At 39.5% G+C, this 112,800-nt stretch overlaps 2 protein-coding genes, 1 non-coding gene and 1 pseudogene across 7 annotated transcripts; 1 reads left to right on the top strand and 3 right to left on the bottom strand.

The window, feature by feature from the left end:
* Positions 1 to 6,561: 6,561 nt before the first annotated feature.
* Positions 6,562 to 33,721, bottom strand: CYP2C1 (cytochrome P450 2C1). The gene is given in 9 exon segments (XM_002718526.6): positions 6,562 to 8,676; positions 11,464 to 11,605; positions 15,209 to 15,396; positions 16,509 to 16,650; positions 24,174 to 24,350; positions 27,640 to 27,800; positions 31,871 to 32,020; positions 32,228 to 32,390; positions 33,529 to 33,721. Coding segments are annotated over 9 exon segments (1,473 nt in total). The 5' UTR covers positions 33,697 to 33,721; the 3' UTR covers positions 6,562 to 8,494.
* LOC127484292 (small nucleolar RNA SNORA81) lies at positions 6,844 to 7,021 on the top strand. The gene has a single exon (XR_007911173.2). It is a non-coding gene; the product is annotated as a small nucleolar RNA SNORA81 (small nucleolar RNA).
* Positions 33,722 to 34,572: 851 nt separating the features above from the next.
* LOC100346305 (cytochrome P450 2C1) lies at positions 34,573 to 112,363 on the bottom strand. Of its 4 annotated transcripts, XR_016222101.1 has the most exons (10): positions 111,991 to 112,251; positions 110,660 to 110,822; positions 110,301 to 110,450; positions 105,557 to 105,717; positions 97,305 to 97,481; positions 80,615 to 80,756; positions 70,483 to 70,670; positions 65,876 to 66,017; positions 56,899 to 57,013; positions 34,573 to 34,727 (listed from the first exon to the last, which is right to left on the bottom strand). XR_016222101.1 is itself a non-coding variant. In XM_089314711.1 (9 exons), the coding sequence occupies exons 1-9, from the start codon at positions 112,156 to 112,158 to the stop codon at positions 34,657 to 34,659; spliced, it is 1,362 nt and encodes a 453-aa protein (XP_089170837.1). In that variant the 5' UTR covers positions 112,159 to 112,252; the 3' UTR covers positions 34,642 to 34,656. The 4 variants fall into 4 exon arrangements, 3 of the variants coding, with proteins under 3 accessions (XP_089170837.1, XP_002718570.3, XP_089170838.1); XM_089314711.1 differs by lacking the exon at positions 56,899 to 57,013 and having other exon boundaries at positions 34,642 to 34,727; positions 111,991 to 112,252; XM_002718524.6 differs by lacking the exons at positions 34,573 to 34,727; positions 56,899 to 57,013 and adding an exon at positions 63,010 to 63,554 and having other exon boundaries at positions 111,991 to 112,363.
* LOC149121961 (KATNB1-like protein 1 pseudogene) lies at positions 74,724 to 80,608 on the bottom strand (annotated as a pseudogene). The gene has a single exon (XR_016222102.1). The product of XR_016222102.1 is annotated as a KATNB1-like protein 1 pseudogene (transcript).
* Positions 112,364 to 112,800: the final 437 nt, after the last annotated feature.

Here is a 112,800-nt window from a genome sequence, read left to right on the forward strand (position 1 = left end):
TCTGAAGCCAGGAGCCAGGAGCTTCCTCCGGGTTTTCCAATGCTGGTGCAAGGGCTCAACGACTTGGAGTCATCCTTCACTGCTTTCCCAGGCCATAGCAGAGAGTTGGATTGAAAGTGGAGCAGCCAGGACTTGAACAGTGCCAATATGGGATGCTGGCACTGCAGGTGGCGGCTTTACTTGCTATGCCAAAGCACTGGCCCCCAGTACTCTTTTGTCTCCTCTCCTCAATACCAACAGATAACTCCATAAATGTGGATATCATGCTACAGGATAGCTTTGTTAGGAAATTTATATAACTACAATCTTCTATAAAGTATTTATTTACTATCTATTTATTAAAGTTTATATTATATTTGTGATGTTCATTTATGTTGTTGCCAGTAGTAGTGGTTAAATTTGACTTTTCTTACTGATTTTTTTCTATAATATTTTATGGGCATTGAATTGCTTACAATATAAGACTATTTTGTATAGTAATATTATGTATATCTATATATGATACTTTGTATTTCTGTTTAGTATGTATCTCCATTTCAAATGACTTAATATACTTGTGTTCATTTTAAGTAAATTTTATCAGAAACTGTGAAATGATTAAATGCATTTTAATTATACCATGAGATTGACAGTTAATTCACATTCCTGTTAATACATAGTGTAATCCCTTTTTTTTTATTTTAATCATGCCAGTGATTTTAAATAATATCCTTTGGATCAATAAATATTGTATACATGTACTAAAACATCACATTGTAGCAAAAATGCATAGAAATGTTGTTCATAAATTTTTAAAATAAATAAATAGGGGCTTGTGCTGTGGCATAGCGAGTGGGGCTGCCGCCTGCAGTGCCAGCATCCCCTATGGGCACTGGTTTGAATCCTGGCTGCTCCACTTCTGATCCAGCTCTTTGCTATGGCAAAGAAAGCAGTAGTAGATGGCACAAGTCCTTGGGCCCCTGCACCAGCTTGGGAGACCCAGAAGAAGCTCCTGGCTCCTGGCTCCTGGCTCCTGGCTCCTGACTTCAGATCAGTACAGCTCCAGCTGCAGTGGCCAACTGGGGAGTGAACCAGCGGATGGAAGATCTCTCTCTCTCTCTCTCTCTCTGTCTCTACTTCTCTCTAGGTGTGACTCTATCAAATAAATAAATAAATCTTTAATACATATATATATTTATATATAAAAGACCTTCCCAACCGTTAAAAAATAAAGGAATTATAATGCCAAAAACTCATTGAAGTTTTAATTTGTATTTGCAGTATGTTTAGTGATGCTGAGAATTTCTTCAGCTATCTACTGGAACTGCTGGAACTTCCTGTGTGAAAGGCTAGTTTGTTTTGCACATGGAGTCCACAGAGGGTATCGTTTATTTTTAACCATCAAAGATGTATATAGAAAAGTTACTAGTATTTGCAGAGAATCACTTTAGCATAAGCTGTATGAAGTAATTTGCTAACTTGATTTCAAAACCCTGAAATATTTTAGCTTATATTTCCTGAAACAGGTGATTTTCCTATAGAACTGTAATAAAACAATCAAAATCAGAAAACTTATGTAGATTCACTGGTACTTCCTAAGCCCAATTCTTATTGACTTTCACCAACAAGTCCACAGAAAAATCCTTTACATTCCACGTATTGTGGATGTCCAATTGGAATCACATTTTACAACAAGTTGTCACATATCCTTTGTCAGCTTCAGTCTAAAGCAATTTTCACTCTTTCCTTGACGACTATAATCTTGCCACTCTTTAAGTCTATAGGCAAAATGTTTATAGAATGTGCCTCATTTTGTGCTTGTTTGATGTTGCTTAATGATCAAACTCAGCTTCTGTGCCTCTGGCCAGAATAGTAGAGAATGACATTTTTCCTTCTCATTTTTGGGAGACTGAAGTTTTGTGATAAATTTGTTGCCTGTTACTTATTAAAAGATGACAATAGGTCTGCTCTGATTTCATCATCATTTAAAAAAATCATCTATTATTTTTCACTTTATGTTTCTGTGTGGGAGAAAACTGTTGAAATCCATACTTAATGTATACTAAGCTGATCTTCTGTATATTAAGATAATCGAAAATGAATCATGATGTGAATGGAAGGGGAGAGGGAGTGGTAAAGGGGAGGGTTGTGGGTGGGAGGGACGGTATGGGGGGGAAGCCATTGTAATCCATAAGTCGTACTTTGGAAAATTATATGCATTAAATAAAAGTTTAAAAAAAAAAAAAGGTAAAAAAAAAAAGAGAAGGAAATAAATAAAGTGAATGTGAATCCAGGAAAAAAAAAAAAAAAGAATTCTGAAAAATAAAAAAATAAAAACTTCCCCTGAAAAAAAAAAAAAAAAAAAGATGTTTATTTGATTACTAGGTTCAGGTAGCTTCTGGCAGTCTTCTCCACTGAAAAGTTATATCTCTCAATTGTGTAAGTCAGTGTTTAAATTGGTGCACTAGTTGTGGTCATTGCTATGAGAGTGTTCCTGGTATTAGGAATACTCAGAGCTCAGAGCTATGCAATGCTCTACTACAGATGCAATATACATCTTGAGAAGACAAAAAATGAAATGACTGAATTTTTAATAGAAAACTTTTATTTAATAAATATAAATTTTGAAAGTTAAAATTTGGATTATAGCAGTTTTCCCCCCATAACCACCCTCCCATCTGCAAACCATCCAATCTCCTATTCCCTCTCCCATCCCATTCTTCATTAAGATTCATTTTTAGTTATCTTTTTACACAGAAGATCAACTCTATACTGAGTAAAGATTTCAACAGTTTGCACCCACAAAGACACACAACGTAAAATGTACTGTTTGAAGATTAGTTTTATCATTAATTCTTATAGTACTACACATTAAGAACAGAAGTCCTACATGGGGAGCAAGTGCACAGTGACTCGTGCTGTTGATTTAACAATTGCCACTCTTATTTATGTCAGAAATGACTGAATTTTATCACCAAAAAGAAAAAGATTTGATTTATCACCTGACAAGGAAAATCATTATTTGCTGCAGGAGATGAACAATTTTTGCAAATTATTATATAAAATATAAGGAAAAGAATTGAAGATACAGAAAAAATGTTGAAAATGCCTTTTCTACTATGTTGCAGATCTGACCCTGTAATTAAGCAGGTCATGACCACTGGTTCAGAGATGAGGAGGTTGAAAGAAATGTCATCATCTGCAGAGAGAAGGTTATAGATAGGAGTCAAAAAATTGCCCGCCGGCGCCGTGGCTCAATAGGCTAATCCTCCACCTTGCGGCGCCGGCACACCGGGTTCTAGTCCCGGTTGGGGTGCCGGATTCTGTCCCGGTTGCCCCTCTTCCAGGCCAGCTCTCTGCTGTGGCCAGGGAGTGCAGTGGAGGATGGCCCAGGTGCTTGGGCCCTGCACCCCATGGGAGACCAGGAAAAGCACCTGGATCCTGGCTCCTGCCATCGGATCAGCGCGGTGCGCCGGCTGCAGCGGCGGCCATTGGAGGGTGATCCAACGGCAAAGGAAGACCTTTCTCTCTCTCTGTCTCTCTCTCTCACTGTCCACTCTGCCTGTCAAAAAAAAAAAAAATTGCCCAACTATGATTAACCTCCAGCTTCTAGATATGAATCTTGAAGCAGTTAATGATCCTCTTGTGCACAGGATGCTGCATCTCCTGGGACAGAAGAGTGCCCCATCCCTCATTTCAGACTCTAACTTTATCTGCCTGCATGCCCTCCAACTTCATGACTTTTATGAGAGTCACTGGGGAGTTAACCAATCAGGCAGATTGGTTTTCTATTTTCTAATAGAAAAGTTTTCTATTTTCTAATTGGTTAACCTATGGAAAGGAACTACAGGGAGCAAGGTCTCTGGGTGCATAGCTTTGCAGCCAACACCTGCCTTATCACTGTTCACTTAGGCTGCTGTGCATCCTAGCTGTATTATAGTTTGGGGATAGCTTATTGAATGTACACAATTTAAGTTATTGCGATTATATTCTATTTTACTGCATAGATAGTATAAGAAGTAATTGAGCATAATGTAAATAACATGTTTTCAAGTGGGATAAGAAGTATGCAACAATAAGTTACGCTATTTTAAAAATATTTCATGTACAGTTTAATGAAATTAAGTATGTGCACATTTTTATGTAAACACAACCTTTCATATTCAGAGGCTGTTGGCTAATGAAGTGTCCTAGAGTATTGGCTGAATATGCTGAATTGTCTTTGTTTCTAGATGAGCATTTGAGTGAAGTATCCCTATAGCATTGTAGCTATAGTCAGTGTTTCCTTTTTGAAGAGAGGAGAGCTGCCTCACCTCAGCCAAGATGATGCAGGAAGATGCCCATGGGAAAGAGGTGCTTGAAATGGTTGACAGTGATCAAGTTCCCTTTTCAATCTAAGAAGTTCAAAGAGATGCATTTTATCAAGATTTATTTATTTATTTATTTATTTATTTAACATAAAGAGTGACACAGTGACAGATTTTCTACATTGTGGTTCACTCGCCAAATCCCCGCAAAATCATGGAAGGCTAAGGCTAATTCAGGAGCCCAGAATTCCATCTGGGTCTCCATATGGGTGACAACAACCACTACTTTGGCCACCATTTGTTGCTCTCCCAGGCATAAGCATAAACCTGGATGAGAAGCGGTGCAACTGAGAACTGAACTGGTGCTTCAATATGGGACATGGGCACCACAAGTGATGGCTTAACCAGCTGCACCACAACACCTGCCCCAAACTATAATCATTATTGGCAATGTCTGGGGATACCTTAGTGGTCTAGACTGCAGAGGTTGTGGGACTTAACTATCAGTGGAAATTCAGCTCTCTTAGGTAGAAAGGGCTTGCTGTCAGCTCTGAGCCTGGTTGATCCAGGATGCACGTGTGGGATTGCCATCAGTTTTTTCAAGTTGTAAATAATGGACAGACTACCCTATAGTGTGTCGAGTAGCAAGGTGAGGTACCTGTCCATGCATAAGGGTGCATGTATCCTGGCCCCACCAGTATCCATGGGCTGCACAGGTAGTTTCACAGGGTCTCCAAGGCCCAACTTGTCTACAAGCTACTTCTTGGGGCCCAGATTGGTGGGAAGAGGCAAGCATCTGATCCCAGTGCATCAATGGGCCAAGATTCTGAGAATGGCTGCTCAACTGATTCTTCCAGCCACAGAAGGTTGGGCAGGGCCACCAACACACTCCCAGGGGTCTTGGTGGGCCATGACACACAGAAAGATTGTGTAGCTCTTTCTCAGGGTCATGGGCGAGTGGTTAGGGCTGGTCAGCTGTTTCCTTGGGCTTCTATGGGACATGAGGCTCAGGGCAGGTTTCCTGGAATTTTCCTAGAACTGTGAATGTATGTGAAGGGTCTCTTGGCTGCTTCTGAGGCTGCAGAGGGTGGTCACGGTCACCCAGTTTCTCCCTGTAACCAAGGGTGGGTGGGACCTCTCACTGGTTTTCTGGCAGCCTCTTTAGGTATGTCAGTGTGGGCCCCTCTGGCTCTTCCTTTGGCCATAGTAGGGTGAGCAAGGCTTCCTGCCTGATCCATAGGATTGAGCTGGTAGAATTTATGGAGGTAACTTCCTAGATGTCTCACAGGATCCATGGTGAGTGGGATCTCAAGATGCTTCTGTGCAGAAAGAGTCTGGGTGATGTAGGAGAGTACAATATGGGTGGAGCTCTTTCTCTGGTGCAATGTAGTTATTTGGTAACCCAGCAGATCCCCAATCTGAATGTAAGGTATTCCGGTAGTAAATGCTTCTGGTGTTTGTGCAAAGAGAAGGCACAGCCAGGAACCACCTGCTTATTCTTTCCCCACCAAGAAAAGTTCCCTTTAGATCAACGGTTGATCTCAGGAGACAGAATGGTACATACTCTGTGCCTAGTTCCCTTCTTTATATGGCCACCATCCATCTCCTTGATTTGCAGTGCCCTGTGCTCATTTTCTTGCCCTCAGTCCCTAGCAGGTGAATTCCTCCTCTATGCCCTGCCCAAGGCTGGAGAGGAATGGTGAGGCAATCATTTAGCCACCTGGTTAACACAGTTCCAGAGCTTCAATCCAAGGTACTAGCTTGTATCATGTGCTAGGTTTCACCACAGCAAGCCTGGTACTGGGTTTCAAGTCTAAGGATTGCCTAACATCTCTTTCCCTCCCACACACACCTCTCTCCATACTACAATGTCTGGAGTTCAGGGAGGGGTGATGCAGGCAACTGTTTCCTTCCTACACTAAAATCAAGCACTATAGTCTCCTACTTGGTTTCCCATGCTCTTGTAAATATAGGTTAGTGTGTGAGTGGTGTCTCTGTGGGGATATTAGTAGTGGAAAATCTTATCAGTCACCACCTCGAGCTCTTTAGTAATTCAATTTTCAATTTTTTGAGGAATCACTACATATCTCATAGTGGCTGCACCATTTTACATTCCCACCAGCAGTCCACAATATTTCCAATTTCTTCACATTCTCACCAAGACTTATTCATTTCTGATTTTTCCCAATAGCCATCCTCCTGGATAAAAAAAAATGACATCTTACTGTGATTTGGAATTTCATTGCCCTAACAATTGGGACGCAGTGCCATATGCTTTTCATATGCTTTTCATATGTTCAATATCTGCTTTACAGAAAAGTTTATTCAAGTTCTTTGTCCACTTTTTAATTGGTTGGTTACTGGTTACATTGTTGAGTTTTGGTTCATCTCTACACTGTCTACATACTCACTCTTAGTTATTTCCAAAACAACAAGAAGAAATACTTTTTTAAAAAGTACAGAAATCAGTGAAATTGATAACAGAACATGAAAAAATGCACAGGATTGCTTGTTTTTCCACGCCAGAGCTAACACATTAAAAAATTGCATGTAACAAACCTTCTTGTATAAGCACTGTGCTAAAATTGCAGAAACTAGGACCATGTCTTGGTTTTTGTAATAATGCTAGCAGAGTACACACAAGAAGAAGAGTAACTGCACTAGATTATAAAGACTGGGGTGGACCTCTTTCTTAATGTCCAATGTCCTTTGTCTTAAAATTTGGTGCAATATGTTTTTGAGAGTAAATTTCATGACTGATCATACTGAAAATAAACTGACTGTCTTTGAAATCTTTTGTCTTTGAAATCCCGTAGGAAAAAAAAAAATTGCATGTAACAATCAAGATGGGTTAAGTGAAGGTAGTATATTACTAACTTGCACTTTTTATTTCTAGGCTCTATTCATATGTTTAATAGTATTTCCATTTCCTCTTCTGTAATTTGTTCAATCATTTCCCCATGTTTCCATTTCTATTGCCTGATTTTATTGGAATACTATTAAGAACCAACAAGCTATATAATAATAAGTGTAATAGGAGCCCAATATTTTATGAACCACTTTTAATCTCATGTGTTTATATAAATATATGTCATTCTATGAGTAAGTACTTACCTATTAAAACATATAGAAATATCAGACATATAATTGTACACCTATACACATGTGTTTTCTTACAAATGTATGCCTTGTTTAAATGGTTTTCCCTTGTGGATAAGCTGAGAAAAGCTTAATGGGTGATTTTACTTCCCACTTAGTGCAGTTCAAGAAAAAAGGAAGAAATGACATTTTGAAAAGTAAATTTTCAGTTTGTATATCTTGGAGAGAAAATGAAACTAGTGATTATAGGGTCATGATATAAAATTACCATTATATTTCTGCAAAGTATAATATAATGTGGTGAAAAGGAACAAAATAATGAGCCTAGTGAGCCTTTACAGAAATTCTGTTTAGGGGGAAGGAGAGAAGAGCACTCGTAATATATGATTAGCAATGTGAGAGAATATATGCCTATTTGAAACTTAGTTGAAAACGCAAATACTAATAATATTCCAAAAAAATTATTTAGCAATTACAGTAACACCAAAGAAGGGCATGAATTGTAGTATTTAAACTTCCTTATGGCTGATCCTCTCAATATTTCCCCTGACAACTTGTAACTGTTCTGAACACAGCTTCTGTCTTTCACATCCAAACTCCAGCACCTCTAGGTGGCAGCCAAGAGAGCTCTCTTCCCTCCTAGACTTTTGGCATCTTTGTGCCTATCGTTATAAGGACCAGCAAGACCTCTTGGAATTTTTTTTCATTTGTTATTCACATTAAGTACAAAAAAAGGAAAATCTGAGAACTGAGTCAACAATTAATGATGCTTCTATTTAGAACAGGAAGAGAAGAAATGGCTCTAAATTGCCAAATACCAATCATCTTGCTCAATTTTACAGTGATAACATAAAAAAAAATTAGCATTAGATAGGAATTAGCCTATGTGGTGGTCATTCCAAGAGTCACAGAATATAAGGAACAGTAGACACATATTTGTGAAGAGACCCCAAAAAATTCTCCCAAATGGAGGTTGGATATTGAGAAATGAGGAAATGTCAGAGGATATGTCAGGGAAGGGACCCATGATAGGGGAAGGAGTTGTATGGTGCCTGGAAGAGAGGAGCTGCAGATGACAGCTCAGCAGCAGCCACGTGGCCTGCCCGTCTTCAGGCAGGAATGAAGCTGAGCTGGTACAAGGGTGGCACACGACCTAGCCCACTGACAAGTGGGGTGGTGTCAATGTCCTTTGGGTCAACCAGAGGCTTCGGGGTAAAGTTCTGCAAAATGGCAGTCAGGAATAAAAACAGCTCCATGCGGGCCAGGGCCTCTCCCACACACACTCGCTTTCCTGAAAATAACAAGCACAGAGGGTTTGTTATCTAAAGATAACGTTGTGAAACTGTCACAGGAAGTGTGCAGTAACTGCTTGGTCAGTGATGGAATACACAGTTGAACGGAAGATAGAAGGGCAGGTTGGGTATACAGATGGACAGAGGATGAATGCTTGCTATCCACATACCTTCTTGTATCAGGAATTCCTCATTATCATTTACTAAATATCAGTTCTATGTCACACATTTCTTCAACTACTACCTCATTATAACTGCTCTTTTGACATTCTGAGTTTCCAGCAATCATTTTCAAGAAACACAAATTTCTTGTGGAGGTGAGTGACAGGAGAAGAGTTAAGATGAGGAAACTCATATATAAATATTCCTCAAAAATTTCATGCTAAAATGGAATCAAAAAGATAACTTTATTGTGGCTCAAAATGATTAAATCCATTATAGATTTTCCATTTTACACATTTTCAATGAACTGTTGAAGACCTCTCTTATGTATGGATTACCTCACAACAATCATTTTAATATTCTATTTTTCCACAAACTTTTAGAAGTGTCCTCATATTTTATACCTCTTTGAACTTCTGGCAGAATATTGTTTTTTTACTTTTTACATGATGAACTCTTTATATAGTGGAACATTAAGCCTTTGACTATAATGTAAATTTAAAAGGCTACCTCAAAAATTGTGACACAAAGAAGAAAGGAAGGAAGGAAGGAAGGAAGGAAGGAAGGAAGGAAGGAAGGAAGGAAGGAAGGAAGGAAGGGAAGGAAGAAGAAAAGAAAGAAAGAAAGAAAGAAAGAAAGAAAGAAAGAAAGAAAGAAAGAAAGAAAGAAAGAAAGAAAGAGAGAGAGAAAGAAAGAGAGAGAAAGAGAGAGAAAGGGAGAAAGGGAGAAAGGGAGAGAGAAAAGAAGGAGGGAAGGAAAGATGGAAGGAAGGAAGGAAGGAAGGAAGGAAGGAAGGAAGGAAGGAAGAAAGGAGAGAGAGACAAAGGAAAGTATCAATATATTCTTAGAATTGTATCTATGAGCTGTGCTGAATCTCTTCTCTTTGTATTAGTATAAAATTAACATGAAAATTGTGATGTAGTAATTATCATGTATTTTCTGTCACGCTTAGAATCTAATGTATTAATAAATTCCTTTTAAAAATTAAATGATGAACATTCAAACATATATTTTCTTTCCCCAGGACAATTTCTTTTTTAATTTTTTCATAATATGATTTTTTAAAATCTTTATTAATATAAAGAGAATAATTTCATGTATCTCTTAGATACAATTCTAAGAAGTTAGCCATATTTCTCTCCTTTCCTCCTTCAATCACCCCTCCTTCAATTCTTTATTTTTTGCAATAACATACTTTCAATTTATTTTATAATCACAAGATTACATTAATCATAATATTCAACAAGTAAAAAGTAGGAAGACCACTGTTCCACAGGAATATAGACAAGGGCTATAAACAGTAATCAAATCATAAGATATCAGTTTAATTCTTACATGTTGTGGCTTTTGTATTCTATTTTAACTATCATGTATCAGAGAAGACATATGATTTAGTCTTTTTGGGACTGGTATAATGCCAGTCACTAAGCATAATGCTCTCTAAGTGTATCCATTTTGTTGCAAGAGACAGTGTTTCCTTTTTATGGCTGAGTAGTATTCCACTGTGCATGTATCCCACATTTTCTTTATCCAGTCATCAGTTGATGGACATCTAGGTTGATTCTGTATCTTAGCTATCCTCAATTGAGCTGCTATAAACATGGGGTGTACAAACAACCCATTCAAACACTGAATTTCAAAACCATATGTCTAAACATGTCATTCTCACAGTTTAAAAATTTGAATGGATCACTTTAATGTCCCATGGAATAAGGTCACGTTGTGGTTCAAAATGGTTAAATCCATCAATCGTAGATTTAATGTACTGTTTTTTCAGATGCACAATTAGGAGCACTATTCTGATCATTTGTGCAATGTCAGTGGACCATGAATATGATGAGAAAACCTAGTGAAGGTGAAAAGACAGATAGCATATGTTTTCCTGATCCAGAGTAACCAATAGAATACCAAAAATGTAATGTATTGGAGTGAAATAGACATTTTGAGAATTGATGATTGTTTATTGTCCTTGTCTCTTCCATTGAGGAACAGTATTTTGTTTTATTTTCTTTCTCTTCATTCTATGTGTGAACTCTTTTACTTAGAGTATGGTTAACTATACGATCATTAAGTTACTGAAAACAGATCATTGTGAAAATTAAGAATGGGAATCTGAGGGAGAGGGAGGAAGGGTTAGAGAGTGGGTATGAAGGAGGGTAGAAGGATAAATCTCATTATTTTCCTAAATCATATATATATAAAATATATGAGGCCGGCGCCGCGGCTCACTAAGCTAATCCTCCACCTTGCGGCGCCGGTACACCGGGTTCTAGTCCCGGTCAGGGTGCCAGATTCTGTCCCAGTTGCCCCTCTTCCAGGCCAGCTCTCTGCTGTGGCCAGGGAGTGCAGTGGAGGATGGCCCAAGTTCTTGGGCCCTGCACCCCATGGGAGACCAGGATAAGTACCTGGTTCCTGCCATCGGATCAGCGCAGGGTGCCGGCCGTGACGGCCCTTGGAGGGTGAACCAATGGCAAAGGAAGACCTTTCTCTCTGTCTCTCTCTCTCTCTCACTGTCCACTCTGCCTGTCAAATAAAATAAAAATATATGAAACCTTTAGAACTTAAATAAAAATTTAAAAATGTATTTTGCCCCCTAAATTCCGATGGAAATGAATTTCTGTCACCTGTTGAGAAAGGCATGAAGTAGTCACTTTTCTTAAAGTTGCCGCTGGCATCCAGGAAGTGGCCAGGGTCAAACCTGTCTGGGTTCGGGAATTCTTTGTCGTTGTACAGCATAGAAGTCAGTGATGTTATTACAGCCGTGCCCTGAAAGAAGCAGACAAACTGAATCCTAAAGAAGCCAAGGAATGGAAGAAAGGATGAAAATCACCTCATTCAAGCTCTTTGTCTGTAGATGAGGAAATCCATGTGCAAAAATCTACAGTGACATTCCAGCAAGACTAAGTCATGGACAGGATGAGTTCTAGCCCAGCAGCAGGGATTTTCCTCAGAGGCCTGGAATAGCATCTGATGTGCTGAGTACTTGGGAGCTCCAGTGCCAAACCCTCTGCAGCTCACAGATGCTTGCACACCCTACCTACTGCTCGGATCCTTCACTTCAGTTTTCACATCTGTGATATGTGGGAACTTATCTAAACAGGAAGCCTGTGCTGGCTCTTGAGAAATCAAGGGGTTTTGAAAACTGTGCATTGAGCTTTTCCAGTGAAGGCCTAATCTAAACTATTAGGACTTCTGGGATGATGCCAACAAAATACACTGAAATCTATTTAGTCCTCATTGTTTTGATTCCACATGTATCTTTTCACTTAAAAAAATGTAGGGAAACTCTTCATTACAGCTAAATGCTACCTGAAAAACAGACAGCAGGGCAGGTGTTTGGCACAGTGATTTTATGCCACTTGGGACTGCATGCATTTCTGTGGCACTATCTGCCTGTGAATTTCAGCCCTGCTGGTGATTCCAGCTTCCTGTTAATGTGCACCCTGAGAGGCAGCAGGTAACAGCTCAAGTACTTGAGTCTCTGCCAGCACACTGCAGACTCAGATTGTACCAGCGCATAGATGGCTGACCGCTCTCCTCCCTCTCTCCCTCTCACTGCCTTTCAGAAAAAAAATGGGGGGAAGGGTAATTTAAAAAACTGTAATAGAATAATAGAAGGAATGAATAGTTAGAGAAATCATCATTTTACAACAATTTGGATAGAAACATTGATACATGTAAGGATTCTCAATTAATAATTGTTAGGTGACTTTCCATTTAGGAAACAGGATGTTTATGAGGTTATTTACTAGTTGCATTTACTAATTGCATATGAAAATCAGAATTTCAGCATGGGAAAATCTGTCCGGTATCCCAAATAAGGGAGGACCTTAGCATTATCAGCGCTGAATCAAACTGAACAACTGACCCGCGGCATACAGTGAAACGTACACAACATCCTCTGTGTAATATTGTTGCTCAAGGAGCATCTCTAGTCTCCAATAAACATTCACAGAAAGTGAGACTGAGAAACATTTTCTTCTGACACGTGGCCTGAGCTATCAGTTACTAAAAATAAAAAAAAAAAAGTGAATGAACTGTTGTGGATTAAAGGGGGCTAAAGGAACAAGACAACAAATTAAATGCTTATTTATTGATTGTACTTGGAGATGTCCCCCTGAAAAAGCTATAAAAGACATTTGAGGATAGCAGAGAGTATATGACTGTAGAATTAATAATTGTAATTAGGCATCATTGTTGTGCCAATGAAAATTCCTTGAGTATGAGAGCTATAATTGTTAGGCAGCATGAATTGCTTTATCTTGGGAGACACAGATTAAAATATTTAGCTTTTTAGTGTGATAGAATAAATACATATATAAATGAATAAATTTAGACGTGTACTTTTCATGTATTATATATGCAATTAGCACACATATATATGTAATTATCACACATATGTAATTAACACACATATATTCATATTTAAGTGTCATCTCTCCTGGGGATCAGAAATGAAACAGGGGTACACATATTTATGACTTTTATTCAACAATGTCCTAGAAATCATTCCAGTGAAGTAATACAATAACAAGAACTTGAGAAAAGAAAAAAAATAAAATAAATTGCAAAATTGTATACATAGAAATTACATCTGACTCTATAATTATCAGTAATGATGTATGAATTTAAGAATATTGGTAGAAATCACATTATCAAAACAATAAGATCAGGCCGGCTCTGTGGTGCAACGGGTTAATGCCCTGGCCTGAAGTGCTGGCATCCCATATGGCCGCCGGTTCAAAACCCACTGTTCCACTTCTGATCCAGCTCTCTGTTATGGCCTGGAAAAGAAGTAGAAGATGGCCTAAGTGCTTGGGCCCCTGCACCTACATGGGAGACAGGGAAGAAGCTCCTGTCTCCTGGCTTTGAATTGGCGCAGCTCCGGCCATTGCAACCAACTGGGAAGTGAACCATCAGAAAGAAGACCTTTCTCTCTCTCTATCTCTCTCTCTCTGCCTCTCCTCTCTTTCTGTGCAACTCTGATTTTCAGATAAATACATAAATCTTTAAAAAAAATAAAGTCAATTATATTCCCATATACCAGAAACAAATTAAAAAGTAAACTATTACAATAAACTTAAAACTGTGTGTTATTTAGGGGAAAAATATATCTGTGCAAGGCACAGCACTAAAGATATAGAGAAAATTTAAGATCTCTCAAATGCATAAATAAATAAATCTATGAATTGGAAAATCAAAACTATCAAGTCACCAACTTAACCCAAAATTATCTATAGTTTTTTTTTATAAATCGAATTATTTATTTACGTATATAAAGGTAACAGATTTCATGTATTTCACATATACAGTTTTGTTTTTTTGTTTTTTTTTGTTTTTTTTTTTGACAGGAAGAATTAGACAGTGAGAGAGAGATACAGAGAGAAAGGTCTTCATTCCGTTGGTTCGCCCCCCGAAATGGCCGCCACAGCCAGCGCACTGCGCCGATTCGAAGCCAGGAGCCAGGTGCTTTCTCTCGGTCTCCCATGCAGGTGCAAGGCCCAAGCACTTGGGCCACCCTCCACTGCCTTCCTGGGCCACAGCAGAGAGCTGGACTGGAAGAGGAGCAACCGGGACAGAACCGGCGCCCCAACCGGGACTAGAACCCGGAATGCCAGCACCACGGGTGGAGGATTAGCCTAGTGAGCCGTGGTGCTGGCCTCACATATACAGTTCTAAGAATATAAAATGCCACCCTCATAGAAATCCCAAAAGAGTGCTGGAATAATTGACAATTTGATACTTTTATTTATTTATTTATTTATTTGACAGGCAGAGTGGACAGTGAGAGAGAGAGAGACAGAGAGAAAGGTCTTCTTTTGCCATTGGTTCACCCTCCAATGGCCGCCGCAGCCGGCGCGCTGTGGCCAGCGCACGGTGCTGATCCGATGGCAGGAGCCAGGTGCTTCTTCTGATCTCCCATCGGGTACAGGGCCCAAGTACTTGGGCCATCCTCCACTGCACTCCTGGGCCACAGCAGAGAGCTGGCCTGGAAGAGGGGCAACCGGGACAGAATCTGGTGCCCCGACCGGGACTAGAACCCGGTGTGCCGGCGCCGCTAGGCGGAGCATTAGCCTAGTGAGCCGCAGTGCCGGCAATTTGATACTTTTAATGTTTATTTGGTAATGTAAATACCTAAAATAGTAAAACCTATTTAAAAAACAAGGCAGATTTTTAAGGCTGCAGCAATCAAGACATGTTCTATCATTTTTTTGTAGCCTGAAATAGCAAGCAGCAGAAAAACCTATCAAGCTGTCCCACATAAGAGTTTTGCACTACTCTCATGTTGTGCTGTTAGAGGATTGGAGTTATAACTCTGAGTTTGGGAACAACAAGAGCATAGACATGTAGTGAAAGAAAACAGCATACCTTGGGAATGAGGTAGCTCCTGAATTTAACGTTACAGGTTGTTGCACGGGGCACGTTGTTGGGGATGAGGTTAATGTATCTCTGGATCTCGTGCACCGTGGCATCCGTGTAGGGCATGCGGCTCCTGTCCTGCATGCAGGGGCTCCGGTGTCGGCCAATCACACGCTCGATCTCCTCCTGCACTTTAGCTGAGAAGACACAAGTAAGAAATCTTGGAATAGGAGACATGAGGTACATTTCTCAAAGCAACTGAGGGCTAAGTGAGGCATGAGGAAGATGTCCACACAGTCCTAAAAAAAATCATAGTACACAGAGACCTACAGAAAGAATGGTTGCGTCATAGGCACAGATGAGGAGCTTCAAAATATTCATGAAATATCCTTTCTAAGAAAAACTATGCATGGATTTCAATTTTTTCTAGGAAAATTAGCTTATTTTTAACATCATTTTCAATTAACATTTTGAAGTACTCTGATATGACTCTCTTACAAGCTAGGCATTGAGATAAATCTGTATATACCTGAATATTAGCAAATGGTGTAACTAATACAAATAGATCTGAAAAATGCTTCAAGTTTAATTACTTAATTTTAACTGAAAATTACTGTCTGAAGAATCAACGACTAATTTTATATCAAAACAATACATTTTTAAATAGAATTCTATAAACAGATCTGCATTTGGATATGAATTTGTGTATTGAGTGTAGGTTCATTTGTAACTTGGAATCTCTCATCCATATACACCCCCAAAAATGCTTGTTTTGAAACATTCTAAAAGTTTCTTCAGAAATTTCGGTTCACCAGGTCCAGCATTGCAGCATAGCATGTTAAGTCTCTACCTGCAATGCCGGCATCCCATATGGGGCTGGTTCAAAACCTAGATGATCCAGCTACAATCCAGCTCCCTGCTAATGTACTTGGGAAACCAGTGGAAGAAGGCCAAAGTGCTTTGTCCCCTGCACCCATAGGGAAACCTGGAAGACACTCTGAAGACAGTTAATGATGCCTGTGCCTTTGCAAACCCCATCCTGTATAGCCCAGACATTTTTTCTAGGCTTGTGACAATCCAGAGCTCTATGACTTTTGCTCCTACTCAAGTTGTCTTCACTGTCCTCAACTGCTCTCCCTCTCATTCACATTTCTCTCACTTTATCCCTTCATCATATTTGCTAAATCACAGCTAGCAGCACAGAAATTTCAGTACTGAATCTTCTCTAAGAGAAACAAGAGGGAGGACATCAGCAGTGGCTTCCCAGCATGTCTCCCTGTGTTTGCCCACCCTTTAATCATGAACTTACCTATGACCTCTGGGTGCTTCATCAGGAGCAGGAGTCCATACCTCAGGGTGGTGCTTGTGGTCTCTGTTCCAGCTCCAAACACATCAGTCACTGTGGTCATCAGGTTTTCAATGGTAAATTCAGACTGTTGGTTGTCCTTTTCCTAGGAATTTTTTGATTATTTGATATTTTTGTCAGCATATTTCATCACCATCAAACCAAAATAACTCAGGTTTACTTAAATATAAGCATGCTTATAAAGTGAAAAGGGTGATATTAAAACTAAATCAGCTGGACAGATCTAGAGGCCATGAGGTTAAGTGAAAGCAGTTACACACAGAAAGACAAACACTGTGTGTTCTCCCTCATATAAGGGAACTAAAAAGACACCTCAAACTGAACACAAAAGGTGGATTACTAGGGGCTGAAGGTAGAAGGTAGGACAGATAGGGGTATTTTTAATTTAAAAAGGGGGCCAGCTTTCTGGCATAGCAAGTTAAGCAGCCGTTGGCACCCCATATGGGTGCCTGTTGGAATCCCAGCTGCTCCACTTTCAGTTCAGCTCCTAATGCATCTGGGAAAGCAGAGGAGGATGGTCCAAGTGCTGTGACCCCTGCACCCACATAGGAGACCTGCATGAAGCTCCTGACTATTGGCTTTGAGTATGGCCAAGCCTGAGCCTTGAAGCCATTTTGGTCCATTAATGATGACAAGCATTTTATACTAGTATGTAAGGTATTAATAGGAAAGCTGGGTATAGCTTATAGATTGTGAGAAACTTATCATACTAGTACAAGAGGTTGACAACAGGTAAAGTTGGGTGTGGGATATATGAGAATTCTGTACTGCTTCTCAGCTTTTGCTTTGTAAATTTAAATCTAAAATTAAAAAGCTTAAGAAAACCAGTAACAACTGCTTGGCACCTGATTCCATGGAGTTTAAGGTCTACAGTTCTAGTTCTGTACTAACCAATATGAGACTTCCTGAACATAGATAAACACACTATCTTTGAAGATATTGTTAATATTGTTAATTGAGCTTTCATTTATTAGTTTGAAGACAAAATTTTAATTCATATAAATGGGTGAATTAGGACCATAGGTTTAAAAATGTTGTAAGCCAGAATCAAAAGGTTGTAATTTTCAGAATCTGACTTCAAACATGCTAGAGTTTCCTCATTCTCCCTCTATTCATGGATACTCTAAATAAACATAAATTCACAAATCTATTCCCTATGAGAGAAAGTTAGGTAAGTGGAGACACTCCAACATACCTGCCAACTGAGAAAATATCCACATGAAACTGAAAATAACAACTGTGGCAAACTCAGATATTGATCCCATTCTACTCTCTGTGACATACAATACACCCCCAAAAAGGAAATCACCCAAAGTGATTTTCTTTCTTAGAACAGAGGTTTTAGACCACTCATATAATACCAAACCCTATGGTTTGGCTCTTAATTCATGAACTCTGTGAAAACACATACATGGGTCTCCAGGAAGTTTTATATAGGATGCAAACACTTCCAATGGTTTCATCTTCTGGGATTAGGGCAGAAAAGGAGATAAAACACAAAGATCCAAATTTCTCCCTGGCTAGCATAATCTGCCAATGATGACACTGCTGACGTGTGAGCTTCTGTCATGAGTCTGCATCTGGACAACAAACAGCAAACCCCTGGAATCCTGAGCAGGAGTTTGACTTTTTTTTTTTAATCTTTCCCTTAAGTACCATAGTGATCTGTATATGTATACCCATTATCCTATAAGGGACATATCTGTGCACTGTGACATAATTTTTATAGTTCTCATTGCATCCACAGCCACTTTTTTGTAGAAGATTATTGGCCTTTCCATTCATGATTCCTCTTAGATCGTAAGAAAAAAGACATGCAAATAAAATGAGTCAGCATCAAGCAGTTATCTCCCCATGTTCATGGGAAGCAGTCAGAATATGACTACAGGTGTTTTTCACAAATCCTCACCATAAAAAAGTGGAGAGTGTAAGATGAACATTCACTCTCATCTCCACTGGGAGGATAGAAGGACTGCAACACATATCTACACCCAGACATTTTTAGTTACATGTACAGAGTTTGAATGCTGCCTTCCCTATCTTATAGTATCCACAGGGAAAAGCACATCCTCACCTTTAGTGACCACCATAAACAGAGATAGCTGTTATAAAAAGAGAAAGATTTATGAGGCATCTTGTAATGTCTGGTCTGACAGATTGGTAAAACCCTTCTACACAAGGTCAATCTAATAAGACTGGGAGCGTCAGTATCTGATGCACAAAAGACTATCACAGGGAATCTAGAAAGATTAAGAATGGAGATACATTTTGGCGCTGCGGCTCACTAGGCTAATCCTCCACCTTGCGGCGCCGGCACACCGGGTTCTAGTCCCGGTTGGGGCGCCGGATTCTGTCCCAGCTGCCCCTCTTCCAGGCCAGCTTTCTGCTGTGGCCAGGGAGTGCAGTGGAGGATGGCCCAGGTGCTTGGGCCCTGCGCCCCATGGGAGACCAGGAAAAGCACCTGGCTCCTGGCTCCTGCCATCGGAACAGTGTGGTGCGCTGGCCACGGCGGCCATTGGAGGGTGAACCAACGGCAAAGGAAGACCTTTCTCTCTGTCTCTCTGACTCACTGTCCACTCTGCCTGTCAAAAAAAACAAAACAAAACAAAAAAAAACCTGAATATAACCCTACCATTCAAACATCCCACTCCTTATAATTTACACAAAGGAAATGAAATTGGCAAACAAACAAGCTGTCTGCACATTAATGTTTATTGCAGCTCAATTCACAATAGCTAAGACCTGGAACCAACCCAAATGCCCATCAACAGTAGACTGGATAAAGAAATTATGGGACATGTACTCTATAGAATACTATACAGCAGTCAAAAACAACAAAATGCAGTCATTTGCAACAAGATGCAGGAATCCGGAACACATTATGCTGAGTGAACTAAGCCAGTCCCAAAGGGACAAATATCATATGTTCTACCTGATTGGCGACAACTAACTGAGCACCAAAGGGGAAACTTTTGAATTGAAATGGACACTGTGAGAAACAGTGACTTGATCAGCTCTTGTCCTGACGGTTGATGTACAATGTAATACTTTATCCATTTTAGTATTTTTTTTTCTAGTACCATTGGTTGAACTCTGTAATTAACACACAATTATTCTTAGGTGTTTAAATTTTAACTGAAAAGTGATCCCTGTTAGGAATTTGGAAAACATTATGTTGAGTGAAATAAGCCAATCCCAAAGGGACAAATACCACTTGTTCTCCTTGATAGGTGACAACTAACTGAGCACCAAAAAGGAAACCTGTTAAAGTGAAATGAACACTAGGAGAAACAGTGACTTGATCAGCCCTCACCCTGACTGTTGATGAGCAACTTAATATGTTATCCCTCTTAGTATTTTTTTTTGTTTGTTCTACTTAATACTTTTGGTTGAATACTGTACTCAATACACAATTCTTCTTAAATGCTGAAACAACTGAAAAGTGATTGCTGTTAAATATAAGAGTGGGAACAAGAGAGGGAAGAGATGTGCAATTCGGGACATGCTCAAGCTGACTTACCTCAAACAGTAGAGTTAGAAACATACCAGGGGATTCCAATTCAATCCCATCGAGGTGGCATGTACCAATGCCATCTCACTAGTCAGTGATCAATTTCTGTTCACAATTGATTGTAATGATAGGACTAAGAGCCAAAGGGAGCACATAAACAAGAATAGTGTCTGCAAATACTAGCTGATAGAATAAAAAAGGGAGAGAATGATCCAACATGGGAAGTGAGATACACAGCAAACCCATAGAATGGCAAATGTCCTAACAGCACTCTGGCCTCATAATCAGCCCTTAAGGCATGCGGATCCGGCTGAAATGCCCATGAGAGTATTTCAGGCATGGAAAGCCAAGACACTCTAGGGCAAAAAAAAAAACCTAAATGAAAGATCTCTGTGAGATCCCAGTGGAAAGAACAGGTCATCAAAGAAGGAGGTACCTTTCTCTGAAGGGAGGAGAGAACTTCCACTTTGACCATGGCCTTGTCTAAAAATGATCAGAGTCAGTGAACCCAGGGGGCTTGCATAGCCTTGGCAGCTCATGACAAGAGCCTAGGGTGATTACTGATGCCATAAACAAGAGTGTCAATTTGTTAATTGAACAACAGGAGTCACTGTGCACTTACTCCTCATGTAGGATCTTTGTCCTCAGTGTGCTGTACATTGAGATTTAATGCTATAATTAGTACTCAAACGGTATTTTTCACTTTATGTTTCTGTGTGGGAGCAAACTGTTGAAATCTTTACTTAATGTATGCTAAACTGATCTTCTGTATATAAAGAGAATCGAAAATGAATCTTGACATGAATGGAAGGGGAGAGGGAGTGGATAAGGGGAGGGTTGCGGGTTGGAGGGACGTTATGGGGGGGAAGTCATTGTAATCAATATTCTGTACTTTGGAAATTTATATTCATTAAATAAAAGTTAAAAAAAATCCCATCGAGGTGGCATGCACCAATGCCATCTCACTAGTCCAAGTGATCAATTTCTGTTCATAATTGATCACACTGATAGGTCTAAGAGTCAAAGGGATCACACAAACAAGTCTAGTGTCTGCTAATACTAGCTGATAGAATCAAAAAGGGAGAAAACAATCCATCATGGGAAGCGGGATACACAGTAGACTCATAGAATGGCAGATGTCCTAAATAGCACTCTGGCCTCAGAATCAGCCCTTAAGACATTGGGATCTGGCTGAAGAGCCCATGAGAGTATTTTAGGCATGGAAAGCCAAGACACTCTGGCGGAAAAAAAAAAAAAAAAAAAAAAGAAGAAGAAGACCTAAATGGAAGATCTCCGTAAGTGAGATCCCAGTGGAAAGAACGGGGCCATCAAAAAAGGAGGTAGCTTTCTCTGAAGGGAAGAGAGAACTTCCACTTTGACTATGACCCTGTCTGAATAAGATTGAAGTCGGCGAACTCAAAAGGCTTCCATAGCCTTGGCAACTCATGACTAGAGTCTAGGGAGATTAATGACGCCATAAACAAGAGTGTCAAATTGTTAAGTCAACAACAGGAGTCACTGTGTACTTACTTCTCATGTGGGATGTGCCCTTAGTGTGTTGTCCAATGTGAATTAATGCTATAACTAGTACTGAAACAATATTTTACACTTTGTGTTTCTGTGTAGGTGCAAACTGATGAAATCTTTACTTGATATATACTGAATTGATCTTCTGTATATAAAGAAAATTGAAAATGAATCTTGATGTGAATGGAATGGGAGAGGGAGTGGGAGATGGGAGGGGTGTGAGTGGGAGGGAAATTATGGGGGAGGAAACCATTGTAATCCATAAACTGTACTTTGAAAATTTATGTTTACTAAATAAAAAATTAAAAAAAAATCAGAAAAAAAAGAAAACAATAGTGTATTCCTTTTCTATTTTGTAATGTTAACATTGTGTGTATATACTCTGGCCTCAGAATCAGCCCTTAAGGCTTTCGGATCCAGCTAAAACGCCCATGAGAGTATCTCAGGCATGGAAAGCCAAGACACTATGGCAAAAAATGACCTAAACGAAAGATCTCTGTGAGTGAGATCCCAGTGGAAAGAACTGGGAAGAAGTAGGTACCTTTCTCTGAAGGGAGGAGAGAACTTCCACTTTGATTATGGCCTTGTCCAAATAAGATCGGAGTTGGTGAATTCAAGAGGCTTCCATAGCCTTGGCATCTCATGACAAGAGCCTCAGGTGATTACTGACGTCATAAATAAGAGTGTCAATTGTTTAATCAACAACAGGAATCACTGTGCACTTACTCCCCATGTAGGATCTCTGTCCTTAATGTGTTGCACTATGAGAATTAACAGTAAAATTAGTCTTCAAACAGTACTTTATACTTTGTGTATCTGTGTGGGTGCAAACTGTTGAAATCTTTACTTAGTATATACTAAGTTGATCTTCTGTATATAAAGATAATTAAAAATGAAACTTAATGAAGAATGGGATGGGAGAGGAAGTAGGAGATGGGATGGTTTGCAGGTGTGAGGGTGGTTATGGGGGGAAATACCACTATAATCCAAAAAGTTGTACTTTTGAAATTTATGTTTATTAAATAAAAGTTTTGTAAAAAAAATTATGTGTAAATAAAATTAAAAATAAATAAAAAAAAAGAATGGAGACACATAAATGTCAAGAAACCAATTATACTGAAATGGAGATATTTTCTTTATCTGATGAAGAATTAAAAAAGACACTATAAAAATGCTGGCCAAAGTAAGGAGAGCAATGTATGAACAAATGGAGAATTTCCACAAAAATAGAAAGTATTAAAAAGAGCTAAAAAGAAATCATAGAGCTTAAGATTATTATAACTTGCCTGAAAAGTTGAATTGAAAGAGATGAAGGTAGATTAGATTAAATAGAAAAAAGGGGGCCAGCACTGTGGCATAGCGGGTTAAAACCCTGGCCTGAAGCACTGCCATCCCATATGGGCACCAGTTCTAGTCCTGGCTGCTCCTCTTCTGATCCAGCTCTCCGCTATGACCTGGGAAAGCAGTGGAAGATAGCCCAAGTGCTTGGGCCCCTGCACCTATGTGGGAGACTCAGAGGAAGCTCTTGGTTCCTGGCTTCATTGTGGCCATCTGGGGAGTGAACCAGTGGATGGAAGACCTCTCTCTCTCTCTCTCTCTCTCTCTGCCTTTATGTCTCTCTGTAACTCTGTCTTTCAAATAAATAAAATAAAATCTTTTTAAAAAAATAAAATAAATGAATAGAAGAAAGGACCAACAGTACAAAGACAGATCACTGACGCACATACAAGAAATACTGAAGGGAGTTTCTCAAGCATAAGAAGATGTTAATCAATAACACAAAAATATATGAAAGTACAAAACTCACTGTCCAGAGTAAGTACACTGTATTCAAAACATTCTAGTTCTATATAGATGGGGTATAAATTAATTGTATATCCAGGAAAGAAATTTAAAGATCAAACTATAAAAAATAGCAATAGTTACAATAATTTCTTAAGTAATACAAATTTTTAAAAATTGTACATTTTACATCTTTTTGTGCAATATTGGATGAAGAGGAGTATAGTTAAAGTGTAGGGTTTTCATATGCCACCTATATTAATTGTGGGCATAAAATAGCCCTCTTAAGTATAAGGTGTTTCATAGAATTGCGAGGTGACCACAAAGTAAATGTTTATAAGAGACATACAAAAGAAAAAAAATTCAAAACACACCAAATTTTTACCAACATATGCTTTGGAACCTATCATTAAACCCTTCCTCCCAAGTAAAACCCCTTCTGTACCTAAACGTACATATTTGAAGATGAAAATCAAACCTCAGGACGTGCAGGAAGTCCACCAGGTTAAACCCTTGCTTCTTTGAATTTTTTAAATTGTTTATTTTCCATATTAACTGAGATGCACATTCCGCCTTTCCACAGGCTATCAGTATCTAAAGCACAACCATATATTTGAATTGTTTAACAGCTCACTTTTAACTCTTCCATGATCCTTAACCAAGATGCATACACACAAAGATGCTTCCAGTGCTGGCCAAGTGTTTCTGCTCTGATCATTTGAGCATTCTCAATAAATAAGCAATTTATCAATAAGCTACCAAATGCAGGCAAATAAACAACACTTTACCTGTTCCATTTTGATCAGGAAACAATCAATGAAGTCTCGAGGATTGTTAATATCCAGGGATTCTTGGTGTTCCTTTATTTTCTCCAAAACATAGTTTCTTATATAAATATTATTTCTAAGTATTTTGTTATGACTTCCGGGGAGATAATCAATAAGAATAAGGAAATTATTGCACATCTTAAAATAAAAAAAAATGATAAGTTAAACATTTTTATTAAAGATATATACAGAACACAAAACATTCTTCAATCTAGGCTTTAAAACTATGGTGGGCTGGCGCCGCAGCTCACTAGGCTAATCCTGGTTGGGGGCGCCGGTTCTGTCCCGGTTGCTCCTCTTCCAGTTCAGCTCTCTGCTGTGGCCCAGGAAGGCAGTGGAGGATGACTCAAGCGCTTGGGCCCCCGCACCCGCATGGGAGACCAGAAGGAAGCACCTGGCTCCTGGCCTCGGATCTGTGCAGCGCCGGCCGCGGCAGTCATTTGGGGGGTGAACCAACTGAAGGAAGACCTTTCTCTCTGTCTCTCTCTCTCTCACTGTCTAACTCTGCCTGTCAAAAGAAAAATTAAAAAAAAAAAAAAAAAAGAAAAAAAACTATGGTGGAAAAAGGTCTACCTTGACCAGCAGCATTTCATTGTTCATGTAAAGTAAACCTTGGTGCTGACATGTAAGGGAGAAAACCTTGGCCCCAAGTTCAAAGATGACACATATATATATTCATATATTATTTTTATCATCTTCATGCCAGTTCTGTCATTTTATACAATAACTCTTCCCTACAACTTCGAAATACAGACTGGCAAGAGTTGCTATTATTCACATTCTGTAGATGAGGAAAGAAAGTAAGCACAGAGCCACTCCTTACTATTTCTACCAGGAGCAAGAATTGAATTACTATTTTATGAATGAGAGGGTTGCAAAAACACCATGGAATCCAGATCAGCATTCTATGAATCAAACCTTCTGCACTAGAGTAGCTAAGTTTGTTCTATACTATCACACAGTGTACCACTAGCAAAAAACCATGATGATACAATATGTATAGAACCCTGGTTTTCAGGCATTCACTTCATCATTTGATATCAGCAAAAATGTCACAATAGATGGCTCAAAAGTCCCATCCCACCACAAAATTTTGAGAAATCAATCAAAACCAATCTGAATCAATTTTACCAGAACTCTAAACAACAGTCAAAGATATACAGCAACAAGGGAAAGCTGAATGAGAGAAAAGATAAGTTAAAAATAGTAGAAAAGCTGTATGACATTTTGCTTCTCATTGTCCTACCTCCCTTCTTGACTTGACAGTAATATTAGCAAGAGCAGCCCTGTTCCCAGGTGGGATTTTGCCCCGGCTCAGGAAGAAGAACTAAGTGTTTCTCTATTCCTACTTGTCTGAGGATATCCTGAGGGGCTGATACAAGGCAATTGTCTTTGTTTCATTTAATTCAGAATTCACTCAGGGTAGTAAAAAAAAAAGTAGGCATTTCTCCAAAACAACCTGCAGCCAATCTGGGGAAAAGGTTTACAAAAAATTTCCATATTGCACTAAGTACCCGGCAAGAAACACTGGGGAGAGTGTGTCTTGGACAATTAGGGCATCCAAAAGTACCCATGTATACTGAGAAATTTAGAAAACAGGAAACATAGCCAGGCAAGGATATAGGCTAAGAAAAGAACTGAGGGGTATACTGAACTTGAGTTAGATGAGGAAAGTCTGGCCATAAAATGGAAGCTCATGCTCCTAAGGAACTAGAGAAATTGAGGAAACCTGACCTTTAAAACTCAGAGGAGAATTTGAGAGAACATTTTGAGAAAGAGGGTACATCCTTAGATTGTGTGTTAATGAAAGATCTCCAGAGAAAGGTTCCGGAGACTCTGGTTTATATGACTTAGTCTTGTGTTGAAGAGGGGGATGCAGCAACATATGTTCAAACACACAAGGTTGATGAGCATGGAGTGGATACATAGAGAGCTCTTTTTAGAGAGTATTTTGTAAAGTCTGGTGCCCATCTAACAACGGAGAAGATTTTTGTTGGTGGTATTAATGAAAATACAGAAAAATATAGTTTGAGAGACTAATTTGAGAAGTATGGAAAGTTGAAACCAAGAAAGTTATGGAAAATAAGCTAAGTGGGGAAAAGAGGATTTGCTTTTGTGAAGTTTGATGATCACACTACTGTTGATAAAAGTGTTGCTCAGAAATACCAGACTATTAGTGGGCATAGTTGTCAGGCAAAAAGGGCCTTTCTGAACAGAAGATGCAGCCTGCTGCCAGGTCACCAAGAGATTGTGGAGGTGGATCTGACAACTTTACGGGTCGTGAAGGTAACTTTGGAGGTTGTAGAGCTCATCGTGGCCATGGTGGCAACCTGGGGGAAGAACAGGCTGTGGCGCTTGGTGGCAGCACAGGAAATCATGGAGGAGGTGACAGTGTATAGCATGGATTTGCAGGTGAAGGTGGCGACTAAGGTGGTGGTCCTGGTTATAGCAGCGGAGGGGGTTATAGTGGTGGTGGAAAAGGACATGGAAACCAAGGTGATTGATATGACTGAGGAGGAGAATGGGATGGTGACAACGGAGGAGGAGGAAATTTTGGAGATAACTGCGGTGGTGGTGGAACTACAATGGTTATGAAAGTTATAATGGACAGCAACAATCAAATTATGGACCCATGAAAGGTTGCATTATTGATGGCAGAAACTGAGGCAGTCTCTATGATAGAGTATATGGATCTGCTGGAGGAAGTGGTAGACATGGTTGCAGAACGTTCCAAGAAACAGAAACAAAGAGCTATGTTTCATAGCAGGAGAGAGAGCAAAGGGCTCTCAGTAAAGCAGCAGGCGACTTTGAGATTGTCACCCCAAATGCATTAGGAACTGTAAAAATTCTGCTCCCAGGGGGCTGGCACTGTGGTGTAGCAGATAAAGCTGCCACCTGCAATGCAGGCATCCCATATGGGTGCCGGTCCAAGTCCCAGCTGCTCCATTTACCATCTTGCTCTCTGCTATGGCCTGGGAAAACACTAGAAGATGGCCCAAACGCTTGGGCCCCTGCATCTACATGGGACACCTAGGAGAAGCTCCTAGCTTGTGCCTTCGGACTGGCCCAGCCCATTGCAGCCATTTAGGGAGTGGACCAGTGGATGGAAGATACCTCCCTCTCTCTCTCCCTCTCCTTCTGTAACTCTGCCTTTCAAATAAATAAATAAATCTTAAAAAAAAAAATCTGCCCCAGAAGGAACAATGACCATAGTCAGAAAAGTTTCTGCAGCTTAAACAGGAAACTTTTCTTGTTCAGAAAAAGGTCAAAGAAGTCACTGGCAAAAGCAAAAAGAAAAGTAAAACAAGAAGGAGAATGAATATAACTTCCAGACAAAATTCCATGGACTGAGCTGTGATATTAACGTGGAGAGACTGTACACCTATGTCTGAACTCATCTTTCAGAAAGAGAGGAACTTGGTCTCACCTGTACCCAGGGAGAATTCAGAATCTTGAAGTTTTCATTCAACTTTCCCATCAAGCTAAGAAAATCCTGGTCTGTGTAATCAAAACGGTTCTGGAAAATCACGGAGCAGATCACGTTGCAGGGAGCAGCACCCAGGATAAATGTGGGATTGCAGGGAGAGCCTGAAGAACGGGAAACATTTTTAAATACTATCAAAACACCCAAGCAAATCTTTTAGCCTTTGAACTAACATGCAGATTAAATATTAGAATCTAAAACAATATTTTCATATAAATTACCTTATCAAAAAATCTTCAAAGTGCTTAGAATAACACTGTTCTTTCCCCCATAAACTTGAATTCACTATTCCATCAAGTTTATTTAAAAAGGTTTTCCAATTCCCCAAAAACACCCACTGCCAGAAAGAAACCTTAGTGCTTCTGTGTACAAGATTCTGACCATAGGTCAATGTTATTTTGGAGGGCAAAAGGAAAAAATTGGGGGACCATTTTTCAAACACCTAATAAGTTATCACTGTAGAACTACATTCTGAAAACTTACAATTAAGGAAGGAATAGGCTAAGGACCTTTTAGAGACATTGAATAATTGACGAAACTATGCGTAGAAACTGCAAAGACTAAAGAGAAGGAATATGAGACAAGGCAGTTGTTTAATGGTGTTTGGTTAGATTCCAGGGAATCCTGTATGTTGCACCCTCCCCCCACACTCCAAGGAGAAGCCAGGTCAGAAAAGAAAGTAGAAAGGGAGATAATAACCCTATCGGGCTGTCAGGGTCTGGTTTTCACCTGGGGATGTTCGAGCCTCACCAGAGACTTGCTCTGGTCAGAGGCTCTCAGTCATCCACCAGGTTATTCCCAGGCATCCATGGTCGCCCTCTTAAAGGAAAATGAAGATTTAGCATGCCACAGAGAGAAGGCAAGAGATTTCGGAAGAAGGGGGAAAGGAGACACAGCTCTTACCCAGAAGCCAGATCCTAAGCTCCCCTCCTCACAAGGGGATCCATAATGTTAGGAAAAGAGGCGCAGAACAGAGAGGAGATGGAATACAAACCCGCAGCCAGACCAAATTTATTAGAGAAAATAAAGTTGCAGAGGTCAACCAACTGCCATTGTGCTCACAGACAGAATACATGGCAGAGGCCCAGACCCCAGCAGGCTGGGCCCTTTTATATCTCAGGTGAGCTGAGGTGGGGATGGGGGGACAGTAGGCAGAGATGAGCTTCTCCATACTGATTCTTCTCACTGGCTTCCAAACCTGGAGAAGAATGCAAGTGATGGGTTGGGGAACAGTACAGCATATGAGACTGAACTGGTCTCTAGAAAGAAGGCAGGGGTAACAAGGACCTAAAATGGCTGAGGTTTATGTTCTTGTTCCATCAAATAATTTTTTTAAGATTTATTTATTTATTTATTTGAAAGTCAGAGTTACACAGAGGAGAGGTGGGGGGGGGGGGGTCTTCCATCCAATGGTTCACTCCCCAGATGGCTGTAATGGCCAGATCTGTGAATCTGAAGCCAGGAGCCAGGAGCTTCTTCCAGGTCTCCCACACAGCTGCAGGAGCCCATGGACTTGGGCCATCTTCTACTGCTTTCTCAGGCCATAACAGAAAGCTGGATGGGAACTGCAGCAGCCGGGTCTCGAACCGGCACCCATATGGGATGCGGTGCTTCAGGCCAGGGCATTAACCCAAAGTACCACAACGCTGGCCCCTCCATCAAATAATTTTTTTTAAAATATTTACTACGGGGCTGGCGCTCTGGTGCCGTGGGTTAAAGCCCCAGCCTGCAGTGCCTGCATCTCATATGGGCACCAGTTTGAGTCCCGGCTGCTCCTCTTCTGATCCAGCTTTCTGCTATGGCCTGGAAAAGCAGTAGAAGATGATCCAAGTCCTGGGACCCCTGCACCCGCGTAGGAAACCTGGAAGAAGCTTCTGGCTCCTGGCTTCAGATCAGCTCAGCTCTGGCCATTGCAATCATTTAGGGAGTGAACCAGTGGAATGGAAGACCTCTTTCTCTCTGGCTCTACATCTCTCTGTAACTCTGTCTTTCAAATAAATAAAATAATTCTTAAAAAAAAATATTTACTTCAGGTACCAGCGCTGCAATGTAGTGGGCTAACCCACCGCCAGCAGTATCAGCATCCCATGGGCACCGGTTCAAGTCCCGGTTCAATCCAACTCCCCGCTAATGTGACTAGGAAAGCAAAGGAATATGGCCCAAGGGCCTAAGCCCTTGTATCCACTGGGAGACTTGGAAGAAGCTCCTGGCTCTTGTATTCAATCTGGCCCAGGCCTCGCCATTGTGGCCATTTGGGGGTGAACCAGTAGATGGAAAATTGATCTCTATCTATCTATCTATCTGTCTGTCTCTGTATCTCTGTCCTTCAGATAAGTAAATAAATCTTTTTTTAAAAAGATAAAAATGTTTACTTCATTAAGTAGACATAATTGAAAATTAGAGTTCTTTGGAATCCAAGCTGGATTATCAAACTGATTGTAACAAGACCTTCATAGAGGAGTGGAGCTGGCAGTGGGGAGTAAATTATTATTATAAAAGCTCTAACCACAAATCAATTGCTTTTCTTTGCACCTGGGATTTTGTTTTTAGTCAGCTGTGCTGAGGCCAGCAGGACAGGAGAGGAAGGGCATTGAAAAGACAGGACATTCTCTACAGGAGGTGGAGAAGCATGAAGAAGCATGTGGCAGGCAGAGAAGCACCAGGTGCAGTTAGGCAGGAGCCAGGGGAAAACAGGGGGCTGAACTTATACCCAGATTTATGGGGAGGAATGAGTGAGGCAAAGTGCTATGTTGAGTACATTTAGGATTAGATCATCTGAATAACTTCAAAGATCCCTGAGCTATGAAAAGGGCATGGGTCCAGTACCCAGAACTATGAAGACTCAGGGTGAGAAGAATATTGATTTGGCGTGTGAGAGTTTGGTAACAGAGACACTTGCAAGTGTGGGCTCTGGAGAGGTTGTTCTGTGTATCAAGAGCTTGCTAGGGACACAATATTTGCTATCTGTGGGAATGAATCACCCACTGGAGTGGACATCTTACCCACAACACTGCCAGATGTCATGTTTTCATAAAATATAGAAAATAAAAAACATTATTAATCTGCAAATGAGATGATTAAAATTTTTAATTATTCTAATTATTTAATTAAATGCAACTATTATTAATTTTCAAATAAGCAAAGATGGAAACAAAGCCAACAATTTGGGATGGAATAAAAAGAGTTGAATAAATCATTCTGTGTATTGCTTTTTGTGTATTTTGCAGGATTTGCCTATAGTATACATTCATTCAAAATATATGAAACCACACAGCAAGCATTTAAGTAAAACTAAATAATTTTCACTAACAGTTTTAAAATAGTTATTTCTCCACAGAGAAAGCATGAAGACAATACTAAGAGACACATAAGCAAATAAAATCATATAGACACAGATCAGCACTGGCAGCCATTGTAGACAGGGGCCTTGCCAGTGAAATTCATCCTATAAATTGAGACCAATTAAATGAAAGCATCTGTCATCTTTTCATGCTCCTTAAGGAAGTGATGAAGCCATTCCTGCCATGCACCCTGGAGAGTATCCCTGGGGAAATGTCCTAGAGTATTACCCAAAATTACACTATGTAAAAAAATTACACTTTATCTCCAAAAAATGAGGATTTGAAACAAAGCAAGGATGAAAGAAGAGGCTTTTATTTCCAACACTGTATACATGGTCACTTTGTGAAACTCAACCAAATGTGCTCTCTGCTTCAATCAGTACCTGATCCTGCAGGGATCTGACAACCAAGACCCAGAATGAAAGATCTTGCTGTCTTTGCACTATGTCTAGGGTCATCACTAAAAAAGGCCACACTCGGAGCCGGCGCCGCGGCTCACTTGGCTAGTCCTCCGCCTGCGGCGCCGGCACCCTGGGTTCTAGTCCCAGATGCTCCTCTTCCAGTCCAGCTCTCTGCTGTGGCCCAGGAAGACAGTGGAGGATGGCCCAAGTGCTTGGGCCCTGCACCCGCATGGGAGACCAGGAGGAAGCACCTGGCTCCTGGCTTCGGATTGGTGCCAGCACACCGGCAGTGGTGGCCATTTTGAGGGGGTGAACCAACTGAAGGAAGACCTTTCTCTCTGTCTCTCTCTCTCTCACTGTCTAACTCTGCCTGTCAAAAAAAAAAAAAAAAAAAAAAAGGCCACACTCTTAAGCACATAGAGCATCACCCACCGTTGGTTTTTCTCAGTTCCTCCACCAGGCAGCGGGCCTCCTCTTAAACTCGGTCCTCAATGCTCCTCTTCCCCATCCCGAAATTCCGCAGGGTCATGAGCGAGAAGCGCCGGGTCTCCTTCCATCTCTTTCCATTGCTGAAAATGATTCCTAACAGGAAGAGAAATGTAAAGTAAGAGGAAAACCTCAGGTGAGGAATAGAAAGCTGATAGCTGAAAGCCTCGTGGATTGGCCCAGCACTGCAGGAGGAGCCACCTAGGTTTCTGTTCTCCACCCTCTCCATACCCCTTAGCACCACCCTACAGACACACACACACACACACACACACACAAACACATGCACACAAGAACACTAACCATATCCTTTATTAATTTTTGCAGTCAGTGGGAAAACGATTCTTCCGGAAAACTCTTCTCCCAGATCAACCAAGGCTTCCTTCACTGCTTCATATCCATGTATCACCACGGTGGGCTTCATGCCCAAATACACAGTGAACACGGGGCCATAGACTTCTGACAGCTGGAAACAGGAAAGAAAATGCAAACATGAGAAAAAGGAGTCTCATTTTGTCTACAGAGGTGCATGATTCATCATATTGATATTTTTATTCTGTCAAATACAATCTCAAACACTTCTGGATGTTAGAGATGAACATGGTGGTGACCGCTATAGTTCTGCAAACAGTGACTCCCAACAGCCAGGCTATTGCAGGGGGAAAGATTATCACAACTAGTCAACACATTGAGCAAGGTTTATTTGCTCTGTTTTACAGATAGACTAAAATGTATTGAATTTCAAAATCTATGTCCCAAGATTAATAAATACGAGACCCAAACCTTAATGTTGATTTTTCAACATCTGATGTTGAAGCACTTTATTAAGACTCAATGTTCAAATTTACACCAACATCAAATTACCATAATACTCTGCTTCATATCATCTGTAAAGCTCTTCCGATGAGGATCTTACTAATCACTGAGAAATACTAGACATATGCATTTGTTAAAGTCGTCCAGATAATCCTAATGCCCAATGTGGTTTAAAATCTGCTGCTATTATTAACACAGAAAGACAGTGGGCACCACAGAGACAGGGCAAGGAGGTGCAGATCTCACAAAAGGACAATTAATCCATGATCCCAATCACAGACAACAATTTTGTGCAGGTCCAAACCTGCTCCAGTAGGACACAGCTGACCCAAACTCATTCTGTCACTCATTCACTTGTACTTGTTGTGGAACTATAAATATTTTCTTGACACCAGCAATAATTTACTTCCTTGCAGCTTAATTATCAAAACAAAATACAATTCATAAACACTGGATTATAATTTTAATAAAATCGATGATCACCAAACAATCTGTTAGCATTAATTTTAGGACACAAAATCATTGCTAAAAGTACTTTGAAACAAAGAAAGGTAGTAACATTTAATTATTTTGACTCCACCTTACAACTTAAATATTTCTCTACTAGCAAAATACATTATTTGATTCAACTATTTCTGACAGTGACACATTAAAATAGTAATCCCAAGGGAGCATTTCCTTTAAACATAATATTTTAGTAATTTGCCTCCTGAAATATATGTTATTTAAAATCTGAGATTAATTACTTACCCTTTACCAACCATTGGGGCATCATAATGTGTACTTACTTTGGTGAAGGATTTGCTGATGTCTTGAATACCTATCTGCAGAATATTTCCAAGAATTGGAAAAGGAGTGGGTCCAGGAGGAAGCTTCCCTCCCCCATAGCTCTGTTTCCAGAGTGAAAGGAGAAGCAAACAGGAGAGACAGAGCCCCAGCACCACCACAGGATCCATGGGAGCCTTCTCTTCTTCCTGAGACAACTGAGAGCTGGCAATCACAGGTTTTTATAATACTCGCTACTATTGATGTGTGTCTTTGACCCACAAAGTACCCAGTGGATTGATGTACTTTGGTGTTTCTTCTGGATGGACTTTGGTCCACTGAAACGATGAAAGTAAACTGTCTTTCCCCTTGCTCTACTTTCCAATACTTTCCTCATCCCCAATCCAACCCAGAAATTCTTATCTAAATCAGTGTATGGTAGATCACAAGCCCTCTTTTGAAAAGGCTTCTGTAAACAAATCCAGGTGGATCCAATGAGCAACCAAAATTAAGATCTGATGTAATAAATTATTTGATTGGAAAATTGTTCAACATTCCTATTTATTACATTGGGAATTCATGACATTGAGGGCAATCATGTTTACCATACTTTGCATATAAAATGTTTATCCCATAACACATTTGGAAATACTTGACTATTTTCATTGAAAATATTTCAGAGAACTATATTAACATTACAATACTAAACATCATAACTAAAATAATTAATACTTTTATATTGAATACTTATCATGTAAATATTCACAACTTTCACAATTAAACCCCTAAAACAATCATTTGAGTGCAGATATTCTTTTTCTCTTTCAAATGAGGAAAGGGAGACTCTCAGAAAAGAGGACACCTGTAGTGTCTCAGAGCTCACACGTGGCAGAGCTGCAACAGGAACTGATACTTTTTCACGTCCATTGTGAAGCATTATGGCTCACATCTCAGGTTCCTCAAGAGCAATTTTTGAAATAAAATGTTACTCTGAAGAGACATCACATAGTTCTGTTAGTAGCTGGTTCTTACTTTCTGTAGAGAAGAAATAAAGGTAGAGTTTCTCCATTTTCCATCACTGCAGAGGTGAAACTTCGTGTATTCGCAGCAAGAGCCAATCTCAGAAAACTGGATAGAGAGGAGTGCACAAACTATGACTTCTCCCACCTCCCAGGCAGTACAAGACACTGCAGTCTGTGTTGCTTTCTTGGCCTGTCATTGTCTGAAAAAAACTCGATAAGATAGTGAGAAGCTAGAAAGGGAGACTGTGGACAGAACAACAAGCCAGTGGTGAATGGGATCAAGGATTTCTTTAAACAGACCCAGGGCACAGAAGGACCGCCATGTGCAGGCCTGACTGGGAGGTGACACCGTGTGAGCAGGAGGACATACACGGCACCAGAATGGCAAACCTTACCAGGTCACCTAGACATTGCTTGTACAAAGGAGTGTTCTGTAAAGATACCATTGTTTTGGTCCTAAATTGATAACTATTTCAATTTATTCTTGTTGTATGTATGCAAGATGCACAACAAGATGCTTTGAGATATATATACATATATTAAATCAAATTACTATCAAGCATTTTCATATCTACCATCTACACAGTTACCTTTTTTGATAAAACTCCTAAAAGCTACTCTGTTAGCAAATTTCCAAGTATTATTAAATAACTTCCATGATGCCCATTGTCTCTTTTGTTTTAAGTTTTAAGGATTTTATTCAGTGAGGGGAATAAATAGGCGAGTGAGGGCTTTAACTAAGGGAGAAAGAACAGTCTAGAGGCTAAGTGGAGGTCCATACCAAGCAGAGAGCAGGCCAGGAGCCACGTGCAGCAAGCATGCAGGCAGGAAAGCAGGGAGCGGGCAGCCCGAAGGCTCTGAGCCCTGAAGGCACAGGCAGCAAGGGCAACACAAAGGCAAGAAGGGTGACAAAAAAGGGAGGGCCCACCATGCTCCAGGCCTTTCCCCACTTCCAATGGAGAGTGGCTATGTAGCTGATTGGCAGGTGGGCATTCAGGTGGGGTTGGATAGGGGCATGTGATCACACAGGGGGCATGGTGGAGGGCGTGGACTCCAGCTTACAAATCTTCAGACTTACTCATCCTCCATAACTGCAAATGTATAACCTTTCACCTAATTTTTCTCTGTCTTCCTCAACCAAATCCCTGGCAATGATAAATATACTCATGTTTCTATATTTGACACTATTTTTTTTAGATTTTGCATACACCCTTTTTCTATCTATTCCTGGTGCTATTTCTCTTACCGTGCAGTTCCCCAATTCATCCATATTCCCACAAATGCCAGTATCTCCTCTGCTTCTAAGGTGAATCATGTTCTACTGGGTGCTTGTACATATCTCAGAATTCCTTTATAAACTCACCAGGTGATGAACATTAGGCTATTTCTGTACCCAGATGACGGTGCACTATGCTGGATAGTTGCAGCTATTTCTAAATACAGTAAGGAAAAGTCGGTTTTTCTCAAGAACTCAGATATGCAAAATTTAATTGTTCATCTCTAAAAATATGCTGATAATTTAAAGAGAATTTTCACACCTATAATGTTTCTTTAGAATCTCTCATCTGCCTTTGCTTAAGATGAGATGATTCCCATTTTAGAAATTCTGCCCCTTGCTCAAATAATTGGTTGTGGTTCCTGCAAGAGGCAGAGCTCAGGTTGAATTTCTTATCGCCTGAGTCCTGCTACCTTCCTAACAAGTAGACAATCAGTTCAACAGGGTTCACCAATATTTACTTACTGTCTTACACAGCAATGACTTGCAAATAAACATGAAGTTAGTCAATTATTGGAGCACAAGTTAATGAAAATGAGAATTGGAAAAAATTGGCTCTGTAGAATGCTTGCAAGTCCAATTTTGCTTCTTGACTGGGCTCTACAGCAGTTGTATTACCTGATTTGGATAAACTGAAATTGATGACCATTTTAGAGCTACAAATTTATCACCGAACAGTGGGTGTCTGTTACTCCTCCCTTTTACTGAGACCCCTTCCTGGCCTTTTCTCTTTATAGAATGAGAAAGATTCATACATAATTAGAGACAAAAGGGGCCACAAATATCCACCATCATAATCCCTACTTAATCTTAGGAATGTGAAGGTTTGGGATGAAGTTTTCCTAACACATCAGTAATTTTTATTTTTATTTTTTTTTTTATTTTTTTTAATTTTTTTTTTTTATTTTTTTTTATTTTTGACAGGCAGAGTGGACAGTGAGAGAGAGAGACAGAGAGAGAAAGGTCTTCCTTTGCCGTTGGTTCACCCTCCAATGGCCGCCGCTGCAGCCGGCGCACCGCGCTGATCCTGGCAGGAGCCAGGAGCCAGGTGCTTTTCCTGGTCTCCCATGGGGTGCAGGGCCCAAGCACCTGGGCCATCCTCCACTGCACTCCCTGGCCATAGCAGAGAGCTGGCCTGGAAGAGGGGCAACCGGGACAGAATCTGGCGCCCCAACCGGGACTAGAACCCGGTGTGCCGGCGCCGCAAGGTGGAGGATTAGCCTATTGAGCCACGGCGCCGGCTAAGTTTTCCTAACACATCAGTAAAAGACCCTCTTTTAGAACCTAGGTTTCAATTCCATGATTATCACATCAAAGGATTTCCTATCACTGACCTCTGGAGGACACCTTTTGAGGCTCTCCAGGGTCAGAGGGGAATGCAAACCTCAACTTGAGCACTGTTGTGAGTTAGACCTCTTTCTTATTCAACAAACATTCACCTTGAAGTGTAATATATATTGAGAATTTTGTATGGATCCTAAATGTATAATGTAACTCAGTAAGTTATTATGAAGGAACTGTGTGATTATTCCAGGATCTCAGAATCTCATTATATCTCCTCATGTTCACTACCTTCCCCCTCCCTAAATCTATCCTGGATAATGACATGGCCTGGCCTGGTTGTGGACTTAGTATAAATGGAATGGCACATTATTTTTTTAGTATCTGGTTTTTCCACTTCTTACAGTGTATCTGACATTCATTCACTATACAAAAAAGTAGTGAGTAAGTTGTTTTCTTTCTCCTGTTTTACTTTATTATTCCACACATTTTTTTCATTGTGCCTCTATGTGTATCCGAATTGATTAGGTCACAATTGATGTGAACAGTGCTGTTATTATCCTAATCATTATTATTCCATTCAGTATATCTCTAAAAACAATTGGAAAAGATACATATATTAATTCAGTTTTCATAACTACTTGCAATGAATAGTCCAAACAATTTAAGCAATATGTAATTATACTTAATACGAGTAACAATTCCTTCAATTTCTTCCCCAAGCAGCATGTTCATTCTTCATTTTAACCACTCTGACCAATGTGGATACATATCTCGTTGTAATTTCAATTTTCATTCCCAGAAAGCTTCAGGATACTGGGCACTTTTTTGAGATGTCCTTTGGCAACATCAAGTTTTCTTTTGTGGTGGATTTTTATCATTTATATGTGAGCCCATTGCTAATTTCATGTAAACAATTATATATGTATATTTATGAACAAATATATATTCACGTTATTACATATTTTATGTAAGATTTAAATTCCCAAATGTATAGAGAAGTTGGAAAGTATCAGCTCTTGGCAGTTCTGTTGGTGTTGTTCTGTTCTGCAGTTGCATCTGTGCTGATGGACTCTTCCCTCTGGGAACTCTCCAGGTCAGGGTGCATCATTCTGCTGAGTGACACATATTGTTGGTCCTATAAGATGACTAAGTGGTCTTAAGGTTATTATTAATCCTATAACCATAATGTCTCCTGAAAGATACTTCACAGGACCATACAAAAAAATTTATATACTTTGAATGTTTGCAAGTAAATTACTGACCAGAGTTCTAAAACTGAAAGGATTCCCTATACAGTTCTGTTTTTTTTTTTTCTTTAAGAAACAATACTTTTAAAAAGGAGAGAAGGATCCAACATGGGAAGCAGGATACACAGCAGACTCATAGAATGGCAAATGCCCTAAACAGCACTCTGACCTCAGAATCAACCCTTATGGCATTCGGATCTACCTAAAAAGCCCATGAGGGTTTTTCAGGCATGGAAAGCAAAGAAACTGTGGCAAAAAAAATTACCTAAATGAAAGATCTCTGTGAGCGAGATCCCAGTGGAAAGAACAGGCCATCAAAGAAGGAGGTACCTTTCTTTGAAGGGAGGAGAGAACTTCCACTTTGACTATGGCCTTGTCTAAATAAGATCGAAGTTGGTGAACTCAAGAGGCTTCCATAGCCTTGGCAGCTCATGACAAGAGCCTCGGGTGATTACTGATGTCGTAAATAAGAGTCTCAATTGTGAAATTAACAACAGCTCTCACTGTGCACCTGCTCCCCATGTAGGATCTCTGACCTTTATGTGTTGTACTATGTGAATTATCGGTATAACTAGTACTCAGTCAGTACTTTCTACGTTGTGTGCCTGTGTGGGTGCAGTCTGTTGACATCTTAGTATATACTAAGTTGATCTTCTGTATATAAAGATAATTGAAAATGAATCTTGATGAAGAATGAGATGGGAGAGGGAGTGGGAGATAGGATGGTTGTGGCCGGGAGGGAGGTTATGTGTGGAAAAGCCGCTATAATCCAGAAGTTGTACTTTGGATATTTATATTTATTAAATGAAAGTTGAATAAAGGAAACAATTCTCTGATAAAACCAAAATATAGCCTTCAAATACGAAATCCATATTGATGCACTAAAACCATCAAGTACTCATTTCCATGAGTATGTCATGAATCAGTTCTTTGTATTCCTCCTGGATCCAGCTCAGAATCCTAAATCCCTTTTTGTGACTAATTGCCAGGCCTCCTTAGCCAAGTACAGCCTGCAACAATCCCTTCATCTTCCCTTGACCTCTTTGACCCTTTTGGATTTGAAGGGCATACTCTGGGAGTTTGTAAAACACCTGGGATTGTCTGAGGATTCTTCATGATTAGACTGTGGCTATTCAACTTTGACAAGGCTGTTAAAGGAGGTGCTTCCACTTCTCTTTGGATCTAGTTGGTTGGCAAATATTTCAAATTCACTTGTGACCATTGATGCATAATGTAACCTATCACCCTGATGAACTTTATACTCTCATCTGAGGCACATTTCCCCAATTACAGATACACAAGGAAATGTTCTCTTTCTTTCCTGTGCTCACCTTGCGGATTGTGCTTCCATTGTACTGGATTGCAGACCAGGTATTGGTAATTTAAGATAAAATCCAAGTGGTTCCCATGTACGTTGATATTGAGAACCACTGAGACAAATGATTTAATGCAAATAAATTACTGAATACTCAAGATTCTTAGATTAATGACCATTTGGTAATTTATGACTTTGAGGGAAAGCAAGATACTCTATGACATGTACGTTAAGGGTCTCTTGTGTGCTATTCCAATATCTAGGACACTGTCTCCTTGGCAGTGGAAGCCTATCAAACACTCAGCACACTCTAACAGTATTACAGGTGCCTAAACATAAAACAGCTAACATGATTCATTCATCTTCAGTAACCAAATATACACCAAGTTACTAGCTGAACAAGTGCATATGCTTCTCACTATTATAAACACACTGAAAAGCAGAACTTATTTTTACTTTTCAAATAGAAGTGGAGAATCTGAAAGACCTGGGAAGATCACAGTGATCCCCAATGGCAAAAAAGGGATTTGAACTGAGATCTTCTGGTGCCCATTATGGTGCACAATGGCTCACACCACAGCTACCTGGACAACCATGTTAGCAAAACAAGCCAAACCCCAAACATTAGTTACTCATAATGAACACCACTGACTGTTCATGGAGCATAGGTGTAGGACCAGCATTGTGTTGCTGAGGGTTAAGCCAACGATTGGGGCACCCATGTCCAAATCGATATTGGAGAGAACATTCAAATACTGGTTCCTCTGCTTCTGATCCAGCTTCCTCCTAATGCATCCAGGGAAGGAGCAGATGTGAGAAAAGGTCTTAGGCCCTGTTACCCTTTTGGAAGATGAGACCCCATGGAATTCCAGTCTCCTTGATTCAGACAAATCCATTCCCGGCTACGGTGGGTTTTTGGGGAGTGAGCCAGCAGATGGAAGATCAGTGTGTATGCATGTGTGTGTGTGTGTGTGTGTATGGTTGGCTGGCTCTTGCTCTCTCTCTCTTTGCCTTTCAAGTACGGTAAGTAAATATATGATAGATAGATAGATAGATAGATAGGACACAGCCTTCGTATTAAATGGAGGCCCAATTTGGCTCCAATAAAAACAAGAAAAAAGGTGCATGAGAGTAAAGAAAACAAGACACGGAGAAAATAGGTGGTAAAGCTTAGCTTAGATCTCAAGTGTGCCATGTCCTGCTCTTTTGCACCAAGTAAGACAGTTCAACTGAGTTCACCAACACTCACTGATGGTGTACTATAAATGAATAGTTTGTGATTTTGCCTAACAAGAGACTTTCAAAATAAACAGTATTTAGTTAATAATTAAAGCAGTAGTTGAACAAAATCAGGATCAAAATGTTTGGGGTATAACCTTTAGAAGTTGAGTAAGCTCTCATCTCCATAAACTCTTCATCCAGGACAAAGGGCAGATATTTTTGCCTAGATGACATAATTCCAAATTCTTTGAATAACCCATCAACTGGATTTGGAAGAAAACTTAACCTACCAAGATTAACTCAAGAATATATGGATAACCTAAACAGACCATAATCAGCAATGAGATCAAAGCAGTAATCAAAAGTCTGCCATCTAGGAAAAGTCTGGGACCTGATGGCTTTGCTATTGAATTCTATAAATCATTCAAAAAGGAAGTAACTCCAATACTCTTCAAACTACCTCTAACTACTAAACAGGATGGAACGTGCTGAGTTTGTTTTATGAGACCAACATTACTTTGATACCAAAACCAAAGACAGGACATGAAAAGAAAACTATAGACCTATAACCTTAATGAACATAGTTGCAAAGATTCTCGAGAAAATACTAGCAAATTTTATCTAAAACTACCCCAAAAAATCATTCATCACAATCAATTGGGATTTATCCCAGAAATGCAAGGGTGGTTCAACATTTGCAAACCAATAGATGTCATAAATCATATCAATAGAGTGAAAAATAAACACCATAGGGTTATCTCAATAGATGTAGAGAAAGCATTTAATAAGATTCAACATCTCTTCATGACAAAAACCATGCACAAATTCAGTATAGAAGCAACATTCCTCAAAATTATAAAGGCTATATATGTCATACAAACAGCCAAAATCAAACTGTTTGAAAGCATTTCCCCTCAGATCTGGAACAAGGCAAGGATGTCCTCTTTCACCACTCTTACTCTACATAGCACAGGAAATGTTAGCAAAAATAATTAGGGAGGAGAAAGAAATAAAGGGCATCAAAGCTGGAAAAGAGGAAGTGAAATTATCTATGTTTGCAAAAGACATGGTGTTGTGCACCGGGAAATCTAAACACTCCACCAAAAAGCTGCTAGAGTTGATAAACCTATTTCAGTATAGAATCAGGTTAAAAATAAACTCACAGGGGCCAGCGCCATGGCTCATTTGGTTAATCCTTTGCCTGCAGCGCATCCCATATAGGCGCCGGTTCTAGTCCCAGTTGCTCCTCTTCCAGTCCAGCTCTCTGCTGTGGCCCGAGAGGGCAGCGAAGGATGGCCCAAGTGCTTGGGCCCTGTACCCGTATGGGAGACCAGGAGGAAGCACCTGGCTCCTGGCTTCAGATCAGTGCAGTGCCAGCCATAGAGGCCACTTGGGGAGTGAATCGAAGGAAGGAAGACCTTTCTCTCTGCCTCTCTCACTATCTATAACTCTACCTGTCAAGTAAAAGAAAAAAAGGAGAACTTGCAAAAAACAGTAGCTTTTTGTATGCTAACAATGAACCTACAGAAAGAGAAATCAAAAAAGAAATACCATAGAGAATAGCCACACTAAAACAAATATTTAGGAATAAATTTAACTAAATTAGTGAAAAACTCCACAGACAAGAGTTTTTCCAATTAATATTATCTTTTTGATGTTCATTCATGTTGTTGCCATTAGTAGTAAAGGAACACCTTTCTTACATTTTCCAAAGACCTGAGTCTTTCAGTATATATTTCCTTTAAACACAGTGATTTTCCTATCAAACTATACTAAAACCATTTAAAGAGCCACATGTTACGCCTAGTTGTTATGTCTCTAGCCAGTGTCTGACTCAAATAATTCTTCATGCTTTTCTTGACATCTATGACATTGACACAGTTTGAGGCTATTGGCAAAATGCTTATTAATATCCCTCAATCTGAGTTTGTTTGATGTTACTCAATGATCAAATTCAGCTTATGCACCTCTGGGAAGATTATCACTTCTGGGGACCCATATTTTATGTCGAACATGCTTACCTGTTACATATTGAATAGTATTTATTTCATTACTAGTGTCAGGTAATTTCTAGCAGTCTCTTCCACTTAAAAGTTATACTTCTCAAGATTTTGTTAAAGATTTGTTTCTTTATTTGAAAGTCAGAGTCACAAAGAGAGAGGGAGAGACACAAAGAGGGAGGTCTTCGTATACTGGCTCGTTCCCCAGTGGCCACAGTGGCCAGGGCTGAGCCAGACCAAAGCCAGGAGCCAAGAGGTTCATCTGGGTCTCTCACATGGGTGGCAGGGGCCCAAGTACTTGTTCCATCTTCTACTGCTTTCCCAGGCCTTTAGCAGTGAGATGGATCAGAAGAGGAGCAGCCAGTTCTCCCCATGCTTCATCGTCTGAAGTGTCTATAGACTCACAGAGGCCAAGGAATTGAAATCAAGACAAATTATCTGTCAGTTGCTGCTGGCAAGAACTCATTTTTGTGTAGCATATGTGGGGCACTGGAGGGAATGTTTGGCCCTTTCATTTAAGTTCAGAGATACAGTGGGGAAACTAATCTTTCTGCCCATGGCAGAGTAGCTTCTACAGTCTCACCCTCCCACAAACTGCACAGCTTCAGCCTAGAAAAATTACAAGAATACAGCCCATGAAAGTAGAGGAGAGTTATCCTATTGGACACACACCAGAGGTCTCTGGGTACACAGCTTTTGTGCCAACACAGGCCTTATGGTTCTGTTCACAAGGAATGTTTTGCATCCTCAGATGATAATTTTCAGGCTTTCTTATTTAATGAACATCATTTAAGTTATTCTCATCCTATTGTACTCTATTCATGATATAGCTAGTAACTAGATGGAGAATGCAAATAGTGTTTTTTCCTAATTTTATTAATATAAAAAGAATAAATTTCTTTTATTTCTTTTATTTATCTAAGAAGATAACCATACTTCCCTACCTCTCACTCTCCCTCCCTCCTTCAATCCCCCTCCATCCTTCCATTTTTTATTTAATTTTTGCAAAAACATAATTTTAGTCCACTATATAATTACAGACTTAATGCAACACTAACCATAATATTAAACAAGTAACAAGTGGAAAGACCACAGTTCCACAATTTCAAGAGCTAAAAACAACAAATAACAATATGTCCATTTCATTCCTATTCATTTTTTTGTATTCTATATTAACTACCACATATCATGGAAAACACGATATTTGTCCTTTGGAGACTAACTTATTTCATACTATTTTCCATAATGGTTATTCTAGGGAGCTAGATCAGAAGTGGAGCAGCCAAGACTCAAACTCATATGGGATGCTAGCACCTCAGGCTGGAGCTTTAGCCCACTGTGCCACAGTGCCAGCCCCACATTTGTTATTTTTTGATTTTTGGATAATAATATTTCTAACTGGTGTTAGGTGAAATCTTATTGTCTTTTTTATTTGCATTTCCCTAAAGGCTATTGATCTTGAGTATTTTTTCTTGTGTCTGTTGGCCACTTGTGTTTCATCCTTTGAAAAATGACTCTTCATGCCATTTTCCCATTTCTTCACTAGATTCTTTGTTTTTGTTGTTGTTTAGTTTCTTGAGTTTTTTATGGTCTTGGATATTAACTCTTTATCAGTTGCATAGTTTAAAAATACTTTCTCTCAGGGAGCGGAGCCAAGATAGCAGAATAGTGAGGGCGTACTCCGATAGTCCGGGAAAATTTAGTTTAATAAAAGTGGAGTTACAGTAGCCTCAGAAAAAGCATCAGGAAAAAATTGCAGAGGAAACTCTTCCAGATCTAGTGGCTGTGACTCGGAGGACCTACGGGGAGAGCAAGGTCGCCCACTGCACGGAAGCTTAACCGCGGGAGCTGCAGGGTCTGCGCGCCACTGCTGGAAGGGGAGTGGATGTGACACAGACGACCAGTGGGGAGAGCAGGGATGCCCAGGGCTCCAAGTCTACACATCGGCGCTGGAAGGGGAGGTGAGCTCAGTAACCCAAGACATTGGTGGGGAAATGGCGGACAGAATCTAGAGGGAAGTGGGCTTGAGGCAGGAAAGTTCACCATATTGACTACAGGAGAGAAGGAAAAAAAAAAGGTGGGGGGGGTACAGGTACAGACGAGTTTCTCTCTCTGCCAACCTTGCAAAGGCGAGCAAGAGACAAAGAGCAGGCCCCACTCTGGATATACATAACAAAAGGGTAGAGCTAAGGAACTGAGGCACTACAATTCAGTAGCCTAGGCAATCCAGTGGGAGTCTGCAGGAGAAACTGAGCCCGCACAGACTCTTTGGGTAGAAGCCAGAGATCGGAAGCTAAATACCATCAATTCTGTTCAGCCGTGCGGTATTACTTACCTCCTGAATAAAAAAATAAAATAAAATAAAATAAATAAATAAATAAATAAATAGAGATTTACCATGCATAACCTGAGGGTGTCACCTTTGCACACCCTTAACCAGGAAGAACCAAGCAGAGCTCTCAGGCCACACCCATCTCAAGCCTCCAAGGCTCCTCCAACAGCAGACAGTCCTCTTAACACAGACATAGTATAAAAAAAAAAAAAAAACTCACAGTGAGGGAAGAAGAATTAACAATGCCAAGCAACAAACACAAAAATCTAGGGAACAAGATCAGCAATGACACTATGACGCCTCCAAGTAAACAAAATATCCCAAGCCAAGATTATGAAGATGATGAGATAGAAGAAATGCAAGATACGGATTTCAAAAAATTTATGATAAGTACATTTAGAAGTTTTCAAAAGCAAATCCTTGAACTCAGAAATCCTTATTGGACAGGGTTGAAAATCTCTCTCGTGAAAATGAAAATTTTAAGGAAGAATCTAAATGAAACGCAGAAACTAGTAGAACAGGAAAGTGTGATAGTGAAGAGAAATCAAAATGAAATGAAGAGCTCAATAGATCAAACCACAAACACATTAGAAAGTCTAAAAAACAGAGTCAGTGAAACAGAAGAGAGAATATCGGACTTAGAAGACAGAGAACAGGAAAACATTCAGTCAAACCAAAGAAAAGAAGAGGAAATTAGAAATCTAAAAAATATTGTTGGGAATCTACAGGATACTATTTAAAAAACCAACATTCGAGTTCTAGGAGTTCCTGAAGGCATGGAGAGAGAGAAAGGATTAGAAGGCCTTTTTAGTGAGATACTAGCAGAGAACTTTCCGGGTTTGGAGAAGGACAGAGACATCCTAGTACAGGAAGCTCATAGAACCCCTAGTAAACATGACCAAAAGAGATCCTCACCAGGACACATTGTAATGAAACTCACCACAGTGAAACATAAAGAAAAGATCCTACAATGTGCAAAAGAGAAACGTCAAATTACTCTCAGAGGATCTCCAATTAGACTCACAGCAGACTTCTCATCAGAAACACTAAGGCTAGGAGGGAATGGTGAGACATAGCACAGGTGCTAAGAGAGAAAAATTGCCAGGCCAGAATATTATATCCTGCTAAGCTCTCATTTGTGAATGAAGGTGAAATAAAGACCTTTCATAGCAAACAGAAATTGAAAGAGTTTGCCGCCACTCATCCGGCCCTGAAAAAGATACTTAAAGATGTGCTACACTCAGAAACACAGAAACATGGCCATCAATATGAAAGAAGGTAAAAGAAGAAAACCTACCAGTAAAAGATCATCGGAAGCTCAAAGCACATACTAGAAAATATCTTCGGGAAAATGGCAGGGCAAAGTCACTATGTATCAATAGTCACATTAAACGTGAATGGACTTAACTCTTCAGTTAAAAGGTACAGACTGGCTGAATGGATTAAGGAACAAAATCCAACTATTTGCTGCCTACAAGAAATACATCTCTCTAACAAAGATGCATGCAGACTGAAAGTGAAAGGTTGGAAAAAGATATTCCATGCCAACAGAAACCAAAAAAAGCAGGTGCAGCCATATTAATATCAGACAAAATAAACTTTAATATAAAAACTGTTAAGAGAGACAGAGGGGCACTATATAATGATTAAGGGTTCAATTCAACAGGAAGATGAAACTATTATAAATGTATATGCACCTAATTACAGGGCACCGGTCTATTTAAAAGATATGTTAAGGGACTTAAAGGGAGACTTAGATTCCAATACAATAGTAGTGGGGGACTTCAATACTTCACTCTCAGAAATAGACAGATCATCCAGACAGAAGATCAACAAGGAAACAGCAGATTTAATCAATCCTATTGCCCAAATGGGTCTAACAGATATCTATAGAACTTTTCATCCTACATTTAAGGAATTCACATTCTTCTCAGCAGTGCATGGAACCATCTCTAGGATTGATCACATACTAGGCCATAATGCAAGTCTCAGCAAATTTAAAAGAATTAGAATCATACCATGCAGCTTCTCAGACCACAGCGGAATGAAGCTGGAAATTAGCAACTCAGGAAACCATAGAAAGTATGAAAACACGTGGAGACTGAACAACGTGCTCCTGAATGAACACTGGGTCATTCAAGAAATCAAAAGAGAAAACAAAAACTTTCTGGAAGTAAATGAGGATAACAACACAACATATCAAAACTTATGGGATACGGCAAAAGCAGTATTGAGAGGCAAGTTTATAGCAATAGATGCCTATATCAAGAAGTTAGAAAGGTACCAAATAAATGAGCTTTCAGCGCATCTCAAGGACCTAAAAAAACTGCAGCAAATCAGACCCAAATCTAGTAGGAGAAGAGAAATAATTAAAATCAGAGAAGAAATCAATATGATTGAATCCAAAAAAAATTACAAAAACTCAGCCAAGCGAAGAGCTGGTTTTTTGAAAAAATAAACAAAATTGACACCCCATTGGCCCAACTAACTAAAAAAAGAAGCAAAAAGACCCAAATCAAAAAAATCAGAGATGAAAAAGGAAACGTAACAACAGACACCACAGAAATAAAAAGAATCATCAGAAATTACTACAAGGACTTGTATGCCAGCAAACAGGGAAACCTATCAGAAATGGATAGATTCCTGGACACATGCAACCTACCTAAATTGAACCTTGAAGACATAGAAAACCTAAACAGACCCATAACTGAGAAAGAAATTGAAACAGTAATAAAGGCCCTCAAAAAAAAAAAGCCCAGGACCACATGGATTCACTGCTGAATTCTACCAGACATTTAAAGAACTAATTCCAGAACTATTCAGAACAATCGAAGAAGAGGGAATCCTCCCAAATTCTTTCTATGAAGCCAGCATCACCTTAATTCCTAAGCCAGAGAAAGATGAAGCACTGAAAGAAAATTACAGACCAATATCCCTGATGAACATAGACGCAAAAATCCTCAATAAAATTCTCGTCAATAAAATACAACAACACATCAGAAAGATCATCCACCCAGACCAAGTGGGATTTATCCCTGGTATGCAGGGATGTTTCAACATTCGCAAATCAATGTGATTCACCACATTAACAGACTGCAGAAGAAAAACCATATGATTATCTCAATAGATGCAGAGAAAGCATTCGATAAAATTCAACACCCTTTCATGATGAAAACTCTAAGCAAATTGGATATAGAAGAAACATTCCTCAATGTAATCAAAGCAATTTATGAAAAACCCACAGCCAGCATCCTATTGAATGGGGAAAAGTTGGAAGCATTTCCACTGAGATCTGGCACCAGACAGGGATGCCCACTCTCATCACTGCTATTTTCCATAGTTCTGGAAGTTTTAGCCAAAATCATCAGACAAGAAAAAGAAATTAAAGGGATACATTTTGGGAAGGAAGAAGTCAAACTATCCCTCTTTGCAGATGATATGATTCTTTACTTAGAGGATCCAAAGAACTCTACTAAGAGACTATTGGAACTCATAGAAGACTTTGGCAAAGTAGCAGGGTATAAAATCAATGCACAAAAATCAACAACCTATGTATACACAGGCAATGCCATGACTGAGAAAGAACTGCTAAGATCAATCCCATTCACAATAGCTACAAAAACAATCAAATACCTTGGAATAAACTTAACCAAGGACGTTCAAGATCTCTACAATGAGAATTACAAAATCTTAAAGAAAGAAATAGAAGAGGATACCAAAAAATGGAAAAATCTTCCATGCTCATGGACTGGAAGAATCAACATCATCAAAATGTCCATTCTCCCAAAAGCAATTTATAGATTCAATGCAATACCAATCAAGATACCAAAGACATTCTTCTCAGATCTAGAAACAATGATGCTGAAATTTATATGGAGGCACAAGAGAGTTCGAATAGCTAAAGCAATCTTGTACAACAAAAACAAGGCCTGAGGCATCACAATACCAGATTTCAGGACATACTACAGGGCAGTTGTAACCAAAACAGCATGGTACTGGTACAGAAACAGATGGATAGACCAATGGAACAGAATTGAAACACCAGAAATCAACCCAAACATCTGCAGCCAACTTATATTTGATCAAGGATCTAAAACTAATTCCTGCAGCAAGGACAGTCTATTCAATAAATGGTGCTGGGAAAACTGGATTTCCACGTGCAGAAGCATGAAGCAAGACCCCTACCTTACACCTTACACAAAAATCCACTCAACATGGATTAAAGACCTAAATCTACGACCTGACACCATCAAGTTACTAGAGAACATTGGAGAAACCCTTCAAGATATTGGCACAGGCAAAGAATGTCTGGAAAAGACCTGGGAGGCACAGGCAGTCAAAGCCAAAATCAACTATTGGGATTGCATCAAATTGAGAAGTTTCTGTACTGCAAAAGAAACAGTCAGGAGAGTGAAGAGACAACCGACAGAATGGGAAAAAATATTTGCAAACTATGCAACAGATAAAGGGTTAATACCTAGAATCTACAAAGAGATCAAGACACTCCACAACATCAAAACAAACAACCCACTTAAGAGATGGGCCAAGGACCTCAATAGACATTTTTCAAAAGAGGAAATCCAAATGGCCAACAGACACATGAAAAAATGTTCAAGGTCAAAAGCAATTAGGGAAACAAAATCAAAACCACAATGAGGTTTCAACTCACCCTGTTTAAAATGGCTCACATACAGAAATCTACCAACAACAGATGCTGGAGAGGATGTGGGGAAAAAGGAACACTAACCCACTGTTGGTGGGAATGCAAACTGGTCAAGCCACTATGGAAGTCAGTTTGGAGATTCCTCAGAAACCTGAAGATAACCCTACCATTCAACCCTGCCATCCCACTCCTTGGAATTTATTCAAAGGAATTTAAATTGGCAAACAAAGGAGCTGTCTCCACCTCAATGTTTATTGCAGCTCAATTCACAATAGCTAAGACTTGGAACCAACCTAAATGCCCATCAGTGGTAGACAGGATAAAGAAATTATGGGATATGTACTCTATCGAATACTATACAGCAGTCAAAAACAACGAAATCCGGTCATTTGCAACAAAATGGAGGAATCTGGAACACATCATGCTGAGTGAAATAAGCCAGTCCCAAAGGAACAAATATCATATGTTCTCCCTGATTGGTGACAACTGACTGAACACCAAAAAGGAAACCTGTTGAATGAAATGGACACTATGAGAAACAGTGGCTTGATCAGCATAGCCCTGACTCTTAATGAACAACTTAATATGTTATCCCTCTTAGTATTTTTTGTCTGTTCTACTTAATACTACTGGTTTAATTCTGTAATTAATATGCAGTTATTCTTCAGTGTTGAAATTTAACTGAAATGTGATCTCTGTTAAATATAAGAGTGGGAATAAGAGAGGGAAGAGATGTGCAATTCGGGACATGCTCAAGCTGACTTGCCTCAAACGGTAGAGTTAGAAACATACCAGGGGATTCCAATTCAATCCCATCAAGGTGGCATGTACCAATGCCATCTCACTAGTCCCAGTGATCAATTTCTGTTCACAATTGATCATAATGATAGGACTAAGAACCAAAGGGAAAACATAAAAAAGTCTAGTGGCAGCTAATACTAACGATAGAATAAATAAAGGGGAGAGTGATCCAACATGGGAAGCAAGATACACAGCAGACTCATAGAATGGTGGATGTCCTAAACAGCACTCTGGCCTCAGAATCTGCCCTAAAGTCATGTGGATCTGGCTGAAAAGCCCATGAGAGTATTTCAGGCATGGAAAGCCAAGACACTCTGGCAAAAAAAAGAGACCTAAATGAAAGATCTCTGTGAGTGAGATCCCAGTGGAAAGAACGGGTCTTCAAAGAAGGAGGTAGCTTTCTCTGAAGGGAGGAGAGAACCTCCACTTTGACTATGACCTTGTCTAAATAAGATAATAGTCAGTGAACTCAAAAGGCTTCCATAGCCTTGGAAACTCATAACTGGAGCATAGGGAGATTACTGATGCCATAAACAGGAGTGTCAAATTGTTAAGTCAACAACAGGAGTCATTGTGTACTTACGTCTCATGTGGGATCTGTCCTTAGTGTGTTGTCCAATGTGAAGTAATGCTATAACTATACTGAAACAGTATTTTACACTTTGTGTTTCTGTGTGGGTGCAGACTGATGAAATTTTTACTTAATATATACTGAATTGGTCTTCTGTATATAAACAAAATGAAAATGAATCTTGATAAGAATGGAAGGGGAGAGAGAGCAGGAAAGGGGAATGTTGTGGGTAGGAGGGAAGTCATCAGGGTGGGGGGAGCCAATGTAATCCATAAGCTGTACTTTGACAATCTATATCCATTAAATAAAAGTTAAAAAAAAAAGAAAGCCAGAATCATAGGAAGCCAAAAAAAAAAAAAAAAATACTTTCTCCCATTCTGTTGGTGGTCTCATCAGTTTGTTGACTGTTTCCTTTGCAATGCAGAAGCTTCTTAACCTGATGTATTCCCATTGTATATATTTGTTTTTACTGCCTGTGCTTCTGGGATATAATCCAAGAGGTCTTTGCCTAAGCCAATGTCTTGCAGTGTTACCCTTATGTTTTTCTCCAGTGATTTAATGGTTTCACATCTTCAGTTTAGAATCTTGATATATTGTGATTTGACTTATTATGGGGTGTAATGTAGGGGCCTTGTTTCATACATCCACATGCAGAGATCCAATTTTCCCCACACCATTCGTTGAAGATAGTGTCCTTTCTCCAGGGAGTAATTTTTTAAGATTTATTTATTTATTTGAGAGGCAAAGTCATAGACATAGAGGGAGAGACAGAGAGAGAGAGGTCGTCCATCCGCTGGTTTGCTCCCCAAATGGCTGCAAAGGGCCAGAGCTGGGCTGCTCTGAAGCCAGGAGCCAGGAGCTTCCCAAGGTCCTTCATGTGGGTGCAGGGACCCAAGCACTTGAGACATCTTCCACTGCTTTCCCAGGCCATAAACAGAGAGCTGGATTAGAAGAGGTGCAGCTGATACACAAAACGGCACTCATAAGGGATACCCACTGCCACAGGCAGGGGCTTAACCTATTATGCCACAGAACCAGCCCACAAGGAGTGATTTCATCTTCTTTGTCAAAGCTTAGTTGGTTGTTGATGTGTGGATTAATTTTGGGGGTTTCTATTCTGTTCCATCAGCCCACAATCTATTTTTGTGTCAGTGCCCAAGTGTTTTGATTATAACAGCTCTGTAGTATGCCTAGGAATGTGGTATTGTGATACCTCTGGCTTTGTTTTTATTGTTTAAGATTGCTTTAGTTATTCAGGATTGCTTGTCTTTCAACATGAATTTTAGGATAGATTTTTCTAGGTCAGAGAAGAATGTCCTTGGTATTTTCCTTAAGATTTCATTCAATATTTAAATTGCTTTGGATAGTATGAATATTGTGATATTGATTCTTCTAATTCATGAATATTGAAGATTGTTACATTTTTTTGTGTGTCTTCATTATTCCTTTCCATAATGTTTGCAATTTTCATTGTGAAAATCTTTCACAATGCAATTCATGTTGTAGAAATTTTTCACATTCACTCTATGGCAAGGTATTTGAATTTTTTGTAGCTGTTGTGAGTGACATTTATCTTACAAGTTCTTTCTCAGCCATAGCATTGTTAGTGTATACAAAGATTAATGAATTTTGTGTGTTGATTTTACTCTGCAAATTCACCAAACCCTCTTATGAGTTCTAATAATTTTTAATGGAGTCTTTTGATTCCTCTTTACAGAGGATCATGTCATCTGCACACAGGAATACTTTCATTTCCTCCTTTTCAACTTGTATCACTTTGATTCCCTTTTCTTGCCTAATGGCTCTGGCTAAAACTTCCAGAGCTATCTTGAATAGTGATGATGCAAGTGGGCATCCGTATCTGGTTCTGGATCTTGGTGGAAATGCTTCCAAGTTTTCCCCATTCAGTATGATGCTGGCTGTGGATTTTTCATATATTGCCTTGATTGTGTTAAGGAATGTTCCTTCTATACCCAATTTGCTTAGGATTTTTTTTTCTCATGATAGGATGTTATATTTTACCAAATATTACCAAATGCTCTTTCTGCATCCATTGAGATAATCATATGCTTTATAGTCTTCAATTTATCAATATGATATCTCATATTTATTCATTTGCATATGTTAAACCATCCCTGCATCTGACTTGGTCGAGGAATAAATCCCACTTGGTCCAGGTGAATGATCTTTCTTGTGTGTTGTAGGATTCTATTAGGTAGAGTTTAGCTGAGGATTTTTGCATCTGTGTGCATCAGAGATATTGCTCTTACTTTATTGCATCTTTTTCTGGTTTTGGAATTAAAGTGATGCTGGTCTCATAGAAGGAGTTTGGAAGATTCCCTCACTTTAAATTGTTTTGAATAGTTAGAGAAGAATTGCAATTAGATCTTTAAAAGTTTGATAGACTTTAGCAACGAAGCCATTCTGCCCTGGACTTTTCTTTGTTGGAATGGTCTTTATTACTGATTCAGTCTCTTTCTTTGTTATTGGTCTAGTTAAGATTTCTATGTCTTTATGACTCAATTTTGGTAGATTGTGTGTGTCCAGAAATCTTTCCATTTTTTCTAGATTTTCCAATTTGTTGTCATATACCTGTTTGTAGTAATTCCTAATGATTCTTTTTTTCCTGTGATATCCATTCTAACACCTATTTTGTACTCTGATTTAATTAATTTGAGTCTCCTCCTTTTTTTTCCTTATTTGGGCCAACAGTATATTAATTTTGTTTATTTTTTCAGAAAACCAGCTCTCCAGTTCACTGATCTTTTGCATCTTTTTTTCATTTCAATTTTATGTATTTCTTCTCTAATTCTGCTTATTTCTTTCATCCTACTAACATTCAGTTTGTTTTGTTCTTGCTTTTCTAGGTCGTGGACCTGTATAGTTAGATTACTTATTTGATGCCTTTCCAATGTCTTGATGTGTCACTAATTTCTATAAAATTCCCTCTTAACATCGCTTTTGCTGTTTCTATAAGTTTTGATATGTTGTGTTGTCATCTTCATTCATTTCTAGGAATTTTTTGAATTTCTCTTTGTTTTTTTTTTCTAAGACCCACAGTTCATTCAGGAACATGTGTTCAATCTCCATGTGTTTTCATATTTTCTAGTCTTCATTAAGTTGTTAATATCCAGCTTCAGTCCATTGTAGTCAGAAAAGATACATGGCATGGTTTCAATTTTTTTTTAATTTGTTGAAACTTGCTTTATGGGCTAGCATATGGCCTATTTTAGAGAAAGTTCCATGCATTGATGAAAAGAATGTGTATTCTACAGCTGTGGGGTAAATTGTTCTGTAGCTATCAATTAAGTCCATTTTGTCTAGAGTGTAGATTAGCTCTGTTGTTTCTTTGTTGATTTTTTGTCTACTTCATCTGTCCATTGGTGAAAGTGGTGTGTTGAAGTCACTCATTATTATTGTATTGGAGCTTTTGTCCCATTTTAGAGCCATTAACATTCATTTTAAGTTGACAGTTGCCCTAGCATTGGGTGCATATACATTTACTTTAGTCTCATCTGCCTGTTGGATTGATCCCTTAAACCTTACATAATGCCTTCCTATGTCCCTTTTAATGCTCTTGTGTTAAACTCTATTTTGTCTAATATTAAGATGACTACTTCTGTTCATTTTTTCTTTTTCATTAGCATGGAATATCAATTTCCATCCTTACAATTTCAGTCTGTGTGTATCTTTGTTGGTGAGGTATGTTTCTTGGAGACAGCAAATAGAAGGATCTTTTGTTTAATCCATTCAGCCAGTCTGTATTTTTTAATTGGAGACTTTAGGCCATTTAGAATTTAGGCCAATAATATTCAAGGTAATTATTGATAAGTAACAGCATGGTCCTGCCATTTTTCCATAAATATTTCTATTGTTAGCTTCGAATTTCCTTTCTACTTTTACTAGATTTTCTGCCTACGTAGTGTCTCAAGATGATGACAATCTTTCTCTGTTTCTGTGTGTAGCACATCATTAAGCATCATTTGTAAGGTTGGATGAGTGGTGAAAAATTCCTTCAATTTCTGTTTGTTTTTGAAGGTCTTTATTTCACCTATAAATGAGAGTTTTATATGGTATAGTATTCTGGGTTGACAGTTTTTCTCTTTTAGGATTTGGACTATGACTCTCCATTCTCTCCTAGCCAGTAGAGTATCTAATGAGAAATCAACTGTCAGTCTAAATGGAGATCTTCTGAAGGTAATCTGGTGTTTCTCTCATGCACATTTTAGAATCTTTTCTTTATGTTTTATTTCTGAAAGTTTGACTGTAATATGTCATGGTGATGATTTTTTCTGATCATGTCTATTAGGAGTCCTAAGTGCTTCCTGTACTTGAATGTCCATATTGTTCTCCAAATTGGGGAAACTTTTCTATTAATTCACTGAATAGTTCTTCAAATCCACTCTTTCTTTTCTCTCTTTCCATACCTTCAGGAACTCCCAACATAGGTATTTTTGGCCAATTGATAGTACTCCATAAATCTAAAACATTACTTTCAATTTTTTTCTTCTTTTCCTTTCTTTTTTTAAATTTTGTTTGTGTGGTTTTTTTTCTGAGATCTTCCCAATGAAGATCTTCTGGCTCAGATATTCTTTCTTCTTCACCAAGTCTGTTGTTAAAGGTTTTCCTCTGTTTCTTCTATTTGACATATTGAATTCTTCATATTTAATATTTCAGTTTGATTTCTCTTCATTATCTCTGTCTTTCAACAGAATGTTTCATCCATGTAGTGGATAGATTTCTTTAACTCATGTGTTTGTTTCTCTGTGTTTTTGAGTAATCTTATGATCATTCTTTTGAATTACTTTTTGGGTATTTCATTCATTCTCACAGTCTGCTACTGAAGTATTGCTGTGTCCTTTTTGGTGAGTCATATTTTCTTCCTTATTCATGTTTTCCATATTTCTACATTTATTTTTAGGCATTGTAGGAACAGTTGTTGGATTTCTCCTAGTATGGCTTTTATCTTTGAAATATGCTTCAGTGGATTAATAAAGTTTCTGTTCCTTCAGAAGACATCCAGAGGCATATTCTGATGGGGCCAGGAAGCTCCACCCAGTGGTCAAGTGTGGGGCAAGAGTCCAGGGTGGACACCCAAGTTTGGCATGGTAGATCTCCTCTATCGTCAGCAGGGGGGAGGGTATGATCATGTCATCTGTTCTGATCATAGCATCAGCCACTCTCTACGGTGGTGAGCCAACCACCCAGGATGAGCCCACAGTGCCTAGGCAGCTCACCCATGCACGTGCATGAATCACAAAAAGGTTATGCGCTCTTCTCAATATGAGCACAGAATCTTGAACCTCTGATACCAAACAGTGATTGCTCAAAGACCCAGCCATACCATATCACATGTCCTATGGCAAAATCACAGAAATTCCCACAGTAACAGAGCACTGGTCTCCCATAATCACAGAGAACAAGGGATCCATTCTCAGTCTCACAAGCTTTCCCTGCCCACAGGAAGAGCCAGTAGAGGTAGGTCTTCAGGCAAGTAGAGCTTGGAGGTCTTGATAAAGTAGGGAAGAGGAATGCTTCATAGGGCTAAGTGGGTGCTCTGTACCCCGCAACCCTCCAGGCCATACTCAAAGCGGGGACCATGGAGTTATTCCTCAGATAAAATCCCCCAGTGGCACACAGGCCACAGCAGCCTCTACTCACCTTATTAAGATGGTGTTTCTTGCCTGCATGTTCTGAGTGCCTTGCTCCAAGAATATGGCATCTCCTCCAGCCACTGACTGTGGCAATCACCAGCCAACAGCATTTTTCAACTGGACTAGGAAATATGTAATGTAAGGTATGCTGTTTTAACTAATTTTGTGTACAATTTGGTGAAATTAACTACATTCACATTACTATTCAACAAGAACTGTTTTCTTCAGAACTCTTCATCTTGTAAGATTGAGCTTGGTATCATCAAAAAGTAATTCCCCATTCTCAACTTTCCACTGTCAGTGCACATGTAATAGCTCACAGATACCTTTTATCTCTATGAATTTATTTGTCTTTTTCTGAAGGGTTTATTTCATCTTGCATAATGCCCTTAGGTTTATTCATGATGTAGCCTGTGTCAGAATTTTCTTGCTGGAGCTGGCGTTGTAGTTTAGTGGATAAAGCCACTGCCTGAAACACCGACAACCCATGTGGGCACTTGTTCATGTCCAGGCTGATCCACTTCCTATACATCATCCTGCTAATGGCCTGGGAAAAGCAGTGGAAGATGACCCAAGTGCCTGTGCCCCTGCACCCACATGGGAAAACCAGATAAAGCTCTTGGCTCCGGGGTTCAGCCTGGCCCAGCCCAAGCTGTTGTGGCCATCTAGGAAGTAAATCAATGGAAGGAAGATCTCTGTCTGTCCTTTTCTCTCTCTCTGTAACTCTGACTTTAAAATAAATAAATAAAATCTTTATTTTAAAAAAATGAATTTTTTTGGCTTTGAGGCTGAATAGTATTCCATTTTATGCATGCACTAAATTTTGTTTATCCTCAATGGACACTTGGAGTGTCTTCACCTTCTCTCATTTGTGAATGATACTATGAACGTATGTGTATAACTGTCCCTTTGATATGCTCATTTCATTAATTATTGGCATATACCAAAAATTTAATTATTGGACCATATTTTATTCAATTCTTGAATTTTATAGTTTTATTTAACATAAGGTAACTGCATATATTTTGGGGGTATCATGTAGAATTACAATAAATGTATACAATTTCTAATGATTAGATCACAGTAATAGGCATATCTGTCACTTCAGACGTATCATTTATCTGTGTTGGAAACATTCAAAATGCATTCTATTGGCTATTTTGGAATATTGAATCCATTGTTGTTAATCACCGTTATCCAACTGTGCCATAAAACATTAGAAGGCTTTTGACACAGAGGTTGACACAGCTTGGGACATCCACATCCCATATCAGAACTCCTGGAACTGAGTCCTTGCTCTGCTCCTGATTCCAGCTTCCTACTAATGCATACCTGGGAGGTAACAGTGATGGCTCAACTGCATGGGTGCCTGACACTTATGTGGAAGACCTGGATGAAGTTTTTGATTCCTGGATTCATCCTGGCTCAGCTCTGGCTGTCTTGGGAATTTGAGAAGTGAACCAGTGCATGGATAATCTCTCTCTCTCTCTCTCTCTCTCTCTCTCTTTCTGTCTTTTGAATAATTAAAAATTAAGTGAATAAAAAATTTTTAAAAGAAATTATTATTCTTATAACCTGCACTCCTTTATATATGAACAACTTATCTCCATCACCAGCCTCTTCCATTCTACTCCCAGTTTTTAATTATTTGTAGGTTTTGTAAATGGGATTGCTTCTGGAGTTCTTCCTTTGCAGTCTTTTTACTGATATATTTTTAAAGCTATTGTTTTTGTATTTTTTTAGTCTGCAATTTTAATTAATTTTTCATCGGTTCTAACAGCTTCTTGGTGGTCTTAAAAAGATTTTCTCTATATAAAATCATGTCCTCTGTAAACAGGGATAATTTCAACTCCTTCCTTCCTTTGCAGATGCTCTTTATTTCTTCTCCTCATCTAATTGCCGTGGCTAACACTTCCAATACTAAATTGAAGAGTAGTTAGACTATACCTGCTTTCTTGTTCCTCATCTTAGAGTCAGAAATTTCAGCGTTTCCCCACTCAATATGAAGTTGACTGTGGATTTGTCATAGATGCCCCTTATTATGCTGAGGTACACTCCACCTCAATTCTGCCCATGAGGCATTCTAACATATTTTAACTTCATTAATTGATTCATTTGCTTGAAGATTAATGATTTTTATTATGACCTCTACATTTTGAATAAACTTCTCATGTTATCATGAATGGGCTTTCTAAGCTTATTGAATTATCTGATTCTTTTGCACATCATTAAGTTTCCTTAAAACTATTCTCTTAAGTTATTATATAGGAAATTCATCACTTTGCTTTTCTGTGTGGAGTGTTACTAGAGGATCGTTGTGTTCTCTTGAAGGCATTATATCACCTCATTTTTTCATGCTTCTTGAGCTCCTATACTAATCTTTGTGCATCTGGTAGCTCAGTTGCTTCCACCAATTTTATATAATGCCTTCCTTAGTAAGACTTTCTGCTGGCAATGTGTCCTAGAGTACTGGTTGAATATGAAGTGCTTTTGGTGCCTTTGTTCCTAGATGGGCACTTTAGTGAAGGCTTCTACAGCATCTAAGCTGTAATCATTATTTTCTCTTTTTTTTAAGGTTCATTTATTTATTTGAAAGTCAGAGTCAGACAGAGATGAAGGGTGGGTGAGAGAGATTGATCTTCCAACTGCTCGTTCTCTCCCCAAATGGCCACAACGGTTGAGGTTGCGCCAGGACAAAGCCAGGGGCCAGAAACTTCTCTTAACCTCTCTCCCCAATGCATTTTATGGAGGGGTAACACAGGAAACTGCCTCTTTCCTGCCTTCTTCAGTGTATCTTTTATTAGTATACTAAAATCAAGCACTGTAGTCTCTTACTTGTCTACCAAACTCTTTTTTTTTTTTTTATTTGACAGGTAGAGTCATAGACAGTGAGAGAGAAAGACAGAGAGAAAGGTCTTCCTTCCGTTGGTTCACTCCCCAAATGGCTGCCATGGCCAGGCGCTGCTCCGACCTGAAGCCAGGAGCCAGGTGTTTCTTCCTGGTCTCCCATGTGGGTGCAAGAGCCCAAACACTTGGGCCATCCTCCACTGCCCTCCCAGGCCACAGCAGAGAGCTGGACTGGAAGAAGAGCAACCAGGACTAGAACCCAGAGCCCATATGGGATGCCGGTGCTGCAGGTGGAGGACTAACCAAGTGAGCCACAGCGCCGGCCCCATCTACCAAACTCTTGTAACAACAGACTTGTGTGTGAATGGTGTCTCTGTCAGGATATTATTAGTAGTAGATCTTACTCTGCCACCACTTTGCTGCCTCCAGTAATTCAATTTCTAAATTTTTAAGGAACCACTACACTATATCACAGTGGCTGCATCATTTTACATTCTTGGCAGCAGTGAAAAACACTTTCAATTTTCTCAGTTTCTCACAATGACTTACTATGTTTTGGTTTTTCATAACGACAATCCCAGTAGGTAAAAGGTTATATCTCACTGTGCTTTAGATTTTCATTGTTCTAATAATTAATGATAGTGAAGTAGGCAGGCATACAGGTTAAAATGGATTAGGTTTGTAAGTTGGAAGACCACGACTTCGCCATACCCCTGTGTGACCTCATCACCCTACCTGGCCACACCTGGGTGCCCACCAGCCAATCGGGTTAATTAACCACTCCCCTTTGGAATTGGGTTAAAAGCCTAGGATATGGTATGTCCTGGCCCTTCTCTTCTTCCCTGGCCTCTTGCCAGGAGGGGGCTTGCTCTAGCCCTGCGCCTCCAGGGTGCATGGCCTTGGGGCCATGCGCCCTAGGCATTCTGGCCTAGATGCTCCTCCATGTGACTGGTTCCTGGTGCTCAGTATGAACCCATATTTACCTCTCTGTCTTAAATAAAGCTCTCACTCTCCTATGCATCTTTCGCACTAAATAAAAGCTTAAAATGTACCATGCTGCCTCGTTTATCTGTGCTGGTATTTAGAATTCTTCTCTAAATATTAGGCAAGAACCCTCTTGGGCTTATTAATATTGGGGATTTATTAATAAACATATGGTGAAAACATATGGTACCCCAAATTCCGGTAGTATACGTGGCATCCCAGATGGCATTTCTGGGGAACTTTAAAGGGCCAGTTTTTGTATAAGTTTTAGGGGGTCATGTCCAATTTCAATACAGTACATTTTTCATGTGCTTATTGGCAGAGCCATAGCTTCTTTATGGAAAAGTGTATTCAACTTCTTTTCCAAGTTTGTCAGTTGGTTGTTTGCTGCATATTTTTTTTTTTTCATTTGACAGATAGACAGTCAGAAAGAGAGACAGAGAGAAAGGTCTTCCTTTTTCCATTGGTTCACCCCCCAAATGGCCGCCATGGCCAGAACTATGCCGATCCAAAGCCAGGAGCCAGGTGCTTCCTCCTGGTCTCCCACGTGGGTGCAGGCGCCCAAGTACTTGGGCCATCCTCCACTGCCTTCCTGGCCACAGCAGAGAGCTGGATGGAGGAGGAGCAGCCAGAACTAGAACCCAGTACCCATATGGAATGCTGGCACCGCAGGTTGAGGATTAGCCAAGTTAGCCACTGCTTCGGACTGTTTGCTGCTTTTATTATTGTTATTGCAATTCAGGGCTTCTTCTGTCTACATATGCACTCCCATTGTGTTTCACTCTGTTGTTAGCTTGCCTTTACACACAAAGTTAATTTTGATGCAGTCCAATTCATCTAGTTTTTCTTTTCTTGCCTACTCTTTTGCTGTCTTAATAAAGAACTTACTGCCAAAGCCTATGTCATAAATTGTCCTGTAAAGTATAATTTTGAATTCAATCAATCCACTGTTCCCTAGATACAACATTTTCTATGAGGCAAGCAGCCTCCAGAATCATTTGAAATATCAAAATATCATTCCAGGTTTTATGTTTTCTGAACCATTATGATAAAGAGGGTAAAAGATATTTCTGGGACTTTATATCAGATAAGTTAAAGAAGAGATTCCTGCTTGCTGGTGATTGGTAAACAACTTGTGGAGTAAAGATAGTGCTTAGGGGGAAATTTAGAGCATTAAAGGCAAGCATTAAAAATAAGAATTTTTAAAACCCAGTAATTTAAGTATCTACTTTAGGAAAATGAAGATTTAGTTATTTCCAAAAAAGAGAAGAAAAAATAAAATAATTTAAAAATTAGTACAAAAATCAATAAAACAGGACATGAAAAAAGTTCACAATATTGCTTGTTTTTTCACACCAGAGCTAACATATTAAAACTTGTCATTTAAAGATCAACAAAGGTTAAATGAAGATAATGTGTTAACTTTCACTTTTTTGTTTCTAGGTTCTATGAATATAGAAGGAAAAATGATAATCATGTATTTTTAAATGTCTTAAAGGTTCAGTGTTGTATATCTTGGAGATGAAATGAAGCTAATGATTAGAGTACCACGATACCATATTACATAATATATCTGCTAAGTGTAAAAAATGTGGTCGAAAGGAGCAAATTAATAAGATCTCATGAGACTTTCTAGGAATTCTGTTTTCTGGGAGGAAAGAATAACACATATACAATTTGCAATATGAGAGCAGGTATACATACTTGAATGTCAGTTGTAAGCACAAATATTAAAAATATTTAAAAATTTTTATAGTGTCAACTATATCATCAAATCAGGGGCATGTATTTGGATACTTTAAGCTCCTTCAGCTAATCCTCTTAAAATTCTCCAACACTGTAAAAATTAAAAGAAAGAATAAAACGGAAGGAAGAGAGAGGATAGGAGCATGGGCAGTAGGGTGGGTAGTGTGGGAAGTATCACTATGCCCCTAAATTTATATATATGAAATATAAGAAATTTGTTCACGTTGTATAAATAATTTTTAAAAAGAAAAAAGGACAAGATGGAATAAAAAAAGGAAAGCAATGTTTGGTGTAATTACTAATATAAATTAGTTTAAACCTTGGAAAAAAATTCCCAGCAGGTGGTAACTACTCCTGAACATAGTTTCTTTCTTTCACATCCAAGTCTCCAGCACCTCTAGGTGACATTCAAGAGACTGCTCTTCTTCTATTTTTGCAGATTTGTGCCAATCAATATAAGAACCAGCATGGCCTCTAGGGACTTTGTTTTCTTTCATTTCTTCTCACATTATGTACAAAAGAAAGAAAATTTGAGACTGAGTCAACATTTAATAATGCTTCTATTGAAAAAACATAAAGGAGAAATGATTCTGAATTGTCAAATACCAACCATCTTGCTCAATTTTATAGTGATAATATATTAATAACTCAGCATTAGACAGGTATTAGTCCCTATGGTGATCAATCCAAGAGTTACAGATGATAAGGAATAGCAGATACACATTTATAAAGAGACACCAAAAAGAAAAAAAACACCTCTCTAATGGAGGCTATGTCTTGAGTAATGAATAAATGTCAGAGGACATGACAGAGAAGGGACCCATGCTAGGCGAAGGAGTAGGAAGCTGCTCTGGAGGGGTGGGGATAGCAGATGACAGCCCAGCAGCAGCCACATCACCTGTCTTCAGACAGGAATGAGACAGAGCTTGTACAAGGGTGGCACACGGCTAAACCCAGTGGAGAGTGGAGTGATGTCAATGTCTTTTGGGTCAACCAGAGGCTTCAGGGTAAAGTTCTGCAAAATGGTAGTCAGGAATAAAAACAGCTCCATGCGGGCCAGGGCCTCTCCCACACACACTCGCTTTCCTGAGAAGAAAAAAAAAAAGCACAGAGGATTTGTTACCCAAGCACTGGGTTGTGAAATTATCACAAGAAGTATGCAGTGACTGCTTGCTCAAGGACTGAGCAGAAGGGTGGGTGGATGGAAGACAGGATGACTGGGAGAATTGTTGGATACACACACGGAACAAAGGATAAGCACTTACTATCCATATAACATCTGATTATATCAGGTGTCCCTCACTTTACAAATGTTTATTGAATATAAGTTCTGTGCCACACATCTCATTAACATCGCCACATTATAAACACTTTGAGTTTAGACCAGATTTTTTAAGAAACACACATTTCTTGTGCAGAGGGTTGAAGAGAGAAAGGTTGAGTGGAGGTTGCTCATATACAAATATACTTCAGAAAACTCATGATAAAATGGAATGGAAATGTAAGTCTATTATGGCTCAGAAACAGTTGAAATCCATCAAAAATTTTGCATATTATGCATTTGCAAAGAATTATTGAGGACTTCTCTAATGCTTGGATAACAATGTTTTTCATCAAGATGGACATAATTTCACATTATTTTCCATAAACCTAAAAGTGCCCTCATATTTTATGTCCCTTTGAAACTGTGGCAGAATATTCAAAGCCTTTCTTTCCCCCCAGGGCAATTTCAAATCCATATGTCTAAATGGATCACTCTTTGAGTTTAAAACCATAAGTGGCTCTCATGTCCCTACCTTAGAATGAGGTCCAAATGGCTTGATTTGGACCTTCACAATCTGTTCATGGACTGATGATCAATATCACTCCTTCCACTCTACTCAATTGTAGTCTCCCCTCTTCATCAATTTCCAGTCCACCATGAAGTTTCAAGCTTCATTCAGCACTATCCCATTGATCTAAGATCGCCTCTCCTCTGCTTCCTTTGGAACCTATGTCTTATGACTCTTCTTCTTTACAATATTTGTAATCCCAAGTTCTTCCTCTAAGTTACCTCATCATATTCACAATCCACTGTAACATGGATCACCTTAAACATTATTCTCTATTTTTCTATGCAGATAAAAATGTGTTTTCAGGGACCAGCACTGTGTTGTAGTGGGTTGGGCCTCCACCTGCAGTGCCATCATCCCAATAGCATCTCCCTGTTAATGGCCCAGGAAAGCAGCAGAAGATGTTCCAAATACTTGGGCCCCTGCACCCACATGGGAGACCTGGAAGAAGCTCCTGGCTTCTGGCTTCTGGCTTCTGGCTTCAGAATCGTTATGGCCATTTGGAGAGTGAACCAGTGAGTGGAAGACCTCTCTCTCTCTCTCTCTTTCTCTCTCTCTCTCTCTCATCTTCTTCTCTCTGTCTGTAGCTTTGCCTCTTAAATAAATAAATAAAAATCTTTTATAAAAAAATGCGATTTCATTAAAAGAAGAGCCCAGACCTTCACATGCTGACGTGTATGATGCCAGACCCAAAAGATTGAAGACACAGAGAAAAGGAAATGGGATTCCATGTAGAGACTCAGTACACTCAATTTAGCTGTGGAGACTAAATGTCCAAGGTGTATGATCATGAGTGTAGGAAGATTCAGGTACTCTGCGATCACCTCAGAGCACCCTCCACATTCCCAGAATTTCCCCTTCCTAGATTTATATGACCCCCTGGATCTACAGAGAACGCCCTGCTCCTGAAGTCCATTGTCTTCCTAACAGTGCCCTGCATCGCTCCTTTCCTTGCTGTCTCCTCTGAGGCAATTCAATCTTCTCCTCTGCTGTCAGTTAGCTCCAGGATGTCAATGAACAGAAGATAGTTACCCCATCCAGTCTCCTTAGCAGCCTGTGCTTTCCTTTCTCAAAGCACTCGTTTTCTGGATTCTAATATTCTGGCTATTCCAGAACATATAGTTCCTGACTTGGACGGGAGCCTCTTAAGAAATCATCTTATGATCTGAGATATTAATTATATCCCTACAGCTTACTCAGAATGAAGGTCACCACAGAGAAGATTCTCAGAGTTATCAGCCCATATACCGTTCTCATAATAGGCGAAGAAAGCCTAATGACATGCACATTCTAAGAGGAGCACATGTGTAGCTAGATGCACTTAGAGGCAGAGTTTGATTAACTTACACTTCAGCATTCTCAGTTTGGAAGAACTGGATCAACACCCCACAACTCCACTAACCTGGCTGTAAAATAAGAATGTACCACAAGAAAGGCATGGGCCATGGGAGTGGTGCACCTGTTCACGTACAAAGAGCGAATCTACCAGCTCTATGGAACAAACAACCTAAGTTTCAACTCATCCCCAAAATCTGTCTTGTCCCTGAGGTTCAAATGGAAATAACTTTCTGTTACCTGCTGAGAAAGGCATAAAGTAGTCACTTTTCTTAAAGTTGCCGCTGGCATCCAGGAAGTGGTCAGGGTCAAACCGGTCTGGGTTCAGGAATTCTTTGTCATCATGCAGCACAGAAGTCAGTGATGTTATTACAGCTGTGCCCTGGAAAAAGCAGACAAACTGAATCCTAAAGAAGCCAAGGAACGGAAGAAAGGATGGAAATCACCTCATTCAAGCCATTTGCCTGTAGATAGCAAATCCATGTGCAAAGACGTACACTGACATTTCCTGCCAGAAAATGAAATAAACAGGAAAAAGTTTGAGCCCAAAAGCAGATTGTCCTCAGCACCCTCTAGTAGCATTGGATGGGCTGAGTACTTGGGAACGCGCTTGTCAAACCCTCTGCAGGCCCTCTATTTTTCACAAAGTTTGGACACAGGTCCTGTCCTTACTTGTTACTCTAATCCCTCGCTCAGTTTTCACACAACTCATATATGGGCTTTCATCTAAAAAGGAAGCCTGTGCTGACCTGAGAAAAGTCAGGAGTATTTGGAAATTGCTCATAGGGCATTTTAGGTGATAACCTGATGAAACTTAATAGGACTTCTAGGATGATACCAACAAGTACACTTAAATCTATTTATTCCTCATTATTTTAATGCAATATTTATTTTTCAATTTAAAAATGTAGGGGAACTCTTCATTACAAGTGAATCCTACATTTTAAAAAAATGTCAGGCTTGATGCTTAAAGTAGTGATTTTATGTCACTTGAGATGCCCACATTCTATATTGCAATGTCTGGCTTTTAGTTTCAGCTCTGCTTGAAATGCCAGCTTCCTTCTAAAGTGCACCCTGAGAGACAGCAAGTAATGGCTCAAGTACTTGAGTCTTGGGAAATTCAAACTGAGTTCTGAATCTCATACATTTGGAGAGTGAAACAGTACATAGATGACTCTCTCTCTCTCTCTCTCTTTCTCTCTTTCTCTCTTTCTCTCTCCCCCTCTCTCTCCCCCTCTCTCTCCCCCCTTCTCTTTCCCTGCATCTCTCAAATAAATAAAAATATTTTTTTCAAAAATCAGTGTAAAAATAAGGCATGAAAAATCAGAGAAATCATCATTATGCAATAATTCAGATAGTATCAATGAAGATTGGGTTTATCAAATAACAAGTTCTAATGTACAATAAGGTAGCTATAGTTTAAAAACAGGTACTGTACATCTTTCTTTAAAAAAAAAAAAACAGAATAAAGGATTCTTAATGTTTTCAAATGTTTGAGGAGATACTTATATTTGCCCTGATTTTGACGTTACCCCTGTATCAAAACATCATGTTGGGGCTGGTGCTGTGGAGTAGTGAGTAAAGCTGCTCCCTGCAGTACTGGCATCCCATATGGGTGCCGATTCAAGTCTCGGATGCTCCACTTCAGATCAGAAGCTCTACTATGGCCTGGGAAAGCGGTGGAAGATGGCCCAAGTGCTTGGGCCCCTACACCTGTGTGGGAGACCCGGAAGAAACTCCTGGCTCCTGGCTTCGGATTGGCACAGCTCCAGCCTTCGTGCCATCTAGGGAGTGAACCAATGGATGGAAGACCTCCTCTGTCTCTAACTCTCTCTTCAACTCTGTCTTTAAAAAAAAAAAAAAAAAAAAAAAAAAAAAAAAAAAAAACCTTTTCCCTAAATGATGGCTAACAGTATCAGAACCAAAGTTCATACTAAAGTTCTGCCTTTTGTAGCAGTAATTTGCATATCTGAATACCACTTGGATTTTCCATTTTCAGGAAATAGTTGGAAGAACATACTACCTACCTCATTTCTCTACACAAGTAACTCTCCTTCCAATCTCTACATAAGCATGAAGCTATGATTCTCCCCATGCATCCTGCTGGCACTCAAATTACCTGGAAAGCTGGAAAGAGATTTAATCATGGCACACGTAATGCCAGTGACCATTCTTCAACTTGGGGGAAATTTTTATTCCCCATATTTGTTCAAATGAACCTTCTCAAAATTTTCTATAGGAGTCAATTTTACCCTCTTCCTGCTTTTCTATTACAGCTCCTAAAATATGAACGTGTGTTTTATTAGAGATGTAATAATACAATTCTTTATCTGAAACCTTTAAAACCCAGTGTTTTAAATTCAGAATTACGTAGACATTCAGAAAGATTTTACAAGATGTTTGCACAGATTTTATGATGCTCTCAATAATGTGGAGAACACCATGTAATCAAACACACTCTAATAAAATATTAAAATATTCACACAGAGCAGGACAAATAAGGAAAAGAAGTAGATTCGTATCAGTTCAAATAAAATGTAAGCCACCAAATAAAACTGTGCTGACTTCAATTTATTTTAAAATTCCCCAGATTTTGGTGTTGTAACACTGAGGATAAAAAATGTCTAGCCCTGTATTACCAAACAAAACCTGGCAGAGTAGGCAGCAGTTAAGACACCTACAACCTGTATCAAAATACCTAGGTCTAATTCCCAACTCTGACTCCTAAATCCAGATTTCTGCTACTGCTGGCATAAATGATAAGAAGGAATCACACTCCTGCTGCCCATGTGGGAGGCCTACATGGCATTCTCAGATCCACAACCCAGTCTGCCCAGGCATTAGAGAATTGAACCAGAAAACAGAAACTCTCTCTCTTTTCACTGTTACTGCTCTCAGCCTCTCAACTATTCTTTTTAAAAAGACAAACAATATTCTGTCAGCCTAGTGAAGGACAGATGGACCTTTTGTAGAAGATGAACCTCAGGAGAGACTTATTTTTTCATATGTTAATGTAGCACTTCACCAACACATATTAAGCACTCCAAAGACAGAATTTAAAATGGACATAATAAGAACAGAAAGAGCATGTTTAATTTATCAGTTAAGACGTCTGTGTCCCACATTTTAGTACTAGGGTTCAGTTCCCAGCTTCAGTACCCGACTCCAGTTTCCTGCTAGTGCAAATCCTTGGGAGGCCCTGGTTGAGTTCCTGTCACCCATAAGGGGGACATGGATTGCATTCCCAGTTCTCAGGTTAAGAACAACAATGGCCATTTTGCAGAATTTTGGGGAATGAACCTATGGATTACATTCTCTCTCTTTCTCTCTCTCCCTCCCCTACAAATAATGTTTCTTAAAAAGAATAAGGAAGAAGGGAAAGAAAATAAAAATAAACTTACAGTAGGGAACATTACCTATATTATTTTATGAGGTCAACATTACCTTCACATCAAAAATATGTGGAATAGGGTTAAATGTTAAAGTGATCATATAAATAGGATTAAGGGTCTGGTAACAATAACAGAATTAAAAAGGAACGAATGCTCCAACATGAGAAGCAGTCCACACAGCAGACTCATAGAATGACAATTGCTTTAAGCAGCACTCTGACTTCAGAATCAGCACTTAAGGCATTCTGGTCTGGCTGAAAAACCCATGAGAGCATTTCAGGCATGGAAAACCAAGACAGGGTGGCAAAAAAATGTCCTCCATGAAGGACCTCTGTGAGATCTCAGTGGAAAGAAGTGGTCATCAAAGAAGGATTTATTTTTCTCTGAAGGGAGGAGAGAACTTCCACTTTGCTTATGGTCCTGTCTAAATACTGATGCAGTTTGTGGACTCAAAAGGCTTCCACAGCCTAGGCAGCTCATGTCAAGAGCCTCGCATAATCACTGACATCCTACATAAGAGTGTTAATTGTTAAGTTAACAACAGGAGCCACTGTGCATTAACTTCCCATATAAGACCTCTATCCTCAAATAGTGGTATTATGAGAGTTTACTGTAAAACTTGTTCTCAAAGATCTATTTCATTTTAGTGTATTAAGTGGAGGATATTCTTATATCTCATAAGTTTTAGTTATGCCTGTGCCCAACTCCATTACTTGATTTTTTTAAGGTGCTTCTTCAATTAAAGATAAAACTCTTTCTCAAGGACTGACTTTCTTTCAATTTATTAAGTGGAGGATATTCTTAGGTCTCATAAGTTATGCCTAAGTGCTCGCAAAAGATGTGTCATTCTTTAAAGTTAACTAAGTTTCTAAAAAAATAAAACAAGTGAAATTAACTTTGAGATGCATTAACTTTGAACAGCCCTTGTCTCAACTGTTGAGGAATAATTTATTTCTTTTTTCATGCAAAATTGTTGAGCTCTTTACTTAGTATAGAGTTGGTCTTCTGTATTTGTATACTGGAAATCACATATCAACCAGGGATGCCCACATTCATGTCTTCTACTCAACACTGTTCTAGAACCCATTGTGGTTAAACAGTGCAATAATGAGAACTGAAAAATAATGAGGAAAAAAAAAACATTAAACCAGATTGCAGAATTGTGTATGTAGAAATTACACATGAATCTACAAGTTATTAGTAACCATAAATGAATTTAACAAGGCTGCTAGACATAATGTTATCAAAACAATAAGGCCCCAGCGACCAAAGTGTGTACATAGTTTTTTATAACTCAACCCACAAAAAGCAAAAAGCCTATGAAGCTACCCAGCATAAGAGTTTTGCACTGCTCTCATTTTGTGCCTATAGAGGAATTTATGACATTCTTGTCTAGCCATACTTGTTTGGAAACTACAAAAGTATAGACAGGCAGTGTAGAAGGAACAAACTTACCTTGGGGATGAAGTAGTTTCTGAATTTAACGTTACAGGTTGTTGCACGGGGCACGTTGTTGGGGATGAGGTCAGTGTATCTCTGGATCTCGTGCACCGTGGCATCCGTGTAGGGCATGCGGCTCCTGTCCTGCATGCAGGGGCTCCGGTGTCGGCCAATCACACGCTCAATCTCCTCCTGCACTTTAGCTGAGAAGACACAAGTAAGAAATCTTCAATAGGAGAACGTGGCACATTTCTCATAGCAGCTGAGGGCTAAGTGAATCATGATGAAGGTGTCCAAGCAACCCTAAAAGACCATAGCACACAGAGACTTGCAGAAAGAATCATTGTGTTAAAGACACAGATAAGGAACAACAAAACATTTATGGAAAAATCTAATTATGAAAAGCATATGCTTATATTTCAATTTTTTCCACAAAAATCAGCTTATCTTTTGTAGATATACATAATTTTTATGACTCCAAAGTAACACATACATTTCATTCTCTTGATAAAATGCCATGCTAAAGATTTACATAGAATTGTAAAATGTAAATAAAAAATTCAGAATCCTACTATGTACCAAACAATCCATGTATTTTTGATTCAATCATCATAACATCCTTCTTAATGTTTATTTTTTTTTTTTTTGACAGGTAGCTTTATAGACAGTGAGAGAAAGAGAGAATGGTCTTCCTTCCATTGGTTCACTCCCCTAATGCCGGCACTGTGCAGATCCAAAGCCAGGAGCCAGGTGCCTCCTTCTGGTCTCCCATGCGGGTATAGGGCCCAAGCACTTGGGCCATCCTCCACTGCCTTCCCGGGCCACAGCAGAGAGCTGGACTGGAAGATAAGCAACCGGGACAAACCCCGGCACCCTAACCGGGACTAGAACCCGGGGTGCCGGCGCCACAGGTGGAGGATTAGCCAAGTGAGCCACAGCGCCAGCCCTATCCTTCTTAATGTTAAATCCACATCATAAAAAGAAGACATGATTGGCCGGCACCATGGCGTAGCGGGTAAAGCCGCCTACTGCAGTGCCAGCATCCCATACGGGCGCCGGTTCGTGTCCCGGCTGCTCTACTTCAGATCCAGCTCTCTGCTATGGCCTAGGAAAACAGTAGAGATAGTCCAAGTCCTTGGGCCCCTGCACCTACATAGGAGACCTGGAGGAAGCTCCTGGCTCCTGGCTTCGAACTGGCGCAGCTCAAGCAGTTGAGGCCAATTGGGGAGTAAATCAGTGAACCAGTGGATGGAAGCTCTCTCTCTCCGCCTCCCCTCTCTCTGTGTAACTCTGACTTTCAAATAAATAAATAAATAATAAAACTTTAAAAAAAGACATGAGATGATCAACCTCAAGTAATTTACCCACATCACAGCAGACTCTGATCATATGTTCCATTGGCTATATCATCCTGCTTTTCTCATCCTGCATATTTTATTTGATTTGCTCTCTCTTGTGAGATATACACATGATAATTAAACCATAGCAACAATCTTACCTATGCAACTTGTCCAAAAAGAAAATAAACTTATATTTAATGCCATCTTCCGTTGACATGTTGAAGTATTTTGATTTCACTCTCTTACAGACTAGGCATTAAGAGAAATTTGTGCACACCTGCACATTAACATATGGTATAACAAATACAAACAGATATTAAAAATGCTTTAAATTTAAATATGTACAGAATGTTAACTCCAAAAATTACCTTGACAGATCAAAAATGAGTTTCATAGCAAAGTGATATATTATATTTAAAGAGAATTCTATAAACACACTTGTATCTGGGTATTGATTTGTGTGTTCAGTGTGTGAGTTTATTTGCAACTTGAAAACTAACTGAGCACCAAAGGGGAAATTTGCTGAAGTGAAATGGACACTATGAGAAACAGTGACTTGATCAGCTCTTGTCCTGACTGTTGATGTACAATGTAATACTTTATCCATTTTAGTATTTTTTTTTGTTCTAGTACTATTGGTTGAACTCTGTAATTAACACACAATTATTCTTAGGTGTTTAAATTTTAACTGAAAAGTGATCCCTGTTAGGAATTTGGAAAACATTATGCTGAGTGAAATAAGCCAGTTCCAAAGGGGCAAATACCACATGTTCTCCCTGATCGGTGACAACTAACTGAGCACCAAAAAGGAAACCTGTTAAAGTGAAATGAACACTATGAGAAACGGTGACTTGATCAGCCTTTGCCCTGACTGTTGATGAACGACTTAATACATTATCCCTCTTAGTATTTTTTTGTTTGTTCTACTTAATGCTTTTGGTTGAATACTGTAATCAATACACAGTTATTCTCAAGTGTTGAAACTTAACTGAAAAGTGATTGCTGTTAAATATAAGAGTGGGAATAAGAGAGGGAAGAGATGTGCAATTCAGGACATGCTCAAGCTGACTTACCTCAAACGGTAGAGTTAGAAACATACCAGGGGATTCCAATTCAATCCCATCAAGGTGGCATGTACCAATGCCATCTCACTAGTCCCAGTGATCAATTTCTGTTCACAATTGATCATAATGATAGGACTAAGAACCAAAGGGATCACATAAACAAGGCTAGTGTCTGCAAATACTAGTTGATAGAATAAAAAAGGGAGAGAACGATCCAACATGGGAAGCGAGATACACAGCAAACTCATAGAATGGCAGATGTCCTTAACAGCACTCTGGCCTCAGAATCAGCCCTTAAGGCATTTGGATCTGCCTGAAGAGCCCATGAGAGTATTTCAGGCATGGAAAGCAAGACACTCTGGGGAAGAAAAAAAAAAAAAAAAAAAAAAAACCACAACAACCTATATGAAAGATCTCCACGAGTGAGATCCCAGTGGAAAGAACAGGTCATCAAAGAAGGAGGTACCTTTCTCTGAAGGGAGGAGAGAACTTCCACTTTGACTATGACTCTTGTCTAAATAAGATCGATGTCTGCAAACTCAAAAGGCCTCCATAGCCTTGGCAACTCATGACAAGAGCCTAGGGTGATTACTGATGCCATAAACAAGAGTGTCAATTTGTTAAGTCAACAGCAGGGGTCACTGTGCACTTACTCCTCATGTAGGATCTCTGTCCTTAATTTGCTGTACATTGTGATTTAATGCTATAACTAGTACTCCAACAGTATTTTTCACTTTATGTTTCTATGTGGGTGCAAACTGTTGAAATCTTTACTTAATATATGCTAAAATGATCTTCTGTATAAAAAGAGAATTGAAAATGAATCTTGATGTGAATGGAAGGGGGGAAGGAGAGGGAAAGGGGAGGGTTGCGGGTGGGAGGGAAGTTATGGGGGGGGGGAGCCATTGTAATCCATAAGCTGTACTTTGGAAATTTATATTAATTAAATACAAGTTAAAAAAAATGCCCCCCTCCCCCAGAAAAGGAGAAAACTCTTCTGTACATACTCCAAAGTGCTTGTTTCCAAACATTATGGAAGATTCTTCTGAAATTTATGTTCATACTCTTGTTTCTATTATACAACTGTTCATATTTATGGGATACAGTGTGATAATTTGATACATATATTCACAATGTGTGATAAGTAAATCAGTTTAAATTAGCATTTCTATCATTTTTTTTAATTTTTGAATTAACATTTAATCACTATACATATTTATTGGGTTTTGTATTTCAGTAAATGTATACAGGAGGTCCTGATCAAAACATTTCTGTCTTTCATCATCACTTTGTGTTTACAGTCTTCAGGGTCCTCTCTTCTACAATTCATAGAAGACAGAAGAAGTAACCCAGAACTACAGTCACCCCGCTGCCCCCCATGCTGCAGAACACTGGGGCTCGTCCCCTCTGTGGAGCTGTGTCTGGGAACCTGTTGTCCAGCCTCTCTCTATCCCTGACTCCTCACCCTCAACTGTAATGCTCACTATTCTACATTCAAAATGACATTTTGGAAGTACCACATATGAGAAAGCACATATAATGTTTGTTTTTCTGAGTCTGGCTTATTTCAGTTAATATGATAGCCCCTAGCTCCATCCATTTTGCTCTAAAATATAAGACACCATTGTTTTTAAAGCTGAATAACATCCCATTGTGTCTGTGTATATGTGTGTATATATGTGTATGTGTGTGTTGTGTGTGTATATACATATGTGTGTGTGCATGTGCATGTATATCATGTTTTCTTTTCCCACTACTCTGTTGATAGGCATCAAAGTTTATTCCATGTCTAAAGTATTGTAAATTCTGCAGCAATAAACCTAGGAATTTAAATATTTTTTGATATGCTGAGTTGATTTCCTCTGACTATATACCAAAATGTGGAATATCAGGATCATACAGTATCTATTTTTAGATTTTTGAGGATTACATTCACATATTTAAATGACTCTAATTTTTATTTTATCTATTTTAAATGATTTCTAAAACTTGCTAGTAGGAGGCATGAGGACTTACACATCTGCATCATCTCTTCATACAAAATATACAAAAACACACTTGTACACATGTACTTTGCCTCACTCCATTTTCCAGTATTTTTGTATTGCAGTTTTTACTATATCACTGTTCATTGTTTACACCACCATGATTTACAGTGCACTGATCACAGACAAGACAATTATGATCATGTTTTATCTTTTGTACATTCATGTTTAAAGCGTCTATTCCAATCTCTTCTTTTTTAAAAAATATTTAATGAATTTACTCAAATGAAGGAAGTCTAAATCACATGGAAATGAAACATATTAGAAATCAATATACAATTAAAATGTTATTATAAAGTAGCTAACTCCATATACATTTCCAGTTAAATATTCATGCAAACACATATTCACTTTTTTCTTTATATAGGAACAATACATACAAGCATACATGACATGATAATTCTGGCAAAAATAATCAGAGACTAAAAATATTCTCAAGTTTAGAAAATTGTGGGAAATATTTATGTAAACCCTTGATTTAATTCCAGGATTTCATCATGCCAAAAACATTGGCATCATAATACACTGGCACAGTAATAATTAAGGTGTTTTGCTCACACAGCATCTCAGTGTGAGCAAAAAAAATTTAATATTGATTATTTGTTTTGATGTTTTCACTTCCAAGGTTTTTTCAATATAAGGAAGTAGCTGCACCGGTTTAAGTGTCTTTTTTTTTTTTTTTTTTTTTTTTTTTTGACAGAGTTAGACAGTGAGAGAGAGAGAGAGAGACAGAGAAAAAGGTTTTCCTTTTTCCGTTGATTCACCCCCCAAGTGGCCGCTATGGCTGGCACATTGCGCCCAGCGCACTGCACTAATCTGAAACTAGGAGCCAGGTGATTCCTCCTGGTCTCCCTATGTGGGTGCAAGGCCCAAGGACCTGGGCCATCCTCCACTGCACTCCCGGGCCACAGCCTGGACTGGAAGAGGAGCAACCGGGACAGAACCCAGGGTGTCAGCGCCGTAGGCGGAGGATTAGCCTAGTGAGCCGCAGTGCCAGCCTAAGTGTCTTTTAAGTAAAACACAATATTTAAAAATGATCTGTTTTTGTAGTTTCTAGGAAGAAGTCCTGTCTTACTTTTTCAAAGTATAAATTATATTCATATGCATGACTGCAGTATGACCCAGTAGTTCTTTTTTTTTTATAGGCAGAGTGGACAAGGAGAGAGAGAGAGACAGAGAGAAAGGTCTTCCTTTGCCGTTGGTTCACCCTCCAATGGCCGCCGTGGCCGGCGCGCTGTGGCCGGCACACCATGCTGATCCAATGGCAAGAGCCAGGTACTTATCCTGGTCTCTCATAAGGTGCAGGGCCCAAGCACTTGGGCCATGCTCCACTGCACTCCCTGGCCACAGTAGAGAGCTGGCCTGGAAGAGGAGCAACCGGGACACAATCCGGCGCCCCGACCGGGACTACAACCTGGTGTGCCAGCACCGCAAGGCGGAGGATTGTCCTAGTGAGCCATGGCGCCGGCCCCAGTAGTTCTTAAACAATGCCATGAAATCCCAAGTGCAGTAAAGGGGAACAATCTGGTGCACTTTCACCTCATTGAAGTTGAAGGTGCTCCTTCTGGATACTATTTCCCTGCAACATTAAGTAGATTTTACGAATTTCACTACCGCTTTTAATATGTGGCTTTTTAAAAGAAATAATTTTATTTATTTCACAATTTACAGTTTTCAGAAGAGACTAGTTTCGGATATCATATAGTCTCAGGATATCTATTCAAAACAACAACTTAATATGTTATCCCTCTTAGTATTTTTTTCGTTTGTTCTAGTTAATGCTTTTGGTTGAATACTGTAATCAACACACAATTATTCTCAAGTGCTGAAACTTAACTGAAAAGTGATTGCTGTTAAATATAAGAGTGGGAATAAGAGAGGGAAGAGATGTGCAATTTGGGACATGCTCAAGCTGACTTACCTCAAACGGTAGAGTTAGAAACATACCAGGGGATTCCAATTCAATCCCATCAAGGTGGCATGTACCAATGCCATCTCACTAGTCCCAGTGATCAATTTCTGTTCACAATTGATCATAATGATAGGACTAAGAACCAAAGGGATCACATAAACAAAACTAGTGTCTGCAAATACTAGTTGATAGAATAAAAAAGAGAGAGAATGATCCAACATGGGAAGTGAGATACACAGCAGACCCATAGAACAGCACTCTGGCCTCAGAATCAGCCCTTAAGGCATTTGGATCTGGCTGAAAAGCCCATGAGAGTATTTCAGGCATGGAAAGCCAAGACACTCTGGGGAAAAAAAGAAAAAAAAAAAAAAACCTAAATGAAAGATCTCCACGAGTGAGATTCCAGTGGAAAGAACAGGTCATCAAAGAAGGAGGTACCTTTCTCTGAAGGGAGGAGAGAACTTCCACTTTGACCATGGCCTTGTCTAAATATGATCAGAGTCAGTGAACTCAGAGGGCTTCCATAGCCTTGGCAGCTCATGACAAGAGCCTAGGGTGATTACTGATGCCATAAACAAGAGTGTCAATTTGTTAATTGAACAACAGGAGTCACTGTGCACTTACTCCTCATGCAGGATCTTTGTCCTTAGTGTGCTGTACATTGAGATTTAATGCTATAACTAGTACTCAAACAGTATTTTTCACTTTATTATGTTTCTGTGTGGGAGCAAACTGTTGACATCTTTACTTAATGTATGCTAAACTGATCTTCTGTATATAAAGAGAATTGAAAATGAATCTTGATGTGAATGAAAGGGGAGAGGGAGTGGGAGTTGGGAATGTTGCGGGTGGGAGGGACGTTATGGGGGGGAAGCCATTGTAATCCATAAGCTGTACTTTGGAAATTTATATTCATTAAATAAAAGTTAAAAAAAAAACACTCTCTAGTAGAAAAAAAATCTCAATGCAGCTTTAATAAAAAAGGATCTATATTCTTAGCTACATTTCATATACATGCTGGAACCAAAGTAAGATGGTTTTCCTTTTCCCACATTACACTTAACTATTATTTAAAATCTGATATTTCCATCACTTATGATTTCTGATTTGGATGACAGTTCTGTCCACCACATTTTTATGACTGAAGCTGGTTTAAACCAACTGTTGCATATTCTTCAAATCTGTTTTTAAGCGATGATGTTATGTTACTATAGGCAACACTTCCACATAGCAGTCAAGGGCGATACAGTGATTTTCTTCCTGTAAACTATAGGTGAGCATGAGAAGGCAATCTGCTACAACTCCAAGACCTTCTATCCTCACTAAACAAGCTACACATTCACTTCCACCACAATGTCTCCAGAAAGCTAATGCTAAATTCAATCTCAGATTCCTACTGAGTAAACTTGGGCCACTGTTTCATGGTCCTGAGAAACCCAAGGAAAAAAACCTGCTATATTTTAATGATGGACTTCCCGGCTGTGAAGAACTAGTGTCCCTGAAATTAGCCAAGTATGTTGAACTACCATGGTGTAATTGTTTAGGCAATTGGACCGTACAGCCAGTTCATTCTTTATTTGCCATGTCACAGCCCCCACTGCTAGGGGACTGTTTTTCTCTGTAACAAGGATTTGGAAAGGGATGAAGAACTTTCTGCAATGTATCACCTTATGTAGTTTATCTTCCATTTCCACAGCTTGTCCAACTGTTCTACTTATGTAAGTACTCAATTGTTCAGGAGATTTCTTAACTTCTTTCTTGTGTTTTTAGTGAAATTAGAGATCCTTTTTTCTAGGCAGATTAGCAGAATGATCCTCACTATCATTACAAAATCTCCGTTTTTTTAACATTGTGATGTTTAGATGCTATAATCTTAAAATCTGCCCTCATGGTATCTGGGAGCCTCAGGCCACCCAAGTGCTGGTGAGCCTAGGGTATCCTTAGACTCCCTGGCCATGCCCCTCACAGCCATTCAAACCTCAATTCCCAATTTCAGATAGGAATTTTGCATTAGTGCAATTGCTTGTATATATTTTAAATTGATAGCATTAATTTTCTATTTACTGACAACATCAAACAGTCACCACTGCTTTGTCCTTAGTGTCTCCCTTCACACCCGCATTGTCCACCAGGTCCACTGTGAATTGTTTCCAGGTCTGGTGGCCATCGCCCTCCCTCACCCTCACAGCCTCTATCATGAGCTCTCCTAATTCCTGGAACTTATAACTTCCTGTCACTTTATTTAAGACACTTGCATGGAGCACAACTTCTAGTGTCTGACTGAGAAAACAAAAGCAAAGAACCAAATATCAATCTGTAGGTCTCAAAACACAGCAATACACAAGGTGAGAGCTACTCAAAGATTCTAAGGCCATTCTCATACTCATTCTTTGTATATGACTTCACTTGTCTCTGAAGGTTTTATTATTTACCTTTTAATCCTCGTGTTCTGGAATTCCATGGCCCTGCATCTGGGGTGGATATTTTCATTTCATTCAGTTTATGGGCATTTGGCGAGAACTTTCTATCTCGATGGCAATAAATGGATGTCTTTTCGCTGGTGCTACTCCTTCTCTACTGTTTACACAGGGCTGCTGGGTTACAGGGACAAGACGCACAAAGTGGCTGAGGGCATCCACGTTCCAGGGGACTTTGTCTGCCCTGCACCTCCCTCCTTCCCTGGCTCTGACTGATGTCCCTATGCTGGGCCTCTTGGGTTCAGTTTCTCTGGAGAACACAACTTCCTTCCCCGTGGGAGACAACAGCTCTCAGATAAATTGAGATGAGGATGGAACCCGGAGAGGGAGAGCCTCCTGTTTTCTGCTTTATCCTCTCTATACCTTCTGGGACTCTCTTCTTCCCAAGGGTTGGGCGGGGGGAAGTGTGGGGGCACAGACTGCCTGCTCATTCAGGATGAATCTTTTTATGGCACTTAGGCTGGAACTTCAGGCTCTCTAGAGAACTGGGTATCACGCCTCCATCTGCTCTGTGTGCTTCAGATGTACAGTAAAGTACTTTAACAGGAAGAATTCTCATCTGTAATTAATTTATCATCATTTCAATGGAGTTCCTAACCAGAGAAATCTCAGTAGTTACTGATGTGTAGAAACAGGGCCTACTTAAAGGAAAATAAATTTCAATTTAAAAAAAAAGTTTGTAAAAGATAAAAGTATGGGCAAATGCTTTTTTGTATTCAGATTCCTGGATTAAAACATCACTTAGGCACAACTTATTCCTAAATTGTGGTTAATTTTTCTAAAAATTTAACCTTATAAAATACTTCCCAGACTGTGGAAATTCTCTGAGGCCTTCTCCTCACATTTCTAGTATATTCACAATACTTCAATAAATAAATACTCAGTCTTCATTGCCCCAGGATAAGAACACTATATTTTGAGAATAATGAAAGATCTGTGGGAATACCACCTACCAATCAAACCGCTCTCTTCTTAGAAAAAAATGCAAGGCAGTCCCAGGCCGGGACATAATGCCTGTGCCTGCTGCAAACCCCCTTCATGGAGCCCAGACACTTTGTTTGGAGTGTGTTGTCACCAACCCAGAGTTGTATGACTTTGCTACTGCTCACATTGTCTTCACCCCTTCAGTCACTTCCCTACTAGGCACATTTCTCTCATTTTTATCCCTTCACCATATTTGCACAAATTTCAGCTGGGGGCACAGAAATTTCAATAATGAAGCTTCTCTAAGAGAAACAAGAGGGAGGGCACCAGCACTGGCTTCCCTACACCTGCTGATATCGGCCTTGTGCGTTCATCATGAACTTACCTGTGACCTCTGGGTGCTTCATCAGGAGCAGGAGTCCATACCTCAGGGTGGTGCTTGTGGTCTCTGTTCCAGCAGCAAATACATCAGTCACTGTGGTCATCAAGTTTTCAATAGTAAATTCAGACTGTTGGTTGTGTTTTTCCTAGAAATTATTTGAATATTTAATGTTTTGCCAGCATATTTTATCATAATCAATCCATAGAAACTCAGATTTACTTAAAGATGAGCATGCTTATATAGTAAAAGCTAAAATATTAAAACCAAATCCACTGGATTGAACTAGAGGACATGATGTTAAATGAAAGCAGTTGGCTGGGCCGGCACTGTGGCATACCAGGTAAAGCTGCCGCCTGCAGTGGCAGCATCCCATAGGGGCACTGGTTCCAGTCCCAGCTGCTCCACTTCCTGTCCAGCTCTCTGCTATGGCCTGGGAAAGTGGTAGAAGATGGCCCAAGTCCTTTGACCCCTTAACCTACGTGGGAGACCCAGAAGAAGCTCTTGGCTCCTGCTTTCTGATCTGCAAGGTTCTGGCCGTTACAGCCATCTGGAGAGCGAACCAGCGCATGGAAGACCTCTTTGTCTTTCTTTGCCACTGCCTCTCTATAACTCTGCCTTTCAAATAAATAAATAATTTTTTAAAAAAGAAAGCAGTTAGCTAGAGAAAAAAAATATCACATGTTCTCCCTCATTAATGGGAACAGAAATGAAGGAAGGAAAAAAGGAAGACAGGCCTTTATCTGAACACAAAAGTTTAATTCCTGGAGGCTGGGAGGGGTGGGATAGATTAAAAGGATTTGGATTTTAAATGCAGAGGAAACTGGATGTGGTCCATTAAAGGTGACAAATATTTTATACTAGTATGGGGGGAGTTAATAATAGGGAAAACTGGGTATAGCTTATGGATTGTGACAAACATATACCATTATAAGATGTTACCAACAGGGAAAGCTGAGTATGAGGTATCAGAGAACTCTTCGTACTGCTTCACAGTTTTTGTTTTGTAAATTTAAAACTACTCTAAAATCAAAAGCTTAAGAAAAACTATAACAACTAGATGGTAAGGCAGAGAATGTAAATTAGTTCACCCAGTCTTTGTTTCTTTCACCCATCCCTTGCTTAACTCAAAATTGCATTTAAGCATCTCTCTTACAGCGATGTTAGCCATTCAACATATTTCTCATCAATAACATAAGAGAATGAACTTCTGGTGTCACCATGTTCTTTTCTCCCTCTTAATCAGAATACATAGGAGTATAAGACAGCGGAACTGGTAATGATGTCACTTTGGACATGCGTATTGCAGCATCACTGGGAAGGCACATGGAGTAAGTGTGGTGACAGAAAATATCAGGCACTTGAGTCCATGGAGCTTCAGGTCTATAGTTCGAGTTCTTGACTAACCAACATGAGACTCCCTAAAAGTCAGATAAACACACGATTTTTGAAACTATTGCTAATTGAGCATTATTTTATTTTCAGATAAAATCTTAATTCATAGAAATGGGTGAATTAGGATCATATGTTGAAATAATATAGGCTAGAATCAAGACATTGCAATTTTCAGAGTTTGGCATCACATATGGTAGAGGCCCCTCAGTCACCATCCATCCATGGATGCTCTAAATACATAAATTCACAAGTCAATTCACTGTGAGGGAAGTCCAGATAAGTCAAGAGACTCCAACATCCATTCAACTGAGAAAATATTCACATCAAACTGGCAGGAGATGCTGTGGGGGATCAGATACCTACCCTATCCCATGCACTATGTCATATAATCCTGAAGGAACCCCCCAAACTGAGTTTCTTCCTGAGATGAGAAGGTTTTTGTTTTTTTTTATCATTTCTTTTTTTTTAACTATTATTTAATGAATATAAATTTCCAAAGTACGGCTTATGGATTACAATGGCTTCCACCCCCATAATGTCCCTCCCACCCGCAACCCTCCCCTTTCCCATTCCCTCTCCCCTTCCATTCACATCAAGATTCATTTTCGATTCTCTTTATATACAGAAGATCAGTTTAGCATACATTAAGTAAAGATTTCAACAGTTTGCTCCCACAGAAACATAAAGTGAAAAATAATAGATGATTTTTTAAATGATGATGAAATCAGATCAGACCTATTGTCATGTTTAATCCCGTGAGAGTCACGTTGGGAATAGATAATTTCTTCTTCTTTTTTTTTTTTTTTACAGAAGATCAATTTAGTAAAGACTTCAACAGCTTGCACCCCCATAGAAACACAAAGCGAAATATACTGTTTGAGTACTCATTATAGCATTAAGTCTCAATGTACAGCACATTAAAGACAGAGATCCTACATGAGGAGTAAGTGCACAGTGACTCCTGTTGTTGACTTTACAAATTGACACTCCTGTTTATGGCATCAGTAATCTCCCTATGCACCAGTCATGAGTTTCAAAGGCTATGGAAGCCTTTTGAGTTCACCGACTCTTGTTTAGACAAGGTCATAGTCAAAGTGGAGGTTCCCTCCTCCCTTCAGAGAAAGCTACCTCCTTCTTTGAAGGCCTGTTCTTTCCACTGGGATCTCACTCACAGAGATCTTTCATTTAGGGTTTTTTTTGTTTTGTTTTGTTTTTTGTTTTTGTTTTTTGTTTGTTTGTTTGTTTGTTTTCCAGAGTGTCTTGGCTTTCCATGCCGGAAATACTCTCATGGGCTTTTCAGCCAGATCCAAATGCCTTTAGGGCTGATTCTGAGGCCAGGGTGCTGTTTAGGACATCCACCATTCTATGAGTCTGCTGAGTATCTCGCTTCCCATGTTGGATCACTCTCCCCTTTATTTATTCTATCAGTTAGTATTAGCAGGTACTAGACTTGTTTATGTGATCCCTTTGACTCTTAGTTCTTTCATTATGATCAATTGTGAACTGAAATTGATCACTTGGACTGGTGAGATGGCATTGGTACATGCCACCTTGATGGGATTAAATTGGAGTCCCCTGGTATGTTTCTAACTCTACCATTTGGAGCAAGTCAGCTTGAGCATCTCTGAAATTGCACATCTCTTCCCTCTCTTATCCCCACTCTTATGTTTAACAGGATCACATTTCAGTTAAATTTCAACACTTAAGAATAACTGTGTATTAATTACAGAATTAAACCAGTCATATTAAGTAGAACAGACAAAAAAACTACTAATAGGGATAATGTATTAAGTTGTTCATTAACAGTCAGGGCTATGCTGATCCAGTCACCGTTTCCCATAGTGTCCATTTCACTTCAACAGGTTTCCTTTTTGGTGTTCAGTCAGTTGTCACCGATCAGGGAGAACATATGGTATTTGTCCCTTTGGGACTGGCTTATTTCACTCAGCATGATGTGTTCCAGATTCCTCCATTTTGTTGCAAATGACTGGATTTCGTTGTTTCTTACTGCGGTATAGTATTCTAAAGAGTACATATCCCATAATTTCTTTATCCAGTCTACCGTTGATGGGCATTTAGGTCGGTTCCAGGTCTTAGCTATTGTGAATTGAGCTGCAATAAACATTAGGCTGCAGACCGCTTTTTTGTTTGCCAATTTGAACTCCTTTGGGTAAATTCCAAGGAGTGGGATGGCTGGGTCAAATGGTAGGGTTATATTCAGGTTTCTGAGGAATCTCCAAACTGACTTCCATAGTGGCTTGACCAGTTTGCATTCCCACCAACAGTGGGTTAGTGTCCCTTTTTCCCCACATCCTCGCCAGCATCTGTTGTTGGTAGATTCCTGCATGTGAGCCATTCTAACCAGGGTGAGGTGAAACCTCACTGTGGTTTTGATTTTCATTTCCATGATTGCTACTGACCTTGAACATTTTTTCATGTGTCTGTTGGCCATTTGGATTTCCTCTTTTGAAAAATGTCTATTGAGGTCCTTGGCCCATCTCTTAAGTGGGTTGTTTGTTTTGTTTTTGTGGAGTTTCTTGATCTCTTTGTAGATTCTGGTTATTAACCCTTTATCTGTTGCATAGTTTGCAAATATTTTTTCCCATTCTGTCGGTTGTCTCTTCACTCTCCTGACTGTTTCTTTTGCAGTACAGAAACTTCTCAATTTGATGCAATCCCAATAGTTGATTTTGGCTTTGACTGTCTGTGCCTCCCGGGTCTTTTCCAGAAATTCTTTGCCTGTGCCAATATCTTGAAGGGTTTCTCCAATGTTCTCTAATAACTTGATGGTGTCAGGTCGTAGATTTAGGTCTTTAATCCATGTTGAGTGGATTTTTGTGTAAGGTGTAAGGTAGGGGTCTTATTTCATGCTTCTGCACGTGGAAATCCAGTTTTCCCAGCACCATTTATTGAATAGACTGTCCTTGCTGCAGGAATTAGTTTTAGATCCTTGATCAAATATAAGTTGGCTGTAGATGTTTGGGTTGATTTCTGGTGTTTCAATTCTGTTCCATTTGTCTATCCATCTGTTTCTGTACCACTACCATGCTGTTTTGATTACAACTGCCCTGTAGTATGTTCTGAAATCTGGTATTGTGATGCCTCAGGCTTTGTTTTTGTTGTACAAGATTGCTTTAGCTATTCAAGGTCTCTTATGCCTCCATATAAATTTCAGCACCATTTTTTTCCAGATCTGAGAAGAAGGTCTTCGGTATCTTGATTGTTATTGCATTGAATCTATAAATTGCTTTTGGGAGAATGGACATTTTGATGATATTGATTCTTCCAATCCATGAGCATGGAAGATGTTTCCATTTCTTGATATCCTCTTCTATTTCTTTCTTTAAGGTTTTGTAATTTTCATCGTAGAGATCTTGAACGTCCTTGGTTAAGTTTATTCCAAGGTATTTGATTGTTTTTGTAGCTATTGTGAATGGGATTGATCTTAGAAGTTCTTCCTCAGCCATGGCATTGCCTGTGTATACAAAGGCTGTTGATTTTTGTGCATTGATTTTATACCCTGCTGCTTTGCCAAACTCTTCTATGAGTCCCAATAGTCTCTTAGTAGAGTTCTTTGGGTCCCCTAAATAAAGAATCATGTCCTCTGCAAAGAGGGATAGTTTGAGTTCTTCCTTCCCAATTTGTATCCCTTTAATTTCTTTTTCTTGCCTAATAGCTCTGGCTAGAACCTCCAGAACTATATTGAATAGTAGTGGTGAGAGTGGGCATCCCTGTCTGGTACCAGATCTCAGTGGAAATGCTTCCAACTTTTCCCCGTTCAATAGGATGTTGGCTGTGGGTTTTTCATAGATTGCTTTGATTGTATTAAGGAATGTTCCTTCGAAACCCAGTTTGCTTAGAGTTTTCATCATGAACGGGTGTTGTATTTTATCAAATGCTTTCTCGGCATCTATTGAGATAATCATATGGTTTTTCTTCTGCAGTCTCTTAATGTGGTGTATCACATTGATTGTCTTGCGCACATTAAACCATCCCTGCATACCAGGGATAAATCCCACTTGGTCTGGGTGGATGATCTTTCTGATGTGTTGTTGCATTCTATTGGCGAGAATTTTATTGAGGATTTTTGCATCTATGTTCATCAGGGATATTGGTCTGTAATTCTCTTTCAGTGCTGCATCTTTCTCTGGCTTAGGAATTAAGGTGATGCTGGCTTCATAGAAAGAATTTGGGAGGATTCCCTCTTTTTCGATTGTTCTGAATAGTTTGAGAAGAATTGGAGTCAGTTCTTCTTTAAATGTCTGGTAGAATTCAGCAGTGAATCCATCTGGTCCTGGGCTTTTCTTTGTTGGGAGGGCCTTTATTACTGTTTCAATTTCTTTCTCAGTTATGGGTCTGTTTAAGCTTTCTGTGTCTTCCTGGTTCAATTTAGGTAGGTTGCATGTGTCCAGGAATCTATCCATTTCTGATAGGTTTCCCTGTTTGCTGGCATACAAGTCCTTGTAGTAATTTCTGATGATTCTTTTTATTTCTGTGGTGTCTGTTGTTACATTTCCTTTTTCATCTCTGATTTTATTGATTTGGGTCTTTTTGCTTCTTTTTTTAGTTAGTTGGGCCAATGGGGTGTCAATTTTGTTTATTTTTTGAAAAAACCAGCTCCTCGTTTGCCTAATATTTTGTAATGTTTTTCTTGATTCAATCCTGTTGATTTCTTCTCTGATTTTAATTATTTCTCTTCTCCTACTAGATTTGGGCCTGGTTTGCTTTAGGTTTTCTAGATCCTTGAGGTGAACTGAAAGCTCATCTACTTGGTGCCTTTCCAATTTCTTGATATAGGCACCTATTGATATAAACTTTCCTCTTAACACTGCTTTTGCTGCGTCCCATAAGTTTTGGTATGTTGTGCTGTTATCCTCATTTACTTCCAGAAAAGTTTTGATTTCTCTTTTAATTTCTTCTATGACCCATTGTTCATTCAGGAGCATGTTGTTCAATCTCCATGTGTTTGCGTATGCTCTAGGGATTCCTGAGTTGCTAATTTCCAACTTCATTCCTTTATGGTCTGAGAAGCTGCATGATTCTAATTCTTTTGAATTTGCTGAGACTTGCTTTATGGCCTAGTATGTGGTCAATCCTAGAGAAGGTTCCATGTACTGCTGAGAAGAATGTAAAATCTTTAGCTGTAGGATTGAAAGTTCTGTATATATCTGTTAGATCCATTTGGGCTATAGTGTCGTTTAAATCTACTGTATCCTTGTTGATTTTCTGTCCTATTGATCTGTCTATTTCTGAGAGTGGAGTATTGAAGTCCCCCAGTACTATTCTATTGGGGTCTAAGTCTCCCTTTAAGTCCGTTAACAAATCTTTTAGATAAACTGGTGCCCTGTAGTTAGGTGCATATACATTGATAATTGTTATATCTTCTTGTTGTATTGATCCCTTAATCATTATATAGTGTCCCTCTTTGTCTCTCTTAACAGTTTTTGTGGTAAAGTTTATGTTGTCCGATATTAAGATGGCTATGCCTGCTCTTTTTTCATTTCTGTTGGCATGGTATATCTTTTTCCAGCCTTTCACTTTCAGTCTGTATGGATCTTTGTTGGAAAGATGTGTTTCTTGTAAGCAGCAAATAGATGGGTTTTGTTCCTTAACCCAATCAGCCAATCTGTGTCTTTTAACTGGACAGTTCAGGCCATTCACGTTCAATGTGACTAATGAAAAGTAGTAACTTTGTCCTGCCATTTGCCAAAGATAAGTTCTAATATATGCTTTGAATTCCCTGTGATCTTTTGCTGTGAGGTTTCCTTCCTTTATCTTCCTTCATATTGATGACCGTGTTTCTGTGTTTCTGTGTGTAACACATCTGTAAGCATCTTTTGCAGGGCTGGACGAGTGGCAACAAATTCTTTCAATTTCTGTTTGCTATGAAAAGTCTTTATTTCACCTTCATTCACAAATGATAGCTTTGCAGGATATAATATTCTGGGCTGGCAGTTGTTCTCTCTTAGTACCTGGGCTATATCTCGCCATTCCCTCCTAGCTTGTAGAGTTTCTGATGAAAAGTCAGCTGTGAGTCTGATTGGAGATCCTCTGAGAGTAATCTGACGTTTCTCTCTTGCACATTTTAGGATCTTTTCTTTATGTTTCACTGTGGTGAGTTTCATTACAACGTGTCGTGGTGAGGATCTCTTTTGGTCGTGTTTATTAGGGGTTCTGTGAGCTTCCTGTACTAGGATTTCTTTGTCCTTCTCCAAACCTGGGAAATTTTCTGCTAATATCTCACTAAAAAGGCCTTCTAATCCTTTCTCTCTCTCCATGCGTTCAGGAACTCCTAGAAACCGAATGTTGGGTTTTTTAATAGTATCCTGCAGATTCCTGACAATATGTTTTAGATTTCTAATTCCCTCTTCTTTTCTTTGGTCTGACTGTATCCTTTCCTGTTCTCTGTCTTCTAAGTCTGATATTCTCTCTTCTGCTTCACCCATTCTGTTTGTAAGGCTCTCTATTGTGTTTTTCATTTGATCTATTGAATTCTTCACTTCAGTCACTATCACAGTTTCCTGTTGTACTAGTTGTTTCATTTCATTTTGATTCCTCCTTAATATTTCATTTTCACGAGAGAGATTTTCTATCTTGTCCATTAAGGATTTCTGTAGTTCAAGAATTTGTTTTTGAGAACTTCTTAATGTTCTTATCAATTTTTTGAGATCTGCTTCTTGCATTTCTTCTCATAATCTTGAATTGGGGTGTCTTTTTCATTTGGGGGCGTCATGGTGACTTCCTTGTTTTTATTACCTTGGTTTTTGCGTTTGTTATTTGGCATATTGGAGATAGTTGGTTTCTTCACTGTGGTGCTTTTTCTTGTTATACTATGACTCTAGATTAAGTGGACTATCTGTTTTTGATGGAGCCTTAGGGCTTGAGATGGGTATGGCCTGAGAGCTCTGTTTGCTGTGCCAAAGGTGACACTCCCAGGTTAGGCGTGGTAAATCTCTCTCTCTCTCTCTCTTTCTTTTTTTGATTCAAAAGGGACGTAATTCCTCACAGCTGAACGAAGTTGGAGGTAGTTAGCAGGCAAATGATATACCCACAGGAGCCAGAGATCGGAAGTTCTTTCCCAAGGACCACACAGGGAATCTGTTCGGCCCTCAGAGTGGGCTCAAAGTCTCCTTCAGTCTCCCACTGGGTTGCCAAAGTTATGGAATTGTAGCGTCTCTGGAGAGTGCTCACGTGAATTCCGTGAGTTCTCTCCCCCACCGTCTCTTTTTTCACAGTCTCAGTTCAGTAGCACCACAAATTTACTAGGTCCTAATCTCCTGTTAATTTGCCCTGCCCACAGTCAGGTTTTTCTGCTAGGCTCAGGGCCGATGCAGACCTGAGGTCACTCTGCTTATGACGTATGTCCAAGATGGCGCCTGCTCTTTGTCTTGCTCGCCCTTGAGAGGTGAGCGGAGAGAGAGAAACCCGTGTCCGTACCAGTCACCTTTTTTTTTTTTCTCTCTCTCTCTCTTCCAGTTAGCCTGGTGAACTTCCACACCCCCCCCCCCCGGGGGTCGTTCCCTCTAGTCTCCTCTCTCCATTTGCCTGCCGGTGTCTCGGACTATTGAGGTTCGGCTCACCTCGCGTTCCAGCGCTGGTGTGTTGAGTCTGCCACTGGTGAGCCAAACTGTGGGCTCCCACGCTCTCCACGCAGGTCCGCTGTGAATCACACGTTCCGGAAGAGTTTCTTCTGCTGTTTCCTCCCCTACTCTTCTTTGAACCTGCAGTATCTCCACTTTTATTAAACTATCTCTCCCCGGACTATCAGTGTGCTCACTTCCTATTCCGCCATCTTGCCTCCTCCTCGAGATGAGAAGGTTTTAAACCATGCATATAAGGGCCCATGCTGTGGCGTAATGGGTTAAGCCGCCACCTGCAGTGCCGCCATTCCATATGGGTGCCAGTTCCAGTTCCTGCTGCTCCGCTTCTGATCCAGCTTTCTGCTATGGCCTGGGAAAGCAGTAGAAGATGGCCCAAGTCCTTGGGCCCCTGCACCCACGTGGCAGACCCGGAAGAAGCTCCTGGCTCCTGGCTCCTGGCTTTGGATCGGCACAGCTCCAGCTGTTGCAGCCAATTGGGGAGTGAACCAGCAGATGGAAGACCTCTCTCTCTCTCTCTCTCTTCCTCTCTCTCTCTCTGCCTCTCCTCTCTCTGTGTGATTCTTTCAAATAAATAAATAAATAAATAATTTTTTTAAAAAAATAACTTATCCATGCACTATGTGACACAATTTTTATGGTTCTCACTGCATCCTCAACTAATTGTTTTTAAAACTTTATGGGTCTTTCATTTCATGACTCTCCTTAAATGACAAAAAAGAAAGATATGCACATAAAATGGATCCACATCCTGCAGTTATTTTCCCAGAATCATAGAGAGGAGTGAGAATATTAGTGCAGGTATTTGTCACAAATCCTCTCCCTGACAAAGCGGAAAGAAACTCATAAATAAATACCTGCTCTCAGCTTCACTGGGAGAACAGAAGGACTAGAACCCATTTCTATACCCAGACATTTTCAGCTACACCTAGAGAGTCTGGTTTCTACATTTATTATCGTGTAGTATGGAAGGAAAAAGCACATCTTAATCTACTTGTGACCACCAAAACCAGAGAAAGCAGTTTAAAAATCATAAAGATTTACTTGGCATATTAGAATGCCTGCCTGACAGATTTGTGAGCTCCTTCTATACAACACCAATCTAACAAGACTGGGAGAGGCAGTTATCTTACCTAATGCACAAAATCAGTCACAGGAACTCCAGAAAAATTAACAATAGAGATATGCAAAGAACTCTACTAAAGACTATTGGAACTCATAGAAGACTTTGGCAAAGTAGCAGGCTATAAAATCAATGCACAAAAATCAACAGCCTTTGTATACACAGGCAATGTCACGGCTGAGAAAGAACTTCAAAGATCAATTCCATTCACAATAGCTACAAAAAACAATTAAATACCTAGAAATAAACTTAACCAAGGATGTCAAAAATCTCTATGATGAGAATTACAAAACGTTAAAGAAAGAAAAAGAAGAGGATACCAAAAATTGGAACAATCTTCCATGCTCATGGACTGGAAGAATCAATATCATCAAAATGTTCATGCTTCCAAACCATTTATAATTCAATACAATACCACTCAAAATACCAAAGACATTCTTCTCAGATCTGGGAAAAAATGATGCTGAAATTCATATGGAGGCACAGGAGACCTCGAATAGCTAAAGGAATCTTGTACAACAAAAACAAAGTTGGAAGCATCTCAATATCAGATTTCAAGACATACTACAGGGGCCGGTGCCGCGGCTCAATAGGATAATCCTCGGTCTGCGGCCCCGGCACACTGGGTTCTAGTCCTGGTTGGGGCGCCGGATTCTGTCCCAGTTGCTCCTCTTCCAGTCCAGCTCTCTGCTAGTGGAGGATGGCACAGGTCCTTGGGCCCTGCACCTGCATGGGAGACCAGGGGAAGCACCTAGCTCCTGGCTTCGGATCAGCGCGGTGCGCCGGCTGCAGTGCGCCAGCCACAGTGGCCATTGGGAGGTGAACCAATGGAAAAGGAAGACCTTTTTCTCTGTCTCTGTCTCTCTCTTTCTCTCACTGTCCCACCACAGAGATGGGCCTAGGACCTCAATAGACACTTTTCATAAGAGGAAATCCAAATGGCCAACAGACACATGAAAAAATGTTCAAGATCACTAGCCATCAGGGAAATGCAAATCAAAGCCACAATGAGGTTTCACCTCACCCCGGTTAGAATGGCTCACATTCAGAAATCTACCAACAATAGATGCTGGAGAGGATGTGGGGAAAAAGGGACACCAACCCACTGTTGGTGGGAATGCAAACTGGTAAAGACACTATGGAAGACAGTTTGGAGATTCCTCAGAAACCTGAATATAGCCCTACCACACGACCCAGCCATCCTACTCTTTGCAATTTACCCAAAGGAAATTATATTGGCAAATAAAAGAGCTGTCTGCACCTCAATGTTAATTGCAGCTCAATTCAAAATATCTAACACCTGGAATCAACCTAAATGCCTAACAACAGAAGACTTGATAAAGGAATTATGGGACATGTACTCTATAGAATACTATACAGCAGTAAAAAACAATGAAATCTGGTCATTTGTAACAAAATGGAGGAATCTGGAACACATCATGCTGAGTGAAATAAGCCAGTCCCAAAGGGACAAATATCATATGTTCTCCCTGATCGGTGACAACTAACTGAGCACCTAAAAGGAAAACTGTTGAACTGAAACAGACACTAAGAGAAACAATGACTTGATCAGCCTCAGTAGGTTGAGGAACAACCTACTATTTTATTCCTTTTTTGTTCTACTTAATACTATTGATTGAACTCTTTAACACACAATTATTCCTAGGTGTTTAAATTTAACTGAAAAGTGATCCTTGTTAAATATAAGAGTAGGAATAAGAGAAGGAGGAGATGTACAGTTCAGCACATGCTCAATCGGACTTACCCCAATGGTAGAGCTAGAAACGTGCAAGGGGACTCCAATTCAAGCCCATCAAAGTGGCATGTACCAATTGCATCTTACTAGTCAAAGTGATCAGTTTCAGTTCATAATTGATCATATTGATAGGATTAAGTGTCAAAGGGATCACATAAACAAGACTAGTGTCTGCTGATAGTATCTGATAGAATAAAAAAGGAGATAATATTCCAACATGGGAAGCGGGATGCACAGCGGACTCATAGAATGGCAAATGCCCTAAACAGCACTCTGGCCTCAGAATCAGTCCTTAAGGCATTTGGATCCGGCTAAAAAGCCCATGAGATTTTCTCAGGCATGGAAAGCCAAGAAGAAAAATGTGGAAAAAAATGCCCTAAATGAAAGATCTCTGTGAGTGAGATCCCAGTGGAAAGAACAGGCCATCAAAGAAGGAAGCACCTTTCTCTGAAGGGAGGACCTCCACTTTGACTATGGCCTTGTCTAAATAAGATCAGAGTTTATGAACTCAAAAGGCTTCCATAGCCTTGGCAGCTCATAACAGGAGCCTCAGTTGATTACTGATGTTATAAATAAGAGTGTCAATTGTTAAATCAACAACAGCAGTCACTGTACACCTGCTCCCATGTAGGATCTCTGTCCTTCATGTGTTGTACTATGTGAATTAATGGTAAAACTACTACTCAAACAATACTCTATACTTTGTGTTTCTGTGTGGGTGCAGTCTGTTGAAATCTTTACTTAGTATATACTAAGCTGATCTTCTGTTCATAAAGACAATTGAAAATGAATCTTGATGAAGAATGGGATGGGAGAGGGAGTGGGAAATGGGATGGTTGCGGGTGGGAGGGTGGTTATGTGGGGAATAGCCGCTATAATCCAAAAGTTGTACTTTGGAAATTTATATTTATTAAATAAAAGTTGAAAAAAAAAAGAATTTCCTTTTCTAGTCTGTATTTCCATATGGTGAGACATCTCTTAGTTTAACACTTTGAGATCTCAGTCTCGGGGACGAGGCAGGGCTAGTGAGCTGGAAAGGAACCAAGTCTGTGCCAGCCATATCCAACAGAGAGCTAGTATTATAGTTCTTCATCATGAGCCACTGCTTCTCTGAAGGCCTTATTCTACTGAGTGAGGGTAACTATGACCAGAGCAGGCTGTGATGAGACAGTTTGGTGTAATACTAAGGTTTATCGTTAGTACATCTATTTTCATATATCCTAGCCACTTCCTCTATTGCTGTTATAAATCAAAACCAAAGTCATTGATTTAAAAGGATGATATTTTGCTCTTTATTGACTAATTTATGGATATTTATTTTTCAATTGGTTACAAACTCATGTAAGGGGAAAAGAATGTTATAATGGCTTCATAAGACATAGTACATATAATGTGAGAAACTTGAGTGTTTGTTAGAAATACATACTTGAAAACATAGACCATACATGTGTCCAATATGTGAGCTAGAAGGGTTGAAGTCATTTTTAGAATAAAGTCATCACTTTAAGTCTTAAAAAAAGATATTAGCATAAGAAAAGACTTTCTGGTGGAAATAAAACCCAGACGCACAGCCAATAAAAGAAAAAATAGACAAGTGGAATTGCATCAAGCTAAGAAGTTCTGCACTGCACAAGAATCACTCAAAAGAATGAAGAGGCAACCAACAGACTTGGAGAAAATATTAAAATATTTGCAAACTATGCAACTGATGAAGGATTAATATCCAGGATCTATGAAGAGCTCAAGAAACTGAACAATAAAACAATCTAGCTAACAAATGGGCTAAGGACACTTTTCAAAAGATGAAATACAAATGGCCAACAAACGCATGAAAAAATGTTCAAGATCAACTAGCCATCAGGAAAATCAAATATACACCACAATGAGGTTTCACTTCACCCCTGTTGGAATGGCTGTCATTAAAAAATCAAAAAATAATAAATGCTGGCAAGGATGTCAGGAAAACTGCTGTTGGGAATGTAGACTAGTACAACCAATATGGAAGACAGTATCGAGATTCCTCAGATTTCTGAAAATAAATCTACCATATGACCCAGCCTTCCCACTCCTGGGAATTTACCCACACTAAATGAAATCAGCATATGAAAGAGTTATTTGTACTTCCATGTTTATTGCAGCTCAATTCGTAATAGCTAAGATATGGAATCAACCCAGCTGCCCATCAACTGGTGACTGGATAAAGAAAATGCGAGATATATAAACTATGGAATAGTGCTCAGCCATAAAAAAAAAGAAATCCTGCCTTTGATAACAAAATAGATGCAGCTGGAAATCCTTATGCTTAGTGAAATCAGCAAGTCACAAAAAGACAAATACCACACATTTTCTCTGATTTGTGACAGTTAACACATAATTTTTTAAAGTCTAGGAAAAAAGAAAGGCATGCTGTTACTGAGTGGATTTAAAAAGCAAGATACAGATACATGTTTCCTATAAGACAGTTCATAACAGAGGATATCATAGTCTGAAAGTATCCAGATGAAGATATTTTATGCAAAGCGGAAAAAAAGGGCAGGGATAGTAGGGATAGTTATACTTACATGAGATAAAATAGAATTTATGTCAAAAACTGTGAAAGCAGGGACTGATATTTTGTGCAGCAATTAAGACACCACCAGAGACATTCACAGTCCATATTAGAGTGCTTTGATCTGAGTTCTGCCTCCCTTCCCTTTCAGCTTCTTGATAATGTGTGAACTGGAAGGGACTAAATTATGGCTCAAGTCTTTGGGTTCTGGTCAACCATGTAGGTGATCTGGAATGAGCCTCAGGGACTTGACTTCAGCTTGGTCCAGTCCCAGCTGCTGTAGGCATTGGAGAGTTACTCATCAGATGGAAAACTTTTCTCTCTCTCCCTCTCTTTCTCCCTCTCTCTCTCTCCTTTCCCTCTAGCTTTAAATAAATAAATGAAACAATAAAAAGAAACAAATAATCTCAGTATATAGTGATAAAGAAATCAATTAAACTACAAAACTCTTACAAGAAAACATGAATTGAGTGCTCCTGACCTTCAGATAGCAAATCATTTCATAGATATGACATCAATATCACAAAAAATGAAAAATAAATTGTATTTCACAAAAATCAAGAACATCATATTTCAGAGGACACTAGCAAGAAAGTGAAAAGAAAATTTGCAAAATGTAATAAAAATAACTTAGAATATCCATTTTCTTTTCAGGGTAATGAAAATGTGCTGAAATTGATAGTGGTGTGAATATAGAAATCCCTGAAAATACAAAGATTATTAAAGTGTACTCAAAATTTATGATCAGATAGTATATGAAATATATTCATTCAAATATAAAAAAGTCTGATTCCAAATACTATGCTAAGTCCAAAGTACAAAGCAGTTTACAAATAAGTACTGAGGAATTAACCACTGGTAATTGAAATGCTAGGGACCTTAAAGTCCTCCTTAAACTGGGATTAAAAGGACAGGCTTCGTAACATTAAGGAAATATCTCCAAATGTGTGCCAAATATGGAGAATGCATTCTCCTAGTAAGGTACCCATAATTTAAACGTGATTTTCAAATTAACTGGACCCCAGAAAGATAAGAATCATTGCCCTAACAAAGTGAAGAAAGATAAGAAAGGTAATTTGCTTCTTCTATCATGTGGTTCCTATCCTCTCCTCTAACTGAAGCTGATATCTATCAATCTCTGAGAAGATGACAAATTGGAAAACTTCACTGTAGTTCAGAATTCACATTTGCATAGTCCAGACTGTCACCGAAATCCAAAGAAAAGACAGATCTCATAGCTGGGCCTTGAGACCCATTTTTTCTTACAGATCTTTCTAGTGATGTTCCAGGTCAATTAGTGCTACATTTTACCTGCATCCCACTCTTGTTCTAGGTAATTTCCCTTTTTTTAGAGATTTATTTATTTATTTATTTAGTTGCAAGATCGACCTACAGAAAGAGAGAAAGATAGAGAGAGAGATCTTAAATCCTCAAGTTCACTCCCCAAATGGCCAAAATGGCCAGGGCTGGGCCAGGCCAAAGCCATGAGCCAGAAGCCTCTTCCTGGTCTCTCATGTGGTTTCAGGCCCAAGCACTCAAGTCATCCTCCACTGCTTTCCCAGGCACAGTAGGAGGGAGCTGGATCACAAGTGGAGCAGCTGGGACTCAAAGGAGCTCCCATACAGAATGCTAGCATTACAGGCCATCGCTTTACCAGCTATACCACCACGCTGGCCCCTGGGTCATTCCAATACCTGATCAAAACTCACCCTACCAGCATTCAGGCCTGCAAGTTACTTGGCAGACTCTTACAATGCCTTATCTGCCCAATTCATTTTTGCTTATAGTCATGTAAAAGTGCTTTCCAAATCTTTGCCACCAAACACTTCAGAACCTCTCATTACACCCTTCGACCCACCTGACACCCTTTCTGCTGCACCTTACTGCAAATACTTGAAGATGAAAACCAAACCTCATGGCATAATGGAAGCCCACTAGGTGAAACCCTTGCTTTTCATTCTCCCATGCACAGTAACATATGATTGGGTTCACATTAATCATATGCTTTGATACTTTCAGTTTTTCAATTTGTTTTCCATAGTAACTGAGGTGTGCACTGTGTCTCTCCTCATGAAATTAATACCTAAAGCAGAGTCCATATATTCTAATTGTTTAACATCTCAATTTAATTCTTCCATGACCCTTAGTCATGTTCCATACGCACAAGGATACTTCAAGTGCTGGCCAAGTATTTCTTCTCTGATCATTTGAACATCCCCAATAAGTACACAAATTATCAATCAGCCACAAATGCAGATAAATAAATAACATTTCACCTGTTCCATTTTGATCAGGAAACAATCAATGAAGTCTCGAGGGTTGTTAATGTCCAGAGATTCTTGGTGTTCTTTTATTTTCTCCAAAACATAATTTTTTACATAACTAAGATTATTAATTACTTTTCTGGGACTTCCTGGGAGGCAGTCAATAAGAATAGGGAAAGTATTGCAGACCTATAAAATTAAAAAATAATTACTAAATTAAACATATTTATTAAAGACATATACACAATACATTACACTATGCTTTAAAACCCTGATTAGAAAAGGCTCCCTGGGGCTTGTGCTGTGGCATAGCAGGTAAAGCCACTGCCTGCAGTGCCAGCATCCTGTATGGGCACTGGTTCGAGTCCTGGCTGCTCCACTTCCGATCCAGCGCTCTACTATGGCCTGGGAAAGCAGTAGAAGATGGCCCAAGTCCTTGGGCCCCTGCACCCACATAGGAGACCTGGAAGAAGCTCCTGTCTTAGGATAGGCACAGCTCAGGCCATTGAGGCCAATTAGAGAGTGAACCAGAGGATGGAAGACCTTTCTCTCTCTTTCTGCCTCTCCTTCTCTCTCTGTGTAACTCTGACTTTGAAATAAATAAATCTTTAAAAAAAAAAAAAAAGAGTCCCTGTTGATTTCTTCTCTGATTTTAATTATTTCTCTTCTCTTACTAGATTTGGGTCTTGTTTGCTGCAGTTTTTCTAGATCCTTGAGATGCATTGAAAGCTCATTTATTTGGTGCCTTTCCAATTTCTTAAAGTAGGCACCTATTGCTATAAACTTTCCTCTCAACACTGCTTTTGCCGTATCCCATACGTTTTGATATGTTGTGTTGTTATCCTCATTTACTTCCAGAAAGTTTCTGATTTCTCTTTTGATTTCTTCTATGACCCATTGTTCATTCAGGAGCATGTTGTTCAATCTCCATGTATTTGCGTATGCTCTAGGGATTCCTGAGTTGCTAATCTCCACCTTCATTCCACTGTGGTCTGAGATGATTCTAATTCTTTTAAATTAGCTGAGACTTGCTTTATGGCCTAGTATGTGGTCAGTCCTAGAGAAGGTTCCACGCACTGCTGAGAAGAATGTAAAATCTTTTTTTTAAACTTTTATTTAATGAATATAGATTTCCAAAGTACAGCTTATGGATTACAATGGCTTCCCCCCCATAATGTCCCTCCCACCCGCAACCCTCCCCTTTCCCACTCCCTCTCGCCTTCCATTCACATCAAGATTCATTTTCAATTCTCTTTATATAAAGAAGATCAGTTTAGCATACATTAAGATGTCAACAGTTTGCTCCCACACAGAAACATAAAGTGAAAAATACTGTTTGAGTACTAGTTATAGCATTAAATCTCAATGTACAGCACACTAAGGACAGAGATCCTGCATGAGGAGTAAGTGCACAGTGACTCCTGTTGTTCAATTAACAAATTGACACTCTTGTTTATGGCATCAGTAATCACCCTAGGCTCTTGTCATGAGCTGCCAAGGCTATGGAAGCCCCCTGAGTTCACTGACTCTGATCATATTTAGACAAGGCCATGGTCAAAGTGGAAGAATGTAAAATCTTTAAATGTAGGATTGAAAGTTCTGTAGATATCTGTTAGATCCATTTGGGCAATGGTGTCGATTAAATCTGCTGTTTCCTTGTTGATCTTCTGTCCGGTTGATCTGTCTATTTCTGAGAGTGAAGTATTGAAGTCCCCCACTACTATTGTATTGGAATCTAAGTCTCCATTTAAGTCCCTTAACATACATTTTAAATAAACAAACTGGTGCTCTGTAATTAGGTGCACATACATTTATAATAGTTACATCTTCCTGTTGAATTGAACCCTTAATCATTATATAGTGTCCCTCTTTGTCTCTCTTAACAGTTTTTGTGTTAAAGTTTATTTTGGCTGATATTAATATGGCTACACCAGCTTTTTTTTTTTCATTTCTGTTGGCATAGAATAATCAAATTATTAGAGAACACTGGAGAAACCCTGCAAGATATTGGCACCGGCAAAGACTTCCTAGAAAAGACCCTGGAGGTGCAGGCATTAACTGTTGGGATTACATCAAATTGAAACGTTTCTGTACTGCAAAAGAAACAGTCAAGAGAGTGAAGAGGCAACTGACAGAATGGGAAAAAATATTCACAAACTATGCTACAGATAAAGGATTAATAACCAGAATCTACAAAGAGATCAAGAAACTCCACAACAACAAAACAAACAACCCACTTAAGAGATGGGCCAAGGACCTCAATAGACATTTTGCAAAAGAGGAAATCCAAATGGCCAACAGACACATGAAAAAATGTTCAAGATCACTAGCCATCAGGGAAATGCAAATCAAAACCACAATGAGGTTCCACCTCACCCCGGTTAGAATGGCTTACATTCAGAAATCTACCAACAATAGATGCTGGAGAGGATGTAGGGAAAAAGGGACACTAACCCACTGTTGGTGGGAAAGCAAACTGGTCAAGCCATTATGGAAGTCAGTCTGGAGATTCCTCAGAAACCTGAATATAACCCTACCATTCAACCCAGCCATCCCACTCCTTGGAATTTACCCAAGGGAAATTAAATTGGGAAACGAAACGGTCTGCACCTTAATGTTTATTGCAGCTCAATTCACAATAGCTAATACCTGGAATCAACCTAAATGCCATCAACAGTAGACTGGATAAAGAAATTATGGGATATGTACTCTATAGAATACCATACAGCAGTAAAAAAAACAATGAAATCCAGTCATTTGCAACAAAATGGAGGAATCTGGAAAATATCATGCTGAGTGAAATAAGTCAGTTCCAAACGGACCAATATCTTATATTCTCCCTGATCGGTGACAACTAACAAAGCACCAAAAAGGAAACCTGTTAAAGTGAAATGAACACTATGAGAAATGGTGACTTGATCAGCCCTTGCCCTGACTGTTGATGAAGAACGTAATACGTTATCCCTCTTAGTATTTTTTTTGTTTGTTCTACTTAATACTATTGGTTGAATTCTGTTATTAACACACAATTATTCTTAAGTGTTGAAACTTAACTGAAATGTGATCCCTGTTAAATATAAGAGTGGGAATAAGAGAGGGAAGAGATGTACAATTTGGGACATGCTCAAGCTGACTTGCCCCAAATGGTAGAGTTAGAAACACAACAGGGGATTCCAGTTCAATCCCATCAAGGTTGCATGTACCAATGCCATCTCACTAGTCCCAGTGATCAATTTCTGTTCACAATTGATCATAATGAAAGGACTAAGAGTCAAAGGGATCACATAAACAAGTCTAGTGCCTGCTAACACTAACCGATAGAATAAATAAAGGGGAGAGTGATCCAACATGGGAAGCAAGATACACAGCAGACTCATAGAATGGCAGATGTCCTAAACAGCACTCTGGCCTCAGAATCAGCCCTTAAGGCATGCGGATCTGGCTGAAAAGCCCATGAGAGTATTTCAGGCATGGAAAGCAAGACACTCTGGCAAAAAAAAAAAAAAAAAAAAAAAAAAAAAAAAAAAAAAAAAACCTAAATGAAAGATCTCTGTGAGTGAGATCCCAGTGGAAAGAACAGGTCTTCAAAGAAGGAGGTACCTTTCTCTGAAGGGAGGAGAGAACTTCCACTTTGACTATGACCTTGTCTAAATAAGATAAGAGTCGGCGAACTCAAAAGGCTGCCATAGCCTTGGAAACTCATGACTGGAGCATAGGGAGATTACTGATGCCATGAACAGGAGTGTCAATTTGTAAAGTCAACAACAGGAGTCACTGTGCACTTACTCTTCATGTAGTATCTCTGTCCTTAATGTGCTGTACATTGAGATTTCATGCTATAACGAGTACTCAAACAGTATTTTTCACTTTGTTTTTCTGTGTGGGTGAAGACTGTTGAAATCTTTACTTAATATATGCTAAACTGATCTTCTGTATATAAAGAGAATTGAAAATGAATCTTGATGTGAATGGAAGGGGAGAGGGAGCAGGAGATGGGAGGGTTGCAGGTGGGAGGGAAGTTATGGGGGGAAAGCCATTGTAATCCATAAGCTGTACTTTGGAAATTTATATTCATTAAATAAAAGTTAAAAAAAGGGCTCCCTGTGAGTACAACATAAATTAAAATATGCTATCACAAAAATTTAAAAGAAAGCATCAAAAATGGGAGGCAGACAAATATCAATTTATTCTCAGACTTTTCCTATGAGCTACATGAATAAGTTCTCTTTATATTCATACAAATTTTTTAAATCAGTCTGTACTTTAAGCAGCAGCATGTAATTGTTCAAGTAAAGTAACACTCAGTATTGACAAAATGACATAAGGGAAAAACTTTGGCCTCACAATCAAAGATGACAATAATTTTTTCATTAATACATTACTTTGAACTTGTTTTAAAGATTTATTTATTCATTTGAAAGGTAGAGCTACAGAGGGAGGGAGACATAGAGAGAGATCTCCCAATCATCTACTCACTCCCCAAATGGCCACAATGGCCAGGACTGGGCTGGTCCGAATCAAGGAGCCAGGAGCCCCATCGGGGGTCTCCCATATGTGTGCAGGGGTCCAAGCACTTGGGCCGTTCTCACTGCTTTTGCCAGGCACATTAGTAGGGAGCTGGATGGTAAGTGGAGCATCTGGGATATGAACCATGCCCATACGGGATGCTGGCATCACCAGGCAGCAGCTTTACCCACTATGCCACACGCCCAGCCCCACCCTTTATCATATTATGTCAATCCTCATTTTACACCCATTCTTCCCAAGAATCTCAAAATAAAGATTGCTGAGAATTGCTTCTATTCATATTTGTAGATTAACTCAGAGGGCAAGAAACCAAACACAGAGCTACTTCCTGCGATTTCTACTATGAGCAAGCAGCTGCAGGAATAGCTGTATGAATGGGAGGGTTGCAGAGGCAACATGGAATCCAGGTCAGCATTCTACGAATCAAAACCTCTGCACCAGAGTGGTTAAGTTACTTCTATAATATCACATAATGTACCAGCTCAAGAAAAAGCATAACTGTGATGTTTACTCATGGATCATCCACCCCAAACCCAATCATTTTGTGAGCTAACCCTGCTTTCTCAACTAGTGTTTGATGCACAAAACAGTCTTCAGTATTCAGAGGTTCCTGGCAACATCTACACTCCCAAACATTCAATCTCCTTGACATACCAAATTAGGGTATTTCAGGCAAAGAATATGATGAACATTTTTCTAAGTGTTGATTGTGGAACACCCTTGTAAGCAGCAAAAGCTTTGTAGCAAAGGTCTGAGACCAAACTGAGATCCCTGGGCATGCTGTTGGGCAATCACCCAATGACTGTCCAGAAACTGAGTTTACAAATTTGATGGAAAAACTACCATCCAAGGGGCTCGAATGCCAGCTCTGTATTGAGATATTTGGTCTCTTTTCTGTAAATAAAGGGCTCAACTTGATGTCCCAAGCAGTCACTTTATGAGGCTATGATATGGACAGGACTGTATTGGTCAAACATTCACTTCATCATTTGATATCAGCGAAAATGTCACAAAAGATGGCTCAAAACTCCTATCCCTCCACAAAGCTCTTGAGAAATTGAGTAAAACCAGCCTGAATAAGTTGACCAGAACTTTAGACAACAGTGAAAAATATACAGCAACAAAAGAAATTAGAATGAAAGAAAAACTAAATTAAAATAGTAAGAAAGCTTTGTTTCATTTTTATTTGCCCTTGTTCTACCTCCCTGCCTGACTCAGCAGTGGTCTTGACAGGGCAGCCTTGTTCCCAGGGAGGGGCCCTGATTCCTAATTCCAGAAGAAGAGGTTGTGTCTCTGTTCTGACCTGCCTGAGAGAAACCTACAGAATTGAAAGGAGGCATTTGCCATTGCTTCATCTAATGCATAATTCATTTAGGGTGGAAAAGAAGCAGGTACTTCTCCAAAACCCTGACAGGCAAATGGAAAATTACAGCTAACCTGTAGCAAAGGACTACAATTGAGGTACACAATAGAGCACGTGACTCTGGGAAGAAGAGCTGGAGAGTGACTAACTTGGGCAATTAGGGCATTCAAAACTGCCTATGTATACTGAGGCATTTAGAAAACTGGGGACATGCCCTGCATAAGGTTCATGGGCATGGAGTGTAACCAAGGAGAGATGTTTTTAGAATGGATGTATTAAAGCCTGGTGCCCATTTAACAGTGAAGGATATTTTTGTTGGTGATATTAAAGATACAGGAGAACATACTTTGAGAGACTTCTTTGAAAAGCATGAAAATACTGAAATTACAGAAGTTATACAACATAGGTAGAGTAGGGGAAAAAAGAGGTTTGACTTTTGTTAACAGTTGATAAAATTGTTGTTCAGAAATACCACTCTATTAGTGGGCATAGTTTTGAGGTGAAACAAAAAAAAACCTTTGTAAACAAAAGATACAGGCTGCTGCCAGATCACCAAGAGGCTGAGGTGCTGGGTCTGGCAACTTAATGGATCATGGAGGAAACTCTGGAGGTGGTGGATGTAATTTCGGCAGTGGTGGAAACTTTGGTGGAAGAGGGGGCTATGTGGTTGGGGGCGGTGGCAGCAGAGGAAGTTATAGAGGAGGTGTTGGAGGAGAGAAGATACGGAGACCGTGAAGATAAGCATGGTGGAGGTACTGGTGGCAGTAGCAGAAGGGGCTACTGGTTGTGGTGGACAGATACGGGGACAGATATGCTAGAGAAGGAAGATGTGATGGTAAAATGAAGGAGGGAATTTTGGAGGTAACTATGGTGGTGGTGGGCATCACAATGGTTTGAAAGTTAAAGTGGATGCATCAATCAAGTTATGGGTTTATGAAAGGGGGTATTTTTGGTGGGAAAATCTCAAGAAGTTCCTATGGTGGTGTTTATGGAATTAGTGGTGGAAGTGGTGGATATGGTGGTAGAAGATTCTAAAAACAGCATAAAAAGGGCTACAATTTTTAGCAGGAGAGAGAGCAAAGGGTAATGGGTAAACCTGCAGGTTACTTTGAGACTATTCTCCCAAATGCATTAGGAAACATAAAAAACAAATAGGAAGGAACAATGACCCAAAGTCAGAACAGTTACTGCAGGTTAAACATGGAACCCTTCTTTTCCTGGATGTCATAGCCACAATTTGCTAAAAGTGCAGCTATTGATTATATAATGTAGTGCTGAATAGGTATACATTCTTGAGGCTTTTTTTTTTATCTGTTGTAGCTTCATCATTTATTTTTCTTTTCATTGCATCAAGTATATTTCTATAAATTGTGGTAGTGGTACTAGGAATAAAAAATATGAAGAATGTTGAACTTTTTACCAAAAACATAAAAGAACAGAGGGTGAACATTAGGTGCAGTGACTGAAACGTCACTTGGGACACTCACATACCATATTGTAGTGTGTGTGTTCACTGCAGTGTCTCCAGCTCAACTTCCAATTTCAGCTTCCTGCTAATGCAGCCTTGGGAGGCAGCATTTTATGCTGAAGTATTTGGGTCCATGGCACCCACAGAGAAATTGGATTGTGTCGCAGGATCCTGACTTCAGCTTGGCTCAGTGCTGGCTACTATGGGCAACTGAAGAGTTAAATCAGTGGGTAAAAAGTCTAATTCTGTCTGTCTCTATCTCATTCTCTCCCAGGCTCTCTGCCATCCAAGAAAAATGAAAACAAATAAATAGTTTTTAACTAAAAAAGAAAAGACTTGAGGAAACGCTGAACTTGCACCTGTGGCTAACACCTAGGTTCTGTTTAGCCAACAAAAGTGATCTAAGGAGTGTCCCAACACAGGTCTTGTCCCAGAAAAGGTTTAATCTTCTTTCTTCTCTACTTCCTTCCTTCCTCTCTTCCTTCCTTCCTTCTTTCCTTCCTTCCTTTCTCTTTCTTCCTTTTCCTTCCTTTCTTTCTCTCTTTCTCTAATTGTGCGTACATATCTTTCTCATGTTTTACTTTCATTTTCAAGATAATTTCTGTCAAAACCAGCTGAACACAAGCTAAGATAAGAGAGAATGTAGAAATAACATAAGACATACACATATACTGTTTTTTAGAAAATGTAGAAAAGTCACTAAACAAATAGCTACTACAGAGAAAAGAAAAAATGGAGGCCATAAGGAGTCCATGGCCAAAAATGATGAAAGAATTTATCTTCAAGACAAAATGCTAAGTCATGCTGTGAAGTGAAAAGAAGAGACTGCATATCAATTTTCAGTTCTGAGCTCATCAATGAAAAGAAGAGAAATGTTCTCTCAGAAAGAGGGGAACCTGAACTCACCTGTACCCAGGGGGAATTCAAAATCTTGAAGTTTTCATTGAATTTTCCCATCAAGTTAAGAAAAGTCTGATCTCTATAATCAAAACGGTTCTGGAAAATCACAGAGCAGATCACGTTGCAGGGAGCAGCGCCCAGGATAAAGGTGGGATCACAGGGTGAGCCTGAAGAATGGGAAACATTTTTAAATACTATCTTTTATATATTTAAATACTATTTTATATACTATTTTAAATACCATTCAAAACATCCATATGAAACTTTTAGCCTTTGAACTAACATGCAGAGTTAACTTTAGAATCTAAAATAATATTGACATACAGACTACCTTAGCAGCAAAATCTTCAAAGTGCTTACAGCAACACTACAGTTTCCCCAGCCTAGCTTATTTAATGATGGCTTTCCAACTTCTGCAAAAACACCCACTGCTTGAAGAAAACATCACTGCTTCTTTGTGCAGGATTTGATCCTAGATCAACGTTATTTTAGAAGGAAAAACAGAAGCCACGTAGTAACTCCAATTGCTTGTGTAGAACTCTACCAGTTCTGAGAGCATACAGACAATTAAAGAAGGAAACAGGGAACTTTTATAAACGTTGAATAATTGAAGAAATTATATATAGAAACTTCAGAGAGGAAGACTAAAGAGAAAGTGTATGAAACAATTCAGGTGTTTGATGGAACAAATATAGCCAGAAAACCATCGATGGAATGTGAAAAGAAACTAGCCCAAATGAACAAAATTATACAACAGCTTTGCTTGCATAAAACTAACAGGAAATTAGAAATCTTCATTTCAAATTTAAGTGATAAGGACAAACAAAGGTTAAATTGATGAGTGAGGGCCTTTGATGTTTTTGATGGAGAAAGAAAAAAATCATTCCTGCCCTAAGAAACAATGTCCATCATCACCAATCAGGCTGCACACTTAGTTTATCTGACAAAACCTGTGGCCTTGTAGAATTCTAGATTATTGCTTCACATAGCCATCAACAGAACACTGTGTCACTATGAATTTTTTAAGATTTTATTTATTTATTTGAAAGACAGTGTTACACACACGGGGGGGGGGAGACAGAGAAATAGAGAGACAGAGACAGAGAGAGACAGACAGAGATTGGCTAATTAATGATGGTTAATTTCCCAAATGGCCACAACATTAAGTGGTAGGCCACAACATTAAGTGGTAGGCCAAGCCAAAGCCAGAAGCCAGGTCTACCACATGGGTCCAGGGATCCAAGCACTTGGGCCATCTGCTACTTTCTCAGGTGCATTAGCGGGGAGCTGGATTGGAATTGGAGCAGCCAGGATGCAAACTTGAGCACATATGGGATGCTGGCACTGCAGAAGGCAGCTTAGCTGGCTGCATCAGTGTCACCTCTGTCACTATGAATTTTTTCAGTGTGGCCATCATGTAGGTCAATTTCATCACTTTGCATATAAAAAAAGTTAAAGCAGAGTTTTAGGGTTTTTTTGTTTGTCTGTTTTCTGTTTTTGGTGGGCAACATTTGAATAAAATTGTTCTAATCAAAAGATCAATAATCTTCGTATGTAAAAATCCCAGGATTCAGCTGCTAAATGTAATTAAAGATGACCTGAATCAAGAATGTATAAAGAAAGGATAGGGGGCCGGTGTTGTGGCGCAGCCGATGAAAACACCATCTACAGCACCAACATCCTGTATGGGTGCCATGTGAGTCCAGGCTGCTCCACTTCTGATCCAGCTCTCTACTAATGCATCTGGGAAAACAGCAGAAAATGGCCCAAGTCCTTAGGCCCCTGCACTCACATGGGAGAAACAAAAGAAGCTCCTGGTTCCTTTCTTTGGTCTAGACCAGCCACAGCCCTTTCAGCCATTTGGGAAGTGAACCAGTGGATAGAATATCTCTCTCTCTCTCTCTCTCTCTCTCTCTCTCCTCTCTCCCTCTCTTCCTCTCTCCCTCTCTCCCTCTCCTCCCTCTCCTCCCTCTCCTCCCTCTCTCCCTCTCCCCTCCCCTCCCCAACCCTACCTTTCAAATAAATAAATAAAATTATTTTAAAAAAGAAGTGACAGGGAATTAAATAATAGAAAGTCTGTTTAGTTAACTTCTCCGGTCAGGCTCCTTTTCAGCTAAAATACAGCAGAGCACTAAGCTTTCATATAACTTTTATTTTAACCTAGATGATGAAAAATACCTTGGGTTTATGAATTTGAATTTTCTGAGAGAGAGAGAGAGAGAAACTTCATTTTCTACCTTTTAATTCATTTAGTAAACATAATTAAGAATCAGATAACCTATGGAACCAAACTGGGCATCAGACTGTTTGTAACAAGCTCTTCGGGCATGAGTGGAGCTGGCAGTGGGGTTAAATAATTATCATAAAAGTTCTAACCCCAAATCAATTGCTTTTAAATGCACTTTGGGTTTTGTTTCTAGTCAGATATGATGAGGCCAGCAAAACAAGAGGTGAGGGCTACTGAAAAGACAAGTGGTTCTGCACAGTTTCCAAAAGAAAAAAGCATGAGGGAATGCAAGGGAAAACCAGGAATGGCTGGGAAGGAACAAGAGGAAGCAGGGAAAAGAGCTGACCCTTTATCAGGGTTTTATGGGAAGGAATGAGTGAGGCAAGGGATTATGTTGATTAAGTTTAGAATTAGATAATCTAAATGACATAAAAACCCCTGGGCTATGGTCAGGGTATGAAGGTCTCTAGTGTTCTAGTACCTGGACCTAGAAGGACCTAAGGCCAGAAGAGTATTGGTTTGGTATGTGAGAGTTTGATAATAGAGACATTTGGAAGTATGGGCTCTACATAGATTGGTCTGTGTACCAAGGGCATGCTATGGACACAATATTTGCTGTATTTAGGAATGAACCACCCATTGGAGTGGACGTCCTACCCTGGATCAACAACAGTGCCAGAAGTCAGGCTGGTGCCACGGCTCAATAGGCTAATCCTCCGCCTTGCGGCGCCAGCACTCCAGGTTCTAGTCCCAGTTGGGGCGCCAGATTCTGTCCCGGTTGCCCCTCTTCCAGGCCAGCTCTCTGCTGTGGCCAGGGAGTACAGTGGAGGATGGCCCAAGTCCTTGGGCCCTGCACCCACATGGGAGACCAGGAGAAGCACCTGGCTCCTGCCTTCGGATCAGCGCGGTGCGCCGGCCGCAGCATGCTGGCCACAGTGGCCGTTGGAGGGTGAACCAACGGCAAAGGAAGACCTTTCTCTCTGTCTCTCTCTCTCTCTCACTGTCCACTCTGCCTGTCAAAAAAAAAAAAAAAAAAAGAAGTCAATGTTTCATTAAATATAGAAAATTTTAAAGTGATTAATTTACAAATTAAGAAGATGAAATATGGGAAAGCTGAAATGAAGCCAATTTAAAATTAGAGATGATGGAATGGTTAAATAAATCATTCTATATATTGTTCTTTGTGTAATTTTGCAGAATTTAGCTATAGTATATATTGATTCAAAGTATATGAAACAATACAATAAGCATTTAAATAACATTAAGCTTATATTTGATAATTTTAAGACAATTATTTCATCCACAGGAAAAGTGTGATTTATGAGGACTGTACAAGGAGATCATAGGCAGTTAAAATAGAAAAAATATCATTACTGGTAGGCATTGTAAACATGGGCCATAAAAATCCCCTGGACATGTCAATGAGGCTCATCCTATAAATGTAGATCAATTAAGTGAAAGCACTTAGCAACTTCTCATATTCCATAAGAAAGTGATGAAGTCATTCCCACCATGCACCCTGAACTAGTATGCCCTGGTGAAATGTTCTAGAACATTACCCCAAATTTATGCTACAGAAAAACAATCACACTTCATTCCCCCCCCCCAAAAAAAAATGAGAGTTAAAAAACAAAGCAACTAAGAGCAGAAAAAGTAAGACGAGGCTTTTATTCCCAACTCTGTATGCAAGGTCACTGTGTGAAACACAACCAAACGTGCACAAAATCACCCTTGACTCTCAGCTTCAAATAGTCCCTGCTCCTCTAGGGAGCTGACAACAAGGACATAGAATGAAAGATTTTATTATTCTTGCAATGTGTCCACGGCCATCACTGTGTTAGGTAGGAAGTCAGAAATTGAGCCTATGTGTGTGTGAGACAGGCCTGAAGACCAGCACCTACTGCGGAAGCTCCAGAAGCCCAGCATCTTGCACTTCATAGTCCTGCTCAGACGCTGATAACCTCCCAGATGGTCCCAGCCCTTCCCTCAAGGAAAGCAGTAGAATTCTCTCTCCTCAGGACCAAATGGGTTACCTGACCTGATAACATGAGGTAATAAAACCTTCATGGAAGCCCCCCATCTGCCCTGCGCCAGCAAATCTGGGGAGGAATCTGCTAATTTTCACCCAACAAACCCTACTGCCAGGACTCTCCATCCTTTATCCTGGAGGAGAGGGGGAGGTGGGTAAACAGACTCCCTTAGAAACCTAGGGAGTCCAATCAGACTGCCTACTCAGCCCTCTGCCTCTGTTCTGAGTCACCCACCTGGCCTGCACAGGTGTATTCTCCCCATTCAACCAGGTAACCTCGCTCTCCCCCAGTCCAAGTGACTGGACGCTGTCTCTCTGTCCCTTCCGTCCTGATGGATGCTCTGTCCCTAATAAAGCCTTATCACTCTGCTCTCTGTCTCACACCTGAATTCTTTCTTGCTTGAAGGCAAGAACCCCATGGCTTCCACGACTTTTCCTCAGGTGACAACCGGAAAAGACAGCATTCTCTTACGGACATATAAAGAGTCACCCACCATTGGTTTTTCTCAGCTCCTCCACCAGGCAGCGGGCTTCCTCTTGAACTCGGTCCTCAATGCCCCTCTTCCCCATCCCGAAATTCCGCAGGGTCATGAGCGAGAAGCGTCGCATCTCCTTCCATCTCTTTCCATTGCTGAAAATGATGCCTATGAGGAGGAGAAATGGAAACTAAAGGAGGATCCCAGGCAAGGAAAGGGAGCTGACACAGGCAAGGAAAGGGAGCTGACACAGGCAAGCCTGTGGACCGGTCCGGCTGTGCAGGAGGGGACAATTCACATTTCTGTTCCCCACCCCTCTCCACCATCACTGACAAACACACACATACACATGCACACACAAGCATGCAAGCACTGACCAAATCCTTTATTAACTTTTGCAGTCAGTGGGAAAACATCTCTTTCAGAAAACTCCTCTCCCAGATCAACCAAGGCTTCTTTCACTGCATCATATCCACATATCACCACAGCGGGCTTCATGCCCAAATACACAGTGAACACAGGGCCATAGACTGCAGACAGCTGAAAATAGGAAAGAAAATGCAAATATGAGCAAAAGAAATCTCATTTTCTACATAGTGAGCATGACTCAGATGGGTATGACATCATATGGATATTTTTGTTCTGTTAAATACAACATCAAACATGTCTGGATGTTATATATGGGCATGGTGGTGACTGCTATAGCTCCGCAAACAGTGACTCCCGAAAGGCAGGCTATTGCAAGGCAAAATAGTATGCAGATTATCACAACTAGTCAACATATTGAGCAAGATTTTTTACTCTGTTTTACAGATAGATTAAATTTTTAAAATTTCTATTCTTTGTTACATGACTAATAAATGGAAGATCCAAACTTAAACTGTACTTTGTCAGCCACCGCTGCCTCAGCACTTTATCAGGGCTCCACGTTCAAATCTGGGCCCACACCCAGCTGCTGTACCACGCTGCTCCAGATCATCCACAAAGCTCTTCCCAAGGGAATCAGACTCAGAAGTGATAAATACTAGAAATCTACGTTTGTTGAAATCACCCAGATAATCCTAGTGCCCAGAAGTTTAAGATCTGCTGGTATTATTAACACAGAAAGAGAGCGGATATCATGGAGTTACGGCAAGGACCAGCGTATCTCACTGGCAGACAATTTAACCCCTACTGTACAATCACAGTCACAGAAAGCAACTTTGTGCAGGTCCAGAACTGTGCCATTGCCACTCAACATACCCTAACTCATTCTTTGTTTCTTTCATGTATATGTTTTTAGAACCAAAGATATTTCCTTGACACCAGTAATAATTTGCTTCCTTCTGCTTTAATTCCCTTGGTTTATCAAAACAGAATACAAAAAGTAAACATTTGATGATTCTTCATTAAAGTCATTTATAATAAAACACTCCACTACTATTTCTTTTTAGACAACAAAATCATTACTAAAATGATTGTGAAACAAAGACAGTAGCATTTTATTAGTTTGACTCTACCTTAGAACTTTAATATTTCTATACTGGCAAATTGCATCAATTCATTGAACTATTTCTGACAATGACATATCAAAAATCATAATCCCAAAGAAGTATTTCTTTTAAACAAATATTTTACTAATTTGTCTCCCAGTAATATATTGTATTTAAAATCTGGAGTTAATTACTTAACCTTTAGAAACAATTGAAGTATGATAATGTGTACTTACTCTGGTTATAGATTTGCTCATGTCCTTAAAATCTAACTGCAGGATGTTTCCAAGAATTGGAAAAGGAGTGGGTCCAGGAGGAAGCTTCCCTCCCCGATGCCTCTGTTTCCAGACTGAAAGGAGAAGCAAACAGGAGAGACAGAGCCCCAGCACCACCACGGGATCCATGGGAGCCTTCTCTTCTTCCTGAGACAACTGAGTGCTGCAAACCTCAGGCTTTTAGAACACTCCCTGCAAATAATGTGTGCCTTTGACCTATAAAAGCAAACAATGGGCCAAATGCACTTAATGCCTCTTTTGAATGGACTTTGGCTTATGAAAATAAGGCACTATTTCTTCTTACTCTGTTTTCCATTGCTTCCCCTATCCTTATTCCACATTAAAAGTCCTGGTCCACCTATTTTATGGTGAGGCACAATCACTTTTTATGACTTATGTTAATAACTCCAGGTGGTTCCAATGAGCATTCAAAATTGAGAGCTACTGTAATAACTTTTTGGATAGAAAAATTGTCCAACATTCTGACTTATTAAACTGATGTTAGTTGGGAATATATGACATTGAGGGCAACCTGTGTATAACACACCTTGTATATAAAATGTTTATCCTGTAACACTTTCTGAAACACTAGATTATTTTCCTTGAAGGTGAACAATTCTTCAATTATTTTAGATTCTACAGTAACATTACAATACTAAACATTATACCTAAAGTAACTCATGCATCAGCATGTTGAATAATTCAACACGTATCAAGTAAATAGTCATGTCTTTCATCATTAAACCCCTAAAAAAAAATCACTTGAGTGTA

Source organism: Oryctolagus cuniculus, chromosome 15, assembly GCF_051225735.1.
Source record: "Oryctolagus cuniculus isolate XC-2025 breed Fujian yellow rabbit chromosome 15, ASM5122573v1, whole genome shotgun sequence".
NCBI lineage: Eukaryota > Metazoa > Chordata > Mammalia > Lagomorpha > Leporidae > Oryctolagus > Oryctolagus cuniculus.

What these genes read in the sequence shown, in the direction of transcription:
- LOC100346305 (XM_002718524.6), bottom strand. Translation starts at nt 112,158, where the DNA reads ATGGATCCCGTGGTGGTGCTGGGGCTCTGTCTCTCCTGTTTGCTTCTC. An exon ending in TCCTGATCAAAATGGAACAG is followed by an intron (nt 80,757 to 97,304) that starts GTGAAATGTTAT and finishes AATAATTTCTAG; the next exon opens with GAAAAACACAACCAACAGTC. An exon ending in CTTTATGCCTTTCTCAGCAG is followed by an intron (nt 63,555 to 65,875) that starts GTAACAGAAAGT and finishes TTTTCTTCTCAG; the next exon opens with GAAAGCGAGTGTGTGTGGGA.